This window comes from Pleurodeles waltl, chromosome 9 (assembly GCF_031143425.1).
Source record: "Pleurodeles waltl isolate 20211129_DDA chromosome 9, aPleWal1.hap1.20221129, whole genome shotgun sequence".
Lineage (NCBI taxonomy): Eukaryota > Metazoa > Chordata > Amphibia > Caudata > Salamandridae > Pleurodeles > Pleurodeles waltl.
Window position 1 is genome coordinate 289143583 of NC_090448.1, and position 144179 is coordinate 289287761.

The 144179-nt window shown below is 44.2% G+C and overlaps 1 protein-coding gene across 1 annotated transcript; it reads right to left on the reverse strand.

Moving 5' to 3' along the window:
- Nucleotides 1–42961: 42961 nt before the first annotated feature.
- ABHD14A (abhydrolase domain containing 14A) lies at nucleotides 42962–117012 on the reverse strand. Its single transcript, XM_069206742.1, has 5 exons — nucleotides 116905–117012; nucleotides 88992–89280; nucleotides 71720–71835; nucleotides 70988–71223; nucleotides 42962–44739 (listed from the first exon to the last, which is right to left on the reverse strand). Exons 1-5 carry the CDS (start codon nucleotides 116909–116911, stop codon nucleotides 44557–44559), a joined length of 831 nt encoding a protein of 276 aa, XP_069062843.1. The 5' UTR covers nucleotides 116912–117012; the 3' UTR covers nucleotides 42962–44556.
- Between the last annotated feature and the right edge of the window lie 27167 nt (nucleotides 117013–144179).

Consider the following 144179-nt stretch of genomic DNA (forward strand, 5'->3'; position numbering starts at 1 on the left):
GAAGTGCTCATATGCTACTCTAATGGTTGGATGCCATACCTGCTGCCCTCGTCCTGATTAGCTATGGCTTGGGACTGCTCTGTCGGTGGTGCCATCGGTGGTGGAACGGTGCTTCACGCTTCCTTGGTACTGGTTATAGGAGCAACAGGGACGAGTGCTCTCACCGGACATCACAACTTCCAGTGAGAAGGAGGTACTCTATGCCATGAGGACTGCAAGAGGATCCCCTGCACAAGCACTGCAACTGCTGCCACGTATCATACATATGCAGTCATGAGGCTACTGACACCTGCATAAAGCACTGAGAGGAAGGCTGCATATAATTTCCCCGTTTTTATTCCCTACAGTTTCTTTTACACCATTAGAGAAGCCACTTAGGACCAGCAAGCCCTTCCAAAATACAAAGTTTTCACAAGAGAGGACAGGCAGCAGAAACCGAGCAAACTTAAGCAGAGTGTGAGGCAAGTGGTACTGGGCACAAACTCAGAACCAGCAAAACTACGTAATAAGCTGTAGCTGTCCTGAGAAGTTGAAAGGATGCATTAATGATGAGCATGCACATCCTCAGCACTACATGGGCACTAAACAACTGAGGCACCGAAATTGAAGCACAACCAGTGCAGCCTAACACAGCTTCTGGTTAGTCCCATACCAAGTTGCCATTAAGTCTTAGCATCAAAAGGGCGGAACCCAAAGACCCTCCGAGAATACTCTTTTTTTTTCCTCTTAGATTTTCGTTTTGACATAAGCTGTGGCACACACCTAAAATTGTCTCTAGTCAGACCTAAACAGTAAGAAAGTTTCAGAATGTGAGATTAACAGCAATGGGTTAAACGACCCCTAAGGTGCATGACAGTGAGAAACCTGGGAGACAAAAGAAAAGTCAATGTTGTTGGTGGTCTGTTGGCAACAGGGGAAGCTAATGAACTTAAAAGGTGGGATGGTGGGATGCACATTTCTGGCTCAAAGGCACGGCTGGGCCTTGAGAAGAGTTTTTTTCTCTCGTAAGAAAATCTCACAAAATCAAGAACAAATTGTGCATATTACAGCATATTTTCACATGCTATTGGTGGGCCACCATAATATGAAGGAGGAATAAAATATGCAAGTGTCAGCACGCTGCAGGGCTCAGCGACAGTATGCCAGAACCAGGTGTAGATATTCTATCTCAGGTTCACAAATAAGCCAGGATCTCCCCGGCAAGCATCTCTTCACTCCATACACCACCAGGCAGGCTGATAGATGAGCATCCACAGAAATGTATACACACCTACTCTAGGCGCCTAAACCCTTCCTCATTTAACTCACAACGAGGGCGCCGTTACCCGGAGTCTTCGGTAGCACCCCTGTGCTGAAGAGGGTGTGCCACTAAGCTAAGTGGTATTATGGCTTCCTAAGGCCCATGGAATGGTCGGCTGCAGCTGGCAGCTCTCTGCTACCCGACTCTGAGACATTAGGAAGTACAGCATCTACACCCACATGCCCTCAGCAGGCCTAGGACATGCCTATGGTTGCACGGCACAAAACACTAACCAAAAAACTAGAGTCTGCAGCAATTAAAGTAGGAACATTTGGAACAGTAATTGTTTCACTCGGCTGATCACTGCCTAACCCAGAACCCATCCCCCCCTCTCACAGGCTGACTGTGCAGCCTAGCCAATGAGAAAACAGGGAGGGAGTTGGAATCTGGGCTCAGCGTCTTAAACCCGTTCCCCACCGGAGCTCTCGAAAACCGACACTCGAACACCAGCGAGCGAAATTGACGGTGCATGGCCAATGTGTGTTTGTGTGCATATTTACACTGCTCTAGTACACATCTAACACCAAGCTCGGCTGGAAACCTTTCGTCCTACCCTCCATGCCAGCCTTGCGCAGCTCCATTCCTTCATTATTTTCTTGCGTTTTGCCAGTGTCTTTAGGAGTAGGGGGAAAAGATGAAAGGTTCAAGCATAAACATTACAACTGAGTCTGCCATTTTTTTGCTCGAGGCTGTCCCATTTTTGTAGCTTGATTCTTAACTGCATGTTATCCAACTCTTCCTTTCGACGTATGAGAATCTGCTTTACATGTGCCAATTTATGGGACTTCCCGTGGACATTTTCTATTTTGATGGAAAATGATGCTGTGATCACCCAGAGCATGGTTACTGTGCTTTTGCAGACAGAAAATAAGATCTCCTTTCTCTTCGCTTCTTGACAGAATACATAGAGGAGATTGTGTCTCCTAGGACTTTAACCCACAAGTCTTAAATCCGAGATTAACATGCTTGGAGCACTAGATGTTATCACTTCCAATCTCAGCTCACTGCTGTGAAAGATATTCTCCTAATTTAATCAGAGATTTCTGATTGTCAAATCTTCAATGTGAACTCCTTACCTGCTGAGGAAAGCATTAGCAGTGTGCAAACAGTGAAACTGTTGTGAATAGAAGTAGAGTGATGTAGAAATATTGCTTGGTTCCACATCCACTATTTCAATATGAACAAAACCATTAAGGCAACTTGAACTTTGTCGCCGTTGCACCTTCAACTTGTCTGCATGGAAGCTGCAGTTCCTCTTGTGTTATTCGCATAGTCAACAGAATGTAATCATTAGGATACAGGAGATCATGGGTCGCAAGAGGGCCTTGAGGTGGCTCTGTAAGCACAACATTTATTTCTGATGATGGTTACTAGCATAATGACGTTCCGAGACCTCTTGATCGAAAAACAGTACTTAGCCATCACATGTGTTGAGATGCTCCTTAAAATAGTAAGATCGGAGTTGGTAAGAGAGTATTTTCCTTGTTGAAGGTAAGACCCTGTTTTTGCATTAAAGTGTAACTGCAATGACCTCTCAATCCATTTCAGATTATGCTTTTTCCAGCCTAATGGTCCAAACAGGTAAAGACTTTAAAACTGAATTTTTATCAGGTGCAGACGCAGGACTGAAGAGTAGCACCAGGGAAAGGTATTACTGGGTAATGATGCAGGATTTTAAGATTTGCATTTTTTGGGTTGATAAGGATATGAAGAGAGTCATCCTTAAGAATGATTGATCTTAAGGACGAAAATTAGTTTTTTAATTTAGAGGGAGACAATACATTTGTCCCACTGTTTCAGCCAAAATGCTCTTTTTTTGTAACTGTCGAGGATGTATCTGCAACATAAACCTTTTTCTCTTCAGTTTGTTTCAGTAGCATTTGAAAAATCTTTTCCTGTGACACTAATATGGGAAGCACTCACCTTTTTCAATAGGGTCATGTGGGTAACATTGTGATAAAGTTTATTATTAATTATGGTTGATGGTAGTGCAACACAATTTCATTATTCTTGCTAGGTACACTAAAGGTTTCACTGATATAAACCTAAGCTCCACCCCTGATGGCTATGGCACAGAGCAGATTGGCTTAACTTAAGAAAAATGTGACAAGCATTTAGAAGTACCTAAACAGTTAAAATGTTAGAAACAGCACAATAAAAATCACCCTCGACTTTATAAAATGAGGGAATATTCAAATGAACAAAATGACACCAAAAGGACAGAGATCCAATATGGGAAACGGAGATGTGGATTTTTAAAGTTCAAAATGAAAACTCAAAAAGCGTAAGATGTCAACCATGGACAACTAATTGCACTAGATTTAGACAAGGGTAAGGTTTAAGGCTGTTTGAGATGGAATGTGAGTTGGATACACGGTAGGGCTCGTCTGGGTCAAAAAGTTACCTACACACATAGAACATTTTCTCAGCAGGGCAGGGCTGCAGGCTGGATCTGTAGACAGGCTTGTTGATTGAAGCTTGCCGAGGGACGAAGTCTTGGTGAAGCAGCTGACAAAGTCTGGTGAATCTCAGGGCAGAGAGATTTAGGGGTAAATTTCTACATTTTAAAGGTCAGAGCATATGCACTGAGGCATGGTTAGCAGAGTCCCAGTGCAGAGAGTCCAGGAATAATATCAAGCAAAAAGTGGGGGTCAAACAAAAAGGAGCATTTTCCTAGACATATGACCTTACTGTCTGAAGCTATATTCTTGAAGAGTGATCTGTTAAACTGCATTCCGCTGTCAAGGAACAGGTGGGATTTTACAATGTAGCTACAGCCATGATCGTTTAGAGTCCTCTCTTGTGGTCTTCAAAGACCTGTTCTTTTGATGGTAGGAATCGAGTAATAAGTCTTTACAGTATATCGTTGAAAGGAGTGAATGAATAACAAGTTGATATTGGTAGTTTCTTCAATAGGTTGACCCAGATCTTTCTTCATAACCTAAAAAGGGAGTGCACTATGTGCAGTAGTAATGATACAAAGGAGTGTGCAGCTTTGTTTTCTTCTGTTATCTATAAGTGCATTGTTTACAGAGGAGCACAAAATCATTATAAACAGTGCCCAAGATCACAAATGGTGAGCTGCGCAAATGCAGTTGCATTTTATCCATGTTTTCCGTTCAAAGGGTTATAGCATTGTAGCACTGGACAAGCGTGCACACCCCATGCCCATTGCTAATTAGCTCGATGTGTAACATTTGGCAGCTGTACAAGACCATGACTACCAAGGCATCATATGCTACTACCATAGAAGCTGACAGAGAGTTCATCTTTTCCTGTAGGCGTTGTGTTTTTCTGTCAAGTGGTTATTTATTTATAAAGCCCGACTGATTGTTAGACACGGGGCAGTCAGGCGCTTAACAAGTAACCATTCAGTTATAAAAGAACAGTTTTGTAACATTAGCCTCCACTTACTACACTGCATGGGAATCACCTAACTGGAGACGAGCTATTAAAGCAGAGATTATTAAGGCTGAAAGATCTGAAAAGATGTTTAAGAATTTTGGGATGGAGAAGAGGTTTGGAATTGAACTTACGGATTCAATGACATGATTTCACAGTATGGGGCCTAAGAAGGAAAAGGCTTGCTTTGCAGACTTAGGGGCTCATTCTGAGCCCGGCGGGAGCCGCCCGCCTGGAGGGAGCCGCCAAATGACCGCACCGCGGTCATAAGACCGCGGCGGCCATTCAGACATTTCCTCTGGGCCGGCGGGCGCTCTCCAAAAGAGCGCCCGCCGGGCCAGAGGAAATGCCCCTGCAACGAGGACGCCGGCTCAGAATTGAGCCGGCGTAGTTGCAGGGGTGCGACGGGTGCAGTTTGCACCCGTCGCGTATTTCAGTGTCTGCATTGCAGACACTGAAATACACAGTGGGGCCCTCTTACGGGGGCCCCTGCAGTGCCCATGCCATGGGCATGGGCACTGCAGGGCCCCCCAGGGGCCCCGCGGCACCCCCTACCGCCATCCTGTTCCTGGCGGGTCTCCCGCCAGGAACAGGATGGCGGTAGGGGGTGTCAGAATCCCCATGGCGGCGGAGCGCGCTCCGCCGCCATGGAGGATTCCCCCGAGCAGCGGGAAGTCGGCGGGAGACCGCCGACTTTCCGCTTCTGACCGCGGCTGAACCGCCGCGGTCAGAATGCTCGTGGGAGCACCGCCAGCCTGTTGGCGGTGCTCCCGTGGTCGGTGGCCCTGGCGGCCACCGGCCGCCAGGGTCAGAATGACCCCCTTAGTTTTCTTCATTTGTAGGACTTCTTGTTTGCTTTCTACTTGTTAGCCTATGTCTCACTATGATGTGGAGCTTTTCTTGAAGGGAACATGACAGCACAGAGTGTACTTCCCTGAGTGTTAAGTAGGTGATCTTCATATAGACCTCTACCAGCAACCAGTGCAATTGCTTTGGATTTGGGACTGTGTTGTTTGATTATCTTGCATTTGCTACTATCAACCCCAAAAGATGGTTTATTTGGGGTGAAACCCCATTAAAGATAAACAAGTTCCTAACATTTCATAAAACCTTATCTGACAGAGATTCTAGCTGCAGATTCTTTACCTTAGAATATTCCCCAGGTATCTGACTGGATTTGAAAGATCTTGAGCAGCACCTCTGTGCATCAGTAGTGGGCGCCGAAGGGCGTCCACGCTGGATGTGACGTGCCCTGTGCCTAGATAGACACCACCACAGCTCACTCACCCCAGTTTCTATGTGACTATTTCCACCCCAGAAGCATGGATCTATGCCCGGGTGGTGTGGCTAATGTGCCAGAACTACAAGCCAAGGAACTTTGTAGCCGGAGACGTGCCGCTCGCAGAAAAAGGAGGATCAGTAAGGAATCTGTGGGAAGACTGAGGCCCGTATTAAGAGTTTGGCGGGCAGCAGAGGCTTCCCGCCAAACTCTTTGGGTAGCAAAACCGGTTTTACGCACGCTGGCCCTGTTATGAGTTTCCCGCTGGGCCAGTTGGAAACTCACCACGAGCCAGCGGCAATGTTGCGGTGCGTCAGGTGCGACAGCACCCGTCACACTTTTTACTGCCCGTAATTTGGCCAGTGAAAAGCGCAACGGGGTTGCCCATGGGGGCCCCTGCACTGCCCATGCCAAGTGCATGGGCAGTGCATGAGCCCCCCGTCTCTGACAGCCTTTGCATGGCCGTGGGACCGCCGTGCAGAAACCGGCGGAGAGGAGAGTCATAAACTTGGATTAAGACCGCTGGCACCGCCAGGCTGTCGATTGGAAGCAACCTTGCGGTGCTGGAGCTCGGACCGTGGCGGCTCCTCCACAGTTATAGTGTGGAGGCCGAACCATTGGACCGCCACCAAAGTATGGCGGTTCCATGACCGCCAGACTCGTAATGAGCACCTGAGTCTCTACAAGATATGGCATTACCGAAGGTAACTTGTTCATCTAATAGAGACTTCTAGGCGCAGATTTCTTGCCTGAGAACAAAGACCAAAGCAATCTCTTCCTGTAAGAGGGAGTACAGATTGAGTCAGACTAAAAGGTCCTTGCGGACCGAGGGGGCAAAGTGCCTGACCTGTCAAAGCAGTATTGTTTAGTAAATGTGTGCAGAGAAATTCATGTAGCAGCCTGATAGATGTCCAGGGCCCTGCGAGCTAACACAGTGGTTACAGCCGTGCCTCTAGAAAAGTGAACCCACAAGCCCTGACAAAATTGCTTCTTGGCCAATGCATAGCAGATCTTAATGCAGAGTACAGTGCATCTGGAGATGGTCTGCTTGTGCACTGCCTTCCCCTTCGTTCTACTGGTAAACCCCACAAGGTGCTTATTGTCTACCCAATGTTATTTGGTGCAATCAAGATAGAAGGACATTGCTCTTGTCTGGTCCATATGGAGGAGTTTCTCCACCTCCTTGAAGGGGTGCGGCGGATCAAAGAATGTTGGTAGTGTGATGTTTGGCCGACATGCAACGGATTAACCACGTTCGGTAAGAAAGGGTCATCGGTTCAGAAAACCAATTTATCTGGGAAGAAGCTGGTGTATGGTAGTTAAACAGACAAAGGCTGAAACGCCTGGGAGGGAACATGTGTTGAAGAGCTTTCAGGAAACATGCTACAAAAGGTGACTTGAACAAGGCGGAAACGCGGATACCCATTAATTGTGCCTAGAGCAAGGCCTTGCCGTACCAAAGACTAAACAACAACAAAACTTCAGGCAAGGGTGCAGATAGTTGATCAATAGGTTTGTTAGCGCTCCAAGTTACAAACGTATCCCAACAGAAGGAGTATACTGTCTTAGTCGATGGAAGGCTAGCTGCCAAGATGACCTCACAGACCTCAGGAGTAAAGTTGAATACCCTCAACTATTACCACTCAAACTTCATGCATGAAGGTGGAGTCTGTGTTGAACCATGCCCTCTGACTGTGACAGGAGAGTACTACACTTACACAATCCTGTGCTAAACAATATCGTTGACAAAATAGTTGTGTCAAATATATAGTTTACCACAATATTGTGATCCTATACTTATAATAGTGAGTACAAAAATATTGGAAAAAATATAGTTGGCACTAATATCGTCTGAAAATAGACAAAAATATAGATTTAATATAGTGTTATAAATAGTTTAATGTTGAATATTTTAATATACAATTTGAATATAATGTAAATTAAATATATTCCACTAATATTGATTACTATATTTAAATACATACTCCTATAAACACACAAAAACATATTTGTTATATTCATATATATAATACAAACACTTGTTTTACATTACATTTTTTATTTTAAATGCATTACTATCAATATATGTTTAAAACATTTATTTTACACTATTGTTTTTGTATTTAAAATGTATTAATATGAAATATATCTATACATATAATCATATAAATACATTTAAAATGTTATTAAAATAAATATTTAGATTCATTACATTACACTAAATACACATATATATTTAAAACATACACAATAAAAACACAAAAATACACAAAGTGAATATGAAAACATATATATGAAATAATCTAAACAAAATATTAAACATTGGAAATTTTGTTTTACAAAAAATACTATGAACATTAAAATAAACTTAAAAATAAGTACTAATAATGTAAAATATAAGAAATAAAACAATTGATGCTATAAACCCTATTTAACCAATATTATGAAAACGAATTGAGTCTAAGAATATTAAATAAATTATTCCCACTCTAGTCTATCCAACGGTTGGGAAAGTGTTGCACGTCGGAGTAGTAACATTTACTATTCCCACTGCAGTCTGTGCCACAGTACGGACAGCATTTGATTTTGGAGGGGTAACATTTACTATCCCTACTCCAAAGAGAGCAACTATAGGGGAAGTATTGGCCTTAGGAGGGGTAAAATGTACTACTCCCACACAAATCTGTGCAACAGTAGGGAAACCACTGGACTTCAAGACAATTACATTTACTATTACCAACCCAAACAACACACCAGTAGGGAAAGTGTTGAACTTCAGAGGGGTTGAAACGACTATTCTTACTCCTAACAGGGCACCCTCAGAGAAAACATTGGATTTTGGAGGGGTAACATTTACTATTCCCACTCCAGCCGGTGCAGCAGTTGGGAGAGAGTTGGATTTCAGATGAGGAGAAATTTAGTATTCCCTCTTCAGTCTGTGCAACAGTAGGGACAAAGTTGGATTTTGGAGTGGGGAAATTGACAATTCCCACTCCAGTCAGTGCAACAGGAGGGAAAGTGTAGGACCTCGGAGGGATGAAATTTACTATTGCCACTCCAGTCTGTGCAACGATAGGGAAAGCATTGGATTTGATAAGCTGAGATTTACTGTTCCCACTGCAGTCTGAAAAACATCACATATTACCTACTGGCAGTCGCCAGTAGGTAGTTATAGTTAGGACCTACTGTAGTTTCCATGAGAAGAGCATTCTTTGTTTTGCAAATAACTTTGGCACTGCTTGACGAATCTTCTTGAAATTTTCAAAACTTATACTTTGGTCAGTTTAGTTGCTGTCATGAAAGTTTCGGGATGATCCATCAAGCGGGGACAGAGAAAAAGGAGGGGATCCCAAAACATGTTTTCCTCATTAATTTTTCCATAAGGTCTTTAGACATGCCTACAACCCAGACTGCTGACTAGAATTACACCAAATGTGGCAGGAAGGTAGAACCTTTTTGCACAGATTGTGCTTTTTGTAATTTGGTGTAAATCCGTTCAGTAATTTTGGAGCTATATGAGGGAAAAAATATATAGATATCGAGGAACGCAGATCCTGCTATCTGATTGGTAGCCAACACTTCAACAAGGAAGTTTTGGCAGCAGAAAAAAGTGAAAAAAAACAAAAGGGGCCAGGGTGGGGCCTCCTTTAGCCCCTAGCCCTGTTCTGGGGGTCCTTATGGACCCTGCTAGGGCAAAAAAGTTTTTTTTTAAATAAATGTCAGAAAAGTCCATGGATGCAGATCCGCAGATTCTACCCAACATTTCTTTTAAAAAAGGGCTTTACCTGGTCTTTTTTTTTTTTTTTTGCCCCTGGGTGGGCCAGGTTCTGGGGGCATTGGGGGCATTAAAAAGAAAGGGGGCACATAGGGCCCCCTCTGCCTAGGGCTTGTATATGTCCCGGGGACCACCACTTTCCTGGGGTGATCACAGAGTAACATGTGGGGGGGAGGAGGACACTCGCTAACCGCACCCCAGGGAACACTGCTTCCCCGGGGCAAAAGTATAATTTGATATTTGACAGGCCTCCCCAGAGCTCCAGGGACTGCCACCTCCCTGAAACCAAATATTAAATTAACACGGGGGCGTGCACAGCCCCCCACAGCCCTGAGGCCTGCAGCTTTCTCGGGGCACATGATGAATTACATGCAGAGCCAGGGGACTGCCACCTCTTTGGGGCTAAATTGAAAAGAATTACTTTTACAGACCCCGGCCATGGGGACCACCATCTACCCAGGGTTACGTGAAAAGTTGGAGGGTTGCTGCGCAGCCCCACTTAAGGAGGCAATAATGGCCCTGGGGACTGCCACCACCCAGGGTCGGCTCCTATGTCCCGGTGTGCCCCCCTACTCCTGAGACATAGCTGTTTGCTCTGACTTGGTGGGAGCTTTGACAGCTCCTGCCAAGTCAGAGCACATACTCTGGTTCCAGCAAGTGACAGCTGTCAAACAGCTCTCGCTTGCTGGAAGTGAAGGCTTCCTCTGTTTCCCTGCCTGCAAAGATGCAGGCAGGAAAACAGAGGAAACAATTGCTGTCACAGATAGGGAGCTGCATCTTTAGCAGCCCCCTGTCTGTGAGAGCAATTGGTGGGGAGCCAGCTGGGACAGTGGAGGTCTTGAGGCTCCCTCAGGGGTTCTCCATGCACACTGGGTGCCCATCAGGGCACGCAGGACTGATGGCAGGGCCCCCAGGGGATTGGGTTGCAGGGGCTAAAATCTGCCATGGAAGGGGGGGCCGGGCCGTTTGGCCCCTCCCCCCCAAAAAAGTAGCTGGTGAGGCCTGGCCCCAGGGGCCAAAATCGGTTGTTGAGGGCTGTGCAGTCTCCTCTCCAAACTAAAAACAAATAATAAAAGGCTGGGCCCCAGGGGATGGGGTTCCCAGGGCTGAAATCGGCCAGGGGAGGGGGTCCACATGGGCCACCCCCCAAAAAAATTATAAAAGGCTGGGCCCAAGGGGACAGGGTCCCCAGGCCAATATCGACCAGGTGTGGGCAGCCGCCCCCATGGAAATATAGTGGGCCCTGGGGGATGTGGTTCCCAGGGCCGAAATTGGCTGGGAGAGGGGGGTTGCCGCACAGCCCCTCCTTACCCAGAATGGATATTTACCCAACGAGGTAGCATTTACTACATAACCAGTAGAAAGTACTCTAGTTGGATAGACATTTGGCGCAAAACAGGGGACTCTTGCTGGATAAACGAGCAGGTTAGCTTCCGTTCTGGCGATGCTGCTTATTTCACAGAAAGTAAACCTCAACAGGGAGAAAATCTAAATATAAACTTAGCAGGTGTCCTAGTTGAAGCTACACTTCTAGTAGTTAGGGGGGGCCGCAGCAGGGACAGGCTGCAGGCAATGCACGGCAGTGGTTGCATTAACAGATAATAATGAAAATTACATTACATTAAAAAAAAAAAACATAGAAATTCACTGAAAAAAGCAAGGGTTACAGGGATGTTGTAGTTGGGAAATAGAATTTAAAAAAACCTTAGAAATTCACTTAAAAAAAAAAATCAAAGGTTACAGGGACATTAAAGTTAGGTTCTGAATTTACTAACATAAAACCAGAGAAATTCAGCAGTTATAGAGTTATTTCAAGTAACTATAATTCGGGCCTAAGGTAGCCTAGACTCCTACAAAACTAGAAGTCCACAACTAAAATATAATTAAAATAAATAAGTATTACGTAATTCACATGTATAAAATTCGATTAAATATTTACTTTACAAATAATAACTAATAATTGATTATTAATTTATTAACATCCGTCCATGAAACCCTACAAACCTAGCATCCCGCAAATAAAATATCAGTAAATAAATCAGTATTCCATTTTTTACATAATTTAAAAATAATTAAATATTTAATTACAAATATTAATAAATTACTCAATTGACTTTCAACTTTAACCCCTACAAACCTAGCAGTCAGCAACTAAAATAAAAGTAAATTAGTCCATAAATTACATAATGAAATAAATTAAATAATTAACAATAACTGTTAGTTATTTTGTAATTAACATCCCACCCTATACCCCTACAATCCTAACAGCCCTCAAACAAAATAAAAAAAAAATTACATATTTTACATAAATATCAATCATATAATTACATAAAATGTGCTAAATAATCCATATTTATTAACTTCCCACCCTATCCCCCTTAAACTCAACAACTCACTGCAACACTACAAATTACTATAAAAATTAAATAAAAAATACAGATTCACTTAAAATTACAATCTATATGTTACAAAATAACCTTTATTTAAAGAATAATACGTGAAATTAAGATATAGACTAAAACACATTCAAATAATTACAAAAAAATTACATTTTTAACCACTATATTACTGAAAACGATACTAACAACATTGATAACACTGAAAATATTACCTCAAAAAGATATTCTAGTCAACAATATTTGTGTCTCATAATATTTGTGTATAACAATATTTATTTTTCAATATTTTTGCCTCCTGATATGTTAAGTCAGTTATTTGTTCCAACACCACAGTAGATCCTCCCAAAGGGGAAGTCCTGTACTCTAGTATAGTCAGAATAAGTCTTCAAGCAACCCACTTTGGAAACTCCAACGTGCAGAAGTGCTGACTATACATGTTCTCTGCTGTGGTGAAGATTCTGCCAAGGATCTCCCTAGCTCTGAAAGAGACCTTGAGTCACATCGGGATGCAGCCGCCATTTTTGGTTTGCGAGGCATCGGAGGCTGAGTTCACCTGCCATGATGTTCCAGCCATGTCCAGAGCTGCACAGCCTCCTGGCACAAAGTCCACAACCCCACTCTGCACTGCTTGTGCAGGACCATATGAAGGTAGTGTTGCATGTGAACACCTGGGCCAGCTTCCCTTTGATGGAAGGCAGGGAAGCTTTCAGTGGCAAGTGAAACGCCCTCAGCTCTAAAAGACTGATGTGGAGAGCAGAGGCCTTTGATCTCTATTACCTCCCAGATGCCCTCCCCAGGCCAGAAGTGGGGCATTGGTCACTACTGTCAGGTCTGGGAGGAGTCTCCAATCTTGGTCCAATAACCATCACGGCAGATCTTTTGTAGTTTCCTTCGAAGTCTGGAAAAGGTCGGAGAGATACCCCTGGTGGTGTGTCTGCTGGGACTGCAGATCCCACTAAAGAGCCTGCGTATCCCATGAAGAATACTTCACCAGCAGGAGGTAATCAGACCCAGCAGTCTCAAAGTCAGTCTGTCCAAAATCCAGGACTGAGGTTGATCATTGTCAGAATGTCTTCAACTCTTTACTCAGTAGGGTAGGCACGGAATTGCAGCGTGTCCAAAATGGCTCAGATGAAAGGGAGCATCTGAGGAGTAAGGTGTGACTTTTGGCATGCTCATAGAGAACATCAGCAAATGTAGAATGTCCGCCATAGTCCAGAAGTGGGCGACTGCTACCTGGGGCAAACCCACCTTAAACAGCCAGTCATTGAGGTCTGGGAAGACTGAGACTTGTGACCTGTGCAGATGTGCTGAAACCACTGCCATCACCTTAATGAACACCTGAGGGGCACTGGTGAGGCCCACCGTGAACCGCAGGTAATGCAGATGAGTGTACAGCACAGATATGTGAAAATAGGTGCCCTGCTGGTTCAGAGCAAATAACCAATCTCCGGGGTCATGCTCAGACAGGGCCTGAACAAGCGTCACCATCTCGAGTTTCACCTTCATCAGAAGGCATTCAGAGGGCAGAGGTCTAAGACAGGGTGAGGGCATCCATTTTTCTTAGGCACCTAAACGTAGCAAGAATAACAATCATGACCTACTTCTGATGATGGCACCCTCTAGATCAGAGGTCTTCAAACTGGGGGGGCGGGCCCCGCTAGGGGGGCCTCAAGTGATCCCAAGGGGGGGGGCAGACTCTGGCTAAAAGAAGCATTATACAGATAACAGGCCATTGTTTTCAGCAGAAGCATTTTATTGCATTAGTAAAAAGGTAACCGTACTTAAATGCAATGTTTAAATAGGTCTATACATATTTAAACATTGCCATCCTTATAAATTAATTGTGAAACATTTTGAAGGGGGGCCCGGTGATTTACATTTTTCAACTGGGGGGGTGCGGCATTAAAAAGTTTGGAGACCACTGCTCTAGGTGGATCCTTTGCGAAAAAAGCCTGCACTTCCGGTGTAATAAGGAGAGGTGGTCCTCCGTCAGCTGATCTCAGGATGGCAGCATAGATGGCAGGATTTCTGTAAATGGAAGGGGTCAACTCCACCGGATAATTTGTGACATTATTGCATGCTATTTGGGTAGGTTGTGCCTGATCCTGCTGCCAACATAGTGCCAATGTTGGTGTGTGGGCACACTAAAGTGATTTGGAGGCAGTGGCTGCAGGGTGTTGGAGGACTGGGCTGATCTCTGGCTATCTGTCCCGCAGGAATTGTGGGAGCTGCATCCACTGCCACAAAAAGGCAGGGAAACCTATTGGCTGTGGTGGCTGGGTTGGAAAGGACAGGCTGGTAGCCCCTCACGTAGCCACTGAAGGTGAGAAAAGAGTGCGGCTGGCATGGGGCTATGGTGAGCCTAAACAAGCAGGTGGCGACCCTACTCTCCTTAATGCACTCAAGAGCCAAATCAGCCTAGATACCAAACAGAAGAGTGCAGTCAAAAGGTATATCCATAAGGGATGCCTGGACATTCCCTGAGAAACCAGTTAATCTCAATGGGGTGTGATGATAAATCGCTACTGACGAAGCAATGGCCCTGCCTTGCAAGTTTTTTGCATCCAGGCTGTATTTAATGATTAACTTAGCTGAAATCCCTGCAGTCAGCAAGAGCCTGCATTAGGATGGCTTGGGCCCTCTCCGAGACCATGGGCAGCAGTTGCACAGCCAAGTCCCACACTGTGTGGCTATGTCAGCCCAAGAGTAAAACCAACAGATGATGGACAGAATGCAGAGCAAATCAAACATTCACCCCCAGTCACAGATCTGGGATTATCCATCAGTTTTTTTTTTTGCTTGCCATGCCATTCCAGTTTGGACCCAGCCATATGCAAATCAGTCTTGACCCTGTTCCCCATGTGAACAGTCCAGCCGTTTGCTTTTGTCATCGTAAGTACGCCGGGTATGCCCAGACGTGGGCTCACTATGCCACTGGATTCAAGCTAGCCTGGCTGATGAAGGGTGATACCCTGAAACTGGTCCCAGGATGCTTGTTTCCGGTCCAGGGAGGACCTGGCCTGGCAGTTCGGTGCTGGACTGTTCCACTGGGGAACAGGGTCAAGACTGATTTGCATATGGCTGGGTCCAAACTGGGGTGGCATGGTGAGCAAAAAATAATTGATGGATTAAACCCAGATCTATGACTGGGGGGTGAATGTTTGATTGGTTCTGCATTCCATCCATCATTTGTGTTTGTTTTCTTATATCAGCCAAAAAGGCATGAGGCCTTTACAGATTGCAGTGCAGGGCAGATGGGAGAGAGAATCCAGTTTCCGAAGGCATCCAGCCTCTTGGATTCCTTTTTCAATGGACTGGTAGGGAATTTGCCAGGGTTAACCTTAGAGGTAGAGGCCTGCACTAGGCTTCCAGGGGTAGGGTGCTGGGTGTGGAAAGCTGGGTCGTGCCCGAAGTCAGTCAGATCCAGGAACAGATCAAGTGGGCCCCACTGGCACCGAGAGTAAACCTGCCAGCAGTAACTTTTTCGAGGCACCTCCTGAACCTGCGGGGCCTGAGGGCGCTCCAGAGGGGCCAGGTTGCCAAAAGATAAGGTGCATAGCACACAGAACTCCATCAGTTGGGCTAGGGTTGCCCCTGCCCCAGGAAAGTCAGGGAGGCGTGGACCCACACTCAAGCGCAGCAGGGGCACAAGTGGGAGTGGGACATAAACTTGTGACATTGTTCCCATGCCTCGTCTGATAACTAGGACTGGCAAGGCAGTCATTTTGAGTTCTTGGTGTTCTTCTTGTGAGACTTACCTGACAAAGACTTTGACCTTGACGATGACTGTTGGGAATGACTATGAGAGCGGGCATGAAACCATCCGAGTGACTGGGACCTGGGGGAGGGGGTGCGGAGTTGTCTGGTGTTCAGTAGCAAGTAGCTTCACTGTCTCCTCCCGGATTGATTTTGGGTTCATCGTATAGCAGTCTGGTTAGGTCCTGGAGTTGTGGTCCTGCTCCAGGCACCACAGGCAAAGCTGGTAAGGGTCTGTCACAGACATTTGCCTGTGACAGGCTCCTCAGGGTTCAAAACCTACAGGATTCTTAGGGGACATCCCTAAGGCACACTAGGTGCGAAAAGGCTCAAAAAGGTCAAGAAAACATCGAAAATGCGGTCAAAAAATGACCGAGGTAGCTCTGCTGGATGTGCACTGATGCCTCAGAAAGAAAGGAACTGATTTCACAGCGCTGTGGTGGTGCCTATATAGGCACCGTGTACGTCACACCTGGTGCTCATGATGCTAACACAGAACTGTTCGGCACCACCTACCAGCGTGTAGAGGTGCTGCTCAAGATGTTTCGGGTTCAGTCCGACACCTGGGAAACAGCCCGAGGTAAGCAATCTGAGGCTAGATGCCTCATTCAAATATACATGAATTTTGCAATATAACAAGAACACACTAGGAGAAATTAAAACAATCACACTGCATTCAAACCATATAATAAAATAAAAACAATACATAAAATTTAAAGGCACAAGGCACTAAATTAATAAATAAATATTTGGGGGCCAAGATCACTTCAAATATTACATCACCCATCTAATGCAGCCCAATTCAATCCACACCACAAAACAATGAATACACATAGAAACCCTTATACATTCCATATAACATTTGTGGCTCTACGATCTAAGATGCTTGTTATATAGTGCAAATAACAATCTATAATTCACACCCAGGCCATGCACTAATTACCCCATAAATTATGGCACTCATGACATTTTTGATAACATAATTTGATAATATCAATATAATATTTGCAGTAAAATTTGACGAAAAAAACTGTGCGTGGCCAGGGCGCGATTTATACTTACTTTAGGGCATGAGTTATGAGTACTTGAGATAACTAAAACTATAACAAGTGAATTTCTATGATTGTGCACAATAAAATGGAGCCTAACTATAACCTCTCTGTAACCTTTGTTTTTTTAAAGTGGAGTTCTATTTATTTTTTTATTCCATTTCCTAACTATGACGTCCTTGTAACCTTTGTTTTTTTTCATTTTTCAGTGAATAGATATGTATGTGTACACACATATATATTTCTCTCCCAGGAAGCCTGCCCCAATCTCCACTGTTCTTCAGGCAATTCCGAGAGACGGCACAAATCCAGTTTGACTCAGTTCCTTTTTAAAGGGATTTATTATTTCATTCAATAAAGTGGGAAGTACTGGTGGTTGCCACTAGGTAGTTATAGTTAGGACCATGTGTCCATAGAAAAAGCAATTTTTGACTTGTCTGTATATATGGCACAGTTTAAAGAATCATCACAAAATTTTCTCAAAAAAATGTGCTGGTGATTCTTGTTGAGCATGGAAAGTTTTGGGGTGATCCGTCAAGTGAGGACCGAAAAAAGGGGTAGGGGGTAACAATAGTTACATTTCCCATGTTAATTTCCAAGGGACTTTAGACATGACTGCAGTTCGAACCGCAGCACGGAATTACACTAAATTTGGCAGAAAGCTAGCTTTCAGTACGCAGATTGTGCTTTCGCTTATTTGGTGTAAATCTGTCTAGTAGTTTTGGAGATAATAAAGGGAAAATAAATTTGTATTTCTAAGGACACGGATCCTTTGCGGAGTATTCACGAATAATGACAAGCTTGTGCAGGGAAATGCACAGCTCTGATTGGCTGCCAACATTTAAAACCGGGAAATGTTGGCAGCCATCTTTGGACTCTGCTTCAGTCGAGTCCAACAAAAAAAAAGATGTCGCAATTTCACAAAAAGAAAAAAAAAAAAAAACGAGTCCAGTTTCCCACGCTGGTTTTTTAATAAGCTTCTGGGTGGGCCAAGTCCCAGGGGCGTTGTTATTTTACTGCGAGGGACGCCCAGCTCCCTTGCAGCCCCGGGGTCTGCCACCTCCCCAGGGCTAATAAGGAATTCAATGCAGGGGTGCCACCCGGTCCCCCTGCATCCCCAGGAACCACCACCTCTTTGGGGCTAATGTGAAATTTAATGTGGGGGACATGCGCTCCCTCCCCCACCGGGAGCCCGGGAATGACCACCTCCCCAGGGTTCTTTACATTGGAGGGGGGCCACAGGACCCTTTCATGGAGCCATAGATGGCCCTGGGGACCACCATCCCCCAGGGCTGGCTCCTGTTATGTCCCAAGGCGCCCACCCCTGCAACGTAGCTGCCGCCAAGTCACTGCAAACACTCTGCTTGCAGTGAGAAAGAGCTGTTAAACAGCTCTCCCTTGCTGCAAGCGGAGGTTTCCACTGTCTCCTTGCCCGTGGAGATGGAGGCAGGGAGACAGAGGAAACATTGCTCTCACAGAGAGGGAGCTGCTAGGGCATCTCCCTCTCCGTGATATTAATACTGGCCCCCGCTGGAGGCAGGCTGCCAGCTGGAACAGGCTCCCCCCCAAATGTCCCCAACTTTGAGAATGGGGGCACCCAGGTCACATGGCCAACACTCGGGGGATAGGGTCCCCAGGACCGAGATCAGCCTGGGTAGGGGGCCCACGAGTCCCCCTCTGCACCCCCCAAAAAATATTTAGGCTGCGCTCTGGGGGATGGAGTTCCCCAGGGGTGAGATCGGGGAGTAGGGCCCCCACTACCAATAAAAAGAAAAATATTTAGGCCGGGTCCAGGGTGATGAGTTTCCTGAGTCCAATATCAGCCTTGGGAGGGGGGCCGTAGGGCCCCACTCTCCCCAGAAAAATTGAATATTTAGGCCAGGCGATGGGGTCCCTGGGGCTGAGATCAGCATGGTGGGGGACATGTAGGGTTGGGATGTTATAGGGGTTGGCCGCAGGGACTGGCCAGCCCTGCACGGTGAGGGTTGCATTGACGTATAGTAATGCAAGTTATTTTACATTAAAAAAACGGATAAAGTTTGTGAAAAAAACAAAGATTACAGGGATGTTCTAGTTAGGAAATAGAATTAAAAACAAAGCCATAGAAATTTACATTAAAAAAACAAAAAATGGTTTCAGAGAAGTTATAGGTAGTCTCACATTTTAAGTGTGCAAAACCATAGAAATTAACCTGGTACAGCTAGGATTATCTCAAGTAACCAGAACTAGTGCCCTAAGGTATCTATAACTCGCGCCCTAGCCATGCACTGTTAATTACCACACAAAGTAGGGCACTCATGACATCTTTGATAACATCATTGATAATATCAATGTAAAATTTGCAGTAAAACTATTGATCAGATAACTGTGCATGACGGGGGCGCGAGTTAGTTACCTGAGATAACTCCAACAGGTGAATTTCTATGGTTTTGTATATTTAAAATGTAAACCTAACTATAACGTCCCTGTAACATTTGTTTTTTTAAGTGAATATATATATATATGTATATATGGAAAATGTCACTTACCCAGTGTACATCTGTTCGTGGCATGTTCCACTGCAGATTCACATGCACCCTCCCACTTCCCCGGCAGATATATATATATATGTGTTTGATGGCATGTGTAGCTGCAGATACACATGCTATACATAGATCCAGTTTTCCTCCCATAAGCGGTGGTCAGCCCGTAGGAGTTGAAGTTGTTTGAAATAGTGTTCTTAGTACAGCCTGTCCTACTGTTGCTTGTTGTGCTGCTAACACATCTACACAGTAATGCTTGGTAAATGTATGGGGTGTTGACCAAGTGTTATTGGTATATTTCCCAAAAAGGCCATTGTTGCTCCTTTTTTCCTGGTGGAATGTGCTTTTGGTGTTAATAGTAGCTGCCTTTTGGCTTTTAGGTAACATGTTTGGATGCATTTTACTATCCTTCTAGCTAGTCCTTGTTTTGAGATTGGATTTCCAGTATGTGGTTTTTGGAATGCCACAAATAACTGTTTAGTTTTCCTAAATTATTTTGTTCTGTCAATGCAATACATTATAGTTCTTTAAATGTCTAATGTATGCAGCGCTCTTTCTGCTACCGAGTCTGGCTGTGGGAAGAAGACTGGAAGTTCCACTGATTGATATGAAATGGTGAGATCACCTTAGGTAGGAATTTGGGGTTTGTCTGAAGTACTACTTTATGTTTGTGTACTTGTATGAAGGGTTGTTCAATAGTGAATGCTTGTATTTCACTAACTCTTCGTAATGAAGTGATTGCAACAATGAACGCTACTTTCCACGTTAGGTATTGAATCTGACACAAATGCATGGGTTCAAATGGTGGACCCATGAGTTGTGGGAGTACAATATTGAGATTCCATGAAGGCACTGGAGGTGTTCTTGGTAGTATGATACGTTTTAGCCCTTCCATGAAGGCTTTGATAACAGGGACTCTAAATAGAGACGTGTGTTGTATGCTTTGCAAATACGCTGAAATAGCAGTGAGATGTATTTTGATGGATGAAAAAGGCAAATTTGCCTTTTGCAGATGAAGTAAATAACCTACAATGTCTTGTAGTGATTCGGAAAGAGGGGTAATTTGTTTGGATTGACAGTAAAACACAAAGCTTTTCTATACTGCCGGGTAGTGGGCTTTCTGGCTTGTTTAATTACTTCCATACATTCTGTTGGAAGATGTAGATATCCAAACTCTAAGGCTTCAGGAACCAAATCGCTAGATTGAGTATTACTGGATTTGGATGCCTGATCAGTTGGTTGTTTTGTGTTAACAGATCTGGTCTGTTTGATGTGTGGTCCTACTGACAGGTCTAACAATGTCGTGTATCATGGTTGACGTGCCCACGTTGGTGAGTTTGTTTTGACGCAGTTTGTTGACCAGAAATGGAATGAGCGGGAGAGGGGGAAAAGCGTAAGCAAATATCCCTGACCAGTTGATCCATAGAGCATTGATCTTGGATAGAGGGTTTGGGAAACTGGCTGTGAAGTTTTGGCATTTTGCGTTTTCGCTCGTGGCGAATAGATCTATGTCTGGTGTTCCCCAGTGATGAAAGTATGTTTGAAGTACTTGGGGGTGAATTTCCCACTCGTGTGTTTGTTGATGATCTCGGCTGAGAACATCTGCTAATTGATTGTGTATCCCTGGAATGTATTGTGCTACAGGGTGAATGTTGTTGTGTATTGCCCAATGCCAAATCTTTTGTGCTAGAAGGCACAGTTGTGATGAGTGGGTCCCTCCTTGTTTGTTTAGGCAGTACATTGTGGTCATGTTGTCTGTTTTGATGAGAATGTGTTTGTGAACGAGAAGAGGTTGAAAGGCTTTGAGTGCTAGGAATACGGATACCAATTCTAAGTGATTTATGGGAAGTTGTTTGTGTTTGTTGTCCCATTGTCCCTGAATGTTGTCATTGTGGAGGTGTGCTCCCCATCCAATCATTGATGCATCTGTTGTAAGTGTGGCTTGAGGCACAGGGTCTTGAAATGGCCGCCCTTTGTTTAAATTTATGGAATTCCACCACTGAAGCGAGATGTGTGTTTGGCTGTCTATCAACACTAGATCTTGAAGTTGACCATGTGCCTGTGACCATTGTTTTGCAAGGCACTGTTGTAAGGGCCACATGTTTAGTCTTGCATTTGGAACAATGGCGATGCATGATGCCATCATGCCCAACAGTTTCATGACAAACTTGACTGTGTACTGTTGGTTTGACTGAATTTATGGTAATATATTGTGGAAAGATTGTATCCTTTGTGGACTTGGGCTTGCAAGTGCTGTGTGCGTAATTAATGAGGCTCCTAAATACTGTTGAACTTGCGCTGGTTGTAAGTGAGATTTTTGGTAGTTTATTGAAAACCCTAGAGAGTGTAGGGTTTGTATTACATAATGTGTATGGTGTTGACACTGTGTCTGGCTGTTGGATTTTATTAGCCAGTCATCGAGATATGGGTAGACATGGATGTGTTGCCTTCTTAGGTTAGCTGCGACTACGGCAAGGCATTTTGTAAATACTATGGGAGCTGTTGTTATCCCGAAGGGTAACACTTTGAACTGGTAATGTTTTCCCCGTATTACAAACCTGAGATATTTCCTGTATGCTGGATGGATGGGTATGTGAAAATACGCATCTTTGAGGTCTAATGTTGTCATAAAATCTTGTTGTTATAACAGTGGGACTACATCCTGTAGTGTTGCCATGTGAAAGTGTTCTGATAGGATGTAAAAACTGAGGGTTCTGAGATCTAGTATTGGTCTCAATGTTCCGTCTTTTTTGGGAATAAGGAAGTACATGGAGTAAACCCCTGTTCCTATTTGATGATGTGGTACAAGCTCTATGGCTTGTTTGAGTAATAGTGACTGTACCTCTGTTTGCAACATGAAATGTTTTGGGAGGAGTGTTTGTGTGGTTTTGGAGTTATATCTGGAGGAATTTGTGCGAATTCTATGCAGTAACCATTTTGGATAATGGATAATACCCAATTGTCTGTTGTAATGGGTAACCAGTGTTTGTGGAACTTTTGCAGTTTCCACAGGGGAAATGTGGTGAGGGAAGATGTGGAGCATGTCACTGCTTTGTGTGTGAGGTTTGCTTTGATGGCTGGTATTTTCCCCTACCTCTGGGCAATTGGCCCCTGTAAGTTCCTCTAAACCCATCTCGTTGATACTGAGGCTGGTAAGACAGTTTTGATCGCGAGGTGGATGCCTCAGATGTTTGGGCTCTAAAACCCCGCCTTGTATTGAGGCTTTCGAAATGAACCTCTGTACTGTGTAGAATAAAGAGCACCCATGGCTTTAGCAGTGTCAAGAGTCTCTTTTCATTTTTTCAATGGCTGTATCAACCTGAGTGCCAAAAAGCTGTTTTTCATTAAATGGCTTGTTAAGGACAGCCTGCTGGACTTCCGGTTTAAAACCGGACGACCGAAGCCATGCGTGTCTCCGAATGGTGAACGCAGTATTGATTGTTCTTGCTGCTGTGTCTGCGGAGTCTAGAGCTGACCTAATTTGGTTCTTTGGAATAGCCTGCCCTTCCTCGACTATTTGCTGGTCTCTTTTCTGTTGATCCTTGGGGAGATGCTGGATGATATCTTTCATCTCGTCCCAGTGGGCCCTATTGTACCTAGCCAGTAGTGCTTGAGAGTTGGCTATTCTCCATTGATTAGCCGCTTGCGATGCCACTCTTTTACCAGCAGCATCACATTTTCTGCTTTGTCTGGTGGCTGTGCATCACCAGACGACTGGGAGTTAGCCCTTTTCCTTGCTGCACTGACAGCTACGGAATCGGGAGGTAGCTGCTGGGTAATGAAAGCTGGATCAGAAGGAGGCGGCTTATATTTATATTCTACCCTAGGAGTGATGACTCTTGCCTTAACTGGTTCTTGAAAAATCTGATGTGCATGTTTTAACATGCCTGGAAGCATGGGAAGGGACTGGTAGGTAGTGTGAGTGGAGGATAACGTATTAAAGAGAAAATCATCCTCAAGAGGTTCTGTGTGCATGGCTACGTTATGGTATGACGCTGCCCTAGCTAGAACCTGAGTGTATGAGGTGCTATCTTCTGGGGGCGATGGTTTTGAAGGATAGCAGTCTGGACTGTTATCAGAAATGGGATCATCGCAGAGGTCCCATGGGTCGACATTATCTTGGTGTGAATCTGCAGAGTGTACTGGAGACTGTGCAGTGGGGGTAGTAGGTGGAGAGACAGTCAGATGAGGAGAATGAGGAGGAGACTGAAGAGGTGAGAATTGAGGAGGCAGAGTTTTCCGTTTGGGTTTTGGCACTTTAGCTGGTGGCTGATCAGTGTCGAATTGTCCTTGAAAGGCTAGCTTCCTCTTTGTATTTAGAGGAGGTGCAGGATCTTGCCAGCGTCTTTATGAATCTGAATTCTGGCCTGCCTGTCCTCCATTTGCGTGAGTTCCTCAGAAAATCTATGGCTTTCTTTAAGTTGTTTGGAAAGTCCATGCTCCTCTGTGTATATGGGTCTTTTCGGCTCTGAAGCCGGTTTCCTCGGGATCGAAAGGCCTGGAGTAGATGTTTGCCTCGGCTCCGAGAGGGATTTTCAAGGCTTCGACTCAATGGGTCGGTGTTTGCCTATTTCGGAGCCTGTGCTTCGGCTCGAGTCCGAAGGCGTCGGTGGGGTGGCCTTTCTCGGTGCCGAAGTTGTTGCTTGGTCACTGGAAGTCTTTTTACGGGTGGAGCCATGGCCTTCCGGCAGTGGCGTTCCCGAGGCCTTGTGCTTGGATTGGACAGGGTCAGACGTACTCACATGCTGTCCTGCCGTGACTGGTCTGTCCTCCTCGGACTCTTGTTCGGAGTCGGACCCCCGAACGGAGACTCCGGTGTGCATAATCTCCTCTTCTTCCACGTCGAGACGTTCAGTGCTTCTTCGATGCCATTTCCAACCTTCGCGCTCTTCTGTCTCGTAGAGTTTTCTTCGAGCGGAAGGATCTGCAGGCCCGCAAGTATTCTCTCAATGGTCTGGAGATAGTCAAAGGTTACAGACAAGATGTTGGTCCGTATATGGGAACTTGATGTGGCACCGATGGCAAAAGCGAAACGGGGTCCGGTTCATGAGGCTTTGACCAGGCTTTGGTCGGCCCGACCAGGCCAGAGTTGGGCGCGGGTGCCCCGAAGAGCAAGTAAAGGAGTTGGATCCACCGGTACCGAAGTGTCGATGATAGATGGTACGCGATCGAAACAATACCAACAAATTAGAGAGTTTGTAGAACTTTACAGACTCGAACTACCGGAGCGAAAAGAAACACGTCTGAACCCGATGGCGGAAAGAATACAATCTAAGATGGGGTCGATGCCCATGCGCAATGGAGCCGAAGAGTGGAGTCACTCGATCCCGTGACTCGAAAACACTTCTTCGAAGAAAAACAACTGTAACACTCCGAGCCCAACACTAGATGGCAGGACCTATGCATAGCATGTGTATCTGCCGCTACACATGCCATCGAATATATATATATATATATATATATATATATATATATATCTACATATGTACAAGTGTTGTTAACTCAAACTACAGGCTGCCGGGGAGGTGGGAGGGTGCATGTGAATCTGCAGTGGAACATGCCACGAACAGATGTACACTGGGTAAGTGACATTTTCCGTTCAATGGCATGTGCAGCTGCAGATATACATGCTGTGCATAGACTACAAAGCAGTTGGTCCTCCCATGAAAGCGGTGGTTAGTCTGTAGGAGTTGAAGTTATTTGAAATAATGTTCTTAATACAGCTTGACCTACTGTGGCTTGCTGTGCTGCTAAAGCATCCCCACAATAGTGTTTAGTAAATGTATGTGGTGTTGACCAATTAGCTGCCTTACATATTTTAGCCATTGGTATGTTTCCTAAGAAGGCCATTGTAGCACCTTTCTTACTTGTGGAATGTGCTTGAGGAGTAACTAAGAGTTGTCTTTTGGCTTTAAGGTAACATGTTTGGATGCATCTTACTATCCATCTTGCTAACCCTTGTTTTGAAATGGGGTTACCAGTATGTGATTTTTGAAAAGCTACAAATAGCTGTTTAGTTTTTCTGAATGGTTTTGTTCCATCTATATAGTACATTAGTGCGCTTTTAATGTCTAATGTATGTAGAGCTCTTTCTGCCACATAATCTGGCTGTGGGAAGAAGACTGGTAGTTCCACTGTTTGATTGATATGAAAAGGTGATACTACTTTAGGAAGAAATTTAGGGTTCGTTCGTAGTACGACTTTATGTTTGTGTACTTGTATGAACGGTTCCTCAATAGTGAACGCTTGAATTTTGCTAACTCTTCGCAATGATGTAATTGCGACTAGGAAGCAACCTTCCATGTTAAGAATTGTATTTGACATGAGTGCATAGGTTCAAATGGTGGGCCCATAAGTCGCGTAAGCACTATGTTTAAATGCCATGAAGGAACTGGAGGTGTTCTGGGTGGAATGATGTGTTTTAAGCCTTCCATGAAGGCTTTGATAACAGGAACTCTAAATAAAGAGCTGTGCTGTACATTTTGCAAATATGCGGAAATTGCAGTGAGATGTATTATTATGGAAGGGAATGCTAAATTTGTTCTTTGTAAATGAAGCAAATAGCATACAATATCTTGTATTGATGCTGTAAGAGGGTCAATTTGTTTAGATTGACAGTAATATACAAATCGTTTCCATTTGTTCTCTTAGCACTGTCTAGTAGTGGGTTTTCTTGCTTGCTTAATTACTTCCATACATTCTGATGGTAGTTGTAAATACCCAAATTCTATGACCTCAGGAGCCAAATCGCCAGATTGAGTGTGTTGGGATTTGGGTGCCTGATCTGCCCTTTGTTTTGTGTTAACAGGTCCGGTCTGTTTGGGAGTTTGGAGTGTGGTACTACTGAAAGGTCTAATAGTGTTATGTACTACGGTTGATGTGCCCACGTTGGTGCTATGAGTATCATATTGAGTGTATTTTGACACAATTTGTTGACTAGAAATGGAATGAGTGGGAGAGGGGAAAAAGTGTAAGCAAATATCCCTGACCAATTGATCCATAGAGCATTGCCCTTGGATAGGGGATGTGGGTATCTGGATTCGAAGTTTGGCATTTTGCGTTTTCGCTGGTGGCGAACAGATCTATGTGTGGTGTTCCCCATTGTTGAAAGTATTTTTGAAGTTCTTGAGGGTGAATATCCCACTTGTATGTTTGTTGATGATTTCTGCTGAGAACATCTGCCAATTGGTTGTGTATCCCTAGAATGTATTGTGCTACCAGGTGAATTTGGTTGCGTATTGCCCGTTTCCACATTTTTTGAGTTAGGAGGGAGAGATGGGACGAATGTGTCCCTCCCTCTTTGTTCAGGTAGTACATGGTGGTCATGTTGTCTGTTTTGAACAGGACATTTTTGTGAATGAGAAGAGGCTGAAAAGCTTTGAGTGCTAGGAAGACAGCTAACAACTTTAAGTGATTTATGTGTACCTGTTTGTGTTGGGCATCCCATTGTCCTTGGATGTTGTGATTGTTGAGGTGAGCTCCTCAGCCAATCATTGATGCATCTGTTGTGATTGCGATCTGAGGCACAGGGTCTTGAAATGGACGCCCTTTCTTTAGATTTGTGGAATTCCACCACTGAAGGGACATGTATGTTTGGCGGTCTATCAACACTAGATCTTGAAGTTGACCCTGTGCTTGTGACCATTGTTGTGCAAAGAACTGTTGCAAGGGCCGCATGTTTAGTCTTGCATGTGGAACAATTGCACTACATGATGCCATCATCCCTAATACTTTCATGACAAATTTGACAGTGTACTGTTGACCTGTCTGTATGTGTGCTATTATATTCTGGAATGCTTGTATTCTTTGCGTATTTGGAATTGCAAGCGCTTTTTGAGTATTTAGTATTGCCCCTAAATACTGTTGTATTTGAGCAGGCTGTAGTTGGGACTTTTGGTAATTTATTGTGAACCCTAGCGTGTGCAGGTTCTGTATTACGTAATGTGCATGGTTTTGTCACTGCGTATGGCTGTTTGAATTTATCAGCCAATCGTCTAGATATGGAAAGACATGTATGTGTAGTCTCGTTAGGTAGGCTGAGACTACCGATAGGCACTTTGTGAATACACTTGGAGCAGTGGTTATTCCAAAGGGTAGCACCTCGAACTGATAGTGCTTTCCTTGAATGACAAATCTGAGATCTTTTCTGTGCGCGGGATGGATGGGTATGTGAAAATACGCATCTTTGAGGTCTAATGTTGCCATGAAATCGTGTTTTTGAAGTAGTGGGATAACATCCTGTAGAGTTACCATGTGAAAGTGTTCTGACAGGATGTAAAGATTGAGGATCCTGAGATCTAATATTGGCCTTAAAGTGCCATCCTTTTTGGGAATGAGGAAATGCAGTGAGTAAACTCCCGTCCCTACTTGATTTTGTGGCACGGGTTCTATTGCTTGTTTGAGTAATAGAGATTTGACTTCTTCCTGTAACAGAGTGATATGCTCTGTGGATAGTTTGTGTGGTTTTGGTGGAGTCTGTATCAATTCTAGGCAATAGCCATTGCAGATAATTGATAATACCCAGTTGTCTGTGGTAATGTTTAGCCAATTGTTGTGGAACTTTTGCAGTCTTCCTCCCACAGGGGAGGTGTGGATTGGGAGGGAATGGCACAAGTCCCTGTTCACCTTGTTGTGAGGCTTGTTTAGGTGTTTGGTATTTTCCCATGCCTCTGGGGTACTGGCCTCTGTATGTGTTCTTAAAACCACCTTGTTGGTATTGAGGTTGGTAGGCCGGCTTTGGTTGTGAAGTGGATGCCTCTGCAGTTTGAGCCCTAAATCCACCTCTAAACTGGGGTTTGCGAAAGGATCCCCTGTATTGTGTGGTGTATAGTGCACCCATCGCTTTTGCGGTGTCTGAATCCTTACGCATTTTTTCTATAGCAGTGTCGACCTCTGGGCCGAAAAGGTGTTTTTTGTTGAATGGCATATTCAACACTGCCTGTTGGATTTCAGGTTTGAATCCTGAGGACCTAAGCCATGCATGCCTCCTGATGGTTACAGCAGTGTTGATGCTTCTGGCTGCTGTGCCTGCTGAGTCTAGGACAGACCTAATCTGATTGCTGGTGAAGGCTTGCCCTTCCTCTTCTATCTGCTGTGACTTCTTTTGCTGTTCCTTCGTGAGATGCTGGATTATATCTTTCATCTCGTCCCAATGGGCCCTGTCATATCTAGCCAACAACGCCTGTGAGTTGGCTATTCTCCATTGGTTGGCTGCCTGAGATGCTACCCTCTTCCCTGCAGCATCAAACTTCCTACTCTCTTTGTCTGGTGGGGGGGTGCATCACCTGACCGCGAGTTTGCCCTCTTCCTGCCAGTGATTACCACTACTGAGTCTGGAGGGAGTTGCTGAGTAATATACAGGATCAGAAGGAGGTGGGCTTATATTTATTTTCTACTCTAAGAGTAATTATTCTTGCTTTTACAGGCTCGCTAAATATTTGATCAGCATGTTTTAGCATGCCGGGGAGAATAGGGAGCGACTGATATGTTGCATGTGTGGAGGAGAGTGTATTAAACAAAAAATCGTCCTCCAATGGTTCAGTGTGCATGGTGACACTATGGTATGCTGCCTGCTGCCGCCATAGCTAGCACTTGATTGTAGCCTGTACTATCCTCTGGTGGTGAAGGCTTAGAGGGATAGCAATCAGGGTTATTGTCGGGAATGGGGACTGGATCATAAAGAACCCATGGGTCCACATTGTCCTGCTGCTTGTCAAATGAATGTGATGGTGACTGCATTGGTGTAGGACTGGTAGGAGGAGAGATATGTAGGTGTGGAGAGTAAGGAGGAGACTGAGGAGGAGAAAGATGAGGAGGTGGAGGTCTCTCCTTTGTTTTTGGCACTTTAGCCAGAGGCTGTGTTGTGTCCAATTCCTCCTGAAAGGCTAATTTCCTCTTTGGTTTCAGTGGAGGTGCTGTTAAAATTCTGCCAGTTTCTTTATGGATATGAATCCTGGCTTACCTTTCATCCATTACTTCCATGATTGGCTGTATTTGTGAGTCCTCCTCAGTAGTTTTATGGGTTTCTATAAGTGTTTTTGAAAGTCCACGCTCCTCAGTATAACCAGGTCTTTTCGGCTCCAAAGCTGGCTTTTTCGGTATTGAAACAAAACGGGGTTTTTGATGGTCTCGGCTCCGAAAAAGATTTTTGAAATTTGGACTTGGAAGAGCGCGGTTTGCTCGGTTCAGAGACGGAGCTTCGGCTCAACTCTGATGGCTTCAGAGGAGTGGCCTTTTTCAGTGCCGAACTGGTGGGTTGGTCACCGGGTGTCTTCTTTCGGGTCGAGCCATGGCCTTCAAAAGCAGTGGCGTTCCGAAGGCCTAATGTTTCGGCTTGGATGGTACAGGGCCAGGCGTACTCATGTGCTGTCCTGCCGTGACAGGTCTGTCCTCCTCAGAATTCTGGTCAGTCAGATCCTCGAACGGAGACAGTGGTCTGCATGATCTCTGCCTCTTCGACGTCGAGATGTTCGGAGCTTTTTGACACCATCTCGAGCCTTTGTGCTCTTCTGTCCCGAAGTGTCTTTTTTGACCGGAAGGATCTGCAGGCCTCGCAATTTTCTTCCCGATGTGTTTGTCTGTGTAAGGGAATTAAGCATGGCACCGAGGACAGAATCGGAACGGAGTCCGATCCATGAGGCTTCCATGCGGTTGTCCCGACCAGGCCCGAGTTGGGCGCACGCGCCCCAAAGGGCAAGTAGAGAGGTTTGTTCTGACGGTAGCGAAGTGTCGATAAAAGGTGTAACGCGATCGAAACAATACTGACGGGAAATGAAGCGTTTTCAAGGTTTTCCAAATCGAACTATCGGAGTTAAAGGAAACATGACCGAACCCGACGGCGGAAAGAAAACAATCTAACATGGAGTCGATGCCCATGCGCAATGGAGCCGAAGAGGAGTCACTCGATCCTGTGACTTGAAAACACTTCTTTGAAGAAAAACAACTTGTAACACTCCGAGCCCAACACTAGATGGCAGAAGTATGCACAGCATGTTTATTTGCAGCTACACATGCCATCGAACATATATATATATATATATATATATATATATATATAACAGAGGATGGATTTAAAGAGCAAGATAGTGGATTTTGTCAAAAAGGCATAGCCACGGTCCACATTGGAGTGTACCAGAGTGAACAGAAGATTTGAAGTCTTCTTGAGGGATGAAGTTCTTAATTTTCTTTAACACATGCAGATCATGAATTGCTATTCTCATCAGTGTATTGACATGCCATTGGCATTTAGGTTCTTGTCTCTAGTGAATATAGACATCTCGCTTACCAGATGCTTTTGTGTACAGTAAAGGGCTTGGAGCCCGCCTGTTGCTTGTTGGCTTGCGTGGCCACTCTGCTTTATATCTTCATAATTTGTTATTTCAAGGCAAGTGTCATTTCTGCTCCTCTCTGTGGAGCAAGGACGAAGCATTGATTGATTAAACTTAATCAGTGCCCATCCACTGCTCCTGATATGACTGAGGTACCATTTTGTTCTTTTTAACTTCTAGGGCCCAGCAAGCAGAAGGTTTGAGACTGGCAAAAACGTGTGCAGCAGGACAAACAAAATTGCAGTTTTATTTTTTAGAGCTTACTTTTATTTTGCAAAGTCGTCTTTACTCACTTTCCACTCATGTTTTCTTTTATTTTTGCTTGTAGGCGCTCTTCTCAAAGGACGATTATCTTGTTCTAATTATTGCAAAGTGACATTGTTTCTTTATAATGTGTAATTTCTGAATAGATGTTTTAACACACAATTGTGCAGTACACCCCAACCCACCCCACTCTAAACCACACCACTACAATCCAAATAGAACCAATCCACCCCTCTCCAATTAAAACCACTCACCCCAATCTAATCCTCTCCAACCCACCCCACTCATCCCAACCCACCCCAATTTAATCTGCCCCACTCCAGTTTACCCCACTTTAATGCACAACAATCTGCCCCATTCCAATCCAAAACAATATGCCCTCCTCCAATCCGAAACAAGATACCCCACTCCAACCCAAAACAATCAGCCCCCTCCACTCTGCCCTAATCCAAAACAATCTACCCTACAGCAGCCTGCTGCACTCCAATCCAAAGCAATCTTCTCCACTCCATTCTAAACATTTGTCTGCCCCATTCAAATCTGCCCCACTCCAATCCAAATAATGCATCCCACTCTAATCTACCCCACTTCAATCTGCCCCACTCTAAACAAAAGCAATCTGCCCCACTCAAATTCAAAACAATCTGTCCCATTCCAAAACAATACGTCCAACTCCAATCCACCTCACTCCACTCCTATCCCCCCCATTTCATCCCAATTCACCCCACTCTAATCCACACTACCCCACCCTAATATAATCTGCCCCATTCCAATCCAAAACAATCTGTCCCATATCAATCCAAAATAATCTGCCCAAATCCACTCTGCCCCATTCCAGTCCAAAACAATCTGCCCCACTCTAATCCAAAACAACCTGCCCCACTAAATTCCAAAACATGTTGCCCCACTTCAATCTGCCCCACTTCAATCAAAAAACAACCTGCCCCACTCCAATATATTTCAATCTGCCCGCTCCAACGTGCTCCACTCCAATCCAAAAAATCTGCCTCACTCTAATCCACCCCACTTCAGCCATATATACCCCACTCCAATTCACCCCACCACACACCAATCCAATCCACTCCAGTGCAATCTACCCCACTCCAATACACCTAACCCCAATCCACTCCTGTCCAATCCACTCAAGTCCAACCCACTCCAGTGTAATCCACCACACTTGAATCCAACCCACCCAATTACAGTCCACCCCACCCCACTTTAATCCAATCCCCCACTCCACTCCAAAGCAATCCACCCCGCTCAAGTCCACAGCGACTCAATACACCTCACTCTAATCCACCCACATAACCCAGTCAATCCCACTCCAATACAATCCACTCGACTCCACATTTATCTACCCTACTCCAGTCCAATCCACCACTCGAAACCACCTTAATCTACCTCATTTCAATCCAGTCTGCCTAAACCCAAACACCAATCAATCCAATCCACCCCACTCCAGTTAAATTCACCCCAATCCAATCCACCCCACCAGTCAATCCAATCCACCACACCCTAATCTACTCCATTCAATCCAATCCACCCCACTCAAACCAAACTGCCCTTCTCAATTAAATCCACCTCACTCCACTCCACCCCAATTCAATCCATCCCAATCTAGCCACCTCACTCCACTCATGACAATCCAGTCCACCCCAGCCCATGTCAATCCAATGCACCTCAATGCTCTTCACCCTAGTCCAATCCACCACCCAATCCACACATGCCAATCCACCCACATCCCACTTCAATCCACCGCACTCTACTCCAATCCACCCCACTCCAATCCACCCTACCCCCAGTTCAGTCGAACCCACTGCAATCCATCCCACTGCAGACCACCACACTCCAATCCAATCCATCCAGCTTACTCCCTCCAGTTCCACACTCCAATCAAATCCACCCCACCTCAATGCAGCCCAACCACTCCAGTTCACCCCAATCCAATCCACCACTCTACTCCAATCCATCCACCCCAGTCCACCCCACTCTAATCCATCCAGCCAACCCACTCTAGCCCAGCCAGCCCACCCCACTCGAATCCACCCCAATCTTATACACTCTTTTCCAGTACAGCCCACACCACTCCAATCTATTGAATCTAATCCACCCCACTCCAACCCACTCACACAGTCCAATCTAATCCTCCCCAGTCCTATCCACCTCACCCCATTTCAATCCACCCAGCTCCACTCATTCCAACCCACTCTACCCCACTCCAATCCACCCCACTAGCACTATCCACTCCACCCTATTCCACCACACTCAACTCTGCAATACTCTCTGCCACTGAACCCTACAACACTCTACTCCGCTCTGACATTCCAACAAATCCACTCTAGGCACTCTTGTTCCCCACTCAATTCTCAGACACTACACGCCACTAGCTTTTAACCATGCTGGACAGCAGCCAGCCTGGTGAACAACATGGCAAAACACATTGCCAAAGCCAATAGCTCTTGGTTAGGTGAAACCTATTGGCTTTGCCAATGCTTGTTAAACAAGCAGGTGATTGTCTTTGGGAAAAAGAAGGGCAAATTTGGCCTTTTTATAATTTTAATGAGAAGAGTGAAATCCATTAAATCAATTTTTGTAGGTAGAATTTTTAGATCTACTATGTTTGAAGGATTGGAACCCCTAATCAACAACTGAGTATTATCGGCATATTTGTGTATTGCTACGTTCTTTTCTTATGCTCTTTCTGTTGAGGGCTCCAAATTCTCGTTAAAGATGTGTTTAGCGTTGGATGGTGCTGGGGGCACATTGCAGTTTACAATGCATGCTGCTGACTTGGAAGAGACCAGAATTTCAAACTGGATTCTTGTCATTGCACCTGACAATACACATTCTAGCTGCTAGAATGATTAGTACGAACATAGGGCTGATGGAGTAGAACACTGCTGACAGATCTAAAAGTACTGACAACAGTCTTGTGCGGCCAGTATTTTGAGGATGTCATTGGTGATAGGTAGGATGCCCGTTTCCATACTATGCTTTGGTCTGAAGCTGTAATGTATTTTAAGGAGATTTTTTGTGATACTGTGGGAAGTGAGATGTATAGCAACTGCATTTTTTGCACAAGTGGTAATGTGAATTGACTAAATTAGTTCTTTAAATTCCTCTAACCTTGTTAAGCAATCAAGGAATTTGGCTTTGCTTATCCACTATGCCACGCTGGGGATAGCCTGTATTTGTGTTTCAATTCATGATGAGCCCCAACAGCAGTGACTTTGGTGCTCATTAGAAAACCATATTTCCATAATTGGTGAATCATAGGTATTACATTGTGAAGTTTATATGTATTTCCTTAAAACCATAGACAAAACATTGTTTTTCCTTTGTGGGCGTAGAGAGGCTAAACTTTTCAATAGCCTTTTACAGAAGGTCACCAAACTTAGTAATCTCACCAGACGGAAAGTCAGCAGGGGTACTATGGAAGTGGAGGGGTAGAGGGAGATCTCTGTAAGCAATGTAGTCCTACTATCTGCCAAACCACAAATGGCCCTCTTGGTATCAGTTGGTGGCTGTGGTCTGCGCAACTACAGCGACAGAGCAGGTGCTGCAGTAGAGGCCGGCATGCTAGGTATGAAAGGTTCCTTTTGCTATTCTACTAGTAGAAAAAGTAACTAAATAAATTATTCATCATTTACAGGAGAGAACGGTGGAATTCTGTAGGTACTTGTACTATAATCTCACGTGGAGTGGTGCATAGCAACTCTTGTGGTAAGGGTGCTAAAAATATGGATCACGCCTTCAAAAACCTTTTTTAGCCCTCTCACAGATCATTCTGAGAAACAAATGTTTGGTCGAAAAACATTATCTGGAATAAGACCATAGAGGAGCTTGGTATGAAGTCACAGAAACTGTGCCATTTCTTCAAACTTTCAAAAAGTTTGATTAGCAGAACTTTGTAAGGAGATACTTGAGTAATTGGAATTGTAAACCTTGTTGGGACAGTTAGAAAACTTCTGCTGTCATCAATGAGGCTGGCACTGACTGTGCCAGTGTTGACAAGGTAGAATTCTTGATAAACTTGAGCTTCTTTGCTATTGATGAGGTGGTTGTTAAAAAGAAAGTATTAACATATCTGACCAAATGGTCATTGACAAGGTGGTTGTTAAAAAGGTCCTCACTGATGAAGTACTCGTTGATGAGGTCTTTGCTAACCAGAGGATCAGTGTTGAGTCCTTATGGATGTCACGCTAGGTCGAAGAAGAACCCTTTGTCAATGAAGGTGTTGTATAGCCATTTTAGGGATGCCTTTGGGCTTGTTATTTTAGCAAACAGGCCTGCCGCTTGTGCCCTTTAGCCCAGTTACATTTTATTCTGCTTCATTTTTATTATTTCAGAATAGGACACATTTGTGGTGTTTTATTTTCTGTATCTAGCTGTTCTTTTGCATAGGAAAGCATTGCATTTCTTAGCAAGACATTCTTTTCACTTTGTGCTTTCCTCAAGCAGCAAGATAGGGTTGCCGACACAAGTGGTACACTGCGTCTTCAATGTTCACAGAAACACACACCTCCTTACAAGGGGACATTTTATCAGAACAACAGCTGTTTTATTATAAAAACATCTCTCTGTCCAGGCACGTTAGAGGGAGATTCCAGCCAGATGACCACACTACAGGTGCTTCCTGAGACTACCAGTTTCCTGGCCTACATGGGGATGGCGTCTCTATAAATAACTGCCTTTCTTGCTCAAGTATGGGGGATAATGTCTTTCCGGGGGGAATACTGAAAGGCGGATTAGGGGTTATCATGCTGTGCTCTAACATAGCTTGGGTAGGACCTTTCCTGTGTTTCACTTTTCTTGTCACCATTTTGCTTCTATTATGTTTCATCATTCTAATTATTACAATTCATGCCATTTTATCTAAGCAGTTGTTTCAATAAATCTTATTGAACTATTTCCTGCCTCTGTCTTTGCATGTGTGAGAATAATGCAAATGAGAGAAAAGGATGAGATCTGATACACCACAATTTCCCTGAGAAGTCATCTTGTCATGTGCCCGGTTGATACAAATCATCCCTGCTCTTGGGAAGAGATGAGGCACTGCTAGCTGGCCGGAAACAGATTAGGCTGACAGTTGTCACAAGGTGTGGGATTGGACTCAGTTCCAAATGCTGCCACCCAAACCGAGCAGTCTCATAAGGATAATGAGACCACGCAACAGTGTAGTGGTCACTAATGATATTCTCATTGACAAGCATTTTGCCAATTATGATATTAATGGGCAAATGAAGTTTCAGTGGTCTGTCAGAGGATGCGGCACCTCAAATGCTGGTGAAATGACAGAAAATAAAATCTAAGGAGGATTGCAAGGTAAACACCTGGATTTCTGTCCTTTTATCCCCTTCATCCGATTCCTCCAGGTGGCCTGGAAAACCTGTGATTTCTAAGTGGGACACTCTGAATGCACAATTCCTTCAAGAACTGAATTTACCAGCAAGCAAAAATTAGGTATCTCAAGCTATCACAGAAAGTTTTACCCTAGATGATTTGGCAGTTTGTGCATTTCTGTAGTATATGGTTTGAGGATGGTAGTAAATGTATTCTTTGTCAGTATAACAATCACTAGATGACATGAGGCCTTTTCCAAGCAGGAATTTTTGCTACTGGAGAAGCAGAGCAGGATATCTGATTAATATAGAAAAATGATGTATGAAGTGAGTGAACTGGGGCGAAGCCAAATATACAAACTAAAGGAACAGCCCAGGAACTCCAAGTCAGTATTCACTGCGATCAAGCTGCAGATCTCTTACCTTAGAATTTCCCCCAGACATCAGTCTAGATCCAAAGATTTTTCTCGAGCAGTACCCCTGAAAGCCGTTAGGTGGAGTTGATCGGCTCCACACCTGTTGTCGCCATCATCCTAGGGCCCTGAAAGGGAGTCCATGTCCCTAGAAATCAGTTCAAGGAGTAGGGAGGATGGTTGGGTCGGTAAGGAGTCTGCAACTAGATATTGTCTCTACCAGATAAGGCGTTATTGAAGGTAAGTAACTTGTCTATCTGATAGAGACATTTAGTTGTAGATTCCTTATCATACTAGAAAGTCCTGCAGAACTAACAGGCAAAGTTCCCGTCCCTATAGACCTGACTGTCCAGGCAGTAGTGTTTGGTAAACGAGTGCAGAGATGCCCATGTTGCTGCCTGACAGATGTCAAGGACTAGAACAAAGTGATCGCAGATTTGGATCTGGTAGAATGAGCATGCAAATCCTCAGGAGGTTGCTTCTAACATGCGTAACACATTTTAATTCAGAGTATGACTCATCTGGAGATGGTTTTCTTCTGTATTGCTCGACCTTTCTTCACACCCAAAAAAACAACAAGGAATGAATCAACCACCCGGAACCCTTTAGTACGATCAAGGTAGAACGCCAACGCTCTTTTCTGGTCCAGGTGGTGGAATCTCCCCTCTTCCTTATAAGAATGTGGGGATGCATAAAAAAATAGGAAAGGTGATGGATTGGCCTACATGGATGTGTGTGATCACTTTTGACAGAAAGAAGGCCCTGGTGCAAAGCACCTATTTGTCAGGAAAGATAGAAAGGTAGGGCTGCTTAGGTGATCAGGCCTGCAGCTCACTCCGTGTGCAGATGTAATGGCCAGAAGGAAGGCTGTTTTCAAACTGAGAAGCCTGAGAAGGCAATTGTAGAGAGGCTTGAAAGGAGCTCAAATCAGGAATTTCAGAACCAAATTCAAATCCCATTGGAGCATAATAAATGGGGAAAGGGAAACATATTAGTAAGACCTTTACGGAACCTATCTACAATAGGAGAATTAAATAAGGAGGGTTTTTCAGGCAGCCGCACAAAAAAGCAGACATGGAAGACAGATAACCTTTGAGATTGTCCATAGCAGAGCTCTGCTGGGCCACAGCAAGACTAAACAATAAGCCTTTAGAGAGAGGGGCAGAAAGGGGATGAACAGACTGGTTTGTGCACCATGCCACAGGCGTATACCATTTTGGTGGAGGGACGCCTGGCTGCCAAGATTACGTTACAGACTTCGGGCGGAAGGTCAAAAGTTGTCAACTGCTACCACTCAATCTCCATGCATGAAGGCAGAAACTGGAGAGGTGCGGGTGGACAACCTTTCCGTGCTGTTGAGACAGAATATTCTCCCGAAGAGGCAGTCTGTTGGGAGGATTGATTAACACATTTTAATGCAGAGTACAACCCATCTAGAAATAGTTCTCTTCTGCACTGCCCGACCTTTCTTTGCATCCAAATAACGAACAAAGAGTTGATCATCCACCCGGAGCTCTTTGGTATGATCAAGGTAGAACACCAATGCTCTTTTGGATTCAGGCGGTGGAGTTTCTCTTCTTCCCTAGAAGGATGCAGGGCTGCGTAAAAAGTAGGCAAAGGGATGGTTTAGCCTACATGGAAGGGCGCAATCACTTTTGACAGAAAGGAGGCCCTAGTGCGAAGAACCACTTTGTCAGGATAGAAGCGGCTTAGATGAGAAAAGGCCTGCATCGCTCACTCTGTAGGCAGATGTAATGGCCAAAAGGAAGGCTTTTTTAAAAGTGAGAAGTCTGAGAGGGCAATTGTGGAGAGGCTCGAAAGGAGCGCACATCAGGAATGTCAAAACCAAATTGAAATCCCATTGGGGCATAATGAATGAGGATGGAGGAAACATATGAGTAAGGTCTTTAAGGAACCAATGTACAATAGGAGACTTAAATAAGGAGGGTTGATCAGGCAACTGCAAAAAAGCAGAATCGGCAGCCAGATAACCTTTGAGAGTGCCCATAGCAGAGCTCTGCTAGGCCAGAGAAAGAGTAAACAGTAAGACTTCAGAGAGAGGGTCAGAAAGGGGGTGAACAGACTTGTCTGTGCATCATGCACAGGTGTATACCGCTTTGGTGGTGGGATACCTGGCTGCCAAGATTACATTACAGACCTTGGGCGGAAGGTCAAAAGCTGCCAACTGCTGCCACTCAATTTCCACACAAGAAGGGCGAGACTGGACAGGTTCCGGTGGAGAAGCCTCCCCTGCTGCTGAGACAGAAGATCCTCCTGAAGGGGCAGTCCGATTGGAGGATTGTTGGCCATGCTCAGTAGCTCGGGATACCAGACTCTTCATGCCCAGCCCACAGCCACAAGGATTACTTGGGCCCCTGTTGTCCTTGATATTCTTGCGAACTCTGGGCAGAAGTGGTATGGGCAGAAAGGCGTACAGGAGGCTTGAGTTCCATTTGAGATGAAAAGCATCACTGAGCGATTGCAGCAGCGGAATACTTCTGACATTAGGCTCTTCTGCATGAGACCTTGCACCACCTCCGGATGCAGACTCCCATTTGTGATCGACTAAGCATTATCGGCTGAGTTTGCCTGCTCTAGCGTTCAGAGAGTCTGCCAGATGTTGAACCACCAGGAAAATGCCCTGGTGTTCCAGCCATGTTCAGAGGCCCAGAGCCTCCTGAGAAAGGGTGCACAACCCCACCCCGCCTTACTTGTTGCAGTACCACATGGCAGTGGTTTTGTCTGTGAAAACCTGCACTACCTTCCCCTTGCTAGTCTGATCGCACAGAGCTCCAACAGGTTGATGTGGAGTCCTGACTCCGCCAGAGACCAGATGCCTCTGATTTTCGCCTTTCCCAGATGGCCGTCCCATCCTAGGAGTAACGCATCTGTCACTAGTGTCAAATCTGCTTGGAGAAGGGAAAGGGAGCTGCCTCTGGCCCAATCGCAGTTCATTGACAACCACTTCAGATCTTGTGAAGTTCCCTCCGAGATCTGGATCATGTCCGACAGATTCCCCTGATGCGGCGCCCAATGGAATTTCAGGTCCCACTGCAGAGTCCACATCTGCCATCTGTCACCAGCAAGGTGAAGGAGGCCATGAGGCCCAGCAGCCTCAGAGTCATTCTCAATAAAATCCAGGATAGAGGTTGAAACATCAGTGTCATAGCTTGAATATCCTGGTCTCGCCACTTGGGAGGAAATGCCCGAAACTGCACTGTGTTCAAAAAAAGCTCAGATGAAAGTGAGCATCTGAGAGGGAGTCAGGTGTGACTTCAGCATGTTTATAGTGAATCCCTGCGAAAGCAAGGAGGTCTGCTATAGTCTGGAGGTGGGAGACGACAGTCTGGGGCAAGCTCGCCTTCAACTGCCAGTCACCAACATGGGGAAGACTGAAACCCCTGATCTATGCAGATGAACTGTGACCACTGATATCACCTTGGTGAACACCCAAGGGGTGCTGGTAAGGCCAAAGGGGAGCATGGTGAAGAGAAATTGCTCTTGGGCTACCGTGAAATGCAAGTAACGTCTGTGGGCAGGCAGGATGGGAATATGGAAATAGTCATCCTGCAAGTCCAACGCTACCATCCAGTCTCCGTGGCAGAAAGAACCTGAGCCAGAATGAGCATTTTGAACTTTTACTTTTTGAAGAAGAGATTGAGGGACTGAAGATCTGGAATAGGGCAAAGGCCCCTGTCCTTCTTTGGTACCAGGAAGTAGCGGAAATAGTGACCACAACCTACTTCTGGCACAGGAACCCTCTGTATGGCTACCTCGGCCAAAAGAGCTGTAACTTCCTCTGAGAAGTGGCAAGTGATCCTCCTTCATCCGATCGTACAATGGTGGCATGTATGGAGGGGTAATCTCGAAGAGGAGGAAGTATCCCCTTCAGACTATCTGCAAAACATAACTGTCTCACTTGATGGACTGCCAGACTAGGAAGGTTTGGAGGCAGCTGCAGGGGGAGGGAGAAGATGGACTGGCCACACCACTGACTCTCTAATCCATGAGGGTGGTGGATCCCACGTCTCTGGTCACTGAGAGGCTGGACAGCATGCGCAGTACAGGGGCTGGATGGGAACGAACATGGCTGGGCACACCTCCCATTGCCACAAAAAAGCCAAAAAGCAGACTGAAGGGGATGAAGGGCTGCAGCGAGGCCCAAGGACATTGTCATAGCACGAGAATCCTTGAAGCGCTGGAGAACGGAGTCTGCTTTTTCTCCAAGAGATGGTTGCTATCAAAGGGTATTACATAAGGTTAGCTTGGACATCCCCTGAAAAGCCAGACGTCCTCAACCAGGCGTGGCGCTTTAGGGCCACTGTCGATGCAACCACTCTGCCCAGCGAGTCGGTCATGTCCAGTCCACATTGGATTGTGAACTTTGCTGTGTTTCTCCGATCACCGGTTGCTTAGGAAAGTACAGCCGGCACCTCCTCTGGCAGCACTTGCGCAACCATTTGCCACAGTGTATGGGAATAATGGTCCTAAAGGCATGCAGTGTTCATGGACCGCAATACCATGCTGGCTGAAGAAAACATCATCTTCTGAAGTGTGTCCAGCCTCTTTGATCTCCTATCCAGGAGTGCAGAAGATAATGCACCATGGGAGGTAGAGGCTTGGATGACCAAGTTCTCAGGGGTGGGGTGTTGTGTAAGGAAACTTTGGTCACCCAGAGCAGGGCGATGTCGGCAGGCAACTGTCCTGTTCACAGGAGCCCCCAGTGCTGGTTTTAGACCAGGTACCCCCGTAGGACATCTGTAAGGCCTTCATTGAACGGGGTCAGAGGTTTGGAGGATGAAGCGCCAGGTTGAAGAACCTCCGTCAGGGGGTTAGTCCTGGCTACCACCGAAGGCAACTTAAGGTCCAAGGCTTCGGCCACATTTCCCACCACCAGAGTATTACACTCCCTCCTTCGTAGCCATCTTAGGGGAAGAAAGCATGCCAGTATCTGGGGAGGTGTCTATACCACTGGCTTCACCCAAGTCCGTACTCCAGTCCTTAAGTTCTTGGAGCCTTGTAGTCCAGAGTCCAGCGACCCCTCCCATTCCTCTCCGCTGTAACCTAGCTCATAGGAATAAGGCTCAAGATCCGACATAGGAGGTAAGGCCCCTGTCAGCAGCATCATTGACACTGCACGATGCCCATCCGGATCCATGTCAGAGTCGCCAATGAGTATGGGGACAGTGCCGCTTAGGGGCACAGGCGGCGGTGGGAGGGTTGGACCAGCGTCAGGGAAGGTCAAGGTGGTATGACCTATGCTGTTCTAGATCCAAGTATAGATCCCTGAGCGCCACCTCGAAGCCAAGGCTGAATCCCCCTGTGCAGAACCCAAAGGAGCCCTTTCGGACTCCAAGGTGCCAGGGGAGCCGGCTTGCCCAAAAATGAAATGCATGGCATCACAGAATTCTAAGCTGAGCAGGGGTCGCTCCGGTTCCAGTAAAATCGGGGAGGCGTGGAGTTGGCCCAGATACAGGCTCCTCAGAGGGAGGCTTAGATCGACGACTTTCCCACTCACTCATCGGCCGACTGACGAGGTGAAGTCGAAGAATGTTTTGCCATGACTACTTCTTGTGCCTCGACTTACCTGATTGTCCCGAGGACTTGGAGTCAGATAATGACAAGGGGGACTCTACGAACGAACCAGAGACCTTCATCTCGACCGAGACTTGCGCAAATTTGAGCATCGGGCCGCCATCAGCTTCAGGGAACGCTCCCTCAAAGCCTTTGGACGCATGGCCCGACACTCGGAGCAGGACTTCGGGTTGTGGTCGTGCTCCAAGCACCCTTTGGTTACCCTTTGATACTTTCAAATGTTAATTAAATTACTGAAAATCGAAAAGTGGTCCAGGAGGACTCCTTGTTATTTAACATGCAGTAGAAAATCCCAAGCATTCTGGTATTTTGTGGTTGGCCTATTGAGCTGCTGTCTGATTTGTTCTGGGGATTCTTACCCTGATACTGGGAAATGATTATAGCATGTGACGTATGAAAGTTAACATCAGAGAAATGCATTTGTATTCTTTCAATATTCTGCTGTTCAAGTAAATCCAGTTCCAAAAAAACAAAAGATTGGGGAGACGTCAGATAAGGGCAAATTTCACAACAATGACCAACACAAGAAAAATCATACGTTTAGTTACAGCATTTATTACAGGAACAAATGAAGAAAATGTAACAAACTGTGACTGTATTAAACACTGCATCCCAAAGCACTGTGCACAAAATTCAACATTTCACCTACTGCTAGGGTGAACCCACAACCCTGGTAACGTACCAACTCCAAAGTGCCCCCTTGTAACATGTCTTCCACTTCAGCATTAAGAACAAATCAAAATTTCTCTAGCACTTAAACATCAGTTTAGTCTAATTATTACAGCAAATATTACAATAAAAACCAGAGCTAAGCCCTTGCCGTAAAATTGCCCGTTTACTATCAAAGTCCCTTAGGGTTAATTATGAAATCCATGCCTTGATTGTTTTATTCAACCAATAAACAGATGCCCCATTACAGAAGGGACCAAATTATGCATGTGCAACGTTCAACAGTATCAGGGCTCATGGTACTCAAGGAAAGGCTACTTTCAGGCTCTGTGTAGACACCATATCTACATGAATGTATCAACACCTTTCCGGATCAGTTATTTCTCGGAAAACAAGTTAAAAGGTTAGGTTGATTGTTATTCTCCTCATGCACTGCGGGGTCAGGCTGCTCTTTTGCAAAGCCTTGCAACATGAATTATTGGTTTGTAAACTCTAGCTACAAACAGGACTGGGTGCATAACCAAAGGTGGTAAATAATAAAAAGTGACGTTTTGCATTGTGCTGTTAGAAATCCCAAGACTGGTAGCATCATTAGAGAAACAACGAAAAAGAGGTTAGAATACTTTATTTATTACCCATTATGACCACTAAGCCCACCTTCCTTTAAAAAAAAGTCCTGGAATGGGTAGAACCAGAGATACGTGTCAATGGACTTCTCCAACTAAGCTCTCTGGAGCCCGTACAGGACATGGAGCCTAGAAAGGGATACAAAGCAAAGAGGCAAGGGGAATATGGAAAGAAAATCAAGCATTGTGAAGATGTCTGTTTCCGACCTTTTTATTATGCATGCAAGTCAGAACTAATATTGTATTAGATTTGCTTGTTCCTATAGACTCTGGTTTTCTTTGCTCAACCTATCCATTATGCATGCCGGTCAGATTTCAAATGATATTACGTTTGATAGCCACGCATACGGCACTCACGGAGACTGCAAAGATATTCACACATTGGATAGGACATTAAGGATTGAGATCAGTGGCTCCAATGCATTTGCGACTATCTGCAACTGATTGTCAGTGGTGCAGGCTGAAGAGGGGTGACAGAAGAACAGAAGGAATTAGCACCTTTCCATTCGCTTCAGATCTTGTCTATGATGTTGAATCAACCTCACTCCCTATTTGGAAAGTCATTTACCTCACTTTCCAAGTATCAGACCTAAGCTCGCCCAAGCCCCCTGCGAGAGAGCAAGCAATCCAGCGAACACCAACTTCCTAGCTATTAATAAATAAAAAGTGATGCCTGCCTCTCAAGATTGTTATGTCCTGGTCTAACCACAGCCAGTTGGTTATAGGGTGAGACATTTCAAGCTCTGGGGGCATCCAGGGCTTAAACCAAAGCCTTTAGTCCATCTCCCCACTTGTTACCCACACATTTTCTAGGTGGGTAGCCTTAAGTCAAAGGTCACTTGAGGCTATTGAGGAAACCAATCAGGGCTTGGTGGAAGAGGCGAGGCTGGTCCAGGTAGCAGGCATGCTTCGCATCAACAAGCATAGCAATGGTGTGCTTCGGGATCTGGCGAAGGTTCTCCAGTGACTGAGTTCCCAGGTTGGTGTCTCGCTCACCATATACAATCAGAGTGGGTGTCTGTATTGAGGGGGTGGATGGAAGAAAAATGAAAGAACACAGAAGGAAAAAAAATGGGACAACAGAAGAGTGGGAAAACAGAAGAAAGCGAAATCAGGAGAGAAGAACAATAGACTGTTATGCTCTTTCAGTTCTTTGCTTCAGAGTTTATTTTATCATACAGTAAAAAGTACATTTAATTTAGCAGCAATTTAGAGAGCTACAAAATCTATGAATATACACTGCAACTTTCCCTAATACATTCGCTATACTTTATCTAAGCATTGCCGCACATAATAATTATATGTCACACAAGGACATTCGACATAATGACTGTAATATGTAAATCAGTTTTCTCTAAAAGTACTATACTTTTTGTGACTGTTTTTTTAAAGTTTATATAAGGGGTGGTAATGCAGTGTTTTGTAATGCAGGTTAGCCATGCTCCACACATCCAATTTTTGGCAATTTGCAAGTTATTCATCCACTGTGTTTTACAACAGCATTCCACAGTAAAACTTTATTTTAGGTCTGTATTTTATACATCAGAGGTATCTTATGTAAGCAGTGTTCCACGAATCAATCAGAAACTTATTTACCTAAGGCATTTGTTTTGCATCATGGTTATAGATTCAGTTGTTTGTATACAGTGTCGTCTGTTGACAGAATACAGAATAGTTGTAAAATGTTTTTGAAAATGTTTATAAAGGAAAAAAATAAAATAAAAAATGAAAACGATTCCCAAGAGATGATACTTTTAAATCAAATTTGTGTTACCCACCTTGAGGATGTCTTCAGACAAGAATTCATACCATTGGCTTCTCTCACTAGTTGAAATACTAACAGTTAGAGATTGGGTTATTAATTGTGAAGGTTGCAAGCCCTTCGCAAGTAAAAATTCTGCAATTGTCTTTTTTCCTGGGAACTAAGTACACTCTATTGTAGCACCCGACTCTCATATTAGGGAAGAAATCACAATTCCTAATTCAAGGCTAGTAATACCAATTAGCTGACATGGAACAACACTCCATAAATCATTGTCCAGTCAGTTCTTTTTTTTTTTACACACACCTACCTACCTACCTACCTACCTACCTACTTACCTACCTACCTACCTACCTAAATACTATGCATTAAATTATGTTCATCAGCTGGGTGGAAATACCTTTCATGAGGCCCAGCACACTAAGCACCCAGGTGCTGTAGAAAGCTGCGGGCAGCAAGTGTAGCCTATTCTTGGCTGCACAGACCGGCTTCCCGTACCAGCAACGCTGGTTGCTGGCATTGCAACCAGCACCTTCAATCTCCCATGTGGGCAGGGTGTGGACATTGCAGTATATGCCCTGTTCCCCAAAGACACCAGTATAGGGAGGGGGGGGGGGGGTGACATCTCTCTCTCCCATCAGGGTCCCAAGGATGAGGCCCAAACCCCTAGTCAATACTGTGTCAGCCCCCTTGGAGGCAGGGAGCCCAAGGGCAATAACTGAGTAGGGAAAGAGACAAGCATGGCCCCTCAAATACAGGGATAGTTTATAAATCAAATCCACATAGTGCTCCCCCCAACCCCTGGCCTACCCAAGGGGTAATGCTTTAAAATAAAGCAGAATGTTCTGCATCCATTTGCTCTGTTTTAAGGGGCAAATATTTGAAGACTACTATCTCTGCCCATGTTGGGCTGACTCCCTTCGTCTTGGATTGCCCCAAGTAGCCAGCCCTATCAGCCAGGAGCATTCTAATCAGGCCTCATGGCGTGAGGGAGGGAGTTGAGAGTTGGTGCCACCCCTCTGCAACTAGCCAGCAGAACACCCCCTCACCACATTCCCTAGGCCACAGAACCTCCTTGTATTCTGAAGGGCAAGAGGTCTTCAGAGGGCATAAGGGAGCAGAGCCACTGATACTGAAGAAACCTATCTCAGACTTAGAGGCTGGCTGAAATCAAAGTCCCTAGTCCATCTTAGCAGGGCAACGAGTAGCTTCTCCTTTCGTCTGAGCATCCTTTCACTGTGGTCGTTCTCAAGGCAAGTGCTTTCTCAATTTTCTCCCCCTTGTGCAAGGATTTTTAAGTGGATGTGTAAAGTTTCAGGAGCCAGGCACCAGTGAACAATTCTAGAATGAAACAGCATTGCTCAGCCCATGGCCCAGCTGTCCTCCACAGCCTTCTGGGGCAATCTAAGATGACAACTTCAAGTTCTCTCTGCTGAAAGCTCCCTTGAGAACTTTAGCTCCACCCCTCACACTGCTGCCTGTTCCCTTTTCACCAAAACTTCAAATGTGAGCCCCTCCTGTGTTGGCTCCAGAGTCCTGGGCTCTCTTCATTGTTCTAGTAGGCCAAGGCCGTCCCATGCCAGGTGCAGTGTGACAAGCTAATTATCACATGTAGATACTTCCCACCCCTTTCTCAAGAACTGACTATGTAGGTCGAAGAAGTAAAACTGTCCATTACGTTTCTACCTATAATGTGTAACATCACAGATCCTCAGAAAGAACTACGGACCTACACTGTGAATGGCCACTCAAATTATATGTCTTACCCCAGGTCAGTATCCTTGCATAGACCCTAATGCGAAAGGCTACCTGTGCGCAGACACCAGTAAAACCTTTCAAACACCCGCCCAAATGGGTTTAATCCATTGTTGTTTTGCTCACCACGTAAACCCCAGTTTGGACCCAGCCATATGCAAATCGGTCTTGACCCTGTTCCCCATGGGAACAGTCCAGTGCACAAAGGTAGGCTCATACGTGCAGCCCGCAAACAGGCTCACATACGTAAGCTCACATATTCATGCGTAATCAGCCCAGAGCCGCTTTCGTTAGCTGCGCAGCAGCAGCCTTCTCTTAAAATTCAGACACTGGTGGTAACCATGCTCGGCAAAACTATTGTTAATGAGAATCAGGTTTTGAGATTCACTCACAGTAAAAATGGGCAGAACTAATTTGCTACACCAACATCTTATTTCCCATACGCAACACCATATAGCAAGCAGAAGTAAGCAGACTTTCCTTAGATGTCTCACAAACTACGCTCAGACACATCCTTAGGAAACATAGCTCTTGATTGGATGAGACACAAAACTCACAACTTAACAATAGTATTATTTAATGTTGACAGATGATTCATTTTACTAAAAGGAAGTACTCTCATACTTCCATACCACACACCCAGACATTGCCCTGATACAGGAAACCCACCTCTCGACTACAGAGACAGAAACTCAGGAGAGATTGGGTATGGAGGGAAAAGACTAGCAGAGGGCTAGGGTAGAGCAAGCAAAGACTTCACCTCTAGATCCCACTATAAAAGTGGTTAGTAAAGGGCTACCCCTTATTTTGCCGTCTTGGGAAGACCCGTGGGCAATGCCGGTGGTTGCCGGTGCTTGGTACCGGCACTTAATTGTCAACACCGGCCCGTATGACAGTCCGCCACATGGTGGTGCTATTTAATTTTGTAATGAGTACAATAACAGCTGTTTAATAATTTAAAAGACATTAAAATGACTAATACTTGCCACCCAAACCATTGTATAGCTTTAGGTGACCTTGAATAGTCTGAATTGTCACACTTGTAGGAGTATAATGGTTAGTAGTTGTGCTAGTATTGTCATTGGCAGATCTGGCAGGGGCAATGGGTGTTGGAAGCTGCAGTGGCCTTCTGAGGAGGGTCCTGGCATTTATTATTATTACTATATATTGTTTTTTACATAAATTAAGAAATCAGGCGCTACCAGTGTGACATTACAGTTTCATAAAAATCTCAATACAACATTAGGCCCTAGCATTGGGTTTGATCTATGCTTTAACAAGTGATAGAACTGTACCTTAATGACATTCTCAGGATATTGTTTTCCTTATTTCACTTTAAAGTACTTCTTTGAGGGGACTCGCCCTACCAACACCTTACTAATTTCTACTGCAATTTACTAGACACCCAATTAATCAAACTACCTGATTCCAAAATCCTTAAATCCTTATGTAACTGTGTGCTTTATAAGAGGGTGGTGTCAGGGTTATATAGGGGTATTGCAGATTCAATATTTTTGAGTCTGGTTACTGAACAATTAAAAGAGTGGAGAACAACATGGATCCAAGTTAATTATGAGGAAGATGACTGGCTTGAACTATTGGTAACAGAGGCCACATTTCTACGAGGCACAGTGAAGCTATTATCTTATAAAAGATGGCACTGCCCCTCCCCAAAAAAATAAACCTAAGTATTATGGGATGATGTCCCAGGGGAAAATCTTGGGCATCTGCTGACTTTAACAGTGCTACATTGCACTTAGTTTGGGAATTCAATTCTCTCTGGAACAGTAATGGAGCCAAGGTCTGGAATACAACAAACAATACCTTGAATATGTTCAGCTCCTTGACAGCCCAGGCAGTATTATTACAGAATATAATAATGTAATAGATGAGTCTGTAGAAGCCAAGCTCTGTACTCTCGGTCATGGAGAACACAAGTTAGCCCACCCAACTGTGGCAGACCAAGGACCTCCTTACCTTCAGGGACTTCTCAAGACTTGGCTGTTCGAGCAGTAGCAGCTCCCCACTAACCCCACCCCCTCCGTCTTCAGCGCCTTGACACTCTCATGGATGAGTAGTGCGCTTTACAAATTCCCTGACTGATTGATTAAGAAGGAAAGGAGAAATGTACATTTTGTTTCGGCTGTGCACCGATCGGGCCGTAGCCCTGTGCAGGAGTGTCTGTTCAGCAACCTCCGTATGCCAGGAAAGGACAGCCATGTGTTAAGCTCTGTGCGGGTCACGGTGAACTCTTATGCCAGGAGTGGCTACCGATAAAGTTGCTGCTGAAAGGGCACTGGAACTCAAAACCACTGCGGTGGAGGCGTTTACACCAAAGGAGTCTGCACCTGACATTCCAAGTACCTTGGAAACCCTGTATGCCAGGAGGCACTGCCAATACCTATGTTACCAAGACGTTTGGGCAGTCAGCCAAGAAAAAGATTGAGGCTGCGTCTGGCAGGTGGAGCCTGAGCAGCAAGAGAACTGCCCCTGACTGACCCCTGAAGACTGCAGAGGACTCAGCAAGTGATGCACCTTTGCAGAGCTCCAGTTGGGGAATGCCGACTTACCACGTCTTCTGGGCCTGAGAGGTGCTCCGATAACTGGAGAAGCCAGCAGCAACGCTCAAGATGGAGAACCTGTGCCGCCGGGTGCTACCGCATGGGCCGCAGGCAAACCCGACTTCTCCGAGAAGGATCAGAACTCGCAAGTGTCCGCACTGAGGACACCCACTGCAGCGATGAATGCTCCCATGTTGAGGGAGGGGGAAGACAAGAACTGGGCCTGTTCAGCCCCGGAGGACTCGCTGCTAAAAGTGCCTGCAACACTATAGACACTTCTGACCAATTCCTGAAGAGTTGAGGGAGAACTCGAGTACGCCCTATTAGTGAGTATTCCCTAGATGAGGCGACCAGAGATTGGGAAAGAACCATAACAATGTTACAAGAAAAAGGGTAGGACAGGGATTTACCTGACAGATACTATAGCCCTGCCCTAAAGGGGACTGTGCTATTGCTTATTTATATTGCTATTTCTCTGCATTTGCAGAGTTAGAAATAAAATATTTCTATTTCTTTTGAAATAAAAGTATTGATTTATTGTTTGTACTGTTTATCTTTAAGTTATTAGTCTTGTTCACTTACCTATAAGTACGCTTCCTCCCTCCCCCAGAGGGAGCCCTTGATTGCTTGTGCACAGCTATCACTGACGGCCAAGGGGTACTTGGCCCATTTGCTCAGGATCCTTAGTAGGCCGGGCCCAGGGACATCAGGAGTAAGAGGCCTCAGCCACCACGGTTGGGCTCAGAAGCCCCTGCATGCCCAGGACCCTCTGAAAGGGGTTCTAACAAAAGCAAAGACGTGGACAGTATATGAGCTGTACTACTAATGAGCATGTGGGTGGAATTTAATTAAATATCTACTTTTCCATGGGATGGGTTGCTTCTTAAATCTACTTGTCCTGTAAAAACATCTACTTATCCCTTTGGTGCCATGCAGTGCAGCGACAAGTTATGGCAGCAATCATTATATAAGAGCTTTGGTAATAGCATCTCTGATTATGCCAGGGCTAATACTATAGTAGGGCTTGAAAACTAGCAATTTCAAGCCCTATTATACTAATTTCCTTTTTTTGCCACCTTTCCCCAGATCTGCATACTTGGGCTGGAGGAAGCAGTAAGCAATTGTTCCAGGGCTGGAATGCCTTTTAGTCTGTGCAAACCTACTAACTTGCATGTTTTAGGGATTTTCATCAAATCTTCTCTAATATTTTCCAATAATGAGAAAGGTTGGAAATCCCTTGACAAGAACAAAATTAAAAGTTCTTCCAAGGTTGGGAAAAAAGTGGTTAGAGGGGAAGTGCACTTGTAAACGCTCACTAGATGTTTGCATATACACATGCATATTTGCTCGTGCTAAAATACAGTTCGCAAATATTTTCTTGGAGTACAATTTCATAGTCTACTTCTGTAAATTCTTGTTTCATGTAAGCCACTAATTCAAAGCTCTATACCATGGGTGCACTTTTGGCCCAAGGGTAGGTCGCTCCCCCTGCCGCTGCAGCTCCTCCAGCTCCTCCAGGTTCCTGAGTTCCTGAGACCCACCTCACAGTAAGTACCCCCCACCTCCCAGCCCCTCGCTCTGCCCCGCGCTACTCACCCTCTCTCCTGCTCCTTCTTCTTTTCTTCTTCTCTGTTCTTCCTCCTCGCTCGTCTGTAATCTTCTTCTGTACTCTTCTTTTCCCCGTCTTCTCTCTTCTTCTCTTCTTCCTCATCTTCTTCTGTGGTCTTCTGCCCTCTGTTCTTCGTTTTCTGTATCTTCTTCTGTGTTCCTCTGTGTTCTTCTGTTCTTCCGGTCTTCTGTTCTTCCGGTCTTCTGTTCTTCTGTCTTCTATCTTCTGCCTTCAGCTCTTCTGCCTCCTCCGTCTTCTTCTCCCCGCGCCTGCCCTCCTGCTCCTGCCTCATCCCCCTCCCTCACTCGCATCCCCCTCTCTATCTCCCCTATCTAACCCTTTCACTATCTACCTCCCTCACTCCTCCTATCTACCTATCTCTCTATCTCTCTATCCCACTATCTAACTCCCTCACTCTCCACCTCCTCCTATCTTCCTATCTCTCTATCTATTTCTCTATCTATCGATTTCTCTATCTATCTATTTTCACTATCTATTTCTCTATCTCTCCCCCCCCTCCCGCCACCCCCTCTATTACCTATCTTCCTATCCTCTCACTCTACCTCTCACCCTCACCCACCTCTACAACGCCCCCTCCCCTATCTTCACAACCCTACTCCTATCTTTCTCCCTAATCTCCTAAACCTCCTAACACTCACCCCCCTCCACCCTTAAACCGCCCTCCCCCAGCTCTTCTCACTCTACCTGTCCCCCCCTCCCTCGCGCTTTCCCGCCGCGACCTCCTGCACGCCCCCGCCCCCCAGCTCCCATTCGCCCCCAGCTGACCCCTCCCCCCCTCCTACCTCATATGGCGGCCGCTGCGCGACAGTGGTAGCGACCCTTGACCCAAGGGTAGGTCGCTCCCCCTGCCGCTGCAGCTCCTCCAAGTTCCTGAGTTCCTGAGACCCACCTCACAGTAAGTACCCCCCATCTCCCAGCCCCTCGCTCTGCCCCGCGCTACTCACCCTCTCTCCTGCTCCTTCTTCTTTTCTTCTTCTCTGTTCTTCCTCCTCGCTCCTCGTCTGTAATCTTCTGTACTCTTCTTTTCCCCGTCTTCTCTCTTCTTCTCTTCTTCCTCATCTTCTTCTGTGGTCTTCTGCCCTCTGTTCTTCGTTTTCTGTATCTTCTTCTGTGTTCCTCTGTGTTCCTCTGTTCTTCCGGTCTTCTGTTCTTCCGGTCTTCTGTTCTTCCGGTCTTCTATCTTCTGCCTTCGGCTCTTCTGCCTCCTCCGTCTTCTTCTCCCCGCGCCTGCCCTCCTGCCTCATCCCCCTCCCTCACTCGCATCCCCCTCTCTATCTCCCCTATCTAACCCTTTCACTATCTACCTCCCTCACTCCTCCTATCTACCTATCTCTCTATACCACTATCTAACTCCCTCACTCTCCACCTCCTCCTATCTTCCTATCTCTCTATCTATTTCTCTATCTATCGATCTCTCTATCTATTTTCACTATCTATTTCTCTATCTCTCCCCCCCTCCCGCCACCCCCTCTATTACCTATCTTCCTATCCTCTCACTCTACCTCTCACCCTCACCCACCTCTACAACCCCCCCTCCCCTATCTTTACAACCCTACTCCTATCTTTCTCCCTAATCTCCTAAACCTCCTAACACTCACCCCCCTCCACCCTTAAACCCCCCACCCCGGGACGCCCAGCGCCACGACCCCTGGTCCCCAGCTCTCCCAAGCCCTGCTGATCTGCTACGACCCCACCACCCTCCACGCCCTCATCCCAGGACGCTCCAACACCTGCTTCCAAGCTCACCCCAAACGCACCCATGGACCCTTCGCCTGCAACTCCTGCAAACGCATCTTCCACCACGCAACTACCACGACCACAAGCCCACGCGCCATCAACCACCTCAAGTGCATCCTAGTCAACGCTCGCTCCGTCCACAAACACGCCGTTGAACTCTGGGACCTCCTGGACTCCACAGCACCGGACGTCGCTTTCATCACGGAGACCTGGATGAACGCCTCCTCTGCTCCAGACATCGCCACCGCCATCCCCGAAGGCTACAAGATCTCCAGGAAAGACCGCACCAACCAAGCAGGAGGAGGTATCGCCATCGTCTTCAAAGACTCCATCAGCGTCACCACCTCCACCGAAGACACCCCTCTCGCCGCTGAACACCTGCATTTTCAGATTCGCACCGACCCGAGGACCACCCTCAGAGGATCCCTCGTCTACCGTCCTCCCGGACCACGCGCCCCTTTCAGCGACGCCATCGCCGACTCCATCTCCCCGCACACCCTCGCCTCACCGGACTACATCCTCCTAGGCGACCTCAACTTCCATCTGGAACAAAACAACGACCCCAACACCACCACCCTGCTCGACAACCTCGCCAACCTCGGGCTCAAACAACTGGTGAACACCGCCACCCACATCGCCGGACACACGCTCGACCCTATCTTCTCCGCCAGCAAACACGTCTTCCTTAGCCACGCCTCTGCCCTACACTGGACCGACCACAGCTGCGTCCACTTCACATTCCGACGCGAGACCCGCCACCTCCGCACTCAACCCATCCCTCGTCGACAGTGGAACAAGATCCCTGAAGAGCAACTCTTCTCCGCACTCGCTGCCAACCAACCCACCCTCACCACCGACCCCAACGACGCAGCCCTCAACCTCGCAAACTGGATCTCCAACTGCGCAGACAAGCTTGCTCCCCTCAAACGCACGCATCGACAGACCAACACCAAAAAACCTCTCTGGTTCTCCGACACCCTCAAAGAATCAAAGAAAACTTGTCGCGCCCTTGAGAAAGCCTGGCGCAAGGACCACACCGCTGACAACATGACCGCCCTCAAGAACGCTACCCGCGAACACCACCACCTGATCCGCGCTGCCAAAAGGAACTTTTTCACCGATAGACTGGACAAAAACAGCCACAACAGCAGAGAACTCTTCAGCATCGTCAAAGAGTTCTCCAGCGCCAGCGCCAACGCCGTCACGCCCTCACAGGATTTGTGCGAATCCCTCGCCACTTTCTTCCATCGCAAGATCAGCGACCTCCACGACAGCTTCGGACACCAGACCCAACCATACACCACTGAACCCGCTTCCCCGGACATCACCCTCAACAACTGGACCCACATCAACACGGAAGAAACCAAATCCATCATGAACTCTATCCACTCCGGCGCCCCTTTGGACCCCTGCCCGCACTTCATCTTTAACAAAGCCGACGACATCATCGCCCCGCACCTCCAGACCGTCATCAACTCTTCTTTTTCTTCTGCTACCTTCCCCGAATGCTGGAAGCACGCTGAAGTCAACGCCCTACTAAAGAAACCTACGGCTGACCCAAGCGACCTGAAAAACTTCCGCCCCATCTCTCTTCTACCTTTCCCAGCCAAGGTAATAGAAAAGACCGTCAACAAACAGCTGACCACCTTCCTGGAAGACAACAACCTGCTCGACCCTTCACAAACCGGATTCCGAACCAACCACAGCACGGAAACCGCCCTCATCTCAGTCACAGACGACATCAGAACCCTGATGGACAACGGTGAAACAGTCGCCCTCATTCTCCTCGACCTCTCGGCTGCCTTTGACACCGTCTGTCACCGCACCCTAATCACCCGCCTACGCTCCACCGGGATCCAAGGCCAGGCCCTGGACTGGATCGCCTCCTTCCTCGCTAACCGCTCCCAAAGAGTTTACCTCCCTCCGTTTCGCTCAGAACCCACCAAGATCATCTGCGGCGTACCTCAAGGCTCATCGCTCAGCCCGACACTCTTCAATGTCTACATGAGCCCCCTCGCCGACATCGTACGCAAGCACGACATCATCATCACCTCCTACGCCGACGACACCCAACTTGTACTCTCCCTCACCAAGGACCCCGCCAGCGCCAAGACCAACCTACAAGAGGGTATGAAGGACGTCGCAGATTGGATGAGGCTCAGCCGCCTAAAGCTGAACTCTGAAAAAACGGAAGTCCTCATCCTCGGCAACACCCCATCCGCCTGGGACGACTCCTGGTGGCCCACGGCCCTCGGCACCGCACCGACCCCCACAGACCACGCCCGCAACCTCGGCTTCATCTTGGACCCTCTTCTCACCATGACCAAGCAAGTCAACGCTGTGTCCTCCGCCTGCTTCCTCACCCTCCGCATGCTCCGCAAGATCTTCCGCTGGATCCCCGCCGACACCAGAAAAACCGTGACCCACGCCCTCGTCACGAGCCGCCTGGACTACGGCAACACCCTCTACGCCGGGACCACAGCCAAACTCCAAAATCACCTGCAACGCATTCAAAACGCCTGGGCCCGCCTCATCCTCGACGTACCCCGCAGCAGCCACATCTCCGCACACCTGAGACACCTGCATTGGCTCCCAGTCAGCAAAAGGATCACCTTCCGACTTCTCACCCACGCACACAAAGCCCTCCAAGACAAGGGACCGGAATACCTCAACAGACGCCTCAGCTTCTACGTCCCCACCCGCCTCCTCCGCTCCTCTGGCCTAGCACTCGCTGCTGTCCCTCGCATCCGCCGCTCCACGGCGGGTGGGAGATCTTTCTCCTTCCTGGCGGCCAAGACCTGGAACTCCCTCCCCACCAGCCTCAGGACCACCCAGGACCACTCCGCTTTCCGGAGACTCCTAAAGACCTGGCTGTTCGAGCAGCGATAACCCCCCCCTTTTCCCCTAGAGACTTGAGACCCGCACGGGTGAGTAGCGCGCTTTATAAATGTTAATGATTTGATTTGATTTGGGTCTTTCTTTTAAGAACTGTGCCCCTAATTAGGTCTTGCATTAACCAAGACATTTAGTGTTTATTGAAATTCTATTTCCCTATCAATCTATCGGCTGGCTTTATTGTGAGTGACAGCATTCTGCTCTTCCACAAAGAGCACATTGGCACACAATGCAGTTTTGTTCAGAGTCAGGAACTAGTGTGCACTATGTGTTTTTTGAGCCCCAAAAACTTTTTTTGCTTTTTGCCAATGTTTGTTACAATGGTGAGAGTCTGGCAGCTCCCACAACAATAAAGTGTTGCAAAAGCAAAGTCAAAACAAGACACATTGACAAAACCAAAAGACTGACGATCAATGTCAGATCGGTTGGCTTTGCCAGTACTTGTTTGTTTTCATGCTTCCCATAATCTTGTTGAAAATGGTTACACTTATTTTCCATTATGAATATGTTTTGGAAATACTGGTGTGCATCAACACATTTTACTAAATGATGCTTCAAGGAAATAGAACCAACATTTCACAGTAATTTAGCAAAACCTTTCTTTCCTACTTTCATATTATTTCAGAATATTTTATTTTGAAAGCAAAGAATTATCAATCTTGCTCACACGCTTATGCAAACATTTGCATCTAATCAGAGAGCATTCTCAGAGCATTATAAGTAGCCCCATATTGCTAAACTTGTGTGTACACTTATTTTTTTACTGGAACCACTGTCAGTAGTGCAGTGTGACTGTACATCGTTTAATTAGAGCGCTCACCACCCTAATAATAAAGGCTTTGCATTAATGAACAATAAACACAAGTTTGAACAGCACTAACATATGCACACAAATATTACCTCAACTACAGACAGTTCCGTTCCCTGTAAACTGTCACCCAAAGGGTTGTTGTAGCAGGGGGCTGAGCCTACTTGTCCCCTCGACAAAATAAACATGAAACTTGTTGTCCTTGACCCCAAACAATATGTCCTGGGCATTGGGCTATAGGAATTCCACACCCCTGAACGAGATTCTGAATAGGGAATCATGGAAGGAGGAAGAGAGAAAATTGAATAGATATATTTTAAACCTATTGGGTTATGGATGATTTGCACTAGTTGCTTCTATAAAGTTGGCAACAGATGTATTGCCAATGTATAATTAATTTTACTACTTTTGAACTGTCCTATTTATGAGATTAGAAGCTTTGTGTTTTAAATCAATGGGAGTTCAGGAGATAATAGGAGAAGTAGGTATGTTTGGGAATATGAGGGCATGGGGGAGGGATTGAAGAAAATTAATTATAACATATATTATGTTTATGCCTTTTAAGATGCTCTACATTGGACAACCAAACTTAAGTAGTGATGTCACATGTTTAAGATTCTAATAAAACAATGTTAAGCTGCAAGATGACACAGGCCCACTCCTCATGCAATTACTACACAAGCAAGGAATCTGGGGTGGTCTTCAACCCAGTAAACAAAAAGATGATGTATCCTAACAAAGGTATCATTTCTTCACAATACCAGGTTTTTTTAAGGCAAAAGGAAAAAGGAAAACATACTTTATCCTGCTCACCCTGCATTACGTCAATACAAGAGGAAGTCATTTCACAAGCACTTTGAATGTTCTTACTGTCAGAGTGGATGGTTCCTGTGCAATGGTTGAAAAACTATTGGTTCTGAAGAAGAATGCAAGATAGCCTTACAATTGTTTATGGAGTCCAATAGAAACCCAACTTCTTGACATTCTTATGTGCAAGATCATCTGAGACTACGTGTATTCTCGTAGGGACGGGATCTGACTCAGAAGTTCAGGTTGGTCTGTTCCTACTGTAGCTGAATCAAGGATGATTTGCATAAGCCTGGCCTCTGTCCAGAGTGGCACAGAAAGTGGAAAACCAACAGCCTCTGAGTGTAATACAGTCATTCCTTCGAATCACTTTGTTCAAGTGTAGGATTAAGGTGCAGGAAACACAACTAGGCACTTGATGCAAACCAGTGATATAGGTTTAAATCTAAGGGAAATTACAATAAAAAAGTAATGTGAGGATTTGGGTGCATTATATAAGGCTGGGAGGCCTTATCATACAGTACACTCTCAGAAACCATCTTGGGTGCTGTCAGGTATGTGTACTTAACCTTAACCGTGGGTAGTTGTGGTTGTGAGCAGTAACGCTTAGCAAATGAACAATGCGTAAAGCATTTAATAGCACCAAACAACGAAATAAGAAAAACACAGAACACAAAAGAAACCAGACACAAATTTATAAAAATAGATTATATTTTATGAATTTTTAGAGACCTTAATCATTAAAATCAACCACAGGGTTCCGGAGATATGAATTTTAGAAGAAATAAATACATTTTGTTTCAACTGCAAACAAGCACTGGCCAGCAAAATGTTGGGAAACTTTTTAAAAGTTTGAAACAGGGCCTGATTACGATCTAGGCGGATGGGATACTCTGTCACAAATGTGATGGTTAACCCATCTGCTGTATTACAAGTTCCATTATATCCTATGGAACTTGTAATACGGCTGGCTGGATATCCGTTGCGTTGCGTTTGTGATGGAGTATATCATCTTCCAAGATCGTAATCAGGCTCTTAGTTCGGCAACTCCAGGTGTGAGTTGGACGACCAAGTCTGGAAAGGACAGATGTCTAGGGGGCCGTTAACGCTACTTTGGACAGTTACCTGGCCACCAAAGTGTTTTTAAAGCAAGATCCATTTTTGCAGAACAACAGCCACAGATTCTCAACGGAGTGGTCCTGATGCTGAGGGATGTGGGCAAAACATGCTAAAAGGATGTGCCAGTTGAGGGGTAGTCGACGAGGATGCCTTTGTGGGTGCTCCTCAGTCCACTGGTGAAGTGGGACAAACTTGGACACAGAGGTTGGGGTCCCTTAAAGTCCTCTATGTTGCAGAAGCAGGCCAGCTGATGCAGGGCTACTGGTCAGCCTGCACCGCGGTTGGGGTGAAATCCTTTGGTAGGGGCTGGTATACCTTGAATATGACAAATCCAAACTTTGATAGCACCCCTCGGTCCGGCAGACACGGCTGCGGGTTTTGGTTATCTCAGGTTTGTTCTTTTTGGTGCCCAGCAACTGGTGTCGGCAAAACTCCTGCAGCGGCTACCAAATTGTCGGTTTGGGCTCTTTCAGCTCTTGTGTCCCTGGAGCTGGTTCCAGGAGATTAGCAGAGTAATCCGTGCAGTCACTGCTGTTGTTGGATGTCGGAAAACAGCTTTTCCCCAAGCCAGGAGCGATAGGCTCAGCCCAAACTTTGCTAACCAAAGTGTAGCCTCTCTCTGTGCAGGTTCAAGGGCCGCAGGACCGTCCTCGTTCGGTCCTCTCTTTAATTCCAGTGTGATCTGAGGGTCAGGGTGCCAGGGGCACCAAATTTTTCCCAAGAAAAAGGTAAGGGGTCCCCTCTTACCTAGTGACATCTAGCTATCCCAGAATACCACATTCTTGCCACGTTCAAGACTGTCCGACCCTTCCTCAGTCATCAGGGGCTTCGAAGCCCACTCTAGAGGTATAGCTACCTGAGGACTTCATGATGCAGAACGATGCTCCTGGTGGGACGACTTTGATGTAGCATTGAAATGACAACTGTAACCTGTAACTAAGACTTTATTTTTCAAATAAACTTCATCACAAAACCTACGTTACCGGTTTACCTCGGATCCATCTTTGATTGCAACAATGGCGACAATTGGAAACTAATCGACAAGTGAAAGGAGATGGGAGAGAAAGATAAAGTCTACAAGGCACAAAGAGAAAAGAGATGAAGAGAAAGTAGATACTGAAGAAAATAAGAGTAAAAGAAATTGAAGCTTGAAGTGAAGAGAAACACCCTGGAGGCCCTACCAGTGTCTGTTACACTGCACAGCCTGCAAGGGTGAAGCTGACATTTCATTGCTTTAGCTGTACATAGTGGTGAGCAGGGAACAGGTGGCAAGTGGGTGTTGACCTGCGTATTTTTCAAGGGTATGTTGTTTTGTCATGAAGCAAGTAAAGATCGTACCGGCAGTGAGTGTAGGAGGCAAGTCACTCGAAGGGCGGTGATAGTGTTTCATTACATGCCTGCCACAACCGTGAGTAACTTTAAAGGCATGTGTTGGGCTCCCTTCTCATGTTAAAACGCTGGGTGGTGGCACAAGCATACAGCCGCGCAAGACAGTGATCTGCTGACAGTGGAGTGTGAAGTACTTTGCGAAGCTGGTGGGTGTATGACGTGAGCGCTGAGAAAAGCGTAGCCATTATCCTACCGTGCACTGCTGACATGGTTTCCAAGGATCGTGCGCGGCATTCACAGAGTCCCTGAGTGCTGCTCTGTGCAATAGTGACAGACCACGTCACTGAAGAACTAGAATGTTATTGGAAGTTCCACATTGGTAAACTCCAGGAAGTGTTATTGCATATGGAAAAAAACTGGTATGGTGTTACATTCTTAAGTATGGGAACAACTACAGGGTATTTAAAGTGGTGAATTGTGGGATGCTGTGCACTGACATGAGGAATACTGTTGGCTCATCATAGCAGCCTAGTGACTGGATACGCTGATTGAGAAGCGCATGATTGGCTGCATGCCCAGTGAATGCTGAAGCATGCTGCTCAGGCTAGTGTGAGGGACCATCAGTGGAAGGTTACCAATCACGTTTCAGAATGAATTTCGGTGCCATCCTAGGTACTGTGAACAGTCAAGTAAGGTGTCTTTTGACTACACTGAAAGCGAGACACAAAACATTACTCTGTGATGCTCTATCTTTGGACAAGTTGCAAAGTGTTCAGGTGAGAAGTTGCTCACCGGGGTGAAGGAGAAAATCTAATGTTGAGTTCTTTAGATATGCTGTTAAGTGTTCTGATGCTATTCTGAATATGTTATGCCAAAGTCTTATTTTCAATGCAATGTGGAAAGTTACGCATGATGTTTGTGATGCTATGCTGGATATTTAGGTTTAGTGTTTTGTCAATGCCATGCTGAGTTGGCTGTCTAAGTGCTTTTGTCATTGCTATTCTGGATTTGCAGCTTGTGTATATTGTGTTGTGGAGGTTATGCTGGAGTTTTTAATTCCATGCTGAACTTTAGGAATGTTTTATGAGATTGCATGCTACAGTTTTAGTTGCAATTGTGAATTAAGAGTCACAAGGGTGAGTAGTTCCTGGTTTTGTGGAGTTACATTTTATGTAGCATCTTGTTGTTTGGGATGAGCGAGGGTTAGAAGCTATCCTCTGCCTACTGTAGTTAAGAGTGTGTGTGGTTGGAAGAGAGCTTTTATTAATTGCTACCTTTTGTTATATATGATTGGGGTTGTTTCTAAGTTTAAGTAGTGTCCTGTTGCAAGGATGAGCGAGGGTTGAAAAAATTATTTTGCCTACTGTTTGAATGAGCGTGAGCTGAAGACACCTGTTGAGTTCAATTTTATGTAGTATCCTGCTGTTTGGAATGAGCAAGGATTGAAATTACCATTTGCCTACTTTTGTTATGTGTGAGTAAGGGTGGTAAGTTACCCATTTTGTATTAGTATACAGTATGGTTTGGTACTAATTTTATGTAGTATCCTGTGGTGCAAAGATGAATGTGGGTTTGAAGATACCCTTTGCCTACTCTTGTTATGCATGAGTATGGTTGGTAAAGACCCTTTTAGGAATTGCTACGTGGTTAAAAGAGACCTTTATATGAACTGATACCAGAGTACACAAGATGCTTTGTTTTTGTGGAAAAGTTTGGGGGTGAACCCGACCCTTTACTATAAACACAAGATGCCCTGAGTTTCGGGGATGAGTGTAGTGCGAAAGTGCCCATTTTCTATGTCCACAAGGTGCCCTGAGTTTTGGGGTGAAAGATGCCTTTACTTTGTCTACTGCAGTGAGGATTGAAAGATGCTGTTAAATTATGAGCAGGATGCTATACGGTTTTGAGAACCCTTTACTTACTTCTTTGATGAGTGTTGAATGATACCCATTATGTATTTTTATTATTTTCTAAGGAGCGAAATGTGTTACATCCTGATTTAGCTGTATATTACAGAATGTTTATGTATGCCTGGAGAGATCAACTGGAGAGAGTGGACTGAGCAGCAGGATGATGCTCCTGGTGGGATGACTTTGATATAGCATTGAAATGGCAACTGTAACCTATAACTAAGACTTTATTCTTCAAATAAACTTCATCATAAAACCTGTGTTACCTGGTCTACCACGGATCCATCTTTGATTGCAACAATGGCGACAATTGGAAACTAACCTACGAGTGAAAGGAGATGGGAGAGAAAGATAAAGTCTACAAGACACAAAGAGAAAAGAGATGAAGAGAAAGTAGATACTGAAGAAACTAAGAGTAAAAGACATCATCATAAAACCTATGTTACCTGCCTACCGAGGATCCATCTTTGATTGCAACAACACATACCATCCACGTGTACAAATACAACCATACTTCCTGCTGTCTCTCACATACAAACAGGCACCTGCAGACATACGCAATCCATGTATGTGCACACACTCCCTGTAGATCTTGCAGACTTACACAACTTGTCCTCCACAAAAGCACAAGCAAACAGATGCATCGCTGCAGACAGAGACAAACTTTTGTCATACAGAGGGGCAAATACGCATATACCATACCGCACCACACCACACCATCATTAATATTCATGAGGCAGGTTGCCATTGAGGACCCATTTGGGAACGGCCACACTCAGAGATGGAGGCCTGCTGGGGTCAGCATACCACCATGTCTGTGACTGTTTTTCAAATAAAGCATTTTTTTTAAAAAATACAGCCCGTTTTCCTTAAAAGAAACCAGGATGCATTTCAAAAATAAAAATGATACATTTCAGTTTCATTTTTCCAGAGTAGGCAGTGGTCCATGGGCTCATATGCCTGCTCCGAAAAAATGTCGGCACCTCCACCTGAAAGCTGATCCAGCAGTAGCCTCGCCTCCCCAAGCGAAGAGCTTGAGAACTTTTGTCAATCTGTTCAGCAGCTGGCTTTTCAGCTCCAGCGCCCTCAGCAGGCCAGCGCAAATGCGATCCGGCAGACCCCAGGGTTGGCGGGACGGGGGGCAACAGGGGGAAGAAATGCCCACAAAAAAGGACCAGACCGAGCTCCCCAGCGAACTCATCGTCAGCTCTTACAGTCTCCTCACCAAATGAAGGAGTTCAGTTTGTGGAACAGAGGGCAAACGCTTGCAAAGCCACCCCAGCTCTCTAAGCAAAAAAAGCAGGTTACAAAATTACTGACTTTTTAACTAACTTGCCCTTAACCTCTCTGGACTCAACTGACCCTTCAGAATTAACAACCACATGGAAGACCCCTGATAAAGAATTAAAAAGGGTCCGCTCACCCTCATGTCATCTCACAAATCAAATCTTCAGCCCGCAAGAGCCACAATGGCCGGCCCTAGACAACAATAACTCCAATCCACTTCTCCCCCTTATGGAAGGGACCCTGAAGGCTGCACCCACCAGAGCTGCCTCCTTAGAACATGCCTCAGTCTTGGATTTCAGCACCTGTGAGGATAAATCCTCACGTTTGAGCATAAGGGAGGACTCAATCCACCGGGTCTCCGTTAGCCCCCTTGCTCCACCGAACAGAACCCTCCGATACGGATTTACTCGGAGTTTCTTTTGGGGAGGCATTTAGCATTGCGCATGATACGTCCACCAATCCTCCAGAAACTTCTAAAAAGCAAGAGGTGAAGCCCATAAACAGTATAGTCTCTTCAAGCCCGTTCCTGGATGGCTGACAAAATCCTCTGCAACATTCGGAGATGCCTGCCAACACATGGGGCTCCCTCTTGTCAACACTTGTCATCATGGCAGTGGCAATAAAGCACAAGGCAGACAAACAAGACATCCAAGTTGACCTACTCAACATCATGGCCAAAAACATTGTGGGCATTGACTCTAAGTTGCAAGCACTCAATGATCTGATACTTTGAGCCCAAAAGTACAACTATCTCCAACAAGCAGGATGCGATAGCAGTCCCTCTGGGAACAAGCCCCAGGTCATCACTCCCATCCTTAATGAAATCCTCACGGAAGTCAGGGCCCAGGCCCTTAACACAAGGGAACGACTGAGTCATAGAAGCACCGGCACAAGAAGCTAAGATCACACTCCCATGGAACAGTCTTCAATGCCAAAAGCTTCACAACTCCCAGGGCGCACAGTCTCTGGTAGTCAACAGCCCAGGCCTCAGTCCTGTCTACAGGAAGGAGTCATCACTCAGAGAACAACAGTGCCTCCCGCAGCCTCTCTCAGTGTGTAACACCACCAAAATCAAAAAGGGAAAAGAAAAAGCAAAGGAAGGCATGAAAAAAGAAACATCGGACAAGCAGCAAAGCATTTGGCAACTTTTCAAGCAGCAGAAGCAGCCCAATTCCAGCAACATTCGTGCAGAATCATCCTTACCACCTGACCATGATCAGTCTCGCACCATAAAGGATCGATCCATCTTGGACCAACCTCCCAAAAACCATCCACACCCACTGACGAGGGGGGTCAGAGCAGCGAAACCCAAAGTGCCTCTTCCAGTCATCCAGCACCGAGGTCAATCAACAAAGACAAAGAGGCCGATAGAATCAGTAAACCAGGTGTTGAGACAAAGCAAGTCAACACCAAACAAACTGCAGTGTGCGTTCTCATCAGCACTGAATTTAGCGGTGCAGCAGCTTAGCAGCCCGTAACAACAGATTATTCTATACAGAAGCTGGGGGACCAAAGAGGGAAAGAGAGGAATCCACCCGGCCTGAGTCGGCAGTCACATCAGTTGCCCCAGCACCGCTCAACAGTGTGCTCCATTAACTTTCCATTGCTTTATAGCAGGGTTCACCAACTGGTGGCCCCAACACCCGTTACATACTCAGAGGAGTTAAAACTAATCCTCATTCCATATTTCAAGTCAGAGGGAAATTTCGACATCCTCAATAGAGGAAACATCCTAAAGTTGCTAGGGGGAGTAAGTGACCTATCTCAGATAACCTCAGCACATCTTCTCTCCGTCAGAATTCAAACCGCATCCACAAAGGACCGATCAAGAGGCCACACTCACTTCATGGTCTTTGGCAGCCTTAGTAGACCAATTAGTTACTTTTTCTGACATTTTTAATTCATAGTGTATAGAACTGCGACAAGTGGATTAAACCCGACACCCGTGACCATTGCGGGCGTCAAAGCTCCGCAACAAATCAATATTAAAAGGGGCAACAGGAGCCGGCACTCTTGCATTGACTACAAACAACCTAATGGTAGTGAAGCACGTGGCGAATCAGGTTTAGGCCACATTCTTTGGGCCCCTTCCCCCCCCCTCCAGATCACAAAAATATCCCTGACCATGATCAACAGCCAGGGGGCCGGGGCCCTCTCAGCTCACACATTAACATCTGCTCATGGAATGCACACAGCATCAAGTCAATATATCAAGATCCAGAAGCCCACGCCTTTCTCCAGGATTACGATATCATCCTACTCTAGGAAATCTGGAGTTTAGATCCGACCACGGTGTCGAGGTACACCGCCTTTCACATCCCAGCTAAGAGTTCAAGCAAATATGGTCACGCAAAAGGAGGCATGACAACCATGATCTCCTCGGCCCTCATAGGCCACAAAGTCGCAATCGACACAGAGTCACACTGGGTTCAGGCAACCAAAATCACACTTAGTAGTTCGCAAAATAGTCAATTAGATCTAATTCTTATAAACATGTACATTCATCTTAAAAAGGCTCGGTGGGGAGTGGAGAAATTGGGCGAATTAATCAAGCTCTTACAAATGCAACACATCAAGTCCACATTTATCGTTAGCAGTGACTTCAATATCAACTTGCTCTCCTCAAAAGGACCGATTGGCAAGCACCCATAGGAAATACCTGGATCTTTTGGGTCTAACACTATTAAATGGCAACAGCGAAAAGGACTCTCGAGCAGCAGTATCCTTTGTAAGCAGAAAAACAAGCTCAACCATCAACTTCGCCCTGATAACTCTGCGAAACTTCTGGTGCGCTCCTTTCAAATAAAATGCAGAGCTGAGAGCGATCATTTTACACAATTATTGGAGCTGGCTTATAAAACCGAGAAACTACAGACCTCGAGTGATCTACTCTCAGCCCCAGCAATATACAACCTAAAGAGATTGAAATGGCACCAAACAGGGATTGTGCTGTGATGGATAAGGTGTATCAAAAGGCAGGGTCCTTAGAGGAGAGAACAAACATAGCAGACAAAAACCTAAAGGACCACATTTCCAAAGCAAATTGGATTGACACCTGGGCCGAGCTCAGTGGTGGGCTTTTTTCAAACTTTCCAACTGTTCGCAAAGCTCCTTCTCAGCACCTGTCCTTTGATTCAAAAAGGGTTCCAGACAGTCAATCCTTGTTTAATAAAGCTCTGCACCTACAGAAAACACATATTGCACAGCAGGCCAAGAAATTGGAAAGTGGCACCAGGCGGGGTGCGCAAGGCGACAAGGCCTCCCTGAGGTCCATGAAAAAGAAATATCATGCAGACTGCTGGGCCACAAAGAAAAACTTTTTAGAAGATTCTTGGTCCAAGCTACATTGGGCGAGCAAAATGAAAAACAGCAAAGCCTCCTGGGGCACGATGAATGACCTGGCCCTGGGGAAAAAAATGTCTTCTCAGTTATAGGATTAACCCGGCCATGTGGGAGAGTCATATCCGTAGCTTGTACGGCCCGACAAGTAGGAAAGGAATCATGCCACTCAATCGGAAAGGGGAGCAACCGCCCTTGAGCCACAACAACATAGCAGGCCAGCAAGCAACGACCACCGCAGAGAAGGATCCCCAAGTCCCAGTATGGAAATCAGACCAAATAACCAGCCTGAATAGGAAGGCGAAATCTGAGGGGGCTGCCGGTCCGAACGGGCTCCCAAACGCAATCTTTAAAATCCACCCAGAGTATTGGGCACAGTACTTCTTGCCCTTTTTTTCACTACCACTGCTCTGGCCAGCCGCATTCCAGACTCACGGAGAGGCAGCATTATACACACCATCCTCAAAAGTGGAAACCCACCCCTGCCCACGAAATACAGGCTAATAGCACTCATTGACATGGAAGCCAAATTATACGGCTCCTGCTTGTTACAGCACCTGCACGCCTGGGCTGATGAGAACATGCTCCTCCCAAGATTTCAGACAGGCTTTAGGGCAGGCCTGGGAACATCACCAAACTTAATTGCCATTTCCCTCATTGTGGAAAGGACCAGCCACAGGAAATTGAGCCTTTATGCATGCTTTATCGATCTTAAATCAGCCTTTGACCGGGTCCCCATGGAAAGACCTTGGTACAAGTTGGCTCAATGGGGCATTCCTCCCATCTTTCTAAGGGCCATTATAGACATATACACTGACACCTGGGTTCAGGTTATAATCGGCGACGGCACAAGACTCACAAAAATAATTCCCACAAAGTCTGGCCCAAAGCAAGGTTGCGTCCTGGCCCCACTCCTTTTTAACTTACATCTGGCAGACCTCGCCGATATAATGGCAAAAGTAAACTGTCATCCCCCAGTCCTGGGCCCAGAGAAAATCAGATGCCTACAATATGCCGATGACATTCTACTTTTGAGTCACACTCCACGAGGCCTGCAACAGAGCGTATCAGCACTGAAAAACCTTCATGGACCAGCAAGGTCTAGAAATTAACCTGGCCAAAACGAAACTGATAAGGCTCCTTGGGACGAATTACAAATCTTTCAATTGGCTCCTAGGAGACAAAAAGGTGGAGGTGGTACAATATTACCAGTATTTGGGAGTCCATCTCGAAACACACCTGAAATGGAAACGCCATCTGCTGTCAATCCAGGCAAAGGCCAACTCATTAACCTATAGTTTCAAGCTGCTTAAGAGAAAGCTTAATTGCCTAAATTGGTCGCACCTTCTGGGACAGAAGTATTACAGGGCCGGGAGATCCCATCACTAAACAGTAGCCAAGTTAGAACCTACAAGGTTGTTTTCAACATACCAAAAAATTTCTCTCCCGCTCAGGTAAGGCTGGAGATGGGCCTAACAAATCAGACCTTTCAGTGTCAGGGAGCGTTCCTCAAAGCATCATGGAGGTTACAGCTGGCAGAGAATACCTCCATACTTTATTACTGCTGGCAAGAAGTCCAGGCTCAACAAAACTGTAATAGAAAAGGCTCCTGGGGAAGCTACTTAAATCAAGTAATCAACAGCCTGGGCATGGAAGATGTTTGGGAAAGCACCGTAGGAAAATCTGAAATTAAGAGATTTGTCAACCTCTCAGTTGGCTCGCTTTCTCTCTTCACCGACAAAGTTTCCCTAGCCAAAAAAATGGCACGCCTGCGCAGTCCCAGGGTCTTATTCGCTCCCATCTCCTCTCAATGCTATCTAACTGAACACCTTTCCACCCGAATAAAACAACAATTTTTGCTGTATTGCATGGGCCTTTTTGACACCAAAGATGCTCGCCCATTCTGGAAAGAGCAGTACCCCGACCAGAACTGCTGCCTTTGTGGTAACCATCAGGAATCACTGCTGCACGCCTTTTGCATCTGCCCAGCTCTAGGCCCCGGAAAAAGAAAGCTGCTAAAACCAGCCTTTTTAACAAACCGCATTCGCTCCTGCAGACCAGCGGTCATTACCTGGCTCAAGGGTGACTCAATCCCATTTTGCGGCGGGGGGGTAAAGTTTTTTAAACTATTTCAAAAGAAACTGACCGAGGTTGACCCGGGACATTAGCCATGATACATAGATCTGTGTCTCTTCCTTTTTTCTGTATGTTAAGATCATCTAGACCCAGGCAGGTTTGATCCAGTAAACGTTTTAGGTATTTGAGGCACCTTCACGAAATGAGTTTTGTAAAGTCAGCCACTGTGAAACTAAATAAAAAAAAAAAACATGCCAAGCATTGCAAGGGACAGTTCTGTTTTGTTAGAACCTGAAGACGTCACTGTCCCGGTCACTCACTCATATGGTCCTATGGTTTTATTTTATTTGCCTCGAATAAACGTTCTGACTTTGTATCATATTGCAATGGTTTATATTAATCGAGGAATAAAGATTATCTTATCTTAGCTATCTATGCTACCACTCTAGACACCATTCTACATGCACTGCAGACAGGACAATGGAACATATCACCAATCTTCTCCATTCCCTACATTAAGTTACCCTGGAGGCGCAGATAATAGTCAAACTACACTTTCCAATTTCATGAAACATGCATTTGTAAAGCAATATATTAACCACAGAAGGAATCCTAGTGCTATATGATACAATAGCACCAGGGTTGAGCGGAAACCTTACACAGAAATGTGTGTTTTAACAACCAAGGGCAGGGTTCAGAGTTTGACGGACAGGTTACTCTACCTCAAACGTGACAGATACCCCTCCTACTTTATACAAGTGTATCATATTCTACAGCACTTGTAATAAGGAGGACAGGCTATTAGTCATGTGTTTGACTAACCCCTCTGCTGAACTCTAAATCAGTTTCCAAGTCTTATGGAAAAGATGCAGGATAGAACGACAACACAGAAAGAGAAGAAAAGTCTCTGCATTTAAGAGGTCATGTAGGCGAAGGAGTGACCATCACAACTGGAACACCATATCTTTTTAATGCTCAGATGATGGACTGAGGTTGCACAGCAAGTGTGTAAGAATAATGTATATAAAAGCACAAAAGCAGGAAGAGCGGATCCACACTATAAGTGGAAGGACAGAAAATATTGAGGCATTTAAACATTGGCTCTTCGTTACGAGGAGCTAATGTAGTTTTGCCAAATGGCAAGGGTCTGGATCCTAGACCATGTTCCAATACGAGCCTGGCCGCTGTGTTTTTAAATATTTGGTGTTGTGCCAGCATATATTAAGAATACCCAGACAGAACAAGCTGCCATCATTAAAACAGGGAGAGATGAAAGCGCATGTGACTGATTTGTAGCAGAAGGAACAAAAACTGTCTTTGAGGGAGAGCACTTGATCAAAGTGTATGCCCAGGTCGAGTACAGACCTTGAAGGAATGGGGCACTTGCCTATCAAAGTTCATCATCATCAGTTAAATGATTACAGAGGGGTGAAATCGTCCTGATGTCAGAAAGTAGGTTTTGTCACTATTGATCTTCAACGAGTTGAGACTCATCAAATAAGCAATGGGTGTGAGACATTCGGCAAGAAAAAGAGAAGATGCCAGCACTTCCAAATCCGGGTGGAAGGTAAGCTGAGAGACGTGAATAGAGGTTTGAAAGGAAAGCTGAGAGCACCAGAGTACAATATTGAAGTAAATAATCTAACTAGGCATGGTCACTTCCATTAAACCTACCCCGCCTCTCTCACATTTCTGCCAAGAGAAGTAACATGGTGGAGACATAGTGTCAAAAAAGATGAAGAGATCATAGCAAATGAGTGCTGCGCTGTCACCCACATCCAGTTTTATCTACTTGCAACACCTGTCATAGAGACAAACTCTCAATCCGACATTCCTAAAGGCAGAGGGAGCAAAACATTCCTCCAGTTTGACATTCCATAGGAAACAGGACAAAAGACTTTGGAACCGAACCTCATGCTATATTCACCTAGCTGCAAGTTGTTTTTCCTTTCTCTTCAGGTGTTCACACTTTAACAGGATGGATCTGAAAAACATTTATCTCACCATATAATAGCCTCCATCCGTGCCCAACTTTTCACCCACTGAATGTCCTTGGAGGCCTCTCTTTGTTTGTGGTATATGATAGCGAATTAACATATTAAATCACAAACAAATTGATGAATAAAGTGTTAGCGCTAGCAAACATCTACACACTGAATGACCACATAATGGCTTTCAAAGAAAAATCATGTTATTAACCCCCTGCCCCCTTTAATTATGTTCTTCCATTCAGAGATAACGGATTACTCACCTGTACCCTTTGATACTGCTCTGCACTGTAGCTCTTGGTGCCCACTGGGGCAATGGGTACGAATCCCTTGAGGTGCTCCCCATGCTGTAGGACAAGGGGCAGGGAGAAGAGGCCACTCATTGAAGGGCTGACCACAATTGGGTCCTTCAGACCCAGGGTCTCAATGATGCGCAGCATATAGTCAAGTCGGCCCTGATCCGATGCCTTGGCCTTCGACTCCAAGGACATCCCATAACCTAACAGTAGAAAGGAACATATTAAAATGGTTTAGGCATCAGGCAAGTTAAAATACAATTAAAAACTGCCAAGCACCAGATGAGAAATCACAATCGGTACCCGAATTGGTCTTTCAGAGTAGTCAGAAATAAACCACTCCTATACAGCATATACATTCCACAACCCGTCTAACAAACTGATCTACGTTTTTGTATAAAGCCTCGTGCATGAAACGATGGACCAGACACTTTGCACACAGGACTAATGCTGCAGAGTCACACATGATGATTGTCAGTGTCAAGGCTAGGGTCGTTTAAGAGGTGCGAATGGAGTGATGATTGTGATCTTAGAAGCCAGCCTTGGTAGTGCACTAAACAATGCTGCTATAGGGGGAACCAGAAATAAAGGAAGCCTGATTATGCAACTATGGTGTGGAAGACGTAGACTGGCAAACTCAGTGATCTGTGGCTTTGACTCTTTGCACTCAGGTGTGAAATTAATATTTTATGAGCCTACCTGGTAAGTCAAGAGCAACTGCCCTGTGTCCATGCTCAGCAAGCAGGTTCAATGTGCCCAAATCCTGCCATGTCTTAGAAGTGAATGACTGTCCATGAAGAAGCAAAACATCAAACCTACAAGAAAACACACAAGTCAGAAAACTCTAACTAACGAGAACAGTCCAAAGTAGAAACTTTCAAAATATCGAATGCTGTGCTTAACACGAAGTACAACAAGACTGATTCACAAGTGTTTTGTATTTCTAGAATCTCTTGCAGGCACCAACGAATCTGTTATATTGCAATGACTGTTGTAATTATGTGGAGTCTCTTGGGCACACAGTGTTGTCTGTTTCTTGTGAGGTTCACTTCACCACTATGATTGAATTTTTAGGTTTTCTACTGGACGAGGGCTGCAGCATAGACAGGATCCAATCTGAGTACTGCTTTGTTGTATAGAGAGACTCTCTGGTGAACAGGGGGGTAATTTTCGTCTGTCTCTCAAAGCACTGGCACCCACATAGATGACCTACAGCCAAAACCCCTGTTCACTAAAGTCCCCCTGGCCCACAACGGAGTGAGGTTAATATTTCACCCTTGTTAAAAGTTATGGATGGCATGTGTGCAGATCCCCTACTCTGAGAATGGACCCTCTATGCAAAGGTACTTCACGCTGTGCCTTCCCCTTTACAGGTCAATAAGAAATGGGTATGGGGGCAAGATTTCCTTCATCCCTTTGTTCGAGATGGCCTGTGAAGACAAGTGGGATCCACTGAAATTTGGGGTGAAAAGGGACAACGATATATGTACCACAGGTGAGTCAAAGATAGAATTGGGAGTATCCCTTTCTAACCCTACTACCAAACTTTAGAGAGCCATTATATTAAGCTATAAAATATGGACACATAGTCATTATTTTGAATTATTCTTCATGTTGTCATATTTCCATACCCTAATACTGAAAATATGCAGAGTGTAAACATCAAAACTAAAAGTGTAGGAATACAACGGCAATCGGGAATTATTCAGTTTGGTTTACAGAACAGAGTGATGAAGTATTTTGTCTTTTTAGGCACTACATGATAAACCCAACTATAATCTTAAGGCATGAGTTGTGCTAATTCCCCTCACCTCTCTAACCTCAGCCAGTCCTGAGAGAGAAACTGCTCTGTATAACAGAAGTGCAGAAATCCATCACTGATAAAGAATGAAAACTGGGACACCCCTGCTTCCATCCTTGCAGACAGTGGAGAGGGGTGCATTATGCCACTCAGGTAAGTGCCTGCTCAAGGCTGGTATTTTTTGCAAATAATTTAAACATAAACATAACTTATAGCAGTTTTTAGTTGTCTGCTGTCAAAAGACTTCTTGTGGACCACACTAAAATTTTCAGTTGGCTCTCAACCAACCCACTGCTTTCCATGAACTGGCCTTGTCACACTCACTTGCTTACTTCCTCTTGTTTCCACGCCCTTTTTCAAGCTTTTCATTTACTCCCCTTACTCAAGCACCTTCACTGCTGCCTTGCACACTCCCAACTGCTTATCTCCCCACGCTCAATTCCCCATCAGCCCTACTTCTACGCACTGTTCTGTTGCTTCCCACTCCTCCCGAGCCTAAAACAAAATCATTGTTTTCATGTTGAGCATAGCAGCGCGCAAGTGCTGCTTTTCCGACGTATTGGCATGTATCTGGGCTTTTAATCACACCCAATGCACACCATCACTTTCACTCATTTATGGGCTAAATAAACCTTTGGAAGAGAAAACCTGGATGGCGTCTTTTTCAGTGGCGACGAGGATGGGATACCAAGGGTAGCCAACCCTGGCAGAGTGTCAACCGTGCTGGGAAGAAGCAGATTTGGGGTGCATCGTGCCAAAAAGAAATTGTGACCTGGAAACCAAGAAGTGTGGAGTGTACTGTGGAAAAGAACCTAGAAAAAACTGGACAAGTCTGGGAAGGGCTGAACGTCTAAATGTAAAGCAGAAAACAAGGAGGAGCATACTTAAGGATCCAGTCCTACAGGCTGAGGTACCGTGTAGTGAATTCCGTAGGGTGTTTTGGTACTTTCTGTATGAGTGAACGCTAAGACAGATAAGAACTGTGCAAACTATTTGTACAATATAAGTTTTACAACAGTATTTCGGGAACGGCGTGGGACGTGCAGCGGCGTATTCAAACCTACTACGAGGAACAACCGTTACGAATCCTCCTACCGCAGAGGGGCTCGTGCAGGGAAGCGGTTACTGCACGGGTTGCTCCACCGCGCATCGGAGGATCACCACGAGGTACAGCCATTGCGAAACCTCCTGCTGCAAGAGGGCTCGTGCAGAGAAGCTGTCACCGCGCAGGCTGCTCCACCGCGCGCATCGGGGGTCAAGCGACAGAGGATGACGTTGCTGTAACTACAGCAACCAACATAGAGACGTTCCGCATTACTGAAATAAGGGCAACCGCCTTTATAAAAAGGGACGAACGTTGTCAAAACAACGCTGAGGGCATCGACAAAATTAATGTGATAGCGTTGGCAAGAGATGGCATTATTGGAACTGAACGACCATCGTGAAAATGCTGCAGGTTGCTGAAATAAGTATGGACATGCATAAATGGGGAAAGGAGTGTTAAAATGTATATGAATTGTTCCGGTTTGCACAGTCATAAATTCCCACGTTCTTGGCTGTACCTGGTGAACCGAATACGCCGTGGGAAGATTGGCAAGAAGCCTTCGAGACCTACTTGGAGGCTTTGGGTGGTGCTATTTTTACTGCTAAGCGAAAATTTGTTTTATTAAAACATAATCTGGGAGTGGAAGGCAGGAAAGTACTGAAAACCTTACCATGTGACAACTTTGCTGTAAATGGGGAAGGCTCTGATGAGGAGACACGAGGTGGATGATGTATATACCAGGGCCATGATAGCACTGGAAAATCATTTTAGTAAGAAAGTGAGTATTGTGGTAGAACGTCACAAATTTTTCTCTTGAGCACAAGCACCCAGTGAATCGATTGACCAATTTGTAAGTGCTTCACGAACATTGGCGAATACGTGCAAGTTTAGGGATTTGCACGAAGAAATAATAAGGGACCAGCTAATAAACCGCACTAAAAGTTTAAAGATTCAAGAAAAACTCTTATGCATGAAGGATCCGTCTTTGGAGGAAGCGATTGTCATTGCACGGTGCATTGAAGATACTTCAAGATATATTAAGGAATTAGGAAAAAATTATGCTGAGCAAGTGACAATGCAAGAAGTTGATAGAGTTAAGAACAGTAATTGTGACAGGAAAGTTGAAGGGACAAGGAGATGCTATAGATGTGGTAGTATGAGACACATGGCCTTTTCTGGGAATTGTCCGGCGTCAAGTGTCAAATGTTTTAATTGTAACAAGGTGGGACTTTTTCAAAAATGTGTAACCAGAAGAAGAGTACAGTAAAAAAGAAAAGTATAAATTGTCTACAGAACGATTGTAATGAAGGGGACAAAACGTCTTCAGATGAAGATGTTGACTGCATACAGGTGCTCATGTTAGGCCAAGCCGTTCCAGAAGAAGATTTGCTCGAAGATGATATTATGTTGTTAGATAATGATTGCTGCAGACCACCTAAGTGTGACGTGAGTTTAAATGGTATACACATCAGCATGTGGGCAGATTCTTGTTCCCCATACATGCTCATAGATAAGGATGCATGGGGTAAACTTGGCAAGGTGGAATTGACTGCTTCCAAAATTGCTCTGGTAGGGTATGGGGGTAGCAAGATACCAGTTATGGGGTGTTTCCATGGGATGGTAAGTTTTAAACAGAGGGAAGTCAAGTGTTGTGTGTATGTTGTGGAAACTGGAAAGTGTTTGCTGGGGTGGAAAGAGCAAAGGGCGATAGGTTTTATATTGAACCCTAATACTAAGGAACAAGTGTTGACTGTGTTAAGTGATGAATCTAAAGCAAAGAGGTGGGAAGTAGAATTTCCAATGTTGTTTGGAGGAAAACTAGGTTGTCTGGAGAAGTTTCAAAATAGGATCATCTTAAAGGAAGGTGCTGTACCCAAAGTACATAAAGTGAGAGGGGTACCATTGGTGTTAAGAGATGCGCTGAAAGTTGAATTGGCAAGATTGCTGCAGTTGGGAGTGATAGAGGAGATAGAATCGTCAGAATGGTTGAGTCCTGTGGTGTTGGCTCGGAAACCCAACGGTAAGATTAGAATGTGTGTGGATTTGAGGGATTTAAACAAGGAGATATGGGTTGATGGACATCCTAGGTGGTAAGGTGTTTTCCACACTGGATTTATCCAATGCGTATCATCAAATTGTACTGCATCCTGGGTCAAGGCATCTCACCTCTTATTACACCTGAAGGGGCATTTAGATTTGTGAGAATGCCATTTGGGTTGGCATCTGCTTCAGCAGTGTTCCAGAGGGTGATGCAGAGTTTATTGGGAGCGGTTAAGAATGTGAAATTCTTTCAAGATGATGTTTTAGTGTGGGCAGAGAATGTGGAGGAACATAACGATGTGTTAAGAAGGGTATGTTCGATCCTGGAGGAAGCGGGCCTGACGGTTGAGATGAATAAGTGCAAGTTTGAGTGCAGTACAGTAGAATAACTGGATCATACAGTGTCTGGTGATGGGATTAAGCCGAGAGTTGGACTGATGGAAGCTATTGAAAAGGCACCCAACCCTGTGGATAAAGATCAGTTGAGATCATTTTTGGGCTTGGCTGAATATTATGCAAAATTTGTAAAGAATTTTGCTGATATTGCCCAACCTTTAAGAGCGTTGATGAAGAAAACCAAAAGTTTGAGTGGTCTGAGAAATGCCAACAAGCATTTGATACATTAAAGTGCAACATCATTGAGGCTGTCGAACTGAAACCATTTGTAACGAAAAATCGTACAATAATTTCCACAGATGCGAGTATGTATGGCTTGGGTGCAGTATTGATCCAAGTGAGTAAAGGGAGAGAGCATGTGATTGCGTTTGCATCAAGAACGCTTAAAGGTGCAGAAAGCACATATTCAGAAATTGAAAAAGAAGCTCTTGCATGTTGGTGGGGGGTTCAACATTTCAGGAATTATGTTTGGGGTAGAAGGTTTGTATTACGAACCGACCATAAACCCTTGGTGGACATCTTTACAACAAGGGGTGCAAATCGTGCGTCTCCTCGAATAGCTAAATTGCTCTACAGATTGCAAGAGTATGATTTTGTAATTGAATATGTGCCGGGGATAGCAAAGGCGAATGCTGACTGTCTATCTAGATTACCAATCGAAGGATTCGTGGGTGAGGAAGATGAAGAATGGTTGGTGGCGGACATACAAGCTATGGAAACAAAAGCGCTAGAAGAGAGTGTATGGAAGAGGGAGATGGAAGAGGATGTGCAATTGAAATTGTTTCAGTTGGCTCTCAACCAACCCACTGCTTTCCATGAACTGGCCTTGTCACACTCACTTGCTTACTTCCTCTTGTTTCCACACCCTTTTTCAAGCTTTTCATTTACTCCCCTTACTCAAGCACCTTCACTGCTGCCTTGCACACCCCCAACTGCTTTCCTCCCCACGCTCAATTCCCCATCAGCCCTACTTCTACGCACTGTTCTGTTGCTTCCCACTCCTCCCGAGCCTAAAAAAAAATCATTGTTTTCATGTTGAGTATAGCAGCGCGCAAGTGCTGCTTTTCCGACGTATTGGCATGTATCTTGGCTTTTAATCACACCCAATGCACACCATCACTTTCACTCATTTATGGGCTTGTCTGTCAAAAATGTTTTTTTTTTTGTTAGTAAATGCTTTACATTTGTCCCTCCTTGGGGTGATTTTGTTACCACCTTGGCCATCGACCCTGTTACATGGATAATTGCACTTTTGCTGATAACTTTGACTGCGAGCAAACTTTTTTCCTTTCGTGTCTCTTCTTCGCGCTCAGTGGAGCTTTAAATCGGCTCACTTATGTCAACTGTTTTACTTTTTATTTTCAGCTTGTGGGGCAAGAAAAGTCCAGTAAGCAATTTACAACGTTAATTGCTCTAACTCGAGCAAACGCGAGACCCACTGCATTGCAAATGCTTAATAATTTTGGAGCACCTATTGGCTGCCATTTGCTGCTTTATTTTTCAAAAGCGCTTTTGTATACTTTCAATTATTATTCTTTATTTTATTTACCCCTTCAATTGGCACCCACCATCCTAGTGTGGTAAATAAAAAAAATTAAATGGAAGCACAGTCATGCTGTATGTGTCTGCATGCGTGGTTAGGCAGATACATCATCACGCTGGGCCACCGCACCTTCGCGAAGCATACGCACATACACGTCATTGTGCTCAGCAGATGGGAGAAATGTAGGGCAACCTGTTTTTTTTCTTTAGGCAATTAGTTATTACAGGACAGTAGACTCTGCATGTTTCTCAATGCATTGAGCTTTAACATTTTTAATCTGACTTACATTAAACTGATTGTAGTGTCTCTTGGCAACAAATAAATAACTGCTATTATAGCTTTTAATTTCACGGTATAGATTCTACTTTTTGACGTGTGCAATCATGTTGTTTCCCATGAAAGAGAAAGACACCAAAGATTAGTGGGAAGATTGATGGTGTGTCGCTTGATTATACTGAATAAAATAATCTCTATTGTACTTTAAAAGGATATTACAAGCCTTTTTGTTGTTCCACGAACTTATAAAGGAACTCTACTTGTGTCCTCCTTCATCTACATCGACAGGGAACTCTTCAGTGACAAGTAATATTATTACAATGTACCACAGGGGCTTCTTTATCACATATATTATTGCTCAGAGGTTCATAAAGTGCAACTCTTTTGTTGGACCTGGCCTTTTTTGCAGGTTCATCCCTAAACTTTTTGCTTTCTTCCTCCTATTTTTTCTGATCTGTATTTGCCGGTTTTAGGACTTTGGGCACTTTAGCACTGCTGACCAGTGCTAAATTGATCTCTGTCAAAAGCGTATTGGTGAATGGTTTATCCATGATGGGCATATTTGAATGACTAGTAAGTCCCTAGTTAAGTGCACTATGTTTGCCCAGGGCCTGTAAATCAAATGATACTAGTGAGCCTGATTGTGCCACCCACATGAGTAACCCTGTAAACATGTCTCGCACCTGCCACTGCAGTGTCTTTGTGTGCAGTTTTGAACTGCCAGTTCGACCTGGCAAGTGCATCCCCTTGCCAGTCCCAAACCTTCACTTTTATTACATGTAAGTAACCCCTAAGGTACGCCCAATCCAGGGTGCAGTGTATTTAAAAAGTAGGACATGTACTGGTGTGTTTTACATGTCCTAATAGTGAAACACTGCTAAATTTGTTTTTCACTATTGCAAGGCCAATCTCTCCCATTGGTTAACATGGGGATTCCCTTGAAATATCCTTTAAGTAATTTCCCAATGGGAACAGATATGGAATTTGGGGTCTCTGAACTCAGTTTAAAAATACATCTTTTGGTGAAGGTGGTTTTTGAATTTTAAGTTTGAACATGCCACTTTTTGAAACTGGGCATTTTCTTGCTTAACCATTTTGTGCTTCTCCCTGGCTGAGGAAAGCAAGTCCAGGTCAGGGTGACAGCTGGGCTGTTTGTGAATTCCCTCTAGACAGTGACACAAAGAGAACTGGGGTGTAGTCTGCATATCCTGATGGGTCCTCCTGGGCGAGAGTGGAGGGAGGAGCTGACACCTGCACCTGAATAGGGCTGTGCCTGTCCATACACAAAGCAGTCTCCATGGTGTGTGTCTGGGGCCAGAGCAGGAAAGGCAGGGTCTTGTGCACTACAAAAACGTTCCTCTGAGGTTTGCTTACTTCAAAGGCAGAAGTGAGTATAAGTATTAGGCCTCTGAGACCACAACTTCAGTATCCTTCTAGACTGAGGACAGGAAAAAGAGCTGGATGCTGTAGGGGGAATGCCACTCTGCCTGTTGCTTTACTGTGCTGGCCTGCTGTTTGCTGCTTCTGCCGTGGGAGTGAAAGGACTTAACTCTGCTTTCTACATCCTTCTTTCCAAGGTTCTCCAAGGGCTTGAACTGAGCTTGCCTCCTATTAAGAAGTCTCAGGGACATCAAAGACTTAGTCTGCCAGCACCTGGGCTCTCTTGCTGAGAGTCCTGACTTGCCAAGTGGTGCCAAATCCAGCTCCTGTTCCCTTGGAACTGAGTTCTGGTGAAAACAAGAAGATACCAAGTGCATCGACTCCAGAGCAACTTCTGAACCATAGCCACTGACTCTGTGCTGCTGCCTGCACCAGGAGTTGTCCCCACTGAGTGCAAAGACCGAAACAATGGCGCAGGCCCGACGCCATTACAATGTCTCCGAAGTCCTGCCACAGGGTGAGTCCTGAGTGCCGTGTCCCCAACATACGGGGCACTCGATTTCAACCCAGCCATAGCACCTGTGGCCCCGTGGTGTGATCGTGACACCGCAAAGTCGACACCGCACGTCTTGAACTGCTAGATTCATTGACCCTGCCAGATCGTAAGGAAACAGCGCCTCGCTCCCAACACCGCATCACCTCCCCTGCAACCATAAGGAACCTACTCCACACTTCCTCTACCTCGCAGTAAGGAACCAAAGCCTCACCTCACCGGTAGCAGGAACGTATGCCGCACCGCTTCCAGTGACCCCTCACCTCCCTGTCTTCGTGCAACGTCTTTGCTTCATAGTTTACCAAAGGTACAGTTCTTGGGGTATGTGTGACCTAATGGCCAGCCCACCCTCCCTTGCGAGCGGCGCCAGACTGTTGGGAACGACGCCGTCATCGATGTCATGATAGCACCAGCTGGAGCTATTATATTTCTAAGCACTTTACTGAGATTTAATCTTTAAAAAAATATATCTTTGCTTGTGTATGCTGGATTTTTGTTGTTTTGGTCTTGTTTTATTCAGATAAATATTGGCTATTTTTCTAAACTGGTACAGAGTCCTTTAATAGTGGTGTGGGTGTCCATAAATACTTCACAGATTGCTTCTGAGATAGGCCTGACTGCTTGTGCCAAGCTACCATGAGGGTGAAGAAGGGGTTATCTTAGCTGTGTGACTCCCTTATCCTGACTAGGTTGAGGGTACCTACTTAGCAGGGTGCAAACCACTGCCAACTAGAGACCCCATTTCTAGTATCTTTGATTAGAAGTCATAGCATACAGAACCAGTGTTCTTCCATATTCTTGAAGACAACCTTCTACACTGTCAGCTGTTTACCCAAGTCATAACCACATCATGTGAATGCTAATTCACTTCCTAGCAAGGGGCTGATCCAAACATCAGCAATGTATTGCACTGTCACTCAGGCTCCATCTTACTCACCGTTCAGCTGCAGGTAGGATCGACTCCGCCAGCTCGAAGCACAGAAGAGGAGAATCACACCCACTCCTTGTCTGGTGGAATATGACTCCACTCCTGATTCAGTCCTACCGCTGGTTCAGTGAAGGACTAGGGTGCTCCTGAGCGGCTGCCAGATCAGATCTGGGATTTTCCTGTTGTTACCGCGGTTCCACAACAAACTGCACTTACAGAAATCTCGACCAAAAGTCCCTATCTTGTAGTCGACTCAGGCGGACAACCCTGGGGTACAGTTATTGAACTGTAGGCATCATCATCAATTGCTCCAGGCCTACTAATGCCTATTCATCTGCTTTGGGCCATGCAGTGCTAACATGGCTATGTTGACTGTTGGGTTATGTGGTGGAATGTTTTGGTGGAATGTTGGACATGTAACGGTGTCTAAGCAACAGGATGGAATGCAGGGAGTGGAAAGATTGTGAGCAGTGACAGCAGTGTCAGTTGCTGCTGGAGCTGCCAGGGTTGGTACAGTCTTACTTACTGAAAATAAACCTTTGGAAGAGAAAACCAGGATGGCGTCTTTTTCATTGACAACAAATTTTATGCCATGAAATGTACTTTATTGCATCTAAACTGAATATTATAGTCTGTGTGTGAACTTCATCTAACCATCCCTACCACCAATTCCTTTGTTGCACTGTACTAATTCAGCACAGGAAACCACCAGTATTGAAAAGAATAAAGTTTCCCCAACCATGTGCAATGCAGATACTGCAAGCAAATTTGCAGTGTGACAAAGCATAAAGTCACAGACCTGGTTGCCTCTTGTCACCACATGATCACAGAAGGGTGACACTTATTACCTTTACACAAAGCATAATTATGGAATTAATAAGAGAGCTTGTTACTAGAGGCTACACATTCTTGGATGATGTGTTTAACTGGGGTGGCTGTAAAAGAGACAAGGGGGTGATTTTACAGCGGGTGAGAAAAGGGATGTTTCCGCACAATGAGTGACATACTAGTCCACATTAGGAATTTAGAACAAACTGGAAAAAAATACATATGATATAGTGAATTATGGGCTCGATCGTCAGTATTGCTCATGCTAAAAGGTTACATTTATGAGTAAGAAGATGGCCGTAATCAGAGGAGGAAAGACATGCAGAAATACTAAGAAGTCTTGTGGATGAACCTGAAGATATGCTGGGAATGAAAAAGAGCAAAGGCAATCATGAAGTCGTGGTGGAACTAGAACCCACGGGAGAGAAGGGTGATCTGTCAAAAGAAGAAAGAAAGCCTCCCAGGATAAAGGAGGCCAGCTGGAGACTGGGAAGTAGGAAGGGCACACAGAACATAAAGCTTTGAAAAAGAATAGATGCAATAAATGACGATCTTCAGGACTACAATGGTGGCTAGTATCAAATGGGAACACTTGAAGGACTTCACTCAAATAGAAATAAAACAAACTTATCTAAGAAGGAATTGTAAAGAACAATAATATACCAAGGAGAAACCTTTGTTTCATAACCTAGCTGCACTAAAATAGGCAACAGACAAATGTTAGGATGTCATCAAGGGAGGAGCGGGAAAGGTAGTACTAGTGCAAACTTTTTAATTCAGTCTGAGAAACCCAGGTAGAGCTGGGAAGCATTAGAGACTGTGGAGGACCAGCTCTGGGCAGCGTGCCCACCAAAAGACATTGAGGGTCAAAAAACAGGCAGTTGTGGGTGAGGGTGATTTCCAGTTCCTGTGAAAAGCAACAAACTAGCAAGATGGATCATGACAACTTTCCACTTGGTGTACGGCTCCCATCACCGCACTGTGTGGTTTGTGTCTGTTATTTTGTTCATTCCATGGTTTGTGTATCCTGTGTTGCATTCTTGTTTTACCCCCAATTTCTAGTTTGGTTCTTGTTCTTTAAGAACTCTGGGCTGCCTGGACCCATTTCTGGAGCTGGTCTGTTGACAAACAGCTTACTAGTCTCACTGTGTTGCCTGGTGCCTTTGGGCTCTTTTTGGCCATCTCTTCTGAAGAGTTGCCTTCCCTATTCAGACTTTCATGTTTCTTGCTCATATGGGTTTCATTTGGGTTTCGTGTTTGTTACTCATGTGGGTTGATCATCATTGTGCCTTTTCTTATCACAGGACCTTTCTACTCAAAATTGAAACTGGCCAGTCTAATACCTTCTGCTCTGGGTGTGCTGAGGGATTCTCCAGTGATGTTTCCACGCTGACTGGTGTTTTCTCTCTCATTTTCCCTTACACCAATACAGATAATGCCTTTCCTGAAACTTTCATTTTGAGTAACGGATTTGCTATGCCAATAAATTGCAGGATAATCAAACCACAAAATACAAGCTCCAGCTAAAAAAGGTGAACTTACAAATGAAGCATTCTAAAAGGTGAGGGGCTTGACTGCTGCTTGAGCAAACTCTTAAAAATATTGTGCCCTGCCAACACTTGTGCAGCTGTCCAACAAGAAGATGCTCTTCAGGCTTACTGTAATTGGCCAGGCTCTAATGTGATGCTTCCTGATTGGCCTTCTTCATTTAGCACAGAGACAAAAGCTTTCTTATGACAAAAAAAACAAAGCTGACTCCTAATTTTCTTTTGCGAAGATAACTTTTCTCCACACCACATACCACAGCATGCCCAAAAGAATTAATACATTTCTACCAATAACCAGTAAATGGTGGACAGCCTCCAATGCCTTTTCTGCCACCTGTGAACAACCACGGCCCATACAAACTAAGCAAGATCTTCAGGAAGCTAGTGTAGTTCTGCTCCAAACAATACTCTAGTTCCATACTCTGGACTCCGGAGGAGACAGACCTCCTCAAAAACATTGTCTACAGAAGCCCTTCTGGGGTTTTAGAGAAGAACTCTAGGCCAACGAAATTTTCCTCATATAAGATTGTTGAGTCACTCTCTCGAACCTTCACTTAGGCCAGAAGTATCAAAAAGGTTTTGTCATGCCTGGCCCCCAGAAAGAGAAATAGCACACTGTCTCTACAGGCTAGCTGCCAGATGTGCAGTAAGATGGGCAAAGTAGTGATGTAGCTCGAAGCATTATTCCAAAAGGTGCAACTTTGGCGGTGCCAGTCTTGCCACTTGTCACTCTAATGCACGCTGATGCGTGCAGATAAGGAAAGGCAGTACTGGATGCCTACAAAACCCAGTAAAATATCATATATGCACGAGACAAACATTTTAGGGCATTTGTTTGGAACCCTGTATCAAAAAAGTTTACGTAGATGGTGATGCCACCAGATCAACAATGTCCATAAAAAGAGTGTTTTGAAAATCAACTTTTAGGGGTTAAAGAAGATGACACTGGCCACAGGAAGGCCAACCAAAATAAGGCCCAAAATGTAGAAAAATGTTTAAACTCGAGAAAGGTGTGAGACAGAGGACCCACGGCAGTGCAGAGCTTCGAGTGGTAAAATGAGTCAACAGTGCAATAAGTAACTGTGTGATCGAAATTCAACCACGGAGTAGCATATGCAGTGAGTTACTATCTAACACCTCTGCCAAATTCCTGAGAAGAAAACAGCCTGTAGTATCATTTCACATTGGGGAAATGTCCCTGAAATGTCAACGTATTTCGGGAACCAATGGGACAAAATGTTTTTTCCATACAACCCCATAAAGCGTGGAAATGTTTTATTGTTTGGTTTTTGCAGGGGTGAAGAATTCTTCCACTTGGTCCGGTGGGTGTAGAAATTTGTGTTTTCAAATAAGACGGCAGGTGATTAACTGTATTTAGCTCCAAGAGAAGGTGTCCGAAAGGCTAATGCTGGCAGAGAAGCTTGTAAAGTGGAACTAACCTGAAATTATCTCAGAACATTTCAACATGTCTTAGAACACACTTCTAGGGGATTCACTTATGAAACACTGACCATGAAGAACATAATTCATAGGAGTGTCATGTAAAGACTGTCATGAACAAGGCAAAGAGGTATTGCTTGTTCACAGTAGAGGACAATGCTCTCTGCCGAGAAGTGGGCTTCGACCTCCTTCTCTCCTTAGCATCTTTATATTGCTATTGTGGTTTTCTAGTTACGATGCAACCGATTACTGGTTATCTGTAAACCGCTGGAATACCTAAAGGTGAACTGGCGCTATATAAGAGTATTTAAATAAAAGTTAAAAGAGTTAAACATATACAAATGCTTGTTCTCTGAATGACCACACGTCATTCTCATACATAAATAGAAAACCTTACTTGAAAGCTGTTGGGTGAGGCAATGGGTGGAAGGGTACAAAAGGAATATCCGTACTTCTTTGACATTTTGGTTTTGAAATCCCTAATTCAGTTATCATATTGTGTTTTGCAAGATATTGGTTGACTGCACACATCGTAAGAAGAAAGAACTACAACGAAGAAGGGCAAAAGTGAGCTGCAAGATTACTACTACAAAGTTCACTATGCCAAATAACTTGATCTTATAACACCAACACAATGAAAACTGCCAAGCACTGAAGACCTTGGGAGGTGGCAGTAAATCAGAGCTCGTTGGCTCAGCTAAAGCTGCTCTTCAGCAAAGCCTGACCAAACTTGGCATGTTCCTTGCAGTGGATCTCTGATACAAAGGGTTTACATAAGGAGGAGAAGCCAATGTGGCTGCTCTAGAATCCAATTCAAGCAGAACAAGCCACTGAAAAATAGAACACGTAAGCTTAGCCTTGGGTGAGTGAATCTATATGCTTTCAGCAAATAGAGGCTATTGCAGGTAACAGTGAAGAATACAAGAATTTGCTCCAAGTCGCAATGGAAGCTTTCAGGGTATAAATTACCTAGGTAAGGTGTGATCAGATATAGCACATTCTATGAAATAGCAAAAGGCCCAACACAACATTCAGGGTGTAAAGGGTCCTTCTATGAAATGGGAGAGCAGCAGGAATGATTCCTATTTTATGTAGGCTTCCAACTAGAAATTCTGCAAACATAAGGAACCAGCTGACTGAATTAAATTGTCCCTATGAAAACCATATAGGTTTTCTTGGGATAAGGGAAGGCAGCTCAGATTCATCAAGCTGAAGCTACAGCATTTAGAAAGGCACCCTCGCATTCCTACATTGCTTGACCTAAACACCTTACTAGTTAGGTGAACCATAATGGAGAGAACACAACTAAATCATCTTAATCTTCGCTGGCGTCCTAGGACACATCCAAACTACATTCTCTCGTCCTGGAATCTACTAGACACCCTTGTCAATCGAACAGTCTCTAGGTGCTCTTGGGACAGTTCTACATAATACAGGTCTGTTTTTAAATAAAGTGATCTCAGCTCAGAATGTGGTTGCGCCATAAAGAAAGAGTGACCAGGGGGACATGATGATAGGTCCAGAAGCAGAACATGCCACAGGAATTATGAGGATGATCCAGCGCTTAATGTTTGACTTTAACAGATTGTGCACTATCAGGGGCATGAAAAAAGAGAAAGAAAATATGGAAACAACGTGGTTCACCTGAGAAAGTCAACATGTACCTATTTATCCAGGAGTTCAAAATGACCAAACTTGCAGCCCAAAAAAGGTCCTGTGTCCTAGAAACACCAATGAACGAGAACAAAATCCATCCCTTTTTAGAGCTGCCAGTGCACGATCAGTCTATTTTGTTGGCGTGACTGAAATTAGCAGTGAGTTGCTAGTGTCAATGTCTAAGATCAAAGTCCACTATTTAATCTCAACAGTCGACTTGTACACTGCCTTTTTCTCCTCCCCAAGCCAAGAGGTATCCCGTCGCCAAATGCAGCACAGCTCTAGTCCTTAGAATACTAGAAATCATGAACTTTGGCTCTTGCAAAGTAGTTCTCCAACAATGTTGTGAAGAACTGGAAGCAACTGAGATCTCACTGAACAAGAAAGAGGGTGCAAAACAAAGATGTATTCTGAAAGTCCCACAGCAGATTCTAAAGATTTCTAGAGAGAAGAAATGAAAGATCTTGGTAATTCCTCTGCTGGTCATAGAGCGTAGCTGCTGGAGTTTTATGTCAAAAATAACTTGAAAAAGAACCTGGACTTCCGGGCTGTTAGACCCCATTCGGAGGGCCACAGTACACCCAGCCACATTACTATCTGCTTTGGAGCACCAATATACATTTTTACATGAACTGACCAAAAAAGCAGGGGAAACTACATTAAAAAAACATGTTGACTAGGGGTGGTTGTAGGGTTGGTGAACCTCCCACACATTACAGGAGGTTAGGTATTCATAAGATCTCTCACTCAAGGGGCCTCGCTGGATTAGGTTATGTGGAATAAAACACTTCAAATGTCTGTGACCTGGAATTGGTGCCATTCAGTTCAAGATGTGTCTCAGTGTAAGTGTGGCTTATTACTGTGCTGGGCTCTGGTGACACCTACCAATATATCAGAATCTGTCAACATTTGAATAAATGCAAACATTTCTATTTCGAGTCTTATTACATGACAATTTAAATGGGTAGATGGAATTCCACTATTAAATGCCAAAATCAGTATGAGGGGTTCCTGTGGTGTGTGAGACAGAAAAAAACATTTTATGTTCTAATCTAGAACTTTTAGTGTCATATATCCTATTATAATGGCAAGTTAAACAAATTGCTTGGTGCCTCTGATATATCAAGGGTGAAGTGCACAAGAGGGTTTAGCCATGTAGGCTTAATAGGCGGGAGAGAGGAGGAATTGAAAGGAGAAATCTAGATGCTGTTAAGAAGAAACAAAAGGAAAGAAGCAAAGGGAGAAATTACAAATTAAGGGACAGACAACAGCAGAGAGAAGGGGAAATATAGCAGAGGAGGGGGGGAGTGACGGCTAGAGAAATGGACGGATGTAGGTGGTAAATGAAAGGGAGAGAGGAAGGAGGACAGAGGTCAGCGAGCCAACAGAGAAACAGGGAGCGCCGGGCCAAGGGCGTGGTTTGGCTCTAAGAGACTGCGCATGAACCGAGCCTTGCAAGTAAAGTGGCATGTAAATTGTGCACCAAATATCATGTAAAAATATGATAACACCTCCTCAAAATTCATAACAGTCTCTTCATTTAACATGTGGAATCACGTGTCTTTGGGCACTGGATGTCCACACTTACTTTCCTGAATTTATTTGTGCTGCCAATCACTATATGGAAGATATACAAATATTTATTTCTAATGATCCTTGGCCTTATCGTTGTCCATTGATTTGTTGCACATATCTGTACAAGTATTGCATGAATAACAATAGCTTTAGTTGAAATTACACCTATTTGGACATTTTGGCATACAAATAATTAATATCTTTGTCCTCTTGGATCTATGGGTAAATAATGTTGTACATATTGGCACACTTGTTTTCTGGCAGCAAACCATGTCAGTTATGCAGCCATATTGGAACTGCTAATTGGATATAGACTTTTCGTAATGCACCTTTACTGTGTCAGTAGTTTCACAGACCTGGCTCACTAAAGAGAAATGTTTACATTCTGACATGCCTAACTTTCAACCATGCATGTTGTGGGCTTTGTGATGCTCTCGGCTACAGCAAATATTATTTGCTATGTCAAGTCATCCAATTTCACTGGGCCTCCAAAGGACTAACCAAAGTTTCTACTACTTCTATGACCCGGGTCTTACTAATGTGGGTATCCTCCAAGGGCGGCTCCTCCGTTAGGGCGGAGGACCATCGCCCCTGCCAGCAGCGGCAGCTCCAAAACCTTTACCAGAAAAGGCTGGGTTTTTCGTTCTGCAACGCTTGCTGTGTCCGACTATCTATCTCAGGCCAGGCAAGGTTGTCTCCTGGGCATGGAACTACATGCACTACCCTTACACACGCCAATGCCCTGAATGTGCTAATGACTTATGAATATCCAGCCACTAGACTGCATTTGGAAACAATATTGAAAGAACTACATTTTGCTAAACTCTCCTTTGCTACCCAGCACCTTGCTTAGTATCGTGTGTGGCCGCTTCAATAGCCTAACCCATAGGGTGGCATGTTCTAGCATTCTAAGCCTATCCGTGAGATTGTAAGCTTTCACGGCTGATAGCAGACCACACCCACCTGTTTGCCTTGGTCCCTGCTGCATCATTTACCGGGACCGCCTCAATGTAGAAGGTAGGAGAGTCACCAGCAGTCTTCCCAGTAAGCAGGCTGACATTACTCCGAGGAGGAGCTGCACGGGCCTCCACATGTGCATCTGCCATGCTATCCTTAGGTGGACTCAGTTCACCAGAGATTGAGGATGACTCTTGTTGAATGGCAGGTAGCAGAAGGTAGAGCAGGAAGGAGACCAGCAATCCCAGTCCAAGGAATGCCAATCTGCTGCGGATCATCGAAAGGCTCATTCTATCTGCAAGAAGACAAAAGGATGAGAACTTGTGCATGAAGACCTTCTGAAGCAGAGAGAAGGGCTCACACTTCAAAGCCACCGTTACTTTGACTTATTGGGTGGCGCAACACAACGCATGCACTCCAAAGCTACAACATTTGGACTAAACTTATTCAATGACTAACATAGATGTTCATGCAAAGAAGACTATATTTTTTAGACTTCCACCATAGCTGTTCAAGCCCTATGAACAGATATTCCCATTGTTCACTCCTAAACCAACTCTAGCTTCCATTTTCAGATTGGAGACGGCTTTTTTTAGGACTGTATTACAGTGTGCAATCTACCAAGAAAGATTCTGCAGCAGTGCTCCCTGGAGGGTACATGCTAAACAGGTTTCTACAAAGAAAATTTCACAGAACATTTTAAAACAAATAAGGTTTATCTCTAAGCAACCAGTGCAGCCAAGTACAACGATCGGCATAGGTTTAAACTAGAAAATGTAAATAGAAGGAAGATACCATGGAATAGCCTCCTAAACAGATGATGCAGGTAGCACACAATATGTGGCAACTCGGAATTACGCACAGATTTCCTTTTGGAATGAAAGCATCAGGAACAATGGTAGATTCTGGTTCTTTACAAATTTTCAGTAACTGAAAGGCACATTACAGCCACACAAATTGCCAGGAATCGTACACATGTCAAAATGTTATGTTTTTTTTTGGTATGCGTAACAATCTTTATTCTTCACAATGAATTCGAACAGTGGTTCCCAACCTTTTGACTCCTTTAGACCCCCACTTTATCATAGCTGAAACCGCAGGACCCCACTGAATCATTATTGGAATCCGGGGACCCCCCACTGAGTCATTACTGAAAGCTGTGGAACTAATCTGTTAATATTATTTAATTTTCTAAGCAGTCGCGGACCCACTGCGGAGGCTTTGCGGACCTCCAGGGGTCCCCGAACCACAGGTTGGGAACCACTGAATTAGAATATTCAGATAAACAACTACAAGAACACCAAGACTTACAAAATCAGCAACCATGTACGTCATTAAGATACTCTAAGCCAAAATACACGCTTGTTAAAAGGTAATCATTTTGCACAGCCGACAAGAAAGAAAACCCTGCCACATCCAGCGTGCTTCAAAACGCCAGTACCTCAAAGGCTGGTCCTTTCGGGGCACCACAAATACACTGAACTGCACCTACAACCTCTAACAAGCTAGCTTGACATTGGGGGTAGCCCAAAACCCTGGTGAAGAGGGCAGCGTTTACATATAACCTTTATGTGTGGTGTTTGCTGGAGATGTTCAGAACCAGCAGGAGGCATTGCCAGAGGCAAGTACACAAAAACAATTTAAGTCTTCATCAGTATAAGCTAATTTGAAGTTCACGTTCCTTAAACTGCAGCCCGCTCGACACATGCTTATGGAATGAGGTATCGCTGGTACTGCACACTCCTGGTTAATTTATTTTCAGATTCTGGCAGGTGAAACATCCTAGAAATGTTCTGAAGTAAAATATGGTTTCAAGAATAGCACGGGGCCACTAAATAATGTTTAAATCTATACTTAATAGTATATTGGCTTTGTACCATTGTTTAATGAACCAAACTTCAGCCTTTGATACATAAATCAAAGGAAGTTATGACCAGTTTGTGAATCATTGGTGGTGGAGACTGAGTGCATCCTACTAACACAAACTATTTGCCAAAATAAGATATGATCCCATAGGTAAATATTCATGTGACTACCAGTTCACCGAAAACAGTGGCAGGTCTGCATGTTAGCTTCGACCTTTGTTTGGACATAAAACAGAGGGATGGTTGCTGGACCCTCCTTGATGGAACTTGGCCAATACCCTCTTCCTTCATGCAGTTACTGCAGTGTTTTGAATCCCAGGAAAGGTAACATTCTTCAAGATACAGTCAAGCGCTGTTTGGCTCTTATGGAGCACACAGATTTATTGAGTAATTCTCAAATGATTTTGATAAACCAGGAGAAATTGAAAAATAAGACTGCGTTAGGTAAAAGGTAATACTGAAGAAAGTTCTATGTACAGCACATACCTATACACTGATTTTGACTCATGTGTTGACTCTGTTGCTGGTACAGAAACAACAGCATATAGCCCAGACACAAACAGCAGTTATTAGTTTTTAAATTAAGCATACAGTAAACTAATAAACGTCTATGGTTTTATTTGTCCCATATTGATGCACACAGAACGTAATCAGTTCCCAAGACCGCTTCTAGGTCTTCCCTATTCAGCTGTCAAGTCCTCCATCCATTAGTAAGTTTCAGTACCATTGTAGAGGGCAAGATAAAACAACCCCATATGTCTGTATCAGGCCTCGAAAATGTATAAAAATGTTACTAGACCTGCAGATCTAGCAACTTTAATAATCTGCTTGACCTAATTATAAGGCTCTTGAGTCATAAACTGGTTTCAAATTATGTGATCCTGGGCAAATATTTTAATTCACTGAGCTACCATGTTCTTCTTTAACACATATGAGAGCACCTTCAAATACGAGAGTTCAGCAGGTCTACTGTACAAAAATACTTTTGTTTGATTTAATAGACTAAAGTTTTGCTTCATAAGTAATATAAACCTAGCTACATGGGTGTGTGGAATTTAATAAAATATATACTTATCCATGTGATAAGTTGCTTCACAAATCTACTTGTCCTGTAAAAATAGTCTACTGTCACTTTGGTACCTTGTAGTGAGGCGACAATTTTGGCAGCAATCTCATTATATAGGAGTTCTAATAATAGGTTATGTGATTATGCCAGGCTAATACTAAAATAGGACTTGAATATTAGCAATTTCACTATTTTGCCACCTTTCCGCAGATCTTTGCACTGGGGCTGGAGGTAGCAGTAAGCAGTAGTTCTACGGTTGGAATGCCCTTTTGAGGTCTGTCCAAACCTACTAACTTGCATGTTTTAAGGGCTTCACCAGCTCTTCACTAATCTTTTCCCATATTGAAAAAGGTGGAAATTTACTTCTGACAAGGGCAGAAGTAAAACTTCTTCCAGTGTTGGGGAAAAAAAGTGGTTGGAGGGGAAGTGAACTCGTAAATGCTCAACAGATTTTTGCATGAGCACATGTACAAATGCATATTTGCTCGTGCTAAAATACATTACACAAATATTTTCTAAGATTACAATTTCCAAGTCTATTTTTGTAAATTCTTGTGAATTCATGAAATATGTAAATCTGCACTAATGGAAAGACATCTACCTTGGGTACACTTTTGTGATTTTCTTTAAAAATTGGGCTCCTAATTAGGTCTGACATTAACCAAGACTTTTCTGTTTTTATTAAAATTCTATCTCTCTCTCTATCCATCTGTCAGCTGCCTTCACTGTGAATGATAGCAATCTGCTCTAAAGAGGACCATATCAGCACACAAAGTAGTTTTGTTCAGTGCCAGGGACTACTGTGGCAATGTGTGGTTTTGGAGAACAAAAATATTTTTTGCCAGTGTTTGTTACAGCGATGAGGGTCCAGCAGCTCCCACAACAATAAAGTTTTATAAAAGTCATATCAAAATAAGATGTGCATTGACAAAACCAAAAGACTGACCACCAATGGCAGAACTATTGGCTTTACCAATGCTTGTTTATTTTCATGTTTTCTCATAATCATCTTGAAACTGCTTACACTAGTTTTCCATTATGAACATACTTTGGAAATACTGGCATGTATCAACACATTTTAGTATATGATGCTTCAAAGAAATGGTAGCTAAAATTTCACAGTAATTTAGCAAGACATTTTTCTCCTAGTTGCATTTTTTGTGAAGAGTTCATCTTGCTTTCAAGCTGCTGCAAATATTTGCATCTAATCCGAGAGCATTCTGGGAGCATTATACCTAGCCTCATAAAGTTAAACTCTGCAAACATGTATACACATTTTTTTTTTTACTAGAACTACCGTCAGTAGTGCAGTCTGGGCTTACAACATTTATTTCAAGTGCTCACCCTAATGATAAAGGCTTTTCATTAATGAAGCAAAATGAAAATGTCACTTACCCAGTGTACATCTGTTCGTGGCATCAGTCGCTGTAGATTCGCATGTTTTGCATAGCTCGCCATCTGGTGTTGGGCCGGAGTGTTACAAGTTGTTTTTCTTCGAAGAAGTCTTTCGAGTCACGGGACCGAGTGACTCCTCCTTTTGTCTCCATTGCGCATGGGCGTCGACTCCATCTTCGATTGTTTTTCCCCCGCAGAGGGTGATGTAGGAGTTGAATTGTAGTAATAGTGCCCATGCAATGGAGTGACTAAGTATGTACTTATTTAAGGTTGAAATGATATATATACAAATAGTTGAAGGTAACTTCCGAACTGCTACAGGCTCCCGGGGAGGCGGGTGGGCACATGCGAATCTACAGCGACTGATGCCACGAACAGATGTACACTGGGTAAATGACATTTTCAGTTCGATGGCATCTGTCGCTGTAGATACGCATGTTTTGCATAGACTAGTAAGCAGTTATCTCCCCAAAAGCGGTGGCTCAGCCTGTAGGAGTGGAAGTAGTCTGAAACAATGTTCTTAATACGGCTTGACCTACTGTGGCTTGTTGTGCGGATAACACGTCTACACAGTAGTGCTTGGTGAATGTGTGAGGCGTAGACCATGTGGCTGCCTTACATATTTCTTGCATTGGGATGTTTCCTAGAAAGGCCATGGTAGCACCTTTCTTTCTGGTTGAGTGTGCCCTTGGTGTAATGGGCAGCTGTCGTTTAGCTTTAAGGTAGCAGATTTGAATGCATTTAACTATCCATCTGGCTATACCTTGTTTTGATATTGGGTTTCCTGCATGAGGTTTTTGAAATGCAATAAATAGTTGTTTAGTCTTTCTGATGTTCTTTGTTCTGTCAATGTAATACATTAATGCTCTTTTGACATCTAATGTATGTAGTGCCCTCTCAGCTACGGTATCTGGCTGTGGAAAGAACACTGGAAGTTCCACTGTTTGATTTAGATGGAACGGTGAAATAACCTTTGGTAAAAATTTAGGATTAGTCCTTAGGACGACCTTATTCTTGTGTAGTTGTATAAAAGGTTCTTGTATTGTAAACGCCTGAATCTCGCTTACTCTTCTTAGGGAAGTAATGGCGATGAGAAATGCAACCTTCCAGGTTAGGAACTGTATTTCGCAGGAGTGCATGGGTTCAAAAGGTGGACCCATAAGTCCAGTTAGGACAACATTTAGGTTCCATGAAGGAACAGGTGGTGATCTTGGTGGTATAATTCTCTTAAGGCCCTCCATGAATGCTTTAATGACTGGTATCCTATATAGGGAAGTTGAATAGGTAGTCTGCAGGTATGCAGATATTGCTGCAAGGTGTATTTTAATGGAAGAGAAAGCCAGGTTAGATTTTTGTAAGTGAAGCAAGTAACCCACTACATGTTTTGGAGTCGTGTGTACTGGTTGGATTTGATTAATATGGCAGTAGCAAACAAACCTCTTCCATTTACTTGCATAGCAGTGCCTGGTGGATGGCCTTCTGGCTTGCTTTATGACTTCCATACATTCTTGGGTAAGTTGTAAGTGCCCGAATTCTAGGATTTCAGGAGCCAAATTGCTAGATTCAGCGATGCTGGATCTGGGTGTCTGATCTTTTGGTTGTGTTGTGTCAATAGATCTGGCCTGTTGGGCAATTTGATGTGGGGTACTACTGATAGGTCTAGCAGCGTTGTGTACCAGGGTTGCCTTGCCCAAGTTGGTGCTATTAATATGAGTTTGAGTTTGTTTTGACTGAGTTTGTTTACCAGATAAGGAAGGAGAGGGAGAGGAGGAAAAGCGTAAGCAAATATCCCTGACAAGTTCATCCATAGGGCATTGCCTTGGGACTGCTTGTGTGGGTATCTGGATGCGAAGTTTTGGCATTTTGCGTTCTCCTTCGTCGCAAACAAGTCTATTTGAGATGTTCCCCAGAGTTTGAAATAGGTGTTCAGAATTTGGGGCTGAATTTCCCATTCGTGGACCTGTTGGTGATCTCGAGAGAGATTGTCTGCGAGTTGATTCTGAATCCCTGGTATAAATTGTGCTATTAGGCGAATTTGGTTGTGAATTGCCCAACGCCAAATTTTTTGTGCTAGCAGGCTTAACTGCGTGGAGTGTGTCCCCCCTTGTTTGTTTAGATAATACATTGTTGTCATGTTGTCTGTTTTGACAAGAATGTATTTGTGAACTATTATTGGTTGGAAAGCTTTTAGTGCTTGAAAAACTGCTAGCAGTTCTAGGTGATTTATATGCAGTTTTGTTTCATGTACGTTCCATTGTCCTTGTATGCTGTGTTGATCGAGGTGTGCTCCCCACCCTGTCATGGAAGCATCTGTTGTTATTACGTATTGTGGCACTGGGTCTTGGAAAGGCCGCCCTTTGTTTAAATTTATGTTGTTCCACCATAGAAGCGAGAGGTAAGTTTGGCGGTCTATTAACACCAGATCTAGAAGATGACCCTGTGCTTGTGACCACTATGATGCTAGGCACTGTTGTAAGGGCCTCATGTGCAGTCTTGCGTTTGGGACAATGGCTATGCATGAAGACATCATGCCTAGGAGTTGTAATATCATCTTTGCTTGTATCTTTTGTGTTGGATACATGCGTTGTATGATGTTGTTGAAATTTTGAATTCTTTGGGGACTTGGAGTGGCTACTCCTTTTGTTGAGTCTATTATGGCTCCTAGGTATTGTTGTACCTTGCACGGCAGAATGTTGGATTTCTTGAAGTTGACGGTGAACCCTAGTTTGAAGAGGGTTTGTATGATCTGATTTGTGTGGTTTGAGCACTCTATTAACGAATGGGCCTTGATTAGCCAGTCGTCTAGATATGGGAACACATGTATTTGCTGCATTCTGATGTGTGCAGCGACTACTGCTAGACATTTGGTAAAGACTCTTGGTGCGGTTGTTAATCCGAAAGGCAATACCTTGAATTGGTAATGTATTCCTTTGAATACAAACCTTAGGTATTTCCTGTGCGATGGGTGTATTGGTATATGGAAATACGCGTCTTTGAGGTCTAAAGTTGTCATGTAGTCGTGTAGTTTTAGCAATGGTAACACTTCTTGTAGTGTGACCATGTGAAAGTGGTCTGATTTGATGAATGTGTTTACTATTCTGAGGTCTAGGATTGGTCTCAGCGTTTTGTCCTTCTTTGGTATCAGAAAGTACAGTGAGTAAACTCCTGTGTTTATTTGTGTGTTTGGTACTAATTCGATTGCATTCTTCTGCAATAGTGCCTGCACTTCTATCTCCAGGAGATTGGAATGATGTTTTGTCAAATTTTGTGCTTTTGGTGGTATGTTTGGAGGGAATTGTAGAAATTCTATGCAATAACCATGTTGGATAATTGCTAGAACCCAAGTGTCTGTAGTGATTTCCTCCCATGCTTTGTAATAATGACCTATTCTTCCCCCCACTGGTGTTGTGTGGAGGGGGTGAGTGACATGTGAGTCACTGCTTAGTAGTAGGGGTTTTGGGGCTTTGAAATTTTCCCCTATTCCTAGGGAATTGCCCTCCTCTATATTGTCCCCGAAAACCTCCTCTGTACTGTCCCTGGTAACTGGACGGTGTTGCCTGTGAGGTGCTGGCTTGTGTGCCCTGACCCCGAAACCCCCCTCTAAAGGGTGTTTTACGGAATGTGCTGTAATTCCCTCTGCTCTGCGGGGAGTAGAGTGCGCCCATGGCTTTAGCAGTGTCCGTGTCCTTTTTGAGTTTCTCAATCGCTGTGTCCACTTCTGGACCGAACAGTTCTTTTTCGTTAAAAGGCATATTGAGAACTGCTTGCTGAATCTCTGGTTTAAATCCAGATGTTCGTAGCCATGCATGCCTTCTGATAGTTACAGATGTATTAATTGTCCGTGCAGCTGTATCTGCAGCGTCCATGGAGGAGCGTATTTGGTTGTTTGAAATGTTCTGTCCCTCCTCAACCACTTGTTTTGCCCTCTTTTGTAGGTCCTTGGGCAGATGTTCAATGAGATGTTGCATCTCATCCCAATGGGCTCTGTCATAGCGCGCAAGTAGTGCCTGAGAGTTAGCGATGCGCCACTGGTTTGCAGCTTGTGCTGCGACTCTCTTACCAGCTGCATCGAACTTGCGGCTTTATCTGGGGGTGGTGCATCTCCAGATGTGTGGGAGTTGGCCCTTTTCCTAGCTGCTCCTACAACGACAGTCTGGTGGCAGCTGTGTAGTGATGAAAACCGGGTCTGTAGGAGGCGCCTTATACTTTTTTTCCACTCTTGGTGTGATTGCCCTACTTTTGACCGGCTCCTTAAAGATTTCTTTTGCGTGCCGGAGCATACCAGGGAGCATAGGCAGGCTTTGGTAGGAGCTGTGGGTGGAGGAGAGGGTGTTGAATAAAAAGTCATCCTCGACCTGTTCTGAGTGGAGGCTTACATTGTGAAATTGTGCTGCTCTAGCCACCAATTGAGAATACGCAGTGCTGTCCTCTGGTGGAGATGGCTTCGTAGGGTATGCCTCTGGGCTGTTATCTGACACTGGGGCGTCGTATAAGTCCCATGCGTCCTGATCTTGGTCACCCTGGCTCATGGTGGTGTGAGCTGGGGAATGTGATGGAGTTTGTGCTGGTGAGACGTTAATTACAGGTGGAATAGAGGGTGGTGGAGTAACCTTTTTCACCACCTTTGTTTGTGGTGTTTGTTCAGTTTGGAACTCCAATCTTCTCTTTCTTCTAATAGGGGGAAGGGTGCTTATTTTTCCTGTCCCCTCCTGTATGAAAATACGCTTTTGCGTATGGTCTACATCAGTTGATTGTAGCTCTTCCTCAAACCTATGCTTTCGCATTTGGGAGGTTAGCGATTGCTCTTCTGTATAAGAGCCTGAAACTGGGTCGGTTGCAGTTTGTTTTGGTACCGAAACCATGTCTGCATCTTTTTTCGGCTCTGAGGTGACTTTTTTCTTTTTCGGGGCCGAAACCTCTCGGCGTCGATCTTCGTCGGTGCCGCTGTCTCGGCGTCGAGCCGTGTCTACACCGGTATCTCGGTGTCGATGCTTGTCTCCAGCACTTTCTCGGTCCCGAGAAGGCTGCGTGCCGCTGTCTCGACCGGAGTCGGACGATCTCGGCACTGTTTGGGCCTTTTTCGGTGCCGACGGTTGGTCACCGAATTTATGGGTCGAGCCATGGCCTGGTGGCAGTGGCGTCCCCTGGGCCTTGTAAATCTTCTTCTGAGTGGTTTTCGACGTCTTACTCACGGTTTGTGTATCGTCGAATCCTTCGGAGTCCGATTCGTGGATCGAAAAGGTTCCTTCCTCTTCTTGTTCCTCGAACTCTCGGTGGGCTGTCGGCGCGGACGCCATCTGAAGTCTTCTGGCTCGACGGTCTCGGAGTGTTTTTCGGGACCGGAACGCACGACAGGCCTCGCAGGTGTCTTCACTGTGCTCAGGTGACAGGCACAGGTTACAGACCAAGTGTTGGTCTGTATAGGGGTATTTATTGTGGCATTTGGGACAGAAGCGGAACGGGGTCCGTTCCATCGGCGTTCTTCTGCACGCGGTCGGGCCGACCAGGCCCCGACGGGGGATCGAAAAACTACCCCGAAGGGCACCGGAGCTCTTCGATCTTTCGACGCGGTGTTGAATCTAACTACGCCGATCCCGAACGCAACAATACCGACGAAAATCTTCCGAAATTAGCTATCTTTCCGTTCCGAAACTCGGAGCGACAGGAACACGTCCGAACCCGATGGCGGAAAAAAAACAATCGAAGATGGAGTCGACGCCCATGCGCAATGGAGACAAAAGGAGGAGTCACTCGGTCCCGTGACTCGAAAGACTTCTTTGAAGAAAAACAACTTGTAACACTCCGGCCCAACACCAGATGGCGAGCTATGCAAAACATGCGTATCTACAGCGACAGATGCCATCGAACATACAAGTTCGGACAGCTTTAACATATGGATACAAATATTACATTGACTGCAGGCAATTCATTCCTTGCTCCATATTGAGGTAATGTGAACTGGCAGCCAAAGAGTTTGTGCGGTAGGGCGCGGGGCCTACTTGTCCCAAAGACAACAAAAAAATGAAAACTTGTTGTCCTTAACCCCAAACAATATGTCCTGGGCGTTGGGCTATATGAATTCCACACTCCTGTATGTAAAGGATACACATGAATGCTGACTTGCCTCTTGGTTCATGAACCACACTGTCTTCAGGACGGGGCGAAGGAATGCATCTCAAATAATTTTTAAAGACTATCACTTTTAATAAATACATACCTGAGGAATAAAGTGATAGCACACTTTTTGCAATCAGCAGATTTTCCATTGAAATGGCTACAACGTTTTCCACTGACATGGTTTTACTGATAAATCTATATAGTGCATAATGTTTGGAAGTAGAGGTTCTTCAAATATTTGTCATTTGCACATCACCAAGTAAAGTGTTCTGATTTGTTTTGCTCCTATATAAATATTTGCGTGCATCACACTTCTGAATTACTAAAATATTTTATTTCTTAATTCCTGATATATTTTGAAATACTTGTACCATTAATTTATAAGCTGTTTAAATGTTGTGCTGGGGGAAAAACTGACATCATACCAGCTTTTTGTTTCACAATGAAAGGGGACCCAGAGTACCGGTCGTCACTGCAGAGAGGTGCCTGCTGAAGCAGGGAAGTGACTCCACTCCACAGGAGATTCCTTCGGTCCTTCTGGTGCAGGATTAAGACAGCCAGTCCTCGGAGCGGGCACGACCTGGAAACTGTTGCAGTTGCTGGCAGGAGCTGAAGTTACAGAGTTGCAGTAGCCTTCTTGGATACTTTGTTGCAGTTGTAGAGTTCATGGAGCAGTTCTGCAGTTGATCTGACTGTAGAAGGTGAAGCAGAGGTTGCAGGGGATTCCTGCTGGGGTCTTTCAACCGAATCTGAGGAAACACCCAGAGCAGAGACCCTAAATAGCCATGAGAGGGGGATTGGTCACCTAACCAGGTCAGCACCTATCAGGAGGGGTCTCTGACGTCACCTGCTGGCACTGGCCACTCAGATGCTCCCAGAGTTCCCTGACCAGCCTGAAAACAAGATGGCAGAAACCAGGGACACTCTGGATGAGCTCTGAGCACCACCCTGGGGTGGTGATGGACAGGAGAGTGGTCACTCCACTTTCGTTTTTCCAGTTTTGTGCCAGAGCAGGGACTGGGGGTCCCTGAACCGGTGTAGAATGGATTATGCAAGGAGGGCACCTCCCATGCCTGTAACACCTATTTCAAAAGGGAGAGGGTGTAACACCCCTCTCCTAAAGGAAATGCAGTGTTCTGCCTTCCTGGAATTGAGCTGCTCAAGCCCCAGCAGGGCAAAAGCCTGTCTGTGAGGTGGAAGCAGCTGGGGCTGCAGTGGAAACCTCAAGGAGCTGGTTTTGCAGTACTGGAGGTCCATGGTGGAGCCTCAAGGGTGCATGGAATTGCCCCCCCAATACCAGAACTGGATTGGGGGTACAATTAACAGTTCCTAGACACCTCACATGGCCATATTTGGGGTTACTATTGTGAAGGTACGTATGTGTATTGACCTACATGCAGTGCACACTCATAATGGCATCCCTGCACTCACAAAGTCCAGGAAAATGGGCCTGGATGATGTGGGGGCACCTCTGCTAGTGCAGGGGTGCCCTCACACACAGGTACTATGCACCTAGCCTTCAGGGCCTGAAGGTTAAGTGTATAGGTGACTTATAAGTGACCTGGTGCAGTGAAAATGGCTGTGAAATAGTGCTTACACTATTTCACTCAGGCTGCAATGGCAGTCCTGAAGAAGTGGTTGTATGAGCTCCTTATGGGTGGCAAAAGAAATGCTGCAGCCCATAAGGATCTCCTGGAACCCCTATGCCCTGGGTACCCAAGTACCATATACTAGGGACTTATAAGGATGGGTCCAGTATGACAATCTGGTGGGAATAAGTAGTCACTAGACTATAGTGACAAATTTGGAAACAGAGAGAGCATATGCACTGGAGTTCTGATTAGCAGGAATCCAGTGACACAGTCAAGCATACTGACAAAACAGTAAAACATACTGACATGTAGGCCACAAACCATACGCACTGGGGTCCTGACTAGCAGGACCCCAGTGACACAGTCAAAACACACTGACAATCAGGCAGAAATTGGGGGTAACATGCTAAGAAAGATGGTACTTTCCTACAACCACACACAATTTTTTCTTTTAGGCTTGGTCTTCAATGAAGAAATAGGTTTTGTTTCCCTTGTCTGGCCCATATTCTAATTACATTAGCGCACTTTATTATAATATTTCCAACTGAAATTCATCAGGGCAGGGCTGAAAATGATGTGCTTTAGAACTAATAAACAAGCCATTAAGTATTTAATGTTATCCCTAAAAATGTGTGTGCATTGTGTAGGAAGTACCTTTCTAAAAACAGCAGTAAGGCTGAGAAACTGAAATCGGGAAAGTAATCAGTAGCGTTTAGCAGAAGTGCAGTGCATGAGTCGAGGGTGGACACGGGTAGACGGTGTCTATCCACTTTTTTTTAAAGGGTGGACGCTGACTTCGCTGCCAAGAGATTGGGCCCAACAAAAATAAGCAAAACTTTTATTTTTCAGACACCGGGACACATTAAGCATCACCTGTGCGTTGTCTGCATTGGTTACGAGCAGCAACATTCAGGCAGGGAGGAGTCTTATCATATTCCAGCTAGGTCCATAACAAAGGCCGAAGTTAAGGGGCCATCAGACTTCCTTTTGTTGGAATATCCAGGCTGGGAGCTTTGGGGAGCCTCACGCCTAAATGCATTGCAGGGGCACATAGCTTGTCATTTCACAGGTAGTTAAGAGAGGCATGCTTTTGACTTTGTTCAGTCCTTGTATATAAGACATGTGCACGCACTGTAAGAATGTCAGTTGTGTTGGTCTGTCCCAGTAGTTACACAAATAACAATGTAAATGCAACTATTTTATTTCTTTTTTAGCCCTAATCATCTAAATGCAGGGTGTGAGAATCTTTTACATCATACATGAATTACCTGGCACACAAAGATCTCTTTAGCAGGTGTTTAACCCCATAACATATTTTAAAATGCAGACTTTGCAAACAATTAAGCAGAACAGATTTACTGCTGCGTGTCTCCTTGTTGGCAATTTCTTTGTGGCAGGGTATTAAAAAAATAAATTTATAAGTTGAGGCCCAGATTTTGCCACAGGATTGGGGCACTTTTTTTGGCACATCCCTGATGCAATCTCATTTATTAAATATTGTGATGCACTCAAATGTACTCGTGATAGACCTGCTAAACAGATGTGCGAGTTAAGATATGATGTCACTTCTTGTGAGGTCATGTGCGATTTCTTGTGCTGTAATTTCATGCACTGAGATGTCATGCGCCATGATATCACTTGCATGCTGCCTAACTTGGTTACCCCCCACTTCTTTTTTTAGGACTTGTGCACTGCAGAAGTGCCTGACATATTTAGATTTCATTATGTTTTTACTCCTCGGTTGATACAACTGAGTACTTTCATGTGATTTTAAAATATATTTTTTACACACCCTATAAGTTAAACATATTATGAAGAATAATAGAAGTAGGCACATTACGTGCATTTTACTAGATAATAAAGGCAATTTTAGATGCAAAGGCATCATAGTCAAATGCTGAAAAATACAAACGTAGTTTTATCTAGCACTTGTTATTTTTCACTTACAGAGTGCATCTGCTGCTCTTTAACACTTTTACCTAGTCCTGGAGCACTGTAACTAGACGTAAGCGAATGAATGGTTAACGTCAGAAGCTATGTATACTTATGTGCCCTGACAGATGCTAAATTCAAACAATCTTGATATATTTATTACACTGCACCCTATTTAGGAACACAAAGATGAACACCATTGACAGTATGCTATTAAACCTTTCTGAACAGGTGCCACATTACTGTTCTGACTTGTGATAAAAAAAATGGTACAAGTAACCACATGTGCCAAAGGGAGTGACTGACCTAAAACAGTGCTCAAATCCCATAAGGTGTCATCATTGATGCCGTTTTCAGTACAGCTATAGAATCACGTGAATCATTCCACCCTTTGTCTTTCTCACAGAACCTCTGCCCCAAGGTGTACAGTGCCTCGGTGCACTGTGCCTGTACGCCCTCGCTCCTCCATTCCTGTGCATATCTACACCAATACGCGCACTTCTACCTTTTTAAAGCTTTGAGCTCCTCTCCAGGGAGCTGTCTCATAAAACGTATAACGATTGTTTTAGCTCTACTTCTATTAGGAGACATAAATGTTTATGCCTTTTGGGAACACACTGAGTTTCTTAGGTTTGGCTTTACTTTGGCGAGGATACCTGTGTGGGGTTCTCTTCCTTGCCCTTCTCTTGCAGTTAGACTGTGTGCCAGCCATGGATTGATAGCTGGACAGGAGTGTTGTGGATTATCCTACGCGGGAATAGATATGTTTCATGCATGGAGCCAGAGATGGAGGTGTCATTCCATTGTATTTGATACAGAGGTTTGTCACCACAGATCTCTCGATTTACTTCTTGTTGTTTATTCTCCCCCAGCCTGTCCCCCCCCCCTTTTCCCTCTCCCCCCGTTTCCTTTTTCTTTTTCGCAGGCACCTGGTTACGATTGTAACCATAGTTATTGTCTTCGGGCATTGATTACCTGTCCTGATCCCATTATTTTAAGAGGGATCGAAACATCGTCGACCAGAAGTACTCTGACCTCTGTTGATTGCATATGATTGTTTGTTGTTCAGAGTATGAGTATTTACTTGAGGTGACTTTAACTGTTAAATGTACTGTGGTCACATGAAGATACCTGAATAACAACAACAAAAAACTCATTGTGTGTATGTTAGATTTTAATTTGGATCTATAAATGTACAATATATTCCTATTAAAGCTCCACGTGGATTTCATTGTATCTCCATGTATTATTAACATTATTTTGATTGTTTCCTAAAAAGGACCACTGTTCCTTTGTAAAAACATTACTCCCCAGTCCTTCGGTATCCGTGGGTTTCCCCTTGTGTTTTACAAATGGTGTCACAAAGTGGTACACAAAGAAACAGAGTAAAGCCTTCATGTATTGTTGGAAGAAGTATATTTGTTGGTGTCCTGTCTGAAAACGTTTGAGTGTCAGTGTCCTAGCCAGAGATGAGGCTAATTTGTGACATGGAAAACTTGATGGAGCAGCTAAGCATAAAATGGGGTGAAAGTTGTACTGGACTGAATAGGAGGTACACTGTATATAACTCTAGAGACATCCGCGCAGGACTTGTAATATTGAATAATAATGAATGACTGACGAGTAGCTGGGAGTAGGACGCCAAGAATTGATACTGTTACTCGTGCTTCTAGCGCAAAGAGCTCTCTTGGTAGTGGGCAAACTAGCCATTAACTCGATTGGGATGGGCTACCTTAATGGCTTTGGTTGTGGGCCCTGCATGCTTAAAGCTGCACTTGGTACCATAGACATGCATAGAGGAGTAGTACTACTAACCTGTACAGAAAAGATGAAGTAGCATCTCAAGCGCTATGAAAAGCAGACTATATCCGCTCATCTGTCTCTAGTAATGCAGTATGCGTCGCTTAATGTCTTTACTGTCTCCCAAAGCTCACACTATTACTACAAGGCGCTTTATTCCATTTGGACACACTGACTCTTCACCTTTCGCTATGTTATGGCTATTTAAAGTATCTCTTTCCTCTGCATACACTCTACCCTTTTGCTGTTCAAATTGAGGCACGCCCCAATGTAATCAATTGAATTAAATTCACAAAAAGATGATTGTTCAATAGCTCTGCCTTTCTCAGACCCTTTAAACAAAAATCCTGCTCATTCAGTATTACAATTTTAAACTACTATCAGAGTGCCTTGATAAATTGAACCCTCTCTGTTTGCTTTGTGCTATTTGATCTGGCCGGAGTGGTTTAGCTGTCTGCCAGGCTCCTGTCAGGACAAAACATAGAAATAATACAACCGGATATATATATATTATATATATATATATATACATACATACATACACAAATATCTATAGATACACACACACATATACACACGTACATAGAGTTTTTTTTTTGTTGGCCATTGGTCCGTTAAAGGAATATTTACAGTTTGCTTCTGGGAACAGCATTCAGCATGAGACAATGAGCCCACCTCAGCCATTGGCTCTAATGCTTTGTAAGTAATGGTATATTTCTTGATCAGATGTTCATATTCGCAACAAAATATTAGAGCTTCAGAGCCAGGACTGGTGGGCTACTCCTTCAGTTTCACTTTTCTTTTTACTTTAGTCCTCCCAATTAGGGATTTTTTATTGTGTTCATTTTATTCTTTTAACATATCTTGCACAAGTGGTCTTTACATAATAGTGCACCGTAGACTTCTACAGGCGGAATTCAAATAGCAATTTACCGGTGGCTTAACAGTGACATTGGGAATTGAAACCCGTCAATCCTTGGTGAACTCCTATAGCATTTCACAGGCGTCTTAATGCTGATAGGGGTTGGGCCACTACTGGACAAGGGAGGACTCCAAATACAATTCAAATTACCAACAAATACAAGATGAACCTTCTTAAAATGAGTCCTCCACCTCTCTGGCCCCTCTACCTAATGCGTAGGGTACGGCTACAAGCTTGGAACACACACTCTGGGCAACAAGCATGACACAAAAATCCTCCGCAACTATTACCTTTCTTCATCCATGTATTGGAAGATTGGGTAACTATCTAATCGTCCCCTATGAGAGCACACTGACGGAGTAGACAAGAGGTGAGAAAGTGCAACAGAAATGCCACAATACAATTTAACTTATTTTATCCTCTTCAATATTTATCCCACTCCGCTCCCCTGCCAGCCCTGCTTTGATGTGTCGCTCTTTCTTGATGTCCAGTATCACTGTCTTTCCATGGACTGCCAGTGCAACTGTTATATTAAACTCGGTCTGTACTTCAACAATGAAGTGTGTCACTGGCTCTCTATTACTAAATAACCAGATTGAAGAGAATCCATGCATACAGGTACTCTCTCGTCAGTTTTCCTAGAATAACTCTTTGTTCTACAGATCTACATCTGGTTTCTGCTAACCATGGGAATGCTGCAGTTGACCATACTGTGGTCCTATCCCTTCGGCAACTGGGTGGGGGAGGGCTCTGCACAATCTATCCACCCCAGTCTATCTGTCTGTAATTCTCTCCTTCGCATGTCCACACAGAATTTTAGATCACAACCAGTCTCCCTGTCCTTTCTGCTTTCTCACAAAAAAAGATATTTGGCATTTTGGCATCATGGTTTTGTCAGGGCCATATCACTCATCAGCAGGCACTTTTGCTATTATGTTTTCAGAGGCGCTGATCATTTGCACAGCACAACTGAGAAGGTCATCCTGTGTCCCAGTACTCGGAACAACTAACAACATGTCCTGTGATTGTTTCACATGTTTCCACCGGCCAAACTGGCTTGAAATGTCAACAAGCAGGAAGCAAAAAACAAGTGCTAGTAATGTCAGTAGGTCTGGCCAAGGCAAGTCTGTCATTTTTGTTACTTTGTGCAATCAAATACAATAGGATTAAAAGATGTAATCACAAGAAAATGTACAATGTGCCAGTTTAAAGGTGCCATGCATATGTTTGCAATCAAAATAGATAAACAGTATAATCCATTACAAAAATAATTAACAAAGAAAACATTAAACAAAAATGTGAAACTGAAGTGGGGACTGTCCCTCTAGCCCTGGAACAAAAATTGATTCTTTTTAGGCACATTTGTGTTTCCTGCAGTCGGTGCATCCTCATGGCAGCAGACACTGGGATGTTAAACTTACTAGTCCAACCCGAGTTTTAGAATATTTGGCAAAAGGGCGCTCTCCCAAAAGAAGTCCTAAAGGAATGCATTTCTATCTAATTCCGGTGCAGGAATATGCTACGGGAAATGTTAAGAAGGATGCTACTAACATGTTTACAAAAGTAATTTGCATTATGGAAAGGGCTGCCTGAGGGCGCTGCTCTATACAAAAAACTAAGAATACCACCTTTTTTAGGTAGATGTGGACATATGTACAAGCAAAATGCATTCACTCACAGTTCGACCTGGCCCTCTCTGCAGGGTCACTCCCATTTTTTTTTATTTTACCCTCCACTTTTGTTTTTGTTTGCTCTGGACTTTGTGCAATTTACCACTGCTAACTAGTATTAAAGTGCTTGTGTCCTCTCCTTTTAACATGGTAAAATCTGCATACACCAACCAGATTGGCACATTTAATTTACTAATAAGTCCCTTGTACAGTGGCATACCATGTACCCCAAGCCTGTAAATTAAATGCTACCAACGGGCCTGCAGCACTAATTGTGCTACCTAAGTAACACTTTAAAACTTGCCCCAGGCCTGGTGCTACAACCTGAACGCAGTTTTAAACTGCCAATTTGGCTTGGCAATATAACCCCTATGCCAGGCCTCATACTCCTCTTATATTGCATGTATGTAAGGTAGGCCCTCAGTAGCCCACAAGGCAGGGTGCATTGTAAATAAGAGATTGGACATGTACCTTTATGTTTTACATCTCCTGGCAGTAAAAAAAAAAAAACTCCTAAATTTGTGTTTCATTACTGTGAGGTCGACATGTCCCATAGGATAACCCTAGGTTGCCTTATTACATTTAATAAATGCTAACTTTTGATTGTGAATACATAGGGGGTCATTCTGACCCTGGCGGTAAAAACCGCCAACAGGCTGGCGGTGCTCCCATGGGCATTCTGACCGCAGCGGTACAGCCGCGGTCAGAAACGGAAAACCGGCGGTGCACCGCCGGTTTCCCGCTGCCCTGGGGAATCCTCCATGGCGGCGCAGCTTGCTGCGCCGCCATGGGGATTCCGAGCCCCATACCGCCATCCTGTTCCTGGCGGTTTTGGCCGCCAGGAAGAGAATGGCGGTATGGGGTGTCGTGGGCACTGCAGGGGCCCCCGTAACAGGGCCCCACCAAGATTTTCAGTGTCTGCCATGCAGACACTGAAAATCGCGACGGGTGCAACTGCACCCGTCGCACCCCTTCCACTCCGCCGGCTCCATTCGGAGCCGGCATCCTCATGGAAGGGTGTTTCCCGCTGGGCTGGCGGGCGGCCTTCTGGCGGTCGCCCGCCAGCCCAGCGGGAAACCCAGAATAACCGCTGCGGTCTTTTGACCGCGCAGCGGTATTCTGGCGGGCCCTGCCAGGCCGGCGGCTACCGCCGCTGGCCAGGGTCGGAATGAGGCCCATAGTCATTTCGTGTTTGGAATCTACGAAACTGTAATTAAAAATTTTCTTTAATGGTAAAGTCGGATTTAAAATTACAATTTTGAAAATGCTGAGACACAAGACTGGGCCTGCACCCCTCATCCCAGGGTGAAGTGACTTCAATGGTCAGCCAGCTGACCTCCTGCTTTCAGCTTCAGGGACATAATCTCCAGAGGCTCCCTGCAACTGCCCAGCTGCCTGCTTCCCAGCCCTGCAACCTGACCTGCCCGAGACCTGCTGGTCTCTGCTGGAGTGATTCTGTGACCCCCGCCAAGTGGTGCCTCTCAGATTCTAGTGTGACCTCAGTTGAGCTCTCCTGACGTTTTGGGCTTTCTGTAAATGCAAACGGGTCTATTAGCACCAAAATCTTGCCGTCTGCCAAAGTGAAGTTCCCATGAACCCGACTTTTCGTGTTACATTGACAACCAACAAAGCTCAGCAGCACAAGATCTGCACTTCACACTACAGTAGCGACAGCTCGCAGTGACTGCCAACGTGAAGCTCCAGCAATGACCATCCACGATCCCCACCGGGATCTTTGAACTATTGCTACAACCTTCCGCAACACCTGGCATGCCCTTCGCGCTACATCGGTGACCATCCATGACACTTTCCCTACTCCTTGCAGCCCCTTCCACCACAAATGCAACTCTTCGCACTGGACTTTGAAGGCAACTCTTTCTGTGGGACTAACCTGGTACCTGTATCCAGACCGTGATGTACTGAGGTTGGGCTAAACTTGTGACTTCCATACAGTCACACGCGACGAGATAACCACGAGTGGTGCTTTGTACTTTTGGGCACTTTACTTACTTGAACTCTTTAAAACTGTATATTTCTGATCCTTCTAATTGGAGTTTTGTTTTGGTGTCAATTTATTATATTTTATTCTATATTTATACTTGGTGTGGGATTTTTCCTGATGGGTTTTCACTTTATTGCTGCTTAAAGTACTGCATCAATATTTTACACATTGCCATTAAGTGAAGCCTGACTGCTAGTGAGCCAAGCTACCACAAGGTTAAGAACAGGATAATTTGGGGTTTGCTTGTGTTTCCTCCTGACAGAGGTTGTCACTCCTGCTAGAGTAGAATTTCACTTCCCTCAACCAGTATCCAATTTCCAACACTCACAGAAAAGAAAACCTGTGGGAAATGCTACGGGAGAGGCTAACTTATTGCTCATGTTGTATGCTGTAGTGGGCAGAAGCAAAATGAGAACGACACTTGAACAGAACTGATGAAAAGGACTGACTGAAATCACTTGAATGTAAATATACACACATGCATGTGTGCACTGCTATGGATTTCTTCGGGGTATATGAGACTGGCAAAGCTCTCTCAAGGCCAAAACTGCTGACCTCCAAGAAAGTACGTACCATGGCTCAATCCTTTTCAAAGAGTCCTACCAGATGCTGGAACTCTTTGCTTCTGGGTTTACATACCATTACATCTCTTCCGGTCGTCAAGTTCGAACAGAAAGCACTTCTCTTTCAAGATACTTCAATTGATCTTTCTTTCAGTAGCACTAACCCTGTTTCTGCAGGATACTTTCAATTCCTACTAGTGATTGCTCTCAATCTAGTGACCCTCCAATTCTCTTGTTTGCTACCTACTCCCAGGGTCGAATTGGGATTAAAATTAGGCCAGGGCACAAAAAAATAAAAAATAAAAGAAGTGTTCCACAGTGACTTTTAATAAAATATTGCTCAGTTAGTATCAGGGCAATTATTTTCCTCTCTTAATTTCCTTTCTTCTTCTCCTCTTTTTGTTACTCTTCTCCACAATGCAGATCTCACTTTTCTTTTTGTCTCCATCCTGCGTCCCTCACTCATTCCATTTTGTTAGTCCTCCGCCATATCTATTCTACCTTACCTTTGTCATTTTGTCCAAGGATCAATGTTTTTCACAGCAAGGGTGTCATCAAACAACTGTTTTGAGTTGTCAAAAACATTTACATTTTACTCATTTTTATTGTTAGCCCTATTTTTTTTTTTCTCTTGATGGAAAAAGAGAGCCCCTTAATAGTTTTAAAGATGACAAAGTGACAGGAGACACCAGTGGCTCACCTGTCTGCAGCTGGAGACAAAAAGTAGGGTCTCTTAAATGACCACCATTTGTAATCTGGCCCCTTGCATGAACAACCCCCTTTCACTCCACCCCCATATAATATTAGTGTTAGCTGTGGTGCTAAAACAAAACAGCATTGCAACTCCCTGAGGCCTCACTGTCACTCTCAGTGACGCAGGATAGCGGAAACCCACCACATGCTGTGCCTGCTCAGTTTGGCCGATTGTCCTACTGCACTTGACAATGAGCCACCGAGGATCTGTACTTGGTCATGCTAAGGTCTGACCTCTGCTCTACGCCTAGAGCAGCCTTTCCAGTTGTGTTCCAGAGAACGAGGCACCCCACATACATTTTGTGAGTTGATATGCAGCTGAAGAAAACAAGGCCCACCAGTTGGCCTTTGCTACAGGTCCCTTGGACGACTGCCGATTGCCTGCCTTGCAAATCCAACTCTACCTATTCCTCGATTCTTAACTCAACATTCTCATGTGATCTGTGATGGAGATTTTGCTTTGCACTTCTGCTTACCTTTGGCTCTGTAAATTACATTTAAATGGGTACTTGTTCTCATCTTGTCCCCACTCTATTTGTATTGCAGGTGTAATTTATTATTTGTATGTAATGTTAGGCATCTGTTAGTTCTTTAACACCTTTGGGTAATGTCCATGCTATATAAAAGACTGTATAAAACCTTATAAATAAAAATCAAAAATGGATTTCAATTCACAACCCAAATGTAGCGTAACGTTTTAAATTCCATAAGGTGACATGCAAGAAAACACTTTAACAACAAGACTGGCAAGGGACTGATCAGTCATCAGATCAATCAACCTCAGATCCCGCGTCGGATTCCGACTCAGACGCAGATCAAGGGGTCCGTCCCAAGTAAGCAAAAAAAAGTCTGACAAGTCCAAAAGCCACGCCTCAAAGGTTCCCTGAGTTTTGACATTCAACCCTGAGGACATTGTCCACTCTCGTTCTTCGAGTTGGACCCTGCCCCCTGAAGTGGCAGCATACATCCAAGAACACATCAGAGCAGGTTTTGATAAGGAAGTGAGAGCCAGACTTTGGGCAGAGTGCCCCAGACCGGACCTAGAAGGAAAGGTCACAGACAAATCAGATATCGATCCCATGATGGTCATATTCATGAAGAAATGGTCAAAGGACCCTAAGAAGGGCCTAGACCGTGCTTGGAGGTCTTGTCAAGATAAGTTACTCGATTTATCGGGTCTCCTTGCTAAGATTCTGGAGCTGGCCTTCATGGCTAAAGAATCTAACTCCTCTATTGACCCAGACATTTTAGGGGGATCGGCTCAAACAGCTATTTGCCACCTGGGTAATACTAATGAGGCAATCTCCACAGAAAGAGACGATCAATCTTAATGCGAATAGACCCCCAATTAAATGAGCTCGGTACTTCAGAAGCAGGGCCTGTGGCCCAGGGACTTCTCTTCAAAAGTCACAGCTACGTTTAATTCCATTGATAAAGCCCAATTGTCTCTAATAAAGGTATTTCAAGATACTCTTTTTCGGAGGGCCGGACGTATGCGGGGCCGCGTGTCGGGCCGTTATTACTACCAAGTTCCCAAGCGTGAGTCTTTTGGCCAGGGACGAGGTTAAGGCAGAGGGCAATCCACAGATCCAACTTTCTACCCCTCTCGTCCCCGCGGGGGTCAGTCTAGATACCAGAAAAACTACTATAAAGAAAAACAGAGCCGCACAAGACTCCTCCAATGCGGGTGAGAATTATTCCATATACAGAGGTGACTCTTGGGGGCAGAGTTCAGTTATTTCTGACGGAATGGCAAAATTTGACCAAGGATCGTTTGGTGTTGGAGAGGGTTTCAAACTGGCATTCTACCAATCCCCTTGTCAGTGTTTCCCTCCCCCTTCTCCATTTTTCCCTTCAGGATCAAGAGATCATAAGTTTAGAAGCGCAAACTCTTCTCCAAAAAGAGGCCATTTGTCAGACTTCCCCTCATCCCAGGGGTTTTATCAGTCCCATTTTTCAGGTAGACAAAAAAGGAGGAGGTTCAAGGTTAGTTTTAAACCTAAAAGAATTCAATGCCTGGATGGTCTACAGGCATTTCAAAATAAAAGGAATCCATCTTCTAAGGGATATCCTTCAAGAAGGAGATTGGCTGATCCGTTTGGATCTGAAGGATGTGTATTTTAGCATTCCAATATTCTCTCCTCATCGGCGTTTTCTCCAATTCATTTGGCTATGCCAATGTTTCGAGTTCCAGGTCCTTCCCTTCGGGCTTTCTTCCGCTCCTTGGTGCTTCACCAAAGTGATAAGACCTGTGGTAGAGTCCCTTCGGGTCCGAGGGATGAGGTTGATCGTTTACCTTGACGATTTGATCCTCATGGCTCAGGACCCCTTCGTTTTCCACAAACACCTGTCGTGGACAATTCATCTTTTCCAAAACCTGGATTTCTTGATCAACCAATCCAAATCTTGTCGTCTCCCATACCAACAGATAGACTTCTTGGGATTCCAGATAGACTCTGTGAAGGCCCAGTTGGTATTACCCCAACAGAAAGTTTGCAACATAAAGAAAGAATTACACCTCCTATTGTCCAAACAACTTGTGCCCTTGAGGAATCTAGCTCGGATGGTGGGACTCTTATCGTCCTCGATCCAAGCTAACTTCCCAGGTCCCCTCCACTACAGGGTTCTTCAGAGGCACAAGATAGCTCATCTTTAAAAGGGGTTGTCTTATGCGGACAAAGTCCCTCTTTCAGAAGAAGCAAAGACGGAGATAGCCTGGTGGCTTGGAATGGCAGGGCGATCTTCGGCAATTCTCAAGATGTCATTCTGGAATCAGATGCCAACAGATGGGGTTGGGGAGCCCGTTGCAGAACCCTGACCACAGGGGGGCGGTGTTCACAGAAGGAACTTCAGCTCCACATCAATTGCTTGGAGCTTCTAGCGGGTTTGTTTGCGATCTGGAGCCTGTCGCCACTGCAGTTGGATTGTTGCATTCGGCTGAGGATGGACAACATATCAGCAGTCAGATATGTCAACAAGTTGGGTGGTACGAAATCACATATTCTAGTGCAGATTTCCAAGGAATTCTGGCAATTTTGTCTACAACACCGAATTTCAATGATTGCGTAATATCTCCCACGGGTGAACAACTCTGTAGCGCATGGATACTCACAAACATTTTCCCAGGGGCCGCACTGTTTGGTCTGTGAGGTGACCGAGGGCTGCATTGATGTCAGAACTAAAGTTGAGTTCCAGGACACCCTAGTTACTCCCTTTTCCATTAGCTTCCAATTAAATACTTGATAGTTTATTTAACATTTTTTAGTGCTGGTGCCAAGTCGAATAAACAGCAGCACAGTGCTGCTGTTGACCTGGGGGCCGCATGTAAATGTCAGGAGGGCCGCATGCGGCCCCCGGGCCGTACTTGGAGTATCACTGCTGTAGCGGATTGGAATTCCAGGTTTCTCCGGGATGGCAGCGATTGGAAGGTCCATCCAAAGGTGCTTCTGTACCTCAACCAGTGTTGGGGCCCATGCTCGGTGGACTTGTTCTCCTCTTGGTTGAATCACCAACTTCCACGGTTCTTTAGTTGGAGACCGGATCCGGAAGCGTTAGCCACAGACTACTTTCTTTAGGATTGGTCCCTTCTCCTGGGTAATGCATTTCCCCCTTTCAGGATGATTCCAAGAGTCCTGGCGCAAGTTCGCCGACAGAAGGCAGAGATTATTTTAGTGACCCCGCTTTGGAGGGCTCAAGTTTGGTTCCCTCTAGCTCTGGAGTTGTAATGCGACTTTCCCCTTCCAGGACAATCTATTGCAGGATCTGCTGGGGAACCCGTATCCCTTGATAGTGACAGGCAAGTTACACCTGGTAGCATGGAGAATTTCCAGCAGCAACGGCTCCTGCTGGGCATTTTAGCACAAGCTTCATTATTCTACATCCACCAAGCTTGGTCCTCTAGCACACAAACAATATGCTTCAGCTTGGAGACGATGGGTTCATTGATGCGCAGAATGGGATTCTGATCCCTTTAGTGCCAATGTCAATTTAGTTGTTAACTGTTGGGCATCTCTGGCAGCTTCTGGTCTGGCTTACAGATCTATTAATAAATATAGGTCGTCCATTTCAGCCGGGCATGTTCCCGTCTCTGGCAAACCAATTAGCGAACACTTGGTAGTTTGTAAACGTATGAGAGGTATATGTTTGTCTAATTCTCCTCAACCTCGTTATTTATCTCTTTGGAATGTAAATGTGGGGTTGTCTTTTCTTATATCTTGGCCAGATAATGAATATTCGTCATGCAACCAGCTGTCAGCCAAACACGCTTTACTGTTATGCCTTATTTCTTGCAAAAGAGTATCAGATGTTAGAGCTCTAGATTTGACACAAAGGATTTTTTCCCCTAACGGGGTCTCCTTTTCTATTTCTAGACGCACTAAAACGGGCACTAAAGCGGTGTCCTATCCTGTGTTTCCACACAACTCTAAGCTATGTGTAGTGCAATGTCTAAAGGCATATGAAGCAGCTACTAGTGAACTCAGGAGATACCCTGGTGGTCAGGTCCTAATTGTTCTCCAAACACTGTTTAAGCCAGTTTCATCTGCTACTTTGGCTAGGTGGATTAGATGGCTTCTTTGCGAAGCAGGAATTGACATCTCCATTTTTTGGTGCCCATTCAGTTAGAGGAGCATTGGCCTCTAAGTCTTTTAATTTGGGGGTAAGGTTGGAGGATATTATGAGACCGGCAGACTGGTCTTTTGAGTCTACATTTAGAGCCTTTTATTATAAGCCTATTTTAGATATTGCATCGGTGGTGGTGGATCAGCTTTCAAGTAGCATAATCTGAGCCTCCAGTCCTGACATAGAATTAAAAAAATTCTAGCTTTCGCGTCTAGAATTTTCAATTCTATTAAGGACACGGAGGTGAGGATTATCCCACCCTATTGCAACTCAGGTATCGGTTTACGAGTTAAGTATTCCTTTATATTATACTGTCAATTTGTTTTACCCCTCCTGTTGTAAGAAATGATATAGAAGTGATTCTGACATGTGGAGTTTCTCATAATCTTTCATGCTTCTATGATTGGTTTTTATGATACGTTTTCCTAGGGTTTGAGAAGAAATAATTCTGGAGTTCACAGTTCGTGGTGGTCATTGGTCGATGTTCGTTCATCTGGAACGGTGCATCTGATGTGGATAGACTTTTCTGGTTCTGTGTGGGACCTTTTCCTTGGAGATATTGGTTCGATTCATAGTCTTGCTCTTATTTACTCTTTTTGTCTGTTGAAAGCATTTGAAAAGAAAGAGGAAGGACTTTGGTGTTACAGCCTTACATGCATGTTCATCTCTATGGTTAGTCATGTGCTACATATTGAATTATCGGATATGTTTTGTTTCTGTTAATCTTCTCTGATTGGCTGCCGGAATAATAAAGCATAGAAAGAGAAGCATAGTCCTCGCCTCCGTATCCTTAATAGGATTGAAAATTCTAGAGGCAAAAGCTAAAAAAAAAAATGTATTACTACCGAGGCATAGCTACTTCACAATTCACTCGTAAGCACGACCACTGAAGTTATGCAGCAGGGTAGACTAAACTTGGAGGCAAGGAAAGACATAAATATGCAGCACTTTTATATTTTACAGTATTTCTTCATTTCATTTTTTTTTTTTTTTACCCATTCTAATACTGTCTGGGCAAAGATTTCACATATTAACACCAGTATAACAACCAAATGCAGAAATAAGCAACTGAAAAATTGACAAATTAACCTTTGAGTAGGACCTTCCACTGCGTGACCAAACATCGCAATGTTTTTAGTAACTTTTGATTCGTTTGAGCTAGAATTTTTTTTTTATTAAAATCTTAAAACTGTGCAACAGGGGTCGGTTTTCAAGGCAAATGTGACAAATACATTATCATCTGAAAAAATGCCGCGTTGAATCGCATAATTCCCGTGGCCCTGCTCACAAAACCTCAAACCTTCTCTCTCTCTTTTGCACTTTAAAAATAGGCAATCCAAGCGTCCCTTTTAAATTCAAGGGTTGGCTGGGACACACGTATTGTATATTACGTATGCCCTAATATTCATATTTATGCACTAGCTTAATTAGAATATCACGGCAGGGGCATTCTGGGAGCCTTCTCACTAATCACATTTAATCTCATTAAAAGGACGACGGAAATGTGAACCTCGGTGGTCGTATATAATACGGGCACCAATGAACCGGGATTGTCGCGCAATAGAGCAGGTGCACGGCACATAGTTTATTTACGGGAATGTGCTCGCATGTCTGCATCTCACCAGGCATCACTGCGGTAACGTTGACTCCACACCTTCTGCTTCTGCTGCGATCTCGGCCACGCCTCCTTTGACATCACATCCGTTATTCCCGGCACCCTCACTACCGGGTATTGACTCCGGCGAGATCAGCAGCTGAAAGCCAATTGAAGGAGTGAAACGCTACGACCCCATTGAACTATTAGTTTCAGAAGAAGCGAAAAGCGGAATTACAAATATCAAAACAAGACCGTTAACATAATTGCTGATATGTTAATACTTTAAATTGCGTTTATGCGAAACCTGTTTAATTACGTACTAGTATTTATTCATTCAGGAAAATAAAATCCAGCATGGTATTTTTCCAACGTGTGCTCTGTTATATTTTTGTTTTGTCTACTCCTCGTCGTTGTTTACTGCACAGAAACCTACCCATTACGAACATGGTGGTCGCTGTTTCAAACTAATTTAAGTTCCGTGTGCTCCTAGCAGTCCGTTTTTTGTGGCACTGACTATCTAGCTTTAGAGGAATATTTCTTAGCAACGGTGTAAAAGCACGTGACGAATAAATCATGCCGTCTCCTGGTGCTCCGAGTAGGGTATAGAGTTAGCATTGTTGAGCTTCTTTAGTAAACCGAATGGGGACTAATAGGAAGGCTTTCACCGACGATTTTTTTTTTTAGCTCAAAACAGTTGGTTTACTCGCAGAGGAGCTCTGAACGTAGTCACATTTTTATTTGTGATATTTAGTACATTGTGAGTGAGGGTTGAATCCGAACTCCAGCCTCTCCTGTGGTGTGTCAGACTTTAGGATGAAACAGAACAGCCACAATTCAGTTAGGTGTCTGACTGCTATGCACCATTCATGTGTTAGAGGAATAATGGGAAAGGCAGTTGATTTTAGACCGGAAGAAAGTCTTGAGAGAGCGTAGTTTAAATATTACATACATTAGATGTGAAATGCTTATACTTAACAATCCTGCAAAAGATCATAAAATACTATTTCGCTTAAATATATTCTTAACATACTTATAAGTGTGAAGTTATTATTGTACACATATACTAATGTCGACTGTAAGAAATAATTGCTTGCATTTACGTTAACACTTACGATGATTGCATTATGTTAGAACCCATAGGCCTTAAGTTAGCGTGAGTTGAAGACTTAGCCGTGTAGCTCTCATATTAAAGCATATTTTTTTCTGTTCTCCAGTGTGCTGATTCACAAAAGGCCATGACCCAGCATGTGTTCTTTTCTTTGTTTTATGTTGCAAGTAAGATTTCTTCTCATCCGCATGTTAGCTGTTTTAGTATAAATTTAATACGTTTGCAACAATATTTGAAACATTCAAGGACAATCGACCATGGAAAAGAGAACTTTTGACCTGAAGAACATGCCAAAGAATGAAGTAACCTCGGATGTGCCACCTACGAAGACGTCAATTATGAAGACCAATCAAAGTGTTATAAATTATCGTGGGGTGACAATTTGAATTACCTAATGTATAATTTGATAGGCTAAAGATAGTGGGGTATAGCGATTATCCAATAGAATTTTGGGGGAAGGTATTGCAAAAAAGGGATAAAAACTCATGAAACAGAAGACTCGAGAGAATTAGGTAGGGAATGATATCGATTGCATCCAGAAACTCTGTCACTCTGTTTGGTGACTTGAGACTTAGACAAATATCCTCATCCATAGTCTGTCTTTTACACTTCTTCTCCTTATGAGGGAAGTGTCCCCTGTCCCTTAGATGAAATGAACTGATGGCGATCTAACTGATGTCCTGAAGACGAAGACTGATCCTGTATGGTGATTTATTCAGAGGAGGGTAATTATGACAATTGCTATCGTAATTTGTCTATTTGCTTTTCCTTTCTAGGTACCAACTGCTGTATTTTTGGATAGAGACCTTAGTTAGATGTTTTCTAAATTGGTGTTCTAAATTGTTTTGCATGAAGTCCAACATGCCGATGCTAATCAGTGGTTAGATTAGGTGATCATCCTGATTGACGCAAATAGACAAGACTGACATTGTACTATGCTGAACTGAGATGTATATGTTATTCTATGTATTCTAACCTATGTTTATCTTACGTTGGTGCTTTTATGTTCATGATCTTTGCATTGTCAAAATCTTATCACAGTTGCCATATCGTGACTATGCTCTTTTGCTCCTTGGTTTTGAGATTGACACTCTTATTATTAGATTGTAATCAATAGGGAATAAAATTCACGAAATTCTAATAAGGTGTGGTTATTCATGACTGAAAGGTCATAGTTGCGCCGACAGTTTAATCAATGTCTTTATCTAAAGTAAAGTATATTGTGGTGATATATGTTAATAACATCATTGATATATTGCTTGACATATTGATCAGTTATCTCGTCCTACGGTGTCTCACCACTGGGTCAAAAGATTAATCGGCCTAAAACGAGTCCTAATGTGTATAAATTGACATAAAGGGACGCGTTATCAGTCTTAAAAACTCTGCCAGTACAGAATTTTTATTTGAATTATGGGACTTGTAGTTTCTCGGACTAGTTCCTTACTGATGGGTTAAGTAGGACTACAAATGTCAGCTTGCAAGTGTGTGATGCCGTCCATGTTTTGTTTTCGGCTTTTGGGGCCTTTAGACTTGTTTATCTTCTATTCCGTTGGCGCATTCCTATTCCATGAGGATGTCGCACCTCTAGAGACAGGCCCCTGAAACGCCCTAAACATTTTTTCTCAGGAGCAGCCTTAACAGAGGCATTATCCTGGTTGCTTTTATATTTTTGTTCCTGCCTTCAGAGGAACAGGCTTCTGGATGCTGCAGCATATGCTCTTGGGGAGGTAAGGGGTGCTTATGTAGTATTGTTCCTTTTTAAGGATGAGCTTAGGCAGCTCTGTCTGCAAGACATGCATTCAATCTATGGGGTTTTAACCACGCCCACTCTTGTTATTGTTCTCTGTTGTGCTTGTCTTAAATGCTTCCTTTTTATTGGTGCATTTTTCTGTATGTCCCTCTCTTTGTGTACTTAGTTCCCTCCCGACAATTTCACTAAAAGAACATTTTTGTTGGCCATCACACAGCGTCACACTTAACTCCTGTTACAGCGTGTGATGGCCCCTCCTCCCGTCTGGTGGCCACTTCTTCTTGTTAAATATAGCAATCCAAACATTCAGCATGTACCTTTGCTCATAAAACACAATCTTTCATTATGTTTCCCATCGCCCACACGTCCTAACATGCCTACACACGTCCAATCCTATGAATATTTCACACACCGACCTGCACCTTATCACACACAGATACGCACATCCTATCTCTCTTGCACACTCTAACAGTTATGCAGCCAAATAGCCACAAATGTGATAGGTTTGATGTTACATTTTTTTTTCTAACTAAAGGGGCGTTTATCTCGTGCAAAGATACAGTTATGAACTGCATTAAACTGCTGAGCTATGTTGCTGAAATTCGAAACTGGGATATGTCTAACAAATTGACTTTGCCTCAGCTTCTCAAGTCTTTCCAAGACTGACTTTTTGTGTCATCCTTTTGTGTTTCTCAGACAAATAATTTTTAACGAATGGTTGCACTTGTCAATTATAACTTTAAAAAATATTTTTAAAACTATTAAAAGAGTGAGTTTGATCTATCAACAAGCAATCACTCATTCCTATTTTTGTTTATTTTAATGAGTAGAATGGTTCGACTGGCTGCTTATGCTCACAACGCTTTCACAATGTCTTTTGGTTTACATTAGCCTGGCGCGATAATGTATCACTAGATGAGCCTGTGATTAATGACTCCAATTGTAGCAGCAACACCCAGTCCTTAATCCTTTTGAGGTTGGTAAAAGGAGCAACATTGAGTACAGAGAATCAGTTATCACCGTCAACATACTATAGGTGCCGTGCAGTAATACAGTTCCAAAGTCACTCTCAACGCCACAACCTCTCACATTCAGTTAGTCTGACTTTTTAAGCAATCAGCACCTTGAATTCTGGGATGTATAGTGTTCCTGTTCCCACGTGTCAAAATACAGGTCACTATGTAGCAAGTGTTATTGGCTGGTAGGACATGAATGGCTTGGAAGCCTTGTTTGCAGCAATATGCTCAGAATTTTAAGATACCATTTTCATCCATTGAGACAGTTACTTTTTCTGTGTCCTCGTTGAAGTTGGTGGGTAAGCCCTCTGTTGTGAGCTTATGGTTACTTAGGTGATAAGAATGTAGAATGTTTGTACTGCGTCAAGTGCTGCAGCATTCCTGGCCTGTCAGTTGTTGAGAAGACTGGCTGAGAGAAGCTGTGTTTTAGCTGTAGAGGTATTGTTTTAAATAAATCAGCACTTACCCATCAAAGGAGTCTCCGTTCCTACTTACGGATCACAAGAATTTGGTGACGAGTTGCCAGTCTTCGGATCTGCAGATTAGAGCCAGCTTTGAACCAACGCGACGACAGGAGGCCGTTCTGAGTGGTTATCCCGAAAGTTCAAACACTTCCTGAACTTTTCAACAACATTGAGAATCAGATATATATTTAGTTGATTTATGATAAAGCGGTAACTTCTTCAGTTTGGTTTTTTGTCAAGTGAACCGCGGGTGTCTCAATGCGCACTCCGTTACAGAACTTATTGACGTCATCCCTGGGTTGCACGTCCCATGTGACATTTGTTATGTAAAGTAACGTGACGTGGTGGCCATTTTGAATTGGGATAATTCTGGATTCCGGCATTTACGGTGATAGGCATACCATTTGCTTTGCGTGTTACTTTGTGTGCACCAACAATTTTACTCATCAGATGTGATACGCACATCTGTATTACAAAATCAGCGCTGTGGTGGCTATTTTGCATTGGAATAATTGTGGTTCCAGGTATTAACAGTGACGCACACCATTTTCTCTGCGTGCACCAAGACATTATTATCGCTGATACGCACGCCTTTACTGCTTCATTAACTTTGTGTTGACTTTCAAAATATTTACAATGCAATCTGTAACCTCTATAATACCTCCCTTCTTTTTACATGAACCACGTCCTCTACCATTAGAATGGGAGGATTGGATTAATATGTGTGAAACCTATATTGATGCTTTACATGGTCAAAGATTTACTTTAGCAAAGAAAAAAGCGTTACTCTTAAATTCATTGGGCAAAGAAAGGCAACATATTTTTGAATATTTACCAATGGTTACTGAAACTAAGGGGGATTTGATAGAGGCTATCTACCTGGAAGGTAGATCTGCAAAATAAATATATTTAGTTATGAATCTAAACAAATTCTACACATATTCTCAAAAGGAAGGATAATTGATAGACTAATTTATATCTGAATTGAGAGAGCTTTCTATAAAGTGCAAATTTGGGACTATGACTGATGAGTTAGTTCAGGATCAATTGATTGTTCAATGCAAGAGAAGGAACATTCAAGAAAGACCTTGGGCAGGTAAAAATCCATCACTTAAAGATGCAGTGGATATAGCATAGGTGGTGGAACAGTCAGATTTTTGTGTGAGAGAGATGGGGGAAAAAAGAAGTTGATTGAAGTGTAGTCTCTACTAAATCTGAACCAGATGTAGGTGCGATAGTGAATTTGGGTAAAAAAAATCTATAATTGAAACAAGTTACAAAGCAGTGTTATAGATGTGGTAATAGGTTTCATACGGCAAATTATAATAATTGTATAGCAATCAACAAAGAGTGTAGGAAGTGTGCCAAAAAGGGTCATTTTGCTGTTGTATGTAAACAAACTACAAAACAAAGAGTAGCTACAGTGGAGGAGGAGTTAACACTTGATATTCATGAAGACATAATACTTTGTGTGAGCACTAGTGGAAAATAAAAAGGGAGAAGAGAAAGGCCAAAAGCTGAATTTGTGATGAATGGAGAGAAAGTTAATTTGATAATGGATTCAGGATCTATGTACACTATTGTTCCTGAAGCAATGTTTATAGAAAATTGGCCAAGCGTAAAATTAAACCCTAAAGACATTAATCCAGGAGGCTATCAAGGTGAGAAAATAGATTTAATGGGATATATGGATAATACAATAACATTTCGGGAGAGACAAGTTCGAGGAAAAGTATACGTAGCAGTAGAGTGACCACCAATTTTGGGTTAGGCACATCAATATGATCTTGGTATTTTTGTGAACCCGAGAGCTCCTAATCAAGTGAAGGTGGTTGATGAGGCCTCTCTAGATGAAATATTAAATGAGGCTAGTGTGTTAAAAAAAAAAAAAAATAGGCCACTTAAAGGGATCTGTGCACAAGATTGTGTTGAAACCTGATGCTATTCCTGTACAACATAAGGTGCGTCGCATTCCTTTATTGGCGAGGGCAGCAGTAAAGGAAATGTTAAATGATGTGTTCTCTTCTGGAGTAATTGAACCTGTGGACACGTCAAGGTGGATATCTCCTGTGGTTATCACAGAGAAATCAGATGGAAAGTATCGGTTGTGTGTGGACCTGAGATACTTAAATCAGAATGTGGGAGTAGATACTTATCCACTTCCGAACATTAATGAGCTCATTTTGGCTGTGGGGGGAGGTAAATATTTTTCAAAGTTGGACTTGAAGAATGTGTAACATCAAATTAAACTCCATTAGGATTCTAAACCTCTCACAGCATGCATCACTATGGAAGGCTCTTTCCAGTTCATGCGTATGCCATTTGGATTGCGCTCAGAGGCAAGAGTATTTCAGAGGATGATAAATTATGTTTTCAAAGGAATGTCCAATATTTTATATTTCCAAGATGAAATTTAAATTTTTGGTGACTCAGTACAACAGCACAATATGGTGCTTAGAGAGGTATAGCATAGAATCTCAGAAGCAGGCTTGTCTCTTCAGCGAGAAAAATGCATATTGGGGTAAAGCCAAGGGAAAATCTGCTGGATGCAATAGGACTAGCCCCTGCTCCTAATGACAAGGATACATTGAGATCCTTTCTGGGTCTCATAGAGTACTAGTGAAATTTGTTCACAGATTTTCTGAAAAAAGTGACTGTTTGAGCTTTTTATTGTAGAAAGGTGGTAGCTTTGTATGAGCAACAAAAATGTTTTAACCAGATAAAAGAAGAGATCTGTAATGCTGGGATATTGACACCATTTGGTACTAAGATAAACTCATTACTGACAGTTGATGCTAGTGCACAGGAATAGGAGCAATACTCCCACAAATTCATGGGAAACAAGAGAAAATGGTGGCCTTTGCTTCCTGGACGCTCACTGCTTCTGAGCGCAATTATTCTGTCATTGAACATGAGGCCCTTGCAGCTGCATGGGGGCAGAATACTTTAGAACTTATTTATGGGGAGCCACATTTTTAATACGAACAGATCACAAACGTTTTGGAAAAGTACTATTGGCATGTGGGGGCTAGGAAAGGTTCGGCAAGATTAGTGGCTCGTCTTCAAGAGTATTATTACACTCTACAATATATTCAGGGGTGGAAGAATTTCCAAGCCAATTGTTTGTCACATTTATCTTTGGATTGGCGTGCTGTGGATAAGCAAGCTGTACAGAAAATGGAGAAGGAAGGAGCTGTAGCTTCAGTTCAAGATATAGTAAGCGGTGAGGGTGCACATGCTATCACAGTACAGGAATGGACTAAAGAGATGGAATTGGATGCTACACTTGAAGAAGTAAAACAAATTATTTTATTGGGTGGTCTAAGGGAAAGCTCAGTAGCAGTTTCTGTCAGGCCATATGTGAAAGTTTTGGTGGATTGTTCTATGTGTGGTAATAATGTCTATGTGTGGTGATAATGTGATTATGAAGAGAGATTTGTTCCTCCACAGGGATTATGGTCCAAGTTAATAGAAACAGCACATGAAGGACATCCTGGGCAATCTAAAACAAAGTAAAGATTGTGTGCCAAACTGGTGGTGGCCAGGGATAGATAGCCAAGTAGATGATTGGGTAATAAAATGCGGTGTGTGTAAGGAGAGTGAAAAACTTTTGAGAGTTGAAAAACAAGCAGATATTGGTCACATACGTGATCCAGGTAAAGCCAGGCATACATTGTATATGGATTTAACTGGACCTGTGTATGATTTAGGAGGGCACTTGAGATATGCCATGGTAGTGGTAGATGTGCATACAAAATGGCTTATTGTACAATTCATGAAAGAAATTTCTACTAAAGCTACCATTTCAGTATTGAAGAGTATTATGAATAAAAAAGGTGTTCCAGTGGTGATTATAACGGTCAATGGGACACAATTAACATCTCATGAGATGAATTTATTTTTGAGGGCAAGAGGAATCAAACACAATCGTACTGCTCTTTATAATCTACAAATAATGGTGTAGTGGAAAGAGCCAATAGACTAGTTAAGGGTGCCATTCAAATGACTTTAGATAGTCATCAGGATGTCAGAATGATACTGGAAGAAATGGTCTGGACTTATCGTACAACTGCACATGAGGTTACCAGTAAAACTCCTTTGGAACTAATGAGGGAGAGGCTTCCTGGGACTAAGTTAGTTCCTGCATGGATGAAAGAAATTGTTGAGCAATCTAAAGGACAAAAAGAGGAAAGAGTTAATCAAAAAGAGAAAAGGGTAGGGTGCAAGAGCTTACAAGTTGGAGATTGGGTTAAATTAAAATGTGGGCAGAAGAGAACAGTTTTAATGAAATTCAAAGGTCCGCATAGAGTTGCATGAGTAAATCGATTTTCTTTGGTATTGAATAATGGAGACGTATGGAACAACAGGAGTGTAGCTTTATATCAGAAGAGTGGTGAGTGTAAATCCGGTGAGGAAATCCTTGACAGTAATAACCCGTTCATGTTAATGTCAGATGAAGAAATGTGTCACTCAGCTCAAGCATCCAATAACGTTAGAATGAATCGTAACAAGAGAGGTGATGGAGGTAATGATCATGTAGAGTCCAACATCTCTGATCTAACGTTCAATGTAAAAAGATGTATGAGAATTCGTAATCCACCTTTATATTTAAGGGATTATGTTCATGAATGAATTGTTTTCATGATTAAAATTTGCATATATTTGTTTTGTGGTAAAGGGAGGGGGATGTGTTGTGGGCTTATGGTTACTTAGGTGATAAGAATGTAGAATGTTTGTATTGCATCAAGTGCTGCAGCATTCCAGGGAGGTTAGTTGTTGAGAATACTGGCTAAGGGAAGCTGCGCTTCAGCTGTAGAGCTCTTGTTTTAAATAAATCAGCATTACCCATCAAAGGAGTCTCCGTTCCTACTTGTGGGTCACAAGACCCTCCCCCTTCACCGTTTATCACACTCCACCGTCTAGGTAAAGCCTCCTGTCCCTGTTCCCTTTCATGTCACATAAACAAAAGGTGAGCCACTGCCGACTGTCCATGTGAAAGGCTCAGGCAGCTGCACACTGGTGGTGGGAGGACGGGGTTGAGTTAATACGCCTAAATCAGACTGAAAATGTGGAGTGCAACAAAAGTAGATAAAAGGGGGAGATTTATCCATGTATGTATGTATGTGGCAGACCATGCTGTACCATACCCGTACCATGTCGTCATAGTATCCTGAATCGTATTGTACGTACCATACCACACGACAGCCCATTTCATGCCATACCATACCACACCATGACAAGCCAATCCAACAAAAAGCCATACCATACTATACAATGACAAGTCATACCATACCCTAACATAAAATTCCATATTATACAATGATAGGTCATTCCATACTACACAATGACAGGCCATACCCTACTATACTATACCATATCATAGAATACAACGAAAAGCCATACCATGCCATACTTTACAATGAAAGACCATGCCATACTTTACAATGACAGGCCATACCACACTATACAACATAGCAAAAAAAAATTGACGAAGCAAATCGCTCTTGCGAAGCAGGGACCTATTGACTTTGCTAAGGCTTGTTCTTATTGTTTTGTAAGGAGTCTTGCCATGCTGAATTGTTCAGCTTACAATCTTATTCCCTAAATCAGGAATACTGCTGTGCAGTCACTCCTTTAGTTATATTTGGTGGCACCAGTCTCCCATTATGGAGAGCTGTAGTTTAGATCCACCCTGTCGTCCCACTCCCTGCTGGTATTTAGGAGGGACCTGTCCCCCCAACTCCTGCAATTTTTTTTCTCATGCCATTTGAGAAGGAGAAACTGTTGTCCTAGGTGGTATCCCCATGTATGGTGGAGGGGCTCTACCGACTGCTACTGCAGTTTGACACTTATTGGGGATGATATGATAACAAGTAATTCTGGATGTGTAGGCAGTACACCCAGCGAAGGTGGCAGTATTTAACAGACCGGATGAGTAAGCAACTGTGTTTGTTTTGAGCTTCCTATTCAATTTATGCTGTATCTGCTATCTGATTAGAGAGGAATATGTGAAATTCTAGTCTTTGCCTTTAAAGTCTGCTCAATCATGAGTTCTTACAATTTTTCTCCACCTCGCAAACGATCATCTAAACGAACGCATTTGGGATCTGCGGACTGCAGTCCGCCCAGAGCCCATAAAAAGTGCCAAAAGCACTTCCATGAATCTTCACCTCCCCCACTGAAGGCAAAATTGGACTCTGTGCCACCCCCTACACCAGTGTCTTTGAACTCATCCTATCTTTCCAAGTTGATTGAGAACACAGTTACCACAGTCTTTGAAAGGTGTTTTCCGAACCTTTCTAACTTGCAATGCACCCTTCTGCTGCTGCTCCTGGTCAAGAGGATTCTAGACTGAAGGAGGTGCTAATGACTTTATCTTGGCAACAGATGGTGATGATAACCTTGACAGAAGTCCTGGAGAAGGTTGTTTCTCATCTTTGTTTCAACATTGGTTTTCCTAATCTGTCTCTTCCTTCTACACCTTAAGGATCCATTGTCTTTGCCTGCTACTTCCCTATTGGAATCGTCTTTCCACCTGACATCTGGCAAGTCAAAGGATCCTGAGAAAGCTTTTTTTCTTAGCTATTGGGCCTAAATGTACCCTCTGGCAGTCTTCACCCTTGAAGAGTGTCTGATTGTGCTCGTATTCTAGATATTTTTGAGAAACAACTTTAGTTAATTTCTGGTATTTCCTTAGAAATGCTCCAGGCCACTGCCTTAAGAATTGTCTCCTCAGGTGCTGCCCCATGTGTTTCTGACTCCACACATGGAAAGGAGATCTGTCACTAAAGGCACTTCAGCTTAAATGCTCTTTCTTGGCTCAGCATCTTTTTGGATCTTGCCTTTTCGGAAGTGGTCAGACTAGACCCTTCCACTGCGTGGCTGCATCTTTCAGTACTGTCCTCTACCCATCATGGTCTCCCAATGAAGGTACTTCCAAGGTCTGGCATGTGTGGGCGATCCGGGCATGATCCTCCAGGTGGCACTATTCCTTTGTCTGAGAATCAGCGTTGCTGTTTATAGTGAAAGACTATCTGGATCCTCTTGTTTGTCCTAGTCACTGGCCTAAGAATAAACTGAAGCAGAATGCCCTGGATGATGGAATTTAAGGCCTTCTCAGTAAAAGAACAGTATCCCATGTTACAAAATCCGAATCGGTACAGAGTGTATTCTGTTTTCTGTCCTGAAGCATTCAGAAGACTCATCCTGTCATCGATGTAGGGGGAGCAATGTGTTTGTGCGCATGCTCCTATTTAGGATGCGTGCCCTTTAATCTATAAATCCAGCAGGCTGTCCTAATGATTTTGACTTCAATGGACCTTCAGGAACCTACTGTTGTTTTGCTGTCTGGGGAACTAATCAGTGCTTCCTTTTATTTGCTTTGCAGGAAAGACATTTCCCATTTCAGGTTCTTTCTCTTTGGTCTAAAACCTCCTTGACCAGTGTTTTATTAAGGTCGTAGCTCCAGTAGTTGGCGTACTTAATGAAGAAGGTATCAGAGAAACAATCATACAAGGACAACTGGCTGGTTCATGCCCCCACTCTCCATCAAGCAACCAACAACACTGTGGGTGATCCGTTCTGATGTTTTGCTTTTAAAAGTGGAAAATCCCACCTCCCAACCCAGGCAGCAACTCTAATTTATTAGGGGACTATTCAGTTCCTCTGCTTGAAATGTTTTGCGTCCTCCGCGAAGAATCCCGAAACTACAGGCTCACCTTTGGTACCTGTTGAAAAGGTAATTTGCGAGATTTCACATCAATCCTCAAGTTCTATTTACCATCCTCCATTAGTGCCTTATCTCACTAAATCTCGAAACTCTGATTTCTGTTTCCAGAACTCTTTCTCACACACACACACCAGTGGTAATTTGGGCTGAGAACCTTTCCAGGGGAGTACAACTGGCTCCTCCAGCTCCACTTATCTTTGTTACTACAGTCAACAGCAGTAGAGACTGGGGAGCAACTCTGGGACAGATCTCAACTCAGGATTTATGGTCAAGGTCAGGATCAGTCTACTCTTTGAGTAGTCGTTGTGAGAACAGACAACTAAAGTGTTACATGAGTACCAGGGAATGTTCAATCCAATCAGACATATGCTTGGGCAAAGGATCATATTCTCTCTTTCACAGCCAGTTAGATCCCAGGGGTAGACGACCTGAATGTAGACACTCTCTTTAGTTTCCTCACTCTTCAGACTTCTCACTGTGGATGTTTATGTTTCAGGACATTTGTATCCGATTTGAAATCCCAAGGATTTAACTGGTTGTAGACTCCATCAGCTCCCAACATTTTATTTCAGGGTGGGGAACCCGAAAGCAGCTTGATTTGATACCATTAGTTCACATTATCCTCACAGTCTTCTTTTTGCCTTCTCTCCTTTTCCTCAATAGACTGGACTCCATTCCATATTCAGGGGAAAAGGACACACATAATTTAGGTTGCTCCTGTATGGCCCCAGAAATCATAGTTTCTATTAATTCGGAAAAGAATACTTTGCCCAAAATGGATTACTCCGTGTATCCTACCCACCCCCATCATTGGCTCTCTCTCCTGTCACTTGTTCTGTGCCTGCCCATGATGGTTTGGCTACTGAAAAGTGAGGCATTTATGGTCTGCGTATCCCTCCTGAGGAGGCTTTAGCTATTCAGCAATCCCATAGGCCATCATCTTCGAATTGTTGTAATGAACAGTAAGGATGCTTTGTTAAATGGTATAATTCAAAAGCTGCAGCTCCACTTTCTGATGATCAAGAAGATTCCTGGATTTAAGGATGGAAGCATTTTTTCTGGAGCTAGCAGTGTCTGTCCTCAGATGCCAGCTTGATATTTTTTGTGCCTTCAGTTCCCCATCGGAATAACACCGGTACCTTGCTGAATCTTGCCTATTTATTTCATAATGTAGTTTCTCTTCTCAGACCTAAGGTACGTTTCCCTGTTCCCTTCTGGAGGCTTGATTTACTTGTTAATGCCTTGCTCCCTTTATAGTCCTGGCCCCTTGATATACCTCCGTAAAAAATTTATGCCCAGAGATTTTCATTTTTGATTTTCATTTTTGTATCATTAGAGAAGTAATTTAGCTTGGGTAAACATTGCTAATCCGGGCCAATTTATTTCTGGACAACATAAAAAAAAATTATGAATGTGTTGCAATGATGATGTAATATTTAAAGAACCATGAGATCTATATACTTCATTTTAGTGTCAAAACATAGATTTTGGGGACTAAGTAGTCTTATAAAGATAGAAAATAACTCCTGAAAGCAACCCTTCCCCATTTTCCAAAATAGAGACTATATAACCCCTTTGCTGCCAGGCCTTTTCCCCCTCCTGTGCCAGGCCTTTTTTTGCCTATTTGGGGCAGTTCGCGCTTAGGCCCTCATAACTTTTTGTCCACATAAGCTAACCAAGACAAATTTGCGCCCTTTTTTTCCAACATCCTAGGGATTCTAGAGGTACCCAGACTTTGTGGGTTCCCTTGAAGAGGCCAAGAAATTGGCCAAAATACAGTGAAAACTGTGTTTTTTTCAAACAAATTGGAAAAAGTGGCTGCAGAAGAAGGCTTGTGGTTTTTCCCCTGAAAGAGGCATCAACAAAGGGTTTGCGGTGCTAAACTCAGCAGCTTCCCAGCTTTCAGGAACAGGCAGACTTGAATCAGAAAACCCAATTTTTCAACACAATTTTGGCATTTTACTGGGACATACCCCATTTTTGCAATTTTTTGTGCTTTCAGCCTCCTTCCAGTCAGTGACAGAAATGGGCATGAAACCAATGCTGGATCCCAGACACCTAAACATTTCTGAAAAGTAGACAAAATTCTGAATTCAGCAAGGGGTCATTTGTGTAGATCCTACAAGGGTTTCCTACAGAAAATAACAACTGAAAAAGAAAAATATTGAAATTGAGGTGAAAAAAACATAAATGTTTCTCTACGTTTTACTCTGTAACTTTTCCCTGCAATGTCAGATTATCGAAAGCAATATACCGTTACGTCTGCTGGACTCCTCTGGTTGCGGGGATATATAGGGCTTGTAGGTTCATCAAGAACCCAAAGAACCCAGAGCCAATAAATGAGCTGCACCCTGACGTGCGTTTTCATTCTATACCGGGTATACAGCAATTCATTTGCTGAAATATAAAGAGTAAAAAATTGCTATCAAGAAAACCTTTGTATTTCCAAAAAGGGCACAAGATAAGGTGTTGAGGAGCAGTGGTTATTTGCACATATCTGAATTCCGGGGTGACCAAACTAGCATGTGAATTACAGGGCATTTCTCAAATAGATGTCTTTTTTACACACTCTCCTATATTTGGAAGGAAAAAATGTAGAGAAAGAGAAGGGGCAATAACACTTGTTTTGCTAATCTATGTTCCCCCAAGTCTCCCAATAAAAAAGATACCTCACTTGTGTGGGTAGGCCTAGCGCCCGCGACAGGAAACACCCCAAAGCGCAACGTGGACACATCCAAATTTGTGGAAGAAAACAGAGGTGTTTTTTGTGAAGTGCCTACCTGTAGATTGTGGCCTCTAGCTCAGCCGGCACCTAGGGAAACCTACCAAACCTGTGCATTTCTGAAAACTAGAGACCTAGGGGAATCCAAGGAGGGGTGACTTGCGGGGCTCGGACCAGGTTCTGTTACCCAGAATCCTTTGCAAACCTCATAATTTGGCTAAGAAAACACATGTTCCTCACATTTCTTTGGCAGAAAGTTCTGGAATCTGAGAGGAGCCACAAATTTCCTTCCACCCAGCGTTCCCCCAAGTCTCCCGATAAAAATGATACCTCACTTGTGTGGGTAGGCCTAGCGCCCGCGACAGGAAACACCCCAAAGCGCAACGTGGACACATCCAAATTTTTGGAAGAAAACAGAGGTGTTTTTTGCGAAGTGCCTACCTGTAGATTTTGGCCTTTAGATCAGCCAGCACCTAGGGAAACCTACCAAACCTGTGCATTTCTGAAAACTAGAGACCTAGGGGAATCTAAGGAGGGGTGACTTGCGGGGCTCGGACCAGGTTCTGTTACCCAGAATCCTTTGCAAACCTCAAAATGTGGCTAAAAATACACATGTTCCTCACATTTCTGTGGCAGAAAGTTCTGGAATCTGAGAGGAGCCACAAATTTCCTTCCACCCAGCGTTCCCCCAAGTCTCCCGATAAAAATGATACCTCACTTGTGTGGGTAGGCAAAGCGCCCGCGACAGGAAACACCCCAAAGCGCAACGTGGACACATCCAAATTTTTGGAAGAAAACAGAGGTGTTTTTTGCGAAGTGACTACCTGTAGATTTTGGCCTGTAACTCAGCCGGCACCTAGGGAAACCTACCAAACCTGTGCATTTCTGAAAACTAGAGACCTAGGGGAATCCAAGATGGGGTGACTTGCGGGGCTCTGACCAGGTTCTGTTACCCAGAATCCTTTGCAAACCTCAAAATTTGGCAAAAAAAACACATGTTCCTCACATTTCTGTGGCAGAAAGTTCTGGAATCTGAGAGGAGCCACAAATTTCCTTCCACCCAGCATTCCCCCAAGTCTCCCGATAAAAATGATACCTCACTTGTGTGGGTAGGCCTAGCGTCCGTGACAGGAAACGCCCCAAAGCGCAACGTGGACACATCCAAATTTTTGGAAGAAAACAGAGGTGTTTTTTGCGAAGTGCCTACCTGTAGGTTTTGGCCTCTAGCTCAGCCGGCACCTAGGGAAACCTACCAAGCCTGTGCATTTCTGAAAACTAGAGACCTAGGGGAATCCAAGATGGGGTGACTTGCGGGGCTCGGACCAGGTTCTGTTACCCAGAATCCTTTGCAAACCTCAAAATTTGGCTAAAAAAACACATGTTCCTCACATTTCTGTGGCAGAAAGTTCTGGAATCTGAGAGGAGCCACAAATTTCCTTCCACCCAGCGTTCCCCCAAGTCTCCCGATAAAAATGATACCTCACTTGTGTGGGTAGGCCTAGCGCCCGCGACAGGAAACGCCCCAAAGCGCAACGTGGACACATCCAAATTTTTGGAAGAAAACAGAGGTGTTTTTTGCGAAGTGCCTACCTGTAGATTTTGGCCTCTAGCTCAGCCGGCACCTAGGGAAACCTACCAAACCTGTGCATTTCTGAAAACTAGAGACCTAGGGGAATCCAAGATGGGGTGACTTGCGGGGCTCGGACCAGGTTCTGTTACCCAGAATCCTTTCCAAACCTCAAAATTTGGCTAAAAATACACATGTTACTCACATTTCTGTGGCAGAAAGTCCTGGAATCTGAGAGGAGCCACAAATTTCCTTCCACCCAGCGTTCCCCCAAGTCTCCTGATAAAAATGATACCTCACTTGTGTGGGTAGGCCTAGCGCCCGCGACAGGAAACACCCCAAAGCGCAACGTGGACACATCCAAATTTTTGGAAGAAAACAGAGGTGTTTTTTGTGAAGTGCCTACCTGTAAATTTTGGCCTCTAGCTCAGCTGGCACCTAGGGAAACCTACCAAACCTGTGCATTTCTGAAAACTAGAGACCTAGGGGAATCCGAGATGGGGTGACTTGCGGGGCTCGGACCAGGTTCTGTTACCCAGAATCCTTTGCAAACCTCAAAATTTGGCTAAAAATACACATGTTACTCACATTTCTGTGGCAGAAAGTTCTGGAATCTGAGAGGAGCCACAAATTTCCTTCCACCCAGCGTTCCCCCAAGTCTCCCGATAAAAATGATACCTCACTTGTGTGGGTAGGCCTAGCGCCCGCAACAGGAAACGCCCCAAAGCGCAACGTGGACACATCCAAATTTTTGGAAGAAAACAGAGGTGTTTTTTGCGAAGTGCCTACCTGTAGATTTTGGCCTCTAGCTCAGCCGGCACCTAGGGAAACCTACCAAACCTGTGCATTTCTGAAAACTAAAGACCTAGGGGAATCCAAGATGGGGTGACTTGTGGGGCTCGGACCAGGTTCTGTTACCCAGAATCCTTTGCAAACCTCAAAATTTGGCTAAAAAACACATGTTACTCACATTTCTGTGGCAGAAAGTTCTGGAATCTGAGAGGAGCCACAAATTTCCTTCCACCCAGCGTTTCCCCAAGTCTCCCGATAAAAATGATACCTCACTTGTGTGGGTAGGACTAGCGCCCACGAAAGGAAAGGGCCCAAAACACAACGTGGACACATCACATTTTTTTATAAAAAGCAGTGCCTACCTGTGGATTTTGGCCTGTAGCTCAGCCGGCACCTGAGGAAACCTAGCAAACCAGTGCATTTTTGAAAACTAGAAACCCAGGGGAATCCAAGATGGGGTGACTTGCGGGGCTCTGACCAGGTTATGTTACCCAGAATCCTTTCCAAACATCAAAATGTGGCCCAAAAAACACTTTTTCCTCTCATTTCGGTGACAGAAAGTTCTGGAATCTGAGAGGAACCACAAATTTCCTTCCACCCAGCGTTCCCCTAAGTCTCTCGATAAAAATGGTACCTCACTTCTGTGGGTAGGCCTAGCGCCCACGAAAGGAAATGGCCCAAAACACAACGTGGACACAACATATTTTTTCACAGAAAACAGAGGTGTTTTTTGCAAGGTGCCTACCTGTGGTGTTTGTCCTGTAGCTCAGCCGGCCCGGGGGGGGGGGGGCAGAAATGCCCTAAAATCAATTTGCCCCCCCCAACCCCCACCCTCCCCGCCGGGAGCGACCCTTGCCTACGGGGTCACTCCCCCTGCGTGACATTGGCGCCTAAAAACAAATCCCCGGTGCCTAGTGTTTTCTGCCCCCTTGGGGACAGATTGACCTAAACTCTGCCAATCTGCCCCCAGGGGGGCAGAAATGGTCTAAATACAATTTGCCCCTCAGGGGAGCGACTCTTGCCTGATGGGTCGCTCCCCATCTCTAAAAAAACAACCAAAGAAAAAAAAAAAAGAAAAAAAATTCCCCTGGCGCCTAGAGGTTTCTGCCCCCCCCCCGGGGGCAGATCGCCCTAATAATAGGCCGATCTGCCCCCAGGGGGGGCAGAAATGGCCTAAAATAAATTTCTCTCCCCCCAACCCCCACACCCCCCGGGAGCGACCCTTGCCTACGGGGTCGCTCCCCCTGCGTGACATTGGCGCCAAAAAACAAATCCCCGGTGCCTAGTGGTTTCTGCCCCCTTGGGGGCAGATTGACCTAAAATCAGCCAATCTGCCCCCAAGGGGGGCAGAAATGGCCTAAATACAATTTGCCCCCCAGGGGAGCGACTCTTGCCTGATGGGTCGCTCCCCATCTCTAAAAAAACAAACAAAGAAAAATAAAAAATAAAAAAATTTCCCCTGGCGCCTAGAGGTTTCTACCCCCTCCGGGGGCAGATCGGCCTAACAATAGGCCGATCTGCCCCCAGGGGGGTCAGAAATGGCCTAAAATAAATTTGCCCCCCAACCCCCCCCCACGGGAGCGACCGTTGCCTACGGGGTCGCTCCCCCTGCGTGACATTGGCGCCAAAAACCAAATCCCCGGTGCCTAGTGGTTTCTGCCCCCTTGGGGGCAGATTGACCTAAACTCTGCCAATCTGCCCCCAGGGGGGCAGAAATGGTCTAAATACAATTTCCCCCCCCTGGGGAGCGACCCTTGCCTGATGGGTTGCTCCCCATCTCTAAAAAAACAAACAAACAAAAAAAAAAAACACACAAAAAAATTTGCCCTGGCGCCTAGAGGTTTCTGCCCCATCGGCCTAATAATAGGGGGGGCAGAAAAGGCATTCCTGAAAAAATGCCCCCCATGGGAGCGACCCTTGCCCAAGGGGTCGCTCCCTTATGTGTCTCTGGTGTCTAGTGGGGTTTCAAAAGCCGGATTGCAAGCAATCCGGCTTTTGAAACCCTCGGAGAGACTTCAAAGGGAAGGAAATACTTTTCCTTCCCTTTGAAGCCCCTCCGGGCCTCCCAAGTGATTGAAAGAGAAATGCTTTTGCATTTCTCTTTCAATCGGCTTCCAGCGCGACGAGGGAGGCCCTTGTGACTAATCAGCGCGCGCGCTGACGTCACAGGGGGGGTGGGGGGGGGCAAAGTACAGTGTATGTGAGTCTCGAAGGGCAAACATGTTTTTATCTGCAGTTAGTTTCTTCCAAGATGAAGTTTTCAGCTGAGTATCTGATCTAAACAGTGTGGTAAATGTATTTGCAGCGGATTTGTATGCCCGCCCATACTGCATGCGTGCATACATACGAAAATATGAATGTACAATGAGCTCGCAGCAACATAACCATCAGCCCTCTTTTGCACTCTTTGAAAAAACAAATGAGGTTTTAAAGCCACTCTTGAGTGCTGGCTACAGGTTCACACTCAGTGAGATCAGAGAAATAATGGTCAACATTGATAAAACTGTAGTGATCCATAATAATGAAATTAAGATTTTTCTGGTGAGAATGCACAATGACAGAATTCGTTTTTGTCAGTCTAGCAAAAAGAATGAGCCACTTCTGGTGTTCTCAGCTGATTTTACTCCCGAAGTTCATGCTGCCAAAATAAGATCACAGGATGCAAGAAGCATCCTGAAAGATTTAGAATTTGGACTTAATGACAAATTTGGTGATGCCACAGAGCTCCACAAATCATGCTGATAACAAGAATGCCTGATGTTGTCTTAACATTGTATTTGATTTATAAATATAATTGTTTAGGATCAACAAAGCAAAACTGTTACAAACTAAAGTCCTTGAATTTGGAACAGGAACCAACAACATTGATGATGGCTTTGAAGACATAAACGAAGAAGTAGAAGACAGGCCCTTGAACCGACAGGCTTATGCTGTGCAAATGTTCTGTCTTTTCCAAATCATGTTTTATGAGTTACATCACAGCAAAAAGAAAACTCCGCTCCGCGTGATGACTGCCCACACAAATTTATGAGAAGTGCAAAAGTAGAGAGCTAATCACTTCAATAAATAGGATTGGTGTGTCAACAAGTTATGATGACATAGTCTGGAGCAGGAACGTGTTAGCAGCTCATGCTGTAAAATCTTGTGAATCTGACAGCACACCATTTTAGAGTCACTTTACCAGGAAAGGATTTACAATTGCTGCTCTTGATAATTTAGATTTTTAAGACGGAACTTCTTTGTCTGGAACATCCAGCACTCATGATACTGCCAAGGTGCTTTTTAAAGACTGTACCAATGAAGTAGCTGGTTGGAGGCAAACTGTGTGATCTGTAGCCATAAACAAACAAAGCTGCAAACTTATAACCCAACTGCCTTGCTAACGTGTTCAAAATCACTAGAAGCCATCAACACATCCCAGTCTACCAAACATTTCCAAAGTGGCTGAGGACATGGATCGTCTTCAACTTGATGCTGTGGTCTGCAAAGCTGATTTAACTGAATTTAACAAACTCATGCAAGAGCTTGAAAAAAAACTTTCACCTGAAAATTTTCAATTTGAAAAGGTGTCCTCATTGAAAACTGCTGTTGTTGTGGACCATTTGTCGCAATTGTGAATGGTCAAGATTTCATCCATGAAAAACGTTCGAGAAGTCGTTTAGACTATTCTACAGATATCAAAGTCAGTGTGCACCTTTTCAAGAACTGCACATTGTCTTTGACAATTATCTTGAACTATCTGTCAAAGAATGTGATAGAATCATACGAATGCCTGCAAGTGGAACAATTGACCTTTCCTGCATCAAAGATTCATCACCTATACGTGTGCAACTTGATAAATTCTGGTCTTCAACATCGAACAAGGTGAACTTGGAGATGTTAACACGCCAAAACATTGCTGATGCTTCAGTGAACACTCAATTTCTGATTAATGCAAGTGGAATGATTGTCAATGAGGAGTTGGTGCCGGCAGAGAGATATTCAAAAGATACAGGCCATATTGTTGAAGAACCTAACATCAATTTGGAGGAAGCTGTCCTTCATGTTGTGCCACATGTTGAGCAGGCTGTTCGAACTAGTTCCAAACGAGTCATTGTAATTTCAAATGACACAGATGTTATTATTGTGCTACTTCGATTTCTTGCAATGTTCATAAGTCAAGGATTGTCAGAGTCATGGATACGGTATGGAATAGGCGAGAAAAGACACTAAAGGGGTTATTACAACTTTGGAGGAGGTGTTAATCCATCCCAAAAGTGACGGTAAAGTGACGGATATACCACCAGCCGTATTACGAGTTCCATAGGATATAATGGACTCGTAATACGGCTGGTGGTATATCCGTCACTTTACCGTCACTTTTGGGACGGATTAACACCTCCTCCAAAGTTGTAATAACCCCCCTAATCCTGCTTCATATTCTGTACAAGAAACTTGACCCAGAGATGCCCAATGTTCATATCAAGTTACATATTCTTACAGATGTTGAAACCTTGAGAAAAATTCTAACAAAGTTTGGAGCTTTAACTGCTGAACTTGTGAAGTTTCTCAAAGAATTTGCTGAGACGGAAGAAGAATGTGACTTTAAGGATGTAGAAAAATGCCTTGTTTGAGTGTGGAAAATGAGTTCTGACTGTCACACATTTGATGATCTTCGGTACAGTGAGTTCAAGAGATCAGTCCCGCTAAGTGACCATCCACCGACATCATACTCTGTGCGTGGACACATTAAAATAGCCTTCTACTTGATCAGAAGATGTGTAAATGTTTGAATCATGCATATGTAGAGAACAATCCATGTGAATTTGGTTGGGAAGATATTGATGGGGTGCTAAAACCTATGAAATTTCTAAAGCCTCTACCCACATAACTTACACATAAATGTACTTGCAAAACCTGTGCTACAAAAAGATGTCACTGTCGATAATGCTGTTCTCAAATGTTCAACATTCTGTAAATGTACCACGTGCGATTTCTGAAACAAATAAAGTGAACTATGAAAATGTGTCTAAAACAGAAGTGATAAACATTATTTTTTTCACATGGGCCAGAGGAAATTGAGGTTCTACTTTCCTCTGATCCCTCCCTGTGCTTTCTTTCAGAAATTATAGTTGTATTGCTCTACCCACATTTTTACCTGATGCTTTTTCACCTTCATTATGAAATAGTTCTTACCTATTTATGTCCTTGTCCTCCTTTGCTGATGAGGTTGCTTACATGAAGAGCTGTCTGTGTGTATGTGTAGTATACATCTGGATTTCGTTCCCCTAGCTGTGAATTTTGGTGCTGACAGAAAAGGTAATAAACCGTCAGTTTCTACCCTCAATGGTTGGATATGCATTACAATTTCCATGGCTTATGTGTTTCCGGCAGATTTCTCTTCCTGCATTTGTTCTTTCTTATTCAACAGGAGGCATCTCTTCATCTTGGCAGCATAGGTTGTGCTCACCAATGTGTGCTGGTTCTGCAAAACACACTAATTTGAGGCTCTTGTCTTTAAGAGTGGAGGATAATGGCAGGGTGTAGGGGGTGTAGAAACCTCACATCTTAGAAGGGCACAATTTCCAATCATCTCCGTAAAAACGAGAAGATTACATGTCCTGTGAGCCTGTGGGACTCTTGTGGGACTTGCAGAAGGTGACTGCCATCTTGAAACTCAGATGTTTTTGTGATCCATAGCATCTATTTGCCAGACCCTGGGTTCTGCTGTGGGAATGTCTGAACATCTGTGCTGCTCCGTTTTGCCCACCTTGTACTCTAAGGAGGCTAAAGCCAACCCCAAAAAAATGGGCTAAGGGGAATTGGAATTGGAAAAATGACGTATAGCACTGCATAGCCCCCCCTCTTGAACCTGGTTTGAATTCATCTCATGCATTTGAGTCCTTAAGAGAGTAAAATAAAAACATTACTATTTTGTCTCTTGTACCTACTATGTATCATTCTGTGTATGATATAACTTTTACATTTAGGTTCTGCAGCTATGTGTGCTTGTGAATACAAACGGATTTCCTGCAGCATATAATGTGAAGTATTACTGTAAAATCTAACTCCTCTGAGCAAAATGATGTATGCATTCTGATACTGATCCTCCAAATACCTTGATGTTGAATGCTGATCACGTCTTATGAAAATCAAATCAAATATGTTCTTCAGATCTTTAGAAGGAATAAAAGTTTGTGATTCCACAGACGAATATCTAACTTGAGTTCAATATAATCAGTCATGAAACAATACAGGCTTTGATAAAAGTTACAAACTGTCAACATCGGGGCACTGCGCGCTCTACGGGCTACTAAAATGCAAAAATCCAACCTTTAGGCAAGGACCTAATTCATGCATTGTATTTATATGCAGTATGTTAACCTTTTGCATTGCAGACTTTAACTTTGAAAAACACTGTTAATGATGATTGCAATAACTGTTCATTTGCAATGTATTGCTGCAGGCTTACTGAGTGTGCTAGGGTGTGGTCCCTTTCTAGGACCTTCTAGAAGCTTTCCCTGCAGCATGACTGGGTGTGGTTTGTGGGCTGGGCCAGACTCTATATAAGGGAGCCAGCCCAGCTGCACGTGCTCACTATTCACAGGTCCCGGTGCAGAGCAGCAGCAACTTCCTGAGCTCCTGTTCCGGAGGCAACAGTGTGCATGACCATTTCTTGACATTTGCATATTGACTTTTGAATCGGCAAGACGCGCGATTCATTCCTTGCATTTAACTCTTGATACTCATTGTGCGCTACCATTTCTTGGCATTTGCATGGTGGCATTCGAATCGGCCAGACTCTATGTAAGGGAGCCAGCCCAGCTGCACGTGCTCACTATTCACAGGTCCCGGTGCAGAGCCGCAGCAACTTCCTGAGCTCCTGTTCCGGAGGCCTACCTTGACCTTTCCAGGCCTTGCCCTTCATTGTATTGGTGATCCTTGAACAGGGCAGCAAGACGGAGGTCGGGTGGGCCCTCGACCCCGTTTTCAAAGGCATTCGAGTTTTCAGGCTTAGTTTTCATGTTGAAAGATTTTTCCTTGTGTGTGTGATTGTGCTCGTGGTTTCTGGCATTTACATGTTGATATTTGAATCGGCAAGACGCGCAATTCATTCTTGGCATTTGACTTTTGAGATTCGGGTCGGCAACAGTGTGCTTGACCATTTCTTGACATTTGCATATTGACTTTTGAATCGGCAAGACGCGCGATTCATTCCTTGCATTTAACTCTTGATACTCATTGTGCGCTACCATTTCTTGGCATTTGCATGGTGGCATTCGAATCAGCAAGACACGCGATTCATTCTTTGCATTTAACTCTTGATACTCATTGTGCGCTACCATTTCTTTGCATTTGCATGGTGGCATTCGAATTGGCAAGACGCGCGATTCATTCTTTGCATTTAACTCTTGGTACTCATTGTGCGCTACCATTTCTTGGCATTTGCATGGTGGCATTCGAATCGGCAAGACGCGCGATTCATTCCTTGCGTTTAACTCTTGATAATCATTGTGCGCGACCATTTGTTGGCATTTGCATGGTGGCATTCGAATCAGCAAGACGCGTGATTCATTCATAGCATTTAACCCTTGATAATCATTGCGCGATACCATTTCCTGGCATTTGCATGGTGGCATTCGAATCGGCAAGACGCGTGATTCATTTCCCACATTCAGACCTTGATGTTCAGATCGCTTACAGAGTGCGCGATCATTTCATGGCATTTGCATATTCTTGTTGGAATCGGCAAGACACGCGATTCATTCCTGCATTCAAATCTTGATGTTCAGATCGCTTACAGTGTGCGCGATCATTTCATGGCATTTGCATATACTTGTTGGAATCGACAGTGTGCGCGATTCATTTCCCGCATTTAAACCTAGGTGTTCAGATCGCTTACGGTGTGCACGATCATTTCATGGCAATTGAAACTTTGATGTGTAGTGTTTCCTGAAGTGCACACAACTATCTAGGGCTATTGAATTTTCTGCATAGGTGTTAAAATTCAAGACGTTACATTATATGTGCATATTAAGTCCTTAGTACAATTCCTATTATTTTCCAGGGAATGTTCAGATTACTTTTTGTCCTCATGTAAAAAGACAATGTTTGTTCTGAAAACATAATTCTAGAAGGTTCTTATATTCCTAGACAATATGTGACATTTCATGAAAAGTTCATATGAAAAGTTGTATTAACCATTCTTGATTCCTTCCCAGGTACCCAGACGTCTTGAGGCCTAGTTATGGTCCTTTCTTAAGTTATCCATGGTTACAGTATGACAATGCCTAGAATCATAGTCTAGTGAAAAGAAATGTGATAAAATCTTGATATTGTGTGGTTTAACCTTTTGCTTCCTACAGGTCTCCTTCCCAGCTGTTCCCATCCTAATCCCCTTTTCCCCCGCTTGGACTCTCTCAGGCTCTGTGATTTTTCTATCAGAGTTTTGGAGCTGTCTAGTGGTAGACATGTTGGGAACGTGCGCAGACCCCGAGGATCTGGTCTCCCTGACAGAATAGTGAGCCCACAAATTAATTATCCTCCTGGTTTGCGTGTGTTCTCAGCATGGCCACATTGGACGAGCTAGTCAAGGTTATCACGCAGCTCCAAGCAGAGGTAGTGTCATCAAAGGATATAGCAGCCAGCCTAGTTGAGAGAGTGAGTCAGTTGCAGGAAAGGGTAGAAAAGAAAGAACAAAGTCATTTGGCTGTGTCTTGGCCTGGTCCTTCTTCTCAAGCTTCTGGAGGTAATCCTCCTACGAACATTTCCCTCAACGTTCCTTCAGCCATTCCCCTAGCTCCTCCAGAACGTTTCTCAGGTGATCCCCTGAAAGCGCAATCTTTCCTGGTTCAAGTGGAATTATATTTTACCTGCTGACCACACACTTTCTCTGATGCCCAATCCAGGGTGGCCTTCTTGTTATCAGACCTGACTGGGTACGCAGCCACCTGGGCAATTCCTCTTGTGCGTAAAGACAGCCCCCTGCTTTACAATTGGAGAAATTTTGTTCGCAAGTTTGAACGAGTGTTTGATCGTAGAACTGTGACATTGTCTGCAGATCGTGAACTATTAGACGTGCAACAAGGTAACCAAGATCTAGTGTCTTACTTAGCTAACTTTAATCGGCTGGTAACCAAGACATCCTGGCCTGAAGAAAAGCAAACGGCCTTGTTCTACAAAAGACTCAAGGATGAGTTAAAGGACATCCTTGCTCAAATATACCCACAGCCTACAGATTGTCGAGATCTAATAAACCTTGTTTTGAGACTGGAGCATCGTTTAGCAGAACGAAGGGGAACACGCAAAAAGACTGAGAAGGGTCATTTCACCAAAGAGTGTCCAATCAAACCAAAAAGCAAACAAGGTCCTGTCCAGAAACTTGCAGCCAATGCACGAGTCGAGCCGGAAAACTAAATCACCCAAGATGTAAAGAAGGGTTGCTCTTGGGTGTTACTGTGGACCCTTCACAGTCTAGACATCTCCAGCTGGGCATAAAAGTTAAAGTAAAGAAAAATAACTATCTCAAGAAGGCCCTCGTAGTATCTGGGGCTACCGGGAACTTTGTTGATGCCCAATTGGTTCGCGCATGGGGGAATCCCATGCACCGAGATAAAGACTCCAGAAATAATACAAGCAGTAGATGGAAAACTCTTGACTGGAGGCCCAGTAACTCTTCAGACTGTCCCCTTGTCGGTGATCTGTGAGGCGGGAATCAAAGAACCAAACATAAAGAGAAACTCATCTTTGACGTGATCCATGCTCCTCAGTATGGAATTATCCTTGGCTTACCCTGGTTAACTCATCACAATCCTGAGATTAACTGGGCAGAACGGAAAGTCGTGTTCTCTTCCGCCCTATGTAGTAAAAAATGCTTCCAGACTTCTCAAGTCACCAAAAATTGCAACTCTTCCATAGCCAATGCAGCGGAGAAAGAAGTAAAGTTGCCCAGACAATATTTGTCCTATGAAGATGTATCCAATGAAAAAGAGGCAGAAACCTTGCCTCCTCATAGACCTTATGACTGCCAAATTGATCTAACTCCAGGCGCGATACTCCCTAGCTGTCGTGTATACGCTGTGTCAGAACATGAAAATCAACACTTACGAAAGTACCTAGATCAATTCTTAGAGAATGCCTTCATCCGCCCTTCCAAGTCTCCTGCAGCCT

Excerpts from the sequence above, each read along its gene's own strand:
- ABHD14A (XM_069206742.1), bottom strand. Across the intron at positions 71,836-88,991 it reads GCAGGGACCAAGGCAAACAG|GTTTGATGTTTTGCTTCTTC; the intron begins GTGGGTGTGGTC and ends GTTTTCTTGTAG. Across the intron at positions 71,224-71,719 it reads AGTTGCTCTTGACTTACCAG|GTTATGGGATGTCCTTGGAG; the intron begins GTAGGCTCATAA and ends TTCTACTGTTAG.